This window comes from Lacerta agilis, chromosome 1, assembly GCF_009819535.1.
Source record: "Lacerta agilis isolate rLacAgi1 chromosome 1, rLacAgi1.pri, whole genome shotgun sequence".
NCBI classification, from domain to species: Eukaryota; Metazoa; Chordata; class Lepidosauria; order Squamata; family Lacertidae; genus Lacerta; species Lacerta agilis.
Window position 1 is genome coordinate 11,023,884 of NC_046312.1, and position 144,179 is coordinate 11,168,062.

Genomic DNA, 144,179 nt, shown 5'->3' on the forward strand with positions numbered 1-144,179 from the left:
GTTGTTATCCATTGAAGACAGGGGTTCCATCTGGTCTTTATAATAGTGGACTTGGCCCTCCATGTTGTTTCCTGTGATGTTACTGCAACGATGTCTGACTGAATAAATTCAAACAAATAATTAGTCCAGACCGCTACTTTCCATTTTTCTCTCTCTTTCCAACCTAAAGCTATTGTTGCCTTTCCTGCTAGTATTGTTGCTTTGAAGGTGAGCTGGTCACCTTTCTCTACGGCTGTGTTTCCAAGAATACCCATTGTCATGAGATTAAAGTCTATAGATAACTTGATTTTAAAAACTTCACTAATAACCTTAAGAATTTTATTCCAAAATCCCCTTACCTCTGGGTATTCCCAATACATATGGGAGAACCATCCCTTGGCTTGTTCACAGTGCCAGCAGTTAGGGTTCAATCCTGATATCATATTAGCTACCTGGGCCGGAGTTCTATACCATTTTAGAAAGAATTTTAGTTCCAGCTAGTTGCGACCCTCTAAAGACTGTAATGTGGCCCCTGGGCTTATACGCTTCCCTGGCCCCTGCTCTTCTTCTCTCTCTGGGATCACACCTCTTCTGCCCTGAGAGCCAGCATGGTGTAGTGGTTAAGAGCGGTGGACTCGTAATCTGGTGAACCAGGTTCGATTCCCTGTTCCTCCACATGCAGCTGCTGGGTGACCTTGGGCTAGTCACACTTCTCTGAAGTCTCTCAGCCCCACTCACCTCACAGAGTGTTTGTTGTGAGGGAGGAAGGGAAAGGAGAATGTTAGCCGCTTTGAGACTCCTTCGGATAGTGATAAAGCGGGATATCAAATCCAAACTCTTCTTCTTCTTCTGTGATGTGAGGAGTGCTCAGAGGTGCTCTACTTTTTGCTTTTCCCAAAGAAAACAGCCTGCGAAGACACTCAAGAGCCTTGTTCAACTCTTTAGCAACATCTATGCACAGAGACCCACAGATGCTACCCATTGAGAGCAAAGTACTGCTACATATGGACTGGAAGCTCATATCCAAAGCACAGCTTGCCTTCCTTCAGCAAATGACAGAAATCCTTATGCATTGTGGAAATGAATCTAGTATGAATCACTGAATGGTTCCCTCTGCCGCAAGTTGTTATGTTTTTCATCTTGGGCCTCTGCCAGTGATTTATGAAGCCTTTTTTGTTTTTTTGTATATTTGGTCCTTGGCAGGTGGAGCGATCTGTTTCTTCCTAAGTGACTGCCTGCTTGTTCCATGGCGCTGCCTGAACCATTAATGTTTTCTCTAACCACATGCTGACATTTCCCCAGCAATCTGGCCTTGTGTAAACACCTTCGCGAGACTGTTATCCCTCTTTCGAAGGAGGAATTATTACAATAGATCAGGCGCAGCCCGATCCTAAGTGCATTGCTTCAGATGCCAACTCCACAGAGTTCAGCGGAGGTTAGGGATGAACAGAACTGTTAGATTAATTTTCCAATTTTTCCATCTTAAGTCCGGCTGACATTTCCACAAGAGTTTGTCATTTTTAAGTCATCGCAAAAATCTGCCAGCATTTTAGTGACAATTTCTCCTTGCACATTTTTGCATGCAGTTTCCCCAAAAATGAAGCATAATAATAATAAGAATAATTTATTTATTTATACCCCACCCATCTGGCTGGGTTTCCCCAGTCACTCTGGGCAGCTCCCAACAGAATATTAAAAACACAGTAAAACATCAAAATTAAAAACTTCCCTAAACAGGGCTGCTTTCAGATGTCTGCTAAAAGTCATAGTTGTTTATTTCCTTGACATCTGATGGGAGGGCATTCCACAGGGTGGGTGCCACTACCGAGAAGGCCCTCTGCCTGGTTCCCTGTAACCTCACTTCTCACAGTGAGGGAACCGCCAGAAGGCCCTTGGAGCTGGACCTCAGTGTCCGGGCAGAACGATGGAGACGCTCCTTCAGGTATACTGGGCTGAGTCCATTTAGGGCTTTAAAGGTCAGCGCCAACACTTTGAGTTGTGCTAGGAAACGTACTGGGAGCCAATGTAGGTCTTTCTGGACCGGTGTTACATTGTCTTGGTGGCCACTCTGTCACCAGTTTAGCTGCCACATTCTGCATTAGTTGTAGTTTCCAGGACACCTTCAAAGGTAGCCCCAGGTAGAGCGCATTACAGTAGTCCAAGCGGGAGATAACTAGAGCATGCACCACTCTGGTGAGACAGTCTGTGGGCAGGTAAGGTCTCAGCCTGCGCACCAGATGGAGCTGGTAAACAGCTGCCCTGGACACAGAATTGACCTGTGCCTCCATGGCACTGAATCCAAAATGACTCCCAGGCTGCTCATCTGGTCCTTCAGGGGCAGTTACCCCATTCAGGACCAGGGGGTCCTCCACACCCACCCGCCCCATCCCCCCAAAACAGTACAGTGGTACCTCAAGTTACAAATGCCTCAGGTTACAAATGCTTCAGGTTACAAGCTCCGCTAACCTGGAAGTTACCGTGAGTTGAGAACTTTGCCCCAAAATGAGAATGGAAATTGTGCGCTGGCAGCACAGCAAGCCCCATTAGCTAAAGTGGTACCTCAGGTTAACAGTTTCAGGTTAAGAATGGGCCTCTGGAACGAATTAAGTTCGTAACTAGAGGTACCACTGTACTTCTGTCTTGTCAGGATTCAACCTCAATCTGTTTTGGTATACATGTGTCTGTTTTTATTCACTTCCCTGCCCCTAATCTGTGCCCTGTTGTACACATCCATATTTTAGCCGGAAGACCGCATTGCAAAATTTGTAGGGGTGTGTTTCGGTTCAGAAATTGCTTCAGGAACTCTGAATTAGATAGGCCTGTGTTAAAAGTGTCAACTGATTCGAACTTTGCCTTCATCCCTATGTCAGACAACTGATCAGGTATTTTTTTTAATCTTCTTCCACATAAAGAACTCATTGCAACCAGAACAGCAGGGAAAAGGCTGGCCTTGAATTATGATATGCTTTTTATTTATAATTACAAGGCGTTTGTTACGTGGTGGAGAATTCAAAAACAATATCCCCAACTGTAGTCTGAAATGATGCCCTCTACAAATTCCATTGCCTCAGTCTACCACCTCATCCCACCTGCATGTTATAGATTAGGTCTGAGAATTTAGATGACAAGCAAAGCTTCTTCAGGTTGGAAAGCATTCCAATTTATTACCATCCTGCACACCTAATTGTTTTCAGTTTGCCTTGCTTTGGTTTTACTATGTCAACTTTTTTTTTTTTTATAAAATGCTTTAATGCAAGTTGCCTTGAGGAAATGCTCTCTGGAAAGGCTGCTAATACATTCTAAAATCAATAAATAATATTGCGGGAAACCACAAACTTAACTTAGAAATCAGATTCCATAGTTGCTGCAGGATGCCTGCAGGAAGCAATGAACCAGTGGAGGCCCAGCAAATTGAAAATCAGCCCCGACAAGATGGTGGTTTAGGGTGGCCCCCTCACGCATCGCCAAAAAAGGGAGAAATTACCACCCACCAAAAAAGGAGAAATTACCTCCCACCAAAAGGAGCACAGATTTGCCTATTTTATACTACGGACTCATGTTGCTAATTTATACTACAGGCTTACATTTAGAAAGGTTTATCGTAGGAATCAAAAAATTGCAAAATATATATATATATATAAAATCAGTGAAAATTGCAGTATGAAAATAAACTATGGCTAAATCAACCTGGCTTTGTCTGTGACTGAGATGCTATGCTTCTGTTTGAAAAAGGTATCCATAGTGGCTGTCAACACGAGAGAAAAATACATCCCAAGTTTCTGTTTCTTAAACAAACAAACAAACAAACAAACTTTGGATACGCTTAGTGCTTATCACACTGCAAATGCAAAACATTTCGAAAATAACTGGGTCTTTCTTTTTTAAACATAGTGCATGCCGCTTTGTGGAGGATTTCTTCAAAAAGTGAGCTAAAAATTGTGGGATAATGATTAAGTCTTTCATAATCCTCCCCCCTTTTTTAAAATATGGGAAGGTATGTCCCCCCCCCCCCCGCACAACACTCTTCCTTTCGCTCCAGGATGGGGAAAGGGGAAATGTCACTCACAGGGATGAGACGGAAATTTGTTTGTGTCCGCCATGTCTATGAGAAAGTAACTTACTTGCACTTCTTGAATCAATACGCCAAGACAATCATACAAGACAATCATTTATTCAAAAATGAGATATGTCTAAGAGTTACTTGCAGAAATATAATAGTGGTATAATATCTATGGCAGCGTTTGAATGACCCTTGTTTAAAGTAATTGTTAAGAAATAAGGTAATGAATACAAACTGTTGTAAGAAGGTATTAGAAAATACAGAAAGGTGATAACGTTAAGTATATTCAACACTAGAAAGAAAGTTTACACCAGGAAATGATAGGAAGTCTATTTTATGTTAGTAAAACATAGGAAAAAAGAGATTGTATAAATTTAAACTAAGTTTAACTTTTGTGGATCCAAAGAAGAGTATTAGTACATGGTTGTTTTCATTTTTGTCGAATTAAGAGTGTGTATATTATGCGCTGTGGTCTAAACCACAGAGCCTAGGAAGAAGAAGAAGAGTTTGGATTTGATATCCCGCTTTTTACTACCCGTAGGAGTCTCAAAGCGGCTAACATTCTCCTTTCCCTTCCTCCCCCACAACAAACACTCTGTGAGGTGAGTGGGGCTGAGAGACTTCAGAGAAGTGTGACTAGCCCAAGGTCACCCAGCAGCTGCATGTGGAGGAGTGGAGACACGAACCCAGTTCCCCAGATTACGAGTCTAGCACTCGTCACCACTACACCACACTGGCTGATCTAGACTAAGACTAACTCCTAACTCCACCCACCCAGAACACACATTGCAATATTCCCACTCTCTCTTCCCCACCCAAATACACTTGCTAAGTGACTGCCTGCTTGTTCCATGGCGCTGCCTGAACCATTAATGTTTTCTCTAACCACATGCTGACATTTCCCCAGCAATCTGGCCTTGTGTAAACACCTTCGCGAGACTGTTATCCCTCTTTCGAAGGAGGAATTATTACAATAGATCAGGCGCAGGTCTCAGCAGCCCTGCTGAGATGTGCGGCCCAATCCTAAGCGCACTGCTTGCCGTTCAGAAAAATCGGCGGTTTGAATCCCCACAACGGGGTGAGCTCCCGTTGCTCGGTCCCAGCTCCTGCCCACCTAGCAGTTCGAAAGCACGTCAAAGTGCAAGTAGATAAATAGGTACCGCACCAGCGGGAAGGTAAACGGTGTTTCCGTGCGCTGCTCTGGTTCACCAGAAGCGGCTTAGTCATGCTGGCCACATGACCCGGAAGCTGTATGCCGGCTCCCTCGGCCAGTAACGCAAGATGAGTGCCACAACCCCAGAGTCGGCCGCGACTGGACCTAATGGTCAGGGGTCCCTTTACCTTTATATTATGTGTGCTGTTTATGAATTTCAATAAAGTTATGTTTTTAAAAAAAACTAATATGCCGTTCACGCTTCTCTGAATTCCTCGACAGGCTTCTCCAACCATTCACAGATTAGGGAAGAGCATGTATGTAAACACCAATGTTTGTGAACATAACAGAATGCATTGCAATACACAAAAAAGTGAACATTGTTCAAGCTGCATACCAGGAAAAGAAGTGTTGGGAGAAAGATGTACTGAAACATGAGGAATCTCCCATAGGATTTAATTTTTAAAAAAATCACAAACTGCTGTGGAAATGAAATGAAGATTTGTGGGGGTTTTTTTGGGGGGGGGGCAGGATGAGAAACAACCGGAATTGACAGATCCCAACCCCTCTGAGCCCTAATCGCTAGGTATGGAAGACCAGAAAAGCATGAAGGTACGGACGGTGGGAAAAGCAGGTCTATAGAAGTATTAAAAACTACACAGAACGAAAGCACAGATATGGTTAAGGTGCTGAGGAAGAGCTGCCATCGCTGTAGCGGAGGCCTGGGTGAGCAGCTGGGCAGCTGGCTTCCATTTAGCAGCTGCCGTGGTCTCAGCTGAGGGAGGGGGCTGCAGCTGTGTGCTGCCCATGAATAGCCAGAGTGGTGTGCCGGCTGGCGAGGCTGGGGTGTCAGGCTGGGCTTCTGAAAAGGAGTGGGGAGGTGGGGCGGTGGTGGTGGGGTGGCTGGCTTTGTGAAAGGTTTCCTAGCTCAGCAGGGAGGCTGCAGTCCTTTGACTTCTGGGTTATTTGTTCCCAATGAGGCTTTTCAGTGGGGCATGGGGGCGGAAGGGTTAATGGCAAAGGGGAACGTGGGGGGGGGGTGTCCCCCCATGGCCTAAAAGGTGAGAGCTGAGTTGTAACACACACACACACACACACACACACACACACACACACACACACACCTGTCTGTGTAGATGGCATGGATCAAAGTCTCTGTTTTCTACTGCTCTGGAGGGGGAAAAACCCACCTCCAAACAGCTGGAGCCAAAGGATTTTGCTACAGGTGCCTGGAGCAGAAGCTTTTGAAGAGGATGCAGATGTTGCTGCCCAACTGATGATTAGGATGGCCAGGTGGAGGAGGAGGAGGAGAAGAAGGGGGCTCCTGCACCTTTTAATAGCAGCGCAGAAGAGGGAATTTCAGCAGGTGTAACTGTTTGAATTCCCTCTTCTGCACAGCTTTTAACCATTCCTCTATCACAGCTGCCACCCTCCTCCTTTTGATGATCTCAACAATCACTCCTAACAGCAGAGTACCAAAAAAAAGAGGGGTGGGGGAGACTGAAGCGGAACCACCAACAAAATATTAAACAATTCAGAGGGAACACTGAATGTGCATGTGTGGATGACTGCCTCCCCCTCCAACCCAGAAAAAGACCTTGCTCGCCGAGAACTAAACATGCTCAGTGGATGCCGTGGAAAGCTGAGCATCAGTTGGGGCCATCTCTCTGAAGTCCAGTATCTGATGAGAGTTGCGATTCAGCCACAACCGGGAGATGTTCTTGTGATGACAAAGGCGTAAGAGGACAGGGCTCCTGCACTTTGCCATGCAAGGGACACCTGATGAAATTCCTTCTTGGACACAATTATTAAAGCTGGCAGCAGCCTTGCCTTCATTAGGCCTCTGGACCTCAGCTTCCCATCACTGGCACAGTAATGAGCATAAGACCAGGAAAAGCTATGTTCAGATACCCAGTCAAGTCATTAAGCCAATCCCGGTCTTTCAGTCAGGGCTGTGCATCCTTGAATGAAGGAATAAAATATATACATTGATGCACGTGGGTGATAGGTGATAAACACAAACTGAACCCAGACGAGATGGAGGTGCTCCGGGTTAGGAGAGTGATGGACTCTAGAATAGGGATTTGGCTTGTTTTGAACAGGATACTGACATGTCCTTTTTAAAAATCAGGTGTGTTGTTTTGGAGTACTCCGATCTAGAAGCCAAGACCGTCACTGTGGCCAGCTGGAGTTTTTGCTCGCACCCTGAGACATGTCTTGGTTGTGTTGAGATCGGATTATGCGTTCCTACCTTCTGAAGGGTTTTCCCAGTAGTAATGTATGGAAGTGAGAGCTGGACCATAAAGAAGGCTGATCGCCGAAGGATTGATGCTTTTGAATTATGGTGCTGGAGGAGACTCTTGAGAGTCCCATGGACTGCAAGAAGATCAAACCTATCCATTCTCAAGGAAATCGGCCCTGAGTGCTCACTAGAAGGTCAGATCCTGAAGTTGAGGCTCCAGTACTTTGGCCACCTCATGAGAAGAGAAGACTCCCTGGAAAAGACCCTGATGTTGGGAAAGATGGAGGGCACAAGGAGAAGGGGACGACAGAGGACGAGATGGTTGGACAGTGTTCTTGAAGTGACTAGCATGAGTTTGGCCAAACTGCGGGAGGCAGTGAAAGATAGGCGTGCCTGGCGTGCTCTGGTCCATGGGGTCACGAAGAGTCGGACACGACTGAACGACTGAACAACACCTTCTGAAGCAGGCATAGGCAAACTCGGCCCTCCAAATGTTTTAGGACTACAACTCCCATGATCCCTAGCTAGCAGGACCAGTGGTCAGGGATGATGGAAACTGTAGTCCCAAAACATCTGGAGGGCCAAGTTTGCCTACTATGCCTGTTCTGAAGAGTCTTTGGAAAGGCAAGGATGATAATGGGCACTCACCCAGGAGATACTGTATGTTTATTTCTATTATACAGCAGCTCCACTGGGTGCCAAATTGTTTCTGGGTATGGTCCAAAGATTTGACTGGATTAAATATTTGTATGCCACTTTCCCAACGACACAGTTGACCTCAAAACAGCTTGTGACAAAAGCATAGCATTAGAAAGATACATTTCCATCAATATAATATCACAGCTCCATTACCGGAGAAGCGAAAACAGTTTTAATGCCGTTCAACAGAACCACATAACTCAAAATAGTTTTATCAGAAAATGGTGCTGAGCACCAGCTGAATTAGGTTACCTTTGAATCTCTGAATCAGGGAAGGGCAGAATCAAAAAACTGAGTTCCTCTGAACATGTTCTGAGTCTAGGAATTGATTTTCAGTACCAGAACTGGGAGCAAGCCTTATTATTGCACCAAAGGCCTTTCTTCCGATTCCTGCTTTTTCTGTGGTGAGGGTTTCGCTGCTCAAATACTCTGAAGGCTCGACTCTTAAAAAATTCAGAGTAACAACAGTGAAACGAGACGTTGGTCGCTGGAGACTCAAGGGCAGATGTTTTGGACTACCCATCAGCCTTGGAGAGAGGCTTAAAAGGTCTTAAGGTGCATGGGGTATACAGACCAGTGTGTCAGTGCCTGTAGAAACTAGCCTACTGTACAAAGGTACTTCTATCATTGCTTTCTCAATCTGGCCTCTGGCCCCTAGGCAACTCTAGCATGTGGCCCCCAGGAGCCTGCTTAGAAAAGAATGCGGCCCTTCAGCTGTACAAGATACTCCCCCAAAACAGCATTGATTTGTATGGCTCTTTTGGACTTTTGTGGTCCACCACAGAAGGTGCAGGGTAGGGTCAAATCCTGCTGGATCTGTGTGCCAAATAGTCAAGGGGAACAATGCAGTATAATGTGCTGAAGACTCCCAGCGGCTGATCACACAGCCTACCTCCTCAAACACAATCCAGACTTTTACTCTGGTTTAGACTATTCCACCTCTGCACTTTTTCGAAAGGACCAGGCCGCAAACCTGCGTTGACTTACTTGGGAAATGGACCGACGGAACTCTGTGGATGTTTCTCCAGGGTTGGCATCGAGGGTTCGGCTGCAGGGGTCAGCAAACTTTTTCAGCAGGGGGCCGGTCCACTGTCCCTCAGACCTTGTGGGGGGGCCGGACTATATTTTTTTGGGAGGAAATGAACGAATTCCTATGCCCCACAAATAACCCAGAGGTGCATTTTAAATAAAATCACACATTCTACTCATGTAAAAACACGCCAATTCCCAGACCATCCGCGGGTCAAATTTAGAAGGCGATTGGGCCTTAGTTTGCCTACCCATGGTTTGGCACAAGGGAACACCCATATCCCCAGCCCACCCACCCGCTCCTCCTCTTTGCCATTGCATTACAACCTGCCAGTTCCATCTTTCTCCTGCCCCAGCCAAAGATGAGCAAGGTGAGAAGGGTTGCTTCCACCAGCAAATTGCTCATTGGCTCCATCTGGCAAGCAGGCAGATGGAAGCAACAATGCAGTAGAACAGCCAGAACACTGGGGGGGGGGGGCTCACTGAGCAAGGAGGGGGCCATTGAGGGTGCCTTGCTCAAGCCCCCTCCCCCCAAACTAGGACTGGGTTATTCCTCACTGCAAATCAGTTACCTCAGGCAATGCACTTAACGTTGCTACACTTTGGTAAGGGGCGGGGGGGGGGAGGGAGAACATTCCTGTCTCATTAGGATCGTTTTCTAATTTATTAGGCCAAGGCCCTCTTTGGAATGACTGTGTACTTTTGCCAAAATGATACACTTTGCAGTTTGTTGGGGCTCTAAAATACTTTGTGGGCTTCCTCCGCTGACCTTATTTCACATAGTATGCTATTCCCAATTCCCCCTAAAAAGGCCATACTCCGATGCATGCTTACTTGGGAGTAAGCCTTATTATTGCACCAAAAGGCCTTTCTTCCGATTCCTACTTTTCCTGCGGTGAGAGTTCCGCTGCTCAAATACTCTGAGGGCTCTTAAAAAAAATTCAGAGTAACAACAGTGAAACGAGACATTGGTCGCTGGAGTTTAGAGGGGATCCCGGATCCAAAAATGGATGACCACCGCCTGTTTCGGGAGCCGATCCTAGGGCCCCTTGCGAGAGAAGTTCTCGAGCAGGGGTGCCAACTTGAATAAAATATTGGGTTGGGCGCATGATTGATCACAAGACATGCAATTTGAATGGCAATGTCCATCAACTTTAGGGGGGGACGGCCCGGCCCGCTCAAATACTAGAGTGAACGAAGGGACCACGGCACCTTGTTGGGTATTAAAGAAGCTTAGGATCGCGTTGCGCGCGCCACGCAACCATCAGCGCGAAAGGCTCTACCTGCACGCGCGGGAAATAAGAAAAAAAGAGAGAGCAGCCACTTTCCCTTCTTGCTCCCTCGTTCGCGGGCGGCGGCGCGAGCCGACGTGCCGGGCGCAAGAAGGCACACGCCCGATCCGCACTCCCGTGCAGCCGCGCACGTGCTGGGTCGGGCCCGGCCCACGCGCAACAAGTGGCTTGCGCAACAGCCCGCCGCGGGGCGGACGGCGAGCGGCAAGTCGGCGGCTGCGGCGCCTCCGACGGCTCGCTGGGAACCGCGCACGCTCCGGCGTCCTCGCCTTGGCCCGGCCTTGCCGCTCGCTCGCTCCCTCGCTCGCCCAGCCCTTTCGGGAGCCGCGTGGCCACACCCGCCCGCCGCCTCCTCCTCCTCCTCCCCGGGCCCTTCCCCCTCATGAATATGAAGACAGTGGCGCCGCCGTCTAATGGGCAATGAAGCTGTCACTCCGGCACCTACTTGTTGGCTGTTCGCGCAGCAGAAGCGCACAGAGGAGCGAGCGCAGTGGCGAGGCTGAGCTGCCGGCGGACCCGCGCTTCCCTCTGGCTGCCGCTGCGGCTGCAGGAGCGCGCCAGGCGCCTGCCACGATCTGCCCTGCCTTGTCCGTCAGCCCGGGGCTTTGGGGATAAGGGGCGGCGGCGGCGATCTGCAGGCTCCGGCCGGAGCTCTCCACCTTGCGCGCGGCGCCCGCCCTGCTGCCCTTCCCGCCGCCGATGCTCCGAGCCGCGGCCGGTCGATGGATTGTCTTCCCTGATCGACGGCGTTCAGCTCGGGGTAGCAGGCATGCTGGATTCTGGCAGGCGGCACTGGGTTCTCCTCGCGGCGGCGCTTAGGCTGTGGCTGCTCCTAACTTTATGGGTGCAGGTAAAACAACGCGGTCTCTATTATTTTTGGAGGGTGGGGTTGCTGTCTTGCAAATAAAAAGGAACAACGGGAAAAAGGATAGGGGAGCGGAGAGGACCTTTATCGCAGCACCCGCCTTTACCTTCTTCAGCCGCCTGTGTTGCAGCGGGGATTGCCTTTTGGATAATATTTTCCCCCTAAGAAAGTGGCAATCTGGAGCGCACCCTTTTTTGAAACTTAAGCCCGATTTCGCTTAAGGGGAAGAGAGGAGAGCGTGGCTTCTGCTGCAGATCTCAGCCAGCCTCCCTTTCCAAACGCGTCGCTTCCAAGCCGGCGTGTTTGCTTTGGAAGAGCGCAGGCAAAGTTGCCGTGTGCAATGTTTGCATGGAGAATTTCGCTCCTCTTCTCTCTCCTCCAATTATGATTTATAATCCCATTTTATCTGCCCACCCGCGGAACGCTTTCTTTCTTTTTAACAGAAAACAAAACCGGTTTGCATAGCTCGGCTGGTCGCCCTTAAGACTTTGCGGTATGAATCGCAAAAAAAAATTATTTGGGAATTGGTTATTTCACTTGCAAATGGGAACATTCTGCAGTTCCCTTGCACGGCTTGTGAATGTTTCCCCTCTCTCTATTGCCACAGCTAGCCGGAATTGCGGCACCGTGTCTCCGTCCCCCATAGCGCTCGAGCTCATCTTTTAATAGCACCGTCTAGTTGTAATAGTTTTTCGGGAAGGCTTGCTTTGCCGTAGGAAACTCCAGAGTGACTGTTGGTTTGTAAATCTCCGCGCACTTTTTCTTCCCAAGACACTGTAGTAATGAGGTTGTATGTGTCTGTCACACCCCCCCCTTCCTTCCATCTCCCTTATTTTTAGGTGTCCCAGTCCACGGGCTATTTCGAGCTGCAGATTAACTCGGTGAAGAATGTAAACGGAGAATTGTTGAATGGGGAGTGTTGTGATGGCATGAAAAAGCCCCAGAACCTGGACTGCGCGCGGGACGAGTGCGACACTTACGTGAAAGTCTGCTTAAAGGAGTATCAAGCCAAAATCACGACCACTGGAGCATGCAGCTACGGCTCCGGATCTACTCCTGTTCTCGGTGGAAATACTTTTTATCTCAACAACCGCAATTTTCATCAGGGGAAAAGTCACGACATGGGCAGGATTGCTATCCCTTTTCAGTTTGCGTGGCCGGTAGGTCAACTTTCCTTTTTAAAAAAAAATATATATAAATATATTTTATATAATATATATAAAAATGTGTGCGCGTGTGGGGAGATATGCCTATTGCTTAATGATGAGCAAAAAGTGGTTTTGTGCACGGTATATAGGCTATGCGCTGAATGGTGTTTGGTGGGGGGGGGGAAATTGGTTGGATGACCTTCCCTTTGTGGCTAGCTGCAGTTCTGTAACTTGAGGTGGTTTTCCTTCCGCCCTCTGTGGTTTTGTGCGAAGTGCAGGCAGGGACTGGCTCAACTTGAATCGCGGTTCATTGCTTGGAAAATGCGAGGCGTTTTATTATAACTGACAGACGAGAGGCGCGCACTGATCGTTTTTCTCTCCGCTGCTGCTGCTCCTCGCCCCGGAAAGGAGAAAGAGGAGCGGTTGTTTGTTTCCTGGGGGTGGGAGAGAGAGCAACCTCGATGCCACTAGGCTTACATTATGGATTTGCAGACAGTAGCAGACAAGTGACTTGCACAGCGCGGATCTGCAAGGATGTGGCAGTTGGTGGTGCAAATGGCTGGTTATTTACTGGGAGCCGGGGAATCGGGCAGTGGAGATTTTTTCAGGGAGCCCCAGGTGTTGGGGATAATGAACTCCTAGCAGCGTGTTGCATGGAAAGTGTGTGTGTGGGGGGGCGATTCTGCCTAATAAAAAAAAACCTGGGAAAGGGCACACCCAGAGGCATCTCCTCATAGGGGCGTGCCTGCTCCTCATAGGAGCAACTGCGAGCGGCGGGGAGGAGGAAGTGCGTTGCGTGACAGCCTCCTCCCGGCGCTTTGCAAGATCCAGGTGTGAGCGGCCGAGGCTGTGCAGAGAGAGGGTGGGGTACTGTAGATGCGAAGGTGCTGCTGGCTTTGCACCGTTCTTTGATCCACACCCTTGGGTGTTCGGGGCACAAGGCGCTGCTGCTGCTGCGAACTCGTTGATTATTTTTGTTACCTTAAAAAAGAAAAAAAAGGAGGGGGGGGAATGCTGTAAGCAATTCCCGCCCGCTGCCCCCCCTCCAAAAATGGGGCGTGTATTTGCAAAATAAAAATAAAATAAAATGGTACCTTCTCCAGCAGGGGGCGCGTGCGGCTAGCCTTGCGCTCGTGCCGTTTAATTACATAGAATACATGCATATATATAAAATGCACAACATCCCGCTGTCAATGCAATGCCTAGAGAACATAGGGTGTGTGTGTGTGTGTGTGTGTGTGTGTGTGTGTGGAGAAGAGTGCCGGCAGGGCGTGGAAAGAGGCGGCGGTGGTTTCGCAGTGCAAAGCAGCTGCGCTTTAGCCCCGGGCTACAAGGGAAGCGCGGGGCGCGCGTGCTGCTGCTCGCTTAGGGCGCGAGCGGCTTGGCTCCTGGGACCAGACCTGGCGGGGAGGGCGGGGGCGTGGCGGGAATGGCTCGCCCGCCTGGCGCGCGCCTCGGCAGCGACCGTTGGAGCGGGGAGGGCGCGAGAGGGAGCTTCCAGCCTCTCCCTCCCTCCCCCCCTCCCTTCCTCTCCTCCTCCCCCCTCCCAGGCTCTGGGTTCAAGTAGTGCGCGTCGCAGTGGGGCAGCACTTCTCTGAGGGAGGAATTCGGTGGAGAGAGCAAGGCATCTCTTCTCAACTTGGAGTCTTTCCAAAATGCATCCCTCCATGCCCAAAGTTTAAACTTTTGCCCACGAACACCACATGCAACTGCCCCTGCCTTCTGAATTTTTTTTTTATAGGAGCAACTAGAGAGGCTCGAGTGAGGTCATGGCGCGTTGTGGTGCATAGCTGTCAACTTTTCCCTTTTCTTGCGAGGAATCCTATTCGGAATAAGAGAATTTCCCTTTAAAAAAGGGAAAAGTTGACAGCTATGTTGTGGTGGCCTACAAATGTAAACTTGGGGTGGATCTGTTGACATTGACAGGCTGCTGACCGAGTTAGGGATGTTGATCTCTATGGGTTAGTCGCACGCAGGCCAAGTGTCTCTGAGCAAGTGCAGAGTGACTTGTGTCCAATACGAAATGACGGCGAGAAGCTCGCTTTCCTCAGACGTTGGGTGGCAGGTGGAGGACGCGACCTGAGAATTTGTCTGAGGCCACAGGTCTTTTTATGAATCTTAAGCTGGGATTGAATCTGCTTCTAAGTTTATGCACACAGCCATGCTGGGGGGGGGTGGGAGAGGGGAAAAAAACCCAATTTCTTCCTGTCAGAGGCCTGTGGCTGACAGAAAACATCCTCAAGTCCAACAACTGCAATTATTGCCATGACGTGTGAACTTTGGAGTTTTGGCCATTAAATTACCAGAGTTTTGGAGGTACAAGTTTGGCATACTTTATTTTGTGTTTATCAAATTGTGTCCCCTTTTTAATCTTGACCTCGTCTAAATGGGCAGACTATGTGAAAGCTCATGAGGCCACCAACTTGCTGAGGCAGGTTTGGGTCTGGTCAATACCACATGTACACAACCTTGGGTTCCACAGTTGAAGGAAAGTGGGGCTAAAATATAAGTAAAGGTTGTTCATGTGCGACTAGGAGTTTTACTGTGTCTTCCCAAAAAAGTGCGCATATCAGGTACACAGCAACTGTATGGGTTTTTTTTAATCGACATTTTCAGCCTCTCAACAGCTGTGTGATATGGTAGTTCATTTCTCATCAGCTGGTGTGCACATGTGTCAGTCAAATAGACCTATGGAAGTACTGGTAGCCATGTAGTTTGGTCTTCTCTTGCTGTGTCCACAGGATGACATCGCAACTCCACAATAGCAGGTAATAGAACAAGGTGTGTCCTGTGTCGTCTAAAACATGTTGGTTGATCTTTAGAAGAGCTCTGGAATGGATTCTTCTGGACTCTTATAGTAGGCCTACATAACTCTTAGCAGTAAGCTCAGCTGCCAAAGACAGACCGGTGGATGGTTTTGTATATATTGGAACACATCTTTTTCATGCTTCTAGATAGAAGTTCTGTTTCTGAGAATTTGCTTTGCGGACTCTGGGGTGGGAGTTAGGCAACTAAGTGTTGTGGAAGAAACTTGATGGCAAGCTGTGTTTGTTATAATACCGGTAGTTATAATTTCTGTTTTAATTGTTTAAACTGTTTTAATGGACATATACATTTTAATGATGGATGTTTTAAAGTTTTGATGAAGTTGTTTTACTGTGTATCTTGTACATGCTCATTATCATGCATCTTAATTATGGGAGGCTGTGTTTTTGTAAGTGGTTTTATAGTTTACTTTGCTGTTGGCTTTTACATGTTTGCGAACCATCTCTGTATTTCTTCTTGAAAAGAAAGATGGTATATAAATTCCAATAGTAGTGCTGTTTGTTAGGGGCCAGGCTCTGAGCTTAGAAATCTGAAGAAAGGATTGTGTATTGATTCGTTTCAATGCTAACAAGTACAGACCATGCCACCTTCTGTATTCAGCAGAGTGTATGTTGTAACTTGCTCGGTCTTGTGGCAATCCTCTGGACAAACATGCAGTGGAGTTGATTGAGAGCAGCGCATCCAATATCCAATATCTTCTACCCAAACAATTGTTGCTGGTATTCATTTTATGGATTGTTAGTCTGATTGCCATAGTCATTCTCTTTAAAGGTAAAGGGACCCCTGACCATTAGGTCCAGTCGTGTCCAACTCTGGGGTTGCAGCGCCCATCCTGCTTTACTGGCCAAGGGAGCTGGCGTACAGCTTCTGGGTCATGTGGCCAGTGTGACTAAGCCGCTTCTGTCAAACCAGAGCAGCGCACGGAAACACCATTTACCTTCCCGCCAGAGCGGTACCTATTTATCTACTTGCACTTCGTGCTTTCGAACTGCTAGGTTGGCAGGAGCAGGGACCAAGCAACAGGAGCTCACCCCGTTGCGGGGATTCGAACCGCTGACCTTCTGATCGGCAAGCCCTAGGCTCTGTGGTTTAACCCACAGCGCCACCCGCTGTGGCACTTTAAAGGTACTTTAAAGGGTACCTGGTTGAATAAGACTTGTGGCTAGCCTTTATATTCTCAGCAGGGGATATTTAATGGTACCGGAAAGCGATTCAGAATCTTCACAATTATTGCTAAAAACAAAGAGTAAAGTTTTCAAATTAGTAGGAAATCCAGGTCTTTATGTGGGATAGCGCTTCCATTGCCAGGAGTATTGCAGTTTCTAATAAACCAAAATAGATGGCATTCATCATAGCAGTTCTATTATGTCGAATACAGTTGTGTGAATGTGATGAAATTAAACCTGTAAGGTTGCCTGCTACATTAGTAGAATTGCCAAATGCACTGTATGTCATACATGCCCTTATGAATTTTAAGCAGCTGTAGTTCGGTTCTGGAGACTGAACGTGTAGCCCTCATGCCTCTCATGGGGGAGTTCATGTAGCCAGGGGTGGGGAAAGCAAATATTTCCACTGAGAAAGCTCCTTATTCCCCACTCGGCAAAGTCCCATCATGTTGTAAGACAGGCATAGGTTAAGAATTTCTGAGATCATCTTCCTTAGTCTTAGCTCCACCTATCCACACTGTTTATAAGCAGTAAACAGGAAGATAGCTATACCTCTACAGCTCAGCTATGGAATACCTTTGCACTGCAGTTAGTTTCTGCACATTCTCAAGAAATATCCCAGAACCTTAAGCATACTTGTTGTCTTGCTGATATCCTGTACGTATTAACTGTGTTTGTGCCTTAGAATGCACCATTACTTTCCTGTAATAGCCCATTGAAGATTAAGCTCGGTAGTGGGCAACAACTGATTCAAGTCAGAAATCCCTGAATGGCCTCTGTGGACGCCTAAGGCACCCTGGGAAATAAGACAGAATAGCCTTTTTGTAGAGCAAGTGATTTGCATTCTCTTGCACCTGCACACTTTGATTATGTAGGTGCCACAGGATGTCATGCTCATCGGGGCTAGGGTGAATTTAGCATTGAAAGAGAAGTGTGTTGTTTAGAAGTGTTGTGTCTTTGTAGATATATGTACCTGAATATTTCAAAGTGGTGAAAATAAGTCTTGTTTGTCCAATCTAACTTGGCTCCTCCTCTGGATTTTTTGAGGACTTGAACAGAACTACAACTTTTCCTGAGCCCTCCGGGTATGGGGTGGTATATACCATATTTTCTGGCGTATAAGACGACCCCCAAATTTTCCAGTTAAAATATAGAGTTTGAGATATACTCGACCGCAAATTCTCCACCCGGCGTATAAGACGACCCCCGACTTTTGAGAAGATTTTCCTGGATTAAAAAGTAGTCTTACACACCAGAATATACAGTAAATTCAATAAATAAGTGTGCCCTGATTTCATGATATCCAACAGCCCCCACCCTGAGTCCTCTTTTGCAAGGTGATTCAGGTGAGGAGAGGTGGTGGCTCATGTTGCTTCTGTTTCAGCCCCGCTGAAATGGAAACAAGCCCAGTTGCTCCTCTTCCTGAATTTTCTGATCTGCACAGAGGGCATGGGGTGTGCTTTCACCTCTTGCAGTGCTAGACATTAAGTGGCATGGATTTCTTTTCCGTCAAGGCTTGGACTGCACCACAAGCCTCCTCATCTTCTGCAATGCTGGTATGAAGAGGAAATACCTTTCCCTAGTGCTGTTGAATTCCTGGAGAACTTGCAGGAGGGGATCGCCACTGTTAAGCAGTTGAGGGGTTCCTTAAAGCACTAAACGCAACTGGTTATTGTATTTCCATATTTGTGTCTTACGTTTGTTTATATTAACATTTAGCCATTAAGGTTACGTTTGTCCCTTGGTCTGTGTTGACTATGACTACAGCTATTGCAGGTAAATGAGTACAGAACAGGCAGCCTCTCAGATAGCAGAGTCCCAATCTCTTTGGACTAGTCTGGAAAAAACGGTGTATTATTATTGCAGCTACTGCACTTGTATGATTTCTGAGTTTTGTTCCCTTTCTTCTATGTAATTCAATAAGAAATATTGAAACTGCCTTTGGGTCTTCTGTTTCCTTGTGCATAATGTTGCAGAAACACTTATTCCTAAACATTTGATGTATACCTTCTACCCATTCATCTTAACCCTATTTGATTTCAAAGAGACTAGTGCTACATTTATGGTTGTGGGTCTAGTCAGCAGAGTGGTACAGAACAGCATCTAATTCTTTCATGGTGCAGCCAGCTACAGAAAACTCCCCTTCTTCAGCTTGGATAGAGCCTACCCTCTGCTCTGATGCTAAAACTATCACAGTTAATCTAAAGCACTGACTTGTAAATCACCACTTGCCTGGTCACCTGTGGAAAGTGTAAGGCATTCAACCAGGCATATCGCTTGCCCGTTCTTTCCTTCTCCTGTCCTCCAGGCTGTTGGTATGCTACAAAATAGTTTGCATGGGTATAAGTTGGCAAGACGCCATTATATTTGTAGGTGAGCAACTCAGTAGACTTACTAAAAGGCTTTTATTATGTCTGAAAGGTGTTTGCAATGTTTGGGGCTGTCATTCCATGCAGATTTACTTAAGGATAAGTTCCCAAGTGACACTTCCTTCAGAGATAATACATCAGGGTCATGCCTCCCAAGTTACGCATCTAGAACAGGTAGCTCTGCAGATAGTGTTGTACTTAGAACTTCTACCAGCCCTAGTGAGTAGGGCCAGTAGTCACAGATGATGGCAGATGTAGTCCTGGCTCCTTGCAATTCATTTCTGTTTTACAGCCCTGAGCAATCTGGTGCTGTTGGCACCTTGGCTGCCTTGCTGTACAGCTTTAACTTTAGATAATTTATGAGCAAGTTTAAAAGCACATGTCCCAATACTGATCCTTGGGGGACCTGACTTCTTACTTCACTTAAATTGCAATCCTAAAAATCCCATGGATTCAGCGGAACTTATACTGTAACTTATACATTCTTCATGTTGCACTGCTGGTGGTGGTTTGCTCTTTTTCTGTTGTCATAAATCCAAAGCCTTTAGCTGTTGAAACATCTCAATCTCTTTAGAAGTTCTTAGACTGCTACCTTGGGGAACATTTTGTAGAAATCTGGCAGAGTGAGTCAGGTGTGGTTTGTGTATGCAGCTGTCCTTTCTTTACTGCTCTTCCATGCTCCTTGCCCTAAACTTCATTTAAAGTTTTCTTGCTTGAAAAGCTTTAGCTTTAATTGACACTTTATTAGCTGCTATTCAAACACTGTGGACAAACTGTTAGATAAGCAAATGACTAAAATGGGCTCTTAGAACACCACACTGTTGGTTTACTACGGTTTAAATGTAGTTTAAATGTGACTTGATCTAAAATCAAAGCTTTAGTTGCTTTTTTAGTTTCTTGGTTTTCATAAACTTTTCAAGTGAAGTTAATGGTCCTGCTTGGCAGGGGGTTGGACTGGATGGCCCTGGTGGTCTCTTCCAACTCTATGATTCTATGATTCTAAATGGCTTATAGTTTGAAAGTCATCTACATGGCTTCTGGTTTCATAGTTGGCACAGAACTTTACTGAATTGCTACGATGCAGTCTCCTTTTATGTTAGTTCCATACTCGGCAGGCAGTTTTCTGGGAATTTCTGGACCTCAATTGCTAGGGAATGCATATATATATATATATATATATATATATATATATATATATATGCTGTCCAGATCTTCACAAATTATAGTAGAATAAAAGTTGCTATAGCAACCAGTAAATGACATGGTGCCTGATATCAGCACTTAATCACAGAGCCTAGGGCTTGCTGATCAGAAGGTCGGCGGTTCAAATCCCCGCAACAGGGTGAGCTCCTGTTGCTCAGTCCCAGCTCCTGCCAACCTCGCAGTTCAAAAGCACGTCAAAGTGCAAGTAGATAAATAGGTAACGCTCCGGCGGGAAGGTAAACGGTGTTTCCGTGCGCTGCTCTGGTTCGCCAGAAGCAGCTTAGTCATGCTGGCCACATGAACTGGAAGCTGTACGCCGGCTCCCTCGGCCAGTAACGCGAGATGAGCGCCGCAACCCCAGAGTCGGATATGACTGGACCTAATGGTCAGGGGTCTCTTTACCTTTTTATCCTTTACTTTGTGTAATTTGGCTTTTAACATCCTTTCTTCCCTATTGAGAGGAACCTCTTAATCTTAAGTGCATGTTCTACCGGTATTTGGTATTACCTGTATTTGAGTTGGTGTTCATAATTCAGGGGGTCTGATACATCACTAACAATTTGAATTACCCTTATCGTTAGATACCCTTTTTGCAAGGGATACATCCAGCATTTGTATTGTTTCCAAGGACAAGTAAAGGGTTGCTCAAGAGAACCCTTGGAGCACTTGGCTTTTACTACTGTAAAATTCCAAGGCTTACTCTTGTAAAGGTCAGAAACGATCTTGTTGTCTTGTTCCATTTAACAGGTTCCTTCAAGCCTGCACATTCCTCTTAGATCATCCATACAATAGAACACATCCTCTGACTCAGGTTAACGTGATGCTAACAGACTGCAGGAAAGATGAAGGGGCACAAAGCCAGAGGTGCCTAGGGGGCAAGGGATAAGTTTTAACAAAGCCACATGACTCAAGCCAGCAGCATGATGGGATGCAGAGAGAGGTGGAGGTAGCGTTTTACAAGTTGTCGGGCAATTTGACGTGAGAGAGGATGGTGGGGTGAAAAGGGGAACCTTCTCCAGTGTGCAAAATAAAGCAGACCAATATTCTGTGTACTACTATAAACAAAGCTTCACTGGTATTGTGTACAGCAATATTAATTATCACTATCTTTCCTGATAAAATCTTAAGATTGGATTTACTGTCTTTTATGGCTTTTACTTAACCTCTGATTGGCCTTCCATTCATGATTGCCTTGTACATTCATTCTGACTCTTTTGTCAAGTCTTTCTAGATGCATTGCATTACAGTTAGTAGAAATGGGCGATAGAATAGTTTGGGTCAGCACGGCCAAGCCCTAGGTTCCTTCACCTCTCTTGGGTCATTTGGACAAGTGGGCACCTGTCAATCACATGACACCACAATGACGACAGGTCACCCAAATTAACATTTTCCCTTAGTGGGTATGATAGAGCCATGCCTGCAAAGGAAGATCCTTAGCATTGCCAGCTTCGGTTCAACATCAAGTGTGGGCAGGTGGACATGGTTTTGGGGGAAAGTTTATTATGGGCCAGATTGGGACCTGTCCTAGGTCTAATTTGGCTCACATGCACTGCTATATAGTATTTTCATTCTCCCTTTTTCTTCCCTTTTTTTATTCCTAAAATATTTTTCTCCTGGCTGTTATTACCAGTCGGTGGATATCTGAGCTGTGAACCCCTTTTTCTATTATCCGATGACAAAATCTTCTGATTGCCTACTGACTACTTTTTCAAATCTTCTAAGCCATTGCCCTCTTTTTCTAGCAGCTACAATCTCTCTCCCCCCCCTTGTAAATTCAAATAGGTGGTGGGGCAGCAGTATTCCCTCCCCAAATACCCTGTCCCGGATGTGCTTTGGCTGGGTTTCTACTAGTCTTTGTGAGAAACTTCATGTTCCAAGTCCTTTGATTGCTAGATTTCTCAGTCTTCAAGCTTGTCTAATGTGTCTCAACTACATGGGAACCAAATGTCAAGTTTCTATGCACTTTAGCAGTTCTCTTAAATGAAAGTTGACTGTTGCTTTTCAACTTCAGCACTACTAAATATTCCATTTGAAATCAAGTGGGAAACAGATAATAGAGCTGTTTAGCCCCCAATTTTAAACTGCTTTTAATGCAGCTCTTTGAAAAGACCTTAAATTAAGAAGATAAACATTTGTATTCTGTGCATCACAAAGAGTAGGTTTCACCAGCAAAACTGAGTCCTTTTTAAGACTATAATTTCACATTTGTGGATTCTTAGCAGCTTATAGATTCCTAAAAAGTGCATAGAAATTGAAAATATCTGGAGGCTTTAACTTACCTTGTGTGATCCCATATTCATTATCATTCATGTTTAGAACCATCAGAATGGTGATAATGAATTTCAGTGAAGGGAAAGAGCATGAATGCTCCATGTTGCTAACTCTTCCATTACTCATCTCCAAAGATCACTTAATAAGAGATAACTTTTGCTCATGGATAGGGCTTGGTATGAGAGAACCACAGGTCTATTGAGAATATGATACACATGGTCTATAAATACGACTTTTGCAAGTCATATCCATGTAGTAAAATTCTTGTTGCAGCTTGGGGTAATTGAGCATCTGCAGGAGTTGTGTGAATATGAACACAGCCCTTTCAGTAGGAGCTCATGCTTAAGTAACAGATTTGCTTGTTTTCCCTGGATGGATGTGGTGGTGGTGGTTGTTTATGTAAGCATCTAAATTTATTTATCTGCCTGGTGGCTTATTTCCAAAATAGGAACACGTTCTCTCCTTCCAGTAATAAGTAGGGATAATTGAGCTTTTCCTAAGTTTTCGTGGCAGCAGTCAACTCCTCATTGTAACATGGCAATTGGATATTCTATTGTAGTTAAAGGTGTTCTAGAAATTAGAAAATTGACTCTTCTACATAGGAATGAAAGATGGGGGTACAAAGGAAGGGATTAAATAAATTGCCACTCTCAACATGGGCACTAGTGACATCCTTTTAAGTGGGAACAGTTTGGTGCTTATGCTTGCGTCCTCTTGCTGAACTTAGATAGTGGCTTCCAGTACCACAGAAGTTACTTCATTTCCCCCCTGAAGTTTCCCATTTGTTTCTAGATTTCAAGTAGGAGTCTTCTGATGCGTCTTCATTGAAGGGCACGTGTAGGGGAGATTTAACCCTCATCCTTGTACTGCTCTCAGGTTTTTGAAAAATGTTGTAACTTTTAAAAGCATACACCAATAAGCTGAATTATGTCAAAAGTGTATGAAGACATTTGCAACACCTTACTAAGATACTTCATGGGATCCAGGTAGGGTTGTGTACACGCAGAAAATCGGCACATTAAAATAAAGAGGTACTGGTAATGATGAAAGAAGGGGCAAGGGCCGGTGGTCACGAGGATGAGCATCTGAGACATGAGTACACAAGCAAGGTGAAGTGTGGAAAGGTACATTAAGATACTAAATTGTAATGAAAAGCATCTGAGTAAATCAGCATCAGTTGTATAAAGAGCCGGCTGCTAAAGTCACTTAATGTTATTCAGTATCAATATACAAAAACTGGCTGCTCTAGACAAGTCAAAGGCAATTCAGAAATCCTGGAACTTGTTCAAGCATGTGTAGAGTATATTTGCCAGATAGAGAAACAACAGCTGGTCCTGCACATCTGCAGTTTCAGAAGACAAAGCTTCTAGTTTGTGGTTGAGATTTGTGGCCGCTTACTGGGCCATTACTGCATTACGTCTAGATTCACTGAAGCTCCTTCTCTTGCATGGAATAGACGTTTCTTTTCCACATATACACCTAGTGGTATTTACATATGGAAGGGGAAAGTATGGCTGCTTTGTTGAAAGATACTTATTGGGGGTCTGATGGAGCCCTCAAGGACCCTAGAAGCTCAGGATAATTGTGGAGGAGGAGACAGAATAATAGAACTGTAGAGTTAGAAGGGTCATCTAGTCCAGTCCCCTGCAATGTAAGAATCTCAATCATCCAACCTCTACTTAAAGACCTCCAATGAAGGGGAGTCCACTGCCTCTATTGGGAAACCTGTTCCATTGTCAAACAGCTCTTACCATTGGAAAGTTCTTCCTGATGTTTAGTTGGAATATCCTTTCTTGTAAATTGAATCCATTAGTTTGGGTCCTTTCCTCCAGAACAAGAGAAAACAAGCTTGTTTCATCATCCATGTGACAGCCCTTTAGATATTTGAAGATGGCTATCATATCAGTCTCCTCTTCTCCAGATTCCCTCAACTGTTGCTTGGTTTCCAGACCCTTGACAATTTTGGTTGCCCTCCTCTGCACATGTTTCAGTTTGTCAATATCCTCCTTAAATTGTGGCGCCCAGAACTGGACACAGTATTCCAGGTCTGTCCAAGGCAGAATAGAGCAGTACTATGCCTTCCCTTGATCGTAACACTAGACTTCTGTTAATGCAGCCTAGAACAGCATCAGGTCTTTTTGCTGCTGCAATCACACTGTTAACTCATGTTCAACTTCTGGTTTACTCAGACTGCTAGGTACTTTTCACATGCACTACAGGCAAGCAAGGTGTCCCCCATCTTACATCTGTGTAGCTAGTTCTTCCCACCAGACTTTGCCTAATCTATCACCCAGCATCTCATTACAAGCTTTCACTTAGGAAATTTATATTATTAGCCATGCACCTTAATAGGCTATATACTATGTACAAGCACAGTTTGATCATTTCTCTCTTCACAAAAGTACCCTAAGACTGTACCCTAAACAGCCTCGGGACAGTATACCTGAAGGAGCATCTCCACCCCCATCGTTCTGCCCTGACACTGAGGTCCAGCGTCGAGGGCCTTCTGGCGGTTCCCTCACTGCGAGAAATGAGGTTGCAGGAACCAGGCAGAGGGCCTTCTCGGTAGTGGTGCCCACCCTGTGGAACGCCCTCCCATCAGATGTCAAGGAAGTAAGTAAGTAAGTAAAATTTATTACGGCCATTGGCCCATATCAAGAACAAATCAGACAAGCGAACAAAACATAGAATTTAAAACAACTTGACGTAAGACAATTAAAAAAAGCACGAGGCAGCAAGACTGCAATTTAAACAATATCAAATCTAGCAACCCATCAAGAACAACATTTTACCTCAATTTAGTTAATACATATACAGCATAGGGATTCAGCTAAAACTTAATTTAAGAGTTGATTAATAACTTAATTTCTTCTTAATGATACTTAGTGTTAGTTAAGGTATCGAAACTATGCAGTGACCCATTTCTCTTTTTCTGGGATAGAACATTTATCAAAAATCTAGCGACTGTAAGAGATCTACTCGGTTCCTCATCATTCAATAAATGAATTAATTTAGCCTCCTGGGTTCTATCAGCCTGTCCTATCAGAAGTGGGGACAGAAATCTAGACCGGGCTGCCGAATAAGCTGGGCAGGAAAAAAGTATATGCTGTAATGTTTCTACGGAACCACTATTACAGTTGCATAGCAATGAGATCTGGCCATTTGAGAGTCTGTTAGATGTCAAGGAAATAAACAACTACCTGACTTTTAGAAGACGTCTGAAGGCAGCCCTGTTTAGGGAAGCTTTTAATATTTGATGAATTATTGTATTTTAATATTTTGTTGGGAGCCACCCAGAGTGCCTGGGGAAACCCAGCCAGATGGGCAGGGTATAAATTATTATTATTATTATTATTATTATTATTATTATTATTAGTTGGTGGATGGCTTCACTTTAAGAAACCAGATTTGTAACAGAACTTAGCAATCCTGTCATGTTTGTGAAGAAGCAAGCCACACTCCTGGATTTATTCATAACATGAAGCTGTTGCCTTCCTTGTTTCTTTGCCTGATTGTGTGAAAGGAGGAACAAAACAGGAGGAGCAGTCAGGCTGTGTGTGCAGCGCTATTCATCCCAAAGTTCTTCACTTGTCATTTTATGCAAATGTGGCCATTTCCTGTAAATGGAGATCTGCTAGGAAGTCAGTGCCCCCTTTCATGCATAAACTCAGGAACATAATAACATGGGAATGTGTGGCATTACATTTGTACGCTGAATTGATGATGGAAGCTTCCTGTTGAGTTCGGGTGGCAAAAAAAAGAGCACCAGTGTGCTTTCATCTTTATAAGTTACTGTTTGCCATCAGTTTTGTTCTTGAAGAATCTAGACTCTGGTGGGTGAACATACTTGCATTTTTAGATCTCCTTTGCTGTACTGTTTATACACTGGGTTTCTGATGTGTGCCACCCCATCTGTGTTTTTACTGACCATACCCTATTTGGATATTTCTGCCTTCTTTACTTGCCTTGGCATGATATGGTTAGATTTTCCTATAATACATCTTTTTAAAAAAGTTGTCTGATATCCACACTCCTGTAAGATCAATGGTGTGCTTTATGGCCAGTGTTTGGATTTCTAACTGCTTTTCTTTGTAAAGTTTAGTGAATATAGAAGCACACTATCTACATGTGAATACAAAACAGGTTCAGTTGGACTTTCTGACTTCTACTTTGTGCTGCTGTAAATTAAGTAGATTAAACTGCACCATATAAATATGTGTTAAATCCATGCAACTGTTCGAGGAGTTCTGCATTATATAATGTTTATGTAGTGCCACTTTAGGGCATTATACTACCCCGGGGGGTTACAGTCTAAAAATAGATGCAACAGAGAAACAGAGGCAGGGGTAAACAGTAGAGAGAACTAATAGTGTGAATATATTTGTAGGGTAGGCCATTATTAATCCCAATAAGACGTGTGTTCATACACTAGCAGAGCATTGGTGACTTGCCAAAGGCTACCTGTTGAGTTGATGGCAAAGACAAGGTGTGGTATTTAACAAATGTTTTACTGTTGAAATTAAAGGACCTCACTTAATCATGTTCATTAATTTCAATGGGTCTTTTCTGAGCAACACTTGAGCAGTATTCAATTAAAATTTTGACTTCGGATTGCCAATGCACCAATATTGCAATGTCATTATACAAATTTATGGTGTGTGACTCTATTTGGAGTACTGTATGCAGTTCTGGTCGTCTCACCTCGAAAAAGGATATTGTAGAGTTGGGAAAGGTTCAGAAATATGAAAGGGCAACTAAAGTGATCAAGGGAATGGAGCAACTCCATTATGAAGGAAGGAAGGCTGCAGTGGTTGGGACTTTTTAATTTAGAGAAAAAGCGAGTAAGAGGCAACATGATAGAAGTTTATAAAATTATGCCTTACATGGAGAAAGTGAAGAGAGAGAGAAAATTCTCCCTTTCCCACAACACTAAAATTCACGGATATCCAGTGAAGCTCAATGTTAGAAGATACGAGATATGTAAAAGAAAGTGCTTCATGCAGCATTTAGTCAAACTATGGAACTCACTCCCCCAGGAAGCAGTGATGATTTAAAATCGGTTGGGAATTTAAGGTGGCTTAAATGGATGAAAAGAACACACTCTTTCACATTCTAGATTTTGGAAATGCAGCTGGAGAAACTTCCTGAGACCTGAGTTGCTATCAGAGTAGATAGTACTGAGTAAGATGGTCCAAAGGTGTGCTACAGTACAAGACAGCATCATGTAGGTGGATGAAATTGAAGGACTAGGGTCAGATTATGCAAAATGATCTGAAGATGTATGACGAGTGATACGCAATAGACCTACAACTTGTGTGCATTTAACTTGCACAATTGCGACTTTATGCACTTGGTGGCTGGCCAGTTGACATCTCAAAATTTAAACACATGCAGGGCAGAGAGCTTAAAAGCTCTTTCCATCATGGGTTTTCCCACCTGGCTACAGAAAGATAGGGATGGTCACGTGAGGGCGGTTCCAGGGTTGTTCTGAGTAGACATGGTTTGGGGTTTATGCTCGGTGCCTCAGATCGTAATGCCTGCACAAGTTGTGAGTCGACTGTACTCAAGTTTGGAAGATGACTCTAGTATTTAGAATAGCAGAACACAAAACAAGACAGAATCCAATTAGAATGGGCACCAAAATAGCGGATGAAGTTAAAATTGAAGTTCTAAGCAGCACATGTTATGGCAAGTAATCCTGGACTCATAATTTGTTTGCAAATTACCGAGTTACTAGAGACACTTTTCTAGTAGAAAGCTCATTGAGCACTTTGTCTTTGCATTGCGCATTACAGTAACAGACGCTTCGGGTAGAAAAATCGGTAGTTAATTGGAATACTATTACGTGAATCTAACGGCCACTCATATTTAGAATGTTGTTTGCTTTCTTCTCAACGATTAGAACTGTTGCTAATATACTCTCTTCATTAGGTGTATGGTGGCTAATTAAGTATCCAAGTATCTGTGTATGAGTAGGATTATAAACTTCACTGGCAAATGAAAGAGGGTTTTTGTCAGAGTTTTTAATGTACATTGTGCAATAAAACTCGCCTTCCACACTTTTATTTATTCTCTCAACTTGCTTACTATATAGACCATGGAGAAAACATTACCAGCAGGCCCCCTGAATTACAGTGTCTTGTTTTAGTAAACATCTGCCTTAAATATTCATAATCTCAGCTATGAAACTTTCAACCTGTAGCCTTGTTTTGGTTGCTAACTTGGAACTTCAATTGTTTTAAAGATGTTCACCCTGTTTTCTGCTGTTGGTTGTATTTTGTTCTGAAGTATAATTGAGGCTCTGACTAATTCTTAGCTAGCTGAAATCTATAGAGGTCCACAAATATGACTTACCATCCCCCCTCCCCATAGTCTTGCATTGCCCTGGAATTTGGCAGGTAGTAGTTCTGGTTGCAGGTATTGCTCTGACTGCATGTGTGACATATTTTACTACTGTATCTGATTTGAATGTTTGCCATCAATATCCAAGTTGGGAATCTACTGTGTCTAACTAAATAGCTCTTGTTGAGTCATGGATCATGTGAATGTGGCTGGATTCTGGTCAGCTGCTTACAGTTAACCCCATAAACCACAGTATATGTGGATAGTACACTTGTACATGAAGAGATATCACTCACTCAATGAGCTGCTGTGGCGAAGAGGTTGCTGCACTGTCACTTCATTAACATTTAGTCATATTTCCATGAAATATTCACTGCATTGTTGCTACTACCCATGCCTAAAACTTATCCTGGAGTTTGTGTATGCACAGTGTACATCATGCAATGAACTCGTCTAAAGGAATGTACTTTGAAGCTTTGAAGGGTTTGTTGGTGCCTGTTAGTGTGCTTCATCATTAAAATTCTGTATCCTTTTTACTGACCTACTAGCTGCTAGGTATAGCTGCTGGCAATAACCTGACCTCATTCAGACATCACTTGGAACACCATAGTTAACTATGTTTTAAATGTGAATGTACAATGTGTTCATGCACACTACTGAAATTATGGAAGCTTCTCTCAACTGCTACTGGGAAACAAGCTATAATCCAGTTTAGCATTTTGCCTGAATCTCCAGGCTCATAGTTTCTCTCCAAACAAAACCATCATTGGCTAAAGTCTCATATTGGCTTTCCATGAAATAAATCACAAGCCTGGGTTTGGACATAACGCTAAACCAAACCAGGGCTTGTTTCCCAGCAGGGGTAGGGAATGAGTGAAGCACTGGCAATTTCGTACTTCCTGCATGGATGCTGCATGTTCATACTTAAATGACAGTTTAATTGTAACCCTGGTTTAAGGTGATGTGTGACCAGTGTTTTTCAACCTTTTTTGGGCAAAGGCACACTTGTTTCATGAAAAAAATCACGAGGCACACCACCATTAGAAAATGTTAAAAAAATTAACTCTGTGCCTATATTTACTATATATAAAGTAATTTCCCACGGCACACCAGGCAACATCTCGCGGCACACTAGTGTGCCGCGGAACAGTGGTTGAAAAACACTGAACTAGACCTGTGTTTTTGAGCCTTTGGCTCAATGAATAAAACTGTTAATACTAAATCATCTTTTAACTGGAAAGATCATGTTGGAGGACTGATAACTAAATTATGAACTTAGGCTTGCTTCAAGGGGAGGTTGCTAAGAAACTGATGAATAGTCTCTAGAGTAACCAGTTATGTGTTGTCTGGCCAGAGGCATGAGCTTGCTCTCTGAAGACTTTAGCTCTCTTGCTGGCTCGTAGCTTGTTTCATATCTAAGCACGCACCTAGCTTTGCATGTTTTATGTAGCTTTACATTTCTTTCTGAAATACGAACCTCTGTTCCTTAATACTGATTCTGGAGCCTTAGTATTTAATGTTCAGCGCTGTTTTTTTCCGTAACATAACTTGCAGAATCTAAGAAAAGATCTTGAGTTAAGAGCTAGAAATTGAAATGCTAAATTTAAAAATTTTAAATTTCTGCCGATGCAGAAACTACAGAACTGGAATAGTGCCTTCTTTTCCCCAATAATGCTCAATGCTCAATCCTGCGCATGCCACTTTCCTGCTGGAAATGATCTGATAGTTTTGGAAAAAGAGAGGCTTTCAGCTGGAAAATGGGATGGAGAACAGTCAAACTTCTTTCCTCCCTCCTTTTGCACCATAGTCTTGATCTGTGAGTGGGGGCTGCTCCGATCCATCACCGGGAGGCCCTATAGAGGAAAATAAACGGGGAATCAAAAGTATGTTCAGGCATGCTATTAAAATGATACTTGGTGGCTCTGTGCATATTGTAGAATCCCACTGATTTCAGTGGAGCTTATCAAAGTGAGCTTTTTGTGTCTGTCCAACTGAACCATGACTTCAGCAGACCAGTTAGGTAGATTATATGGTTAAAAGGGAGCCAAGGCTTTGCCCTGCAGATTGATAACACTCTTGCCCATCTGAGCCCAGCCTAGAAATACCTGTGAAAAGCAGTTACAGGTAGGTAGCCGTGTTGGTCTGCCGTAGTCAAAACAAAATAAAAAAATTCTTCCAGTAGCACCTTAGAGACCAATGAGCTTTCGTGTGCATGCACACTTCTTCAGATACACTGAAACAGAAGCACCAGACCCTTATATATAGTGAGAGGGTGGAGAGGGGTATGATTCAGAAGGGTGGTGGGAATGGGTGATAGGCTGATAGCTGTGGTAAACCTGTTGACGACTGTTAACGACTGCAATTGGTCTTACAGGAAAAAGCAAGGGGTGAGAAGGTTAAAAATAGCTTTGTCATGTATTGTATAATGAGATAAGAATCCAATGTCTCTATTCAGACCAGGTCTCTCCATGGTGGAAAGTTTGGTAGTGAGTTGCAATTCAGCAACTTCTCTTTCCAGTCTATTTCTGAAATTCCTTTTTAATAAGACAGCTACTTCGAGATCTTTATAGAATGTCCTGGGAGATTGAGGTGTTCTCCTACTGGTTTCTCTGCCTTGTGATTCCTGATGTCAGATGTATGTCCATTTATCCTTTGGCGTACTGTCTTAAATTGTCCCATCTGCTTGCTTATCCATTGTGTCCCATCCCCTCAGTTAACGTCATCTTTTGTCCTTTCTGTTTAGAGCAGGCTTCCTCAACCTCAGCCCTCCAGATGTTTTGAGACTAACCATTATCCCTGAGCACTGGCCCTGCTAGCTAGGGATCATGGGAGTTGTAGGCAAAAAACACCTGGTGGGCCGAGGTTGAGGAAGCCTGGTTTGGAGTACCTTATTGGCCCGAATATAAGCCACACCTTTAAAATGGGGGGGGGGAGAGAAATACCCAAATATAAGCCATTCCCTTCCTCGCTGCTCCTGGCTACATACTGGGAGTGGGGGGGGGGGAGCCACACAGTGGTTCCAACGGCCTTTCCCCTTCCTCGCTCTCTCTCTTCCCAGCCTTGGGGGAGAGGATGGGACACTGTATGGGGCAGGCACTGCTTCGCCACGCTCCTGGCGCTGTTTGCCCCGCGCTCCTGGCTGTATACCGTAAGGTCGCAAATATAAGCTGCAGTTTAACTTTTCATGGTCAGAATTTGGGGGGGAAAGTGTGGCTTATATTCAGGCCAATACGGTATATGGAGCCATGCAAGGCACACTGGTCCATCATACAGGGCCAACCCAAGTTAACTTAATCACTGTAAATTTGGTGTTTTAACACTTCCATATGCACACCCACTATATAGCAGTAATACCAATTGTTGTTGTTTAGTCATTTAGTCATGTCCGACTCTTCGTGACTGCATGGACCAGAGCTCGCCAGGCACTCCTGTCTTCCACTGCCTCCTGCAGTTTGGTCAAACTCATGTTGGTAGCTTCGAGAACACTGCCCAACCATCTCGTCCTCTGTCGTCCCCTTCCCCTTCTCTGTCGTTCCCTTCTCCATCTTTCAATATCAATTGTAGTTACCCCATTAGAATTGTTCTGAGTTTTCCATAGTTCACTTGGCACTTTCTGCAGTGGAGTGGGAATGGAAGGAACTGAGAAACAAAAATCATATATGACATAAAAAATGTGTGTGGGGGGGAATGTGAATTGAACATTTGTAGAAGTGAGACAAGAATAGCAGGCATTGGTAGACTAGACTGGAATCCAACCTGCTTTCCAGTTCTTTACACTAAGTGAATCCTGATTGAAATGAACTCTACTGAAATAAGGTAAGTGTGCTTAGGAGTCCACCTTAAATGTGAATTACCAGGAAAGGAACATTTTCCAATTCCTACGAGCCTTCAACAAATTTAGGGACTATTGAGGCAAGTTTTAGAACCTAAATTTATTTATTTATTTGTTCTAGGAGTAAAATGTTGACACTTGCAGTTTGCCAGTATTTTAATTCTTTTGTACATGCTTGCATGTGGTATTTCAGTTCTGTGTTCTGAATGAAGATGTAACTAAGTTAGAACAGCTTATGGTAACAGTAAATGGCATGCGTGTAACTCAATATTCTGGATAGTTCTGCAACTTACATTGGCAGTAACAGATGGCTTCCTTTTTTAAGGTGCCCTAGTTGGAGGCATTAGATTGAAATGATCGTACAGAATTGTAGAACAAGATTTGTTAGATACAGAAACAGTAGATCTCTATTGTTTCATCCCCTGTCCTGCTTTGCCGCTACTGAAGAAGTATCAAATGTTAAGTGATTCTGAATATATTACTGTTTGAATGACATGTATTATTTCAGTCTGCAAAGCATTACAGTATATTAAAACTGGAGTGAATGAAGCCTGGCACTGAACTTTTGTCCATAGTAAAGTAGCTAGGAATGGGGGAGAAATTTGATTCAGTTCACACATCCACCCTTCAAAATTCACATCTCTGAATTTTACAATATGATTACCCAGCCAACTAATTGTGTACAAAAATGTATGTACTATGGTGCAGTGTAGATAAAACAATATACAGTAAAAAAATAATATACAGAAATGTAATGTATTAGGAAAAATGAATACAAGTGTGTAGATTAGGAGAAATTAGCACTAAAATGCTGTTTAATTTTCACGATGAACACATTTAAAATTCCTTCCAATAGCACCTTAGAGACCAACTAAGTTTGTTCTTGGTATGAGCTTTTGTGTGCATGCAACTTATGTGAAAATGAGCTGAATTTAAGATTGGAAAAATGAAAAACAAATCAACAGTCCCTAAATGTAATGAGTAACTTAAATATAGTTCTAGACCTCACATACCAAGTCCTTTAAAAAAAAATTCATTCGTCTCCAGGCATGATGATACTTTGCTGTCTTAGAGATAACCCATCTCAAGGCTGGAATGAACATTTGCTTTGGGAGACACACTGTGTGTATATGAATGCCCTGTCCCAGCTGCACACAAGGCCTTCTGGGCATATCTAGTCTTGGTGATAATGCCTTTAGTGAGGAACCAACTATTCCCATAACACATTCTGGATATGGTCTTAGTCAGACTTGGCACTTGAGACTATAACTCGGCTTATTCGCTGTATATATTGATAAACTGATAGTACCTTTTGATCTCCAGAAATCTCTGGAGGGAAGCATGGAACTGTATATTGGAATATGTGTTTTCTTCTCCATTCTCTCCTTTCCCCAATAACTCTGTAGTCAAGGGAACCCTGGGTTTTGTCAGTATAAATTGCTTTCACATTGTGTAATTGCAGTCAGTATAATAGCACTGCCTGCTACTGCACAGCTCGCCAACACACACACACACCAGTGAATGTGAGGAAAAGAGAAGTGGTAGGTGTCAGCAGTGGTAAAAGAGAACTGGGGCATAACTACTGGAAAGTTGGCAGGGAGATCAGTGGGCTGTTATCACACTGTAGTTTGCAGTGCCACCTGTCAGCAGACATGTGAACTACATGGTGACGACACCCTTAACAATTTTATTATATGTAGTAGGGGACCCTTCCCCCCAGACAAGACACTGCTTGCTGAATTGACCGCCCAATCAAGAAATCTCCCCAGCTTCTCCCTTCTATGCTGTAGACCCATTTTCATCTTCATTCCCATATCCATGCCGCATTCTCCCCCACCTCCTTTTTTGAAACCCCTCTTACATGTAGACCAGAATTGTGGTTCCAGAATTGGCCTCCACAGTCACTTACAGACTCATTGTTAAAACCGTGTTTATGGAAGACAATCTTACTTGGCTACAAGTGATTGCCAAAGAAGAAGACACGTAGACCATCAGCATTCTGCATGTTCTTCCTCTCACACATTGTAACTCCTCACCACCCTTTTACCTTTTGCTGAATTGTGAAGCCGGTATCCTCTCCTACTCCACAGCCCTCCTGCTTAAGCAGTTAATAGTCAGAGCAACCCTGGAACTGACCATTTGAGCTCTCCACCTTGCTTACCAGGGTCTGGGAAGCATGGGCTCTGGGAGGCTCCATCAGGAGACCATCCCAGAGCCTGATAAGCAAGTCTGAGAGCTTAAAAGCTCTTTCTGTGGGGGGGAAACTTGGTGGAAACAGAGCTTTAAGCTCTCTGCCTTGCACACATTTAATCTGTGCGATGTCAGCTGGCCAGCCACCAAGAGTGTGTAAAGCTGTGATCACACAAGTTAAATGTGCACATGCTGCAAGTCTACTGCATGTGTGTGCTAGCTTGTTAATAATAACACGTGTTTTAAATGACTAAATTGAATCTGGAGCTTCATATTGAAGACAATACATGGTAACAGAAGTAAAATAATATTTGGGGGAACTGAGAGGGAAAGGGGGTGGCAGCTGTAAAGGTTTGAGTAGAGCAAGCAGAGGGGAACATTGAGAGAAAAATGTGGTTTAAAACATGGTTTGATTACAGCAAGAAGGGGGTTTAGAGTTTGTTGTGCTAGCTTTTTGGAGTTGGCTTCTGTATTGTACCTACCTCTGCTATTTCTCCTTGCAATTTTCTTTTAAAGCACCCCTCAGTGTTCCTCGCTTTCCAGTCTATTCAAACCCTTCTTGTTGTTTTAAACCACCATTTCCCCCCTCTCTGTGTTCATCCCTTCTTGCTCCCATGTCACATGCACTACTACTGTGCAACCTTCCTTCTCTTTTGCTCCCCTTCCCCGCCCTGACTTCATGCAAATTCAGGCTTGTGATGTGGCACTACAAAGATTCCAGTGAGGGCTGTGCGGTGATGGACTGCTCCAGTATAGTATACAGAGATAGACAAGCCAGAATGGAAATCATTCAAGGGAGAGGGGAGGCCAATTCAAGTCCTCTGTCAGCAGAGTTGATTAAGTGGACATCCTTTGCATCAGTGTCTATGTCTTCCTTCCTGTAGCCTGATGGAATACTGTAGTTTGTTTTTAAATTGCCTTACTCACCAGAATATCTGATTACTTGTATTGAGGTTCTGATGACAATATGTAAACTTAAAGGCTTTTGTTTAATTGGTTTTGTTTACTGTAAACACATTGTAAAAATTGTCAGTGCTATATAAGTCATTTCAGGCTAAATGAATGACCACTGGTTCTATATCATCTGAGTAGTTGACCCACTGTTTTTTGTCATGATTCTTTGCAAAGATAGGAGTGCATGGGATACAAGCATGCATTGTGATTGGCTTTGTGATTCTGTTTGGAAACATTGTGAAGAAGATTGTGTGTGGGCTTGTGTGTGCACGCACACAAACAGTTCATTTGATTAACTAATGGTTTTGTTATTTAAGGCATTGGCATTTCTAAGTGGTGTGCATAAAATACAGGGGGTAAAAGCAAAAAAATCATCTAAAAAACAGACATCACCTTAAAATGCTTCCTGGAAAGGAAAGTATTTGTCAAGTGCCTGAAGTTAAAGGAAGAAGGGTACCCATCTAATCTCAGTTGGGAGAGCTTTCCCTGAACTTGGGCCCCACAACACTAAATGTATTGCTTCTGGCAATTAGGAATCATGCACCAACAGAGACTTCCACTAAGATCTCAGTGATCAGGCAAGAGTATAAGGGAACATGTGGTCTTCATGATATCCTGGACCCAAGTTGTTTAGGGCCTAGTAACATATGGGCAGCTAGTGCAAGCATTTATTCACCACAGTTATGTGCTGGCAGTAATCTATCCCCATCAACTGTCTTGTACCAGCTGCAACAACTGAACCAGGTGCAAGGATCCAGGTGCAAGGGTAGCCAGACATAGAACACATTGTAATAATTCAGTCTTGAGATTACTAGTGTGTGAATCATCACGGCCAGCCCAGGCTATCCCTGACCAAGAATAGACATAGCTTGTAAAAGGTGCTGCTAGCCCTGGAGCATGGTTCCAGGAGCACTCCCAAAGTATGAAACTGTTACTTCAGAGGGTTATTAAACCCTATCAAGGATGAGCAAAATTCCTGGACATGGGACACACACATCCCAGGGCCTCCACCTTCTCATGCTTCAAACTCAGTTTATTAGTCCTCCTGCATTCCACAACTGCACCCAGACAACATTCTATCTAGAAGACCATGCTCAGTCTAGATATAGGTACAATTCTTCTTTTCTTGATGGACACAGCAAGGTAACCTGAACTGAACTTGATTCTTTATTTGAGGCGCCTGAGAGTTCTTCTGTCCATACACAGAGTACTAATGGTGCCATGTGACCACCCTGAAGGTTTTGAGGATGCAAATTACCTTGAATGCAGGAGTGCATATGACACCCCTTTAGTATCAAGAGCACAAATAATCCAAAATGAATATTAAAAGACCCATATCACTGTCTAATTCTGAAGACTGTTGTGTGTAAAATACTCATAATGCACATGTTGGATGAGTAAAACCTTGTTTTAAAAGTGTTTAATTCCAAAGGAGAAAAGACTTTATATGGGGTCCCCCCCCAGTGTTTCCCAATTTTTCCAGATTTTCTAATGGGGTGGAAATGAATTTTTCCAATCCTTCACATTTCTTGTGAAGAGCTGAAAACTTTTGTGTTGCACTTCCTTCTTCAAAAGTGGATCTACTTTATTGACGGGAAAAGAGTTGGTCGTCCGTCCGTCCTTCGTCCGTCCCCCCGTCCCCCGGTTTTTACTACACAGGAATTGGTTTGTCAAACTGGTTTCCTGTTGTGGGTCTGGGAGGTGAGAGTGATGATAGTGATAATCTCAGGCCAAGATTTAATAAAGTCTGAAATGGGGGGGGGGGAGCCCCACTTCTGAAACCTTGATATAAATTGCTTTCTTTTCCTGGCCAGTACAGAATTTATGGTGGTTCAGTTTGTTTCTAAGGTTCTCTACACACTTCAGAGTGCAAAATCTGTACATTCAGGACAATTTCTCCGTTCTTCAATTTACATGTGTGTACTGTACATAAGCAAGGCTTCCTCGGCAGCACTGGGGAGCCTCTGCATTGGTTTACTGGGGAGAGGCTTCAGATGTCACCCACCCTAAACTGTGTTTCCTCCCTTCTCTGATAACTGAGAGACTCACTGCTTGTATGCAAACATGAATTAAATCAGCAGTATCAATTAATCACTCTTCCATCACCAGTATCTTGCTCAGTTGAACAGAGTTGATTCATTCCCAAAAACACAATGTTAATCTTGACGATGAATTTATCCATTTATCATAGGAGTATCTTTCAAAATATGTTCATTGTAGTTTCTGACTCAGGACATACTAACCTACGCAAACTTTAAAATCATGAATACTAATAACTGGTAGTCTATTTTGTGATGTTACCTCTTAGCAAAGAGAAATGGCTTTGCTGTGGACACACATGTGTTTCAGGCCAGAGGTTAAGTTTCTAGCTCAATGTCTCTAGAATATTTGTGGGGAGCCATTCAGATGGACCTCATGGCCTTGCGCAGCTAGGCATCTTGACACACGCACCATCGTAACACACAAGGCATTATTAAACCTGGGCAGTTTTGTGTTCTATTAACTGGAACACGTGGGAGAAGAAAAAGTTTTGCAATCAGAGCCGTAGCTAGGTGATGTTGTGCCCCTGGCAGAACCGTCCAGATTGCGCCCCCCCCCCAGCCATGGACAAATCAGCTCTTCTTTCTGCCTCTCCTCCAACCCCCACCCATTCAATTCACCCTCTATTTAAAACCATTTCTTCAGGGCGCCCCTTGCACTCTTCTCTCCGGCGCCCCTTGCACTCCACCAGGCAGGGCCAGGCGCGGCGGACAGCCGGAGGGTGCGGAGGGGTGGGTGGGGACGCTGCCAGCTGTGCTCTGCCTCCGCCTGCTTGGCTGAAGTGGCGGTGCGGCGCTGCCGTCCAGGGAGCCTGGCTGCAGTGCCGACGGGAGGCTTGCCGACAGCCTCCCCGCGTCCTCAGCCCGAGAAGAGGTGGAGAAGTGCTCCGGCGGCCAATTGCAGCGCCGAGAGGAGGGGTGGCCACTGGGGATCGCGCCCGCCTCCCGGGCGAGGTACACCAGCCAGGGAGGGAAGGAGGGAGGCAGGGCTGATTGCTGCGTGCCCAGCTCGCCCCCGCCGATCGCCTCCTCCTGACTTTCCCCTGGCGGGGGGCAGGATGCCACCCCTACTGAGCCGCCGACGTGGCCCCGGACCTCTTCCCTGGCGCCCTCCAGAACGTGGCGCCCTGGTGCACCGCGCCACTAGCCTTTATGGCTAAGACGGCTCTGCATTTCTTATGAGGCAATAATGGATGTTTTAATTGACATATTTTAGCCGATTTTGCGCCCCCTCGCCAGCGCCCCTGGTGGTGGCCCGCATCGCCACCCCCTAGCTATGGCCCTGTTTGCGATAGACAATACAAAGCTTGTGTATTCAGGTTGGTAGCTGGAAGCATGTAGAATAAGCTGCAAGTCAATAAATTTCTGGCATAACATGGTGCTATATATGTCAACTACATATTTATTTACACCGTTCGTGGCATGCCATCCTATCCATTTAAGACACTCATTGTGGCTTGCAATCCTAATTATAAAACATTATTTGCATTAAGGTGACTGCTTCAGGCTCAGGTTAATGGGGCCGCATCCTGTGGGTCCAGACGTTGGTGCAATCAGTTTTTCCTGTGTAGGTGTTTGTGGACAAGACCTGAGGAAGTAGTCCGCCCTGGTCAGATATGTCGGCATGCTGTGATGCCAGTGTTGCTTACCTGGAAGATATGAACAGCATTCACATATAAAACAGCTCTAATGACAAGTTAATAAGGTTGAGCAACTAGATGTGCCATTGTTACTTTTCTGGTAGCGTATAGTCCTTGTACTCCTTCATGTTGCTAGCAGTTACCTAACAAAACAAGTATAAAAACGGCAGTTCTAATAGATACACAAACCCCTCGCCTTGGTTTAATGGTCAATATTGTGTGTTGTAAATATTTTTGTGAGTTTCTTGCAGGATGGTGAGCTGATACAGATCTATGCCTGGTGTGACTTTTGGGGGGATTGGTCTTATGAGTGCTCTATGGTTCCCCTTCTGTGAAACTAGAAACCACAACCAGCAATTCCGCATTTTGTAATACGCTTACAAAATGAGGTACGAGAAGCATTTTTTAAAAAAGAAATTTAAAGCTCTTCTATCTCTGCTCATCACACACATACACACACCAATTCCAGAGTGGATGACAACTAAAAAATTTATATACTGTATGTACTGCAGAAAATTGCACAACAATTAAATCTGACATTAAACTTCAGCCCAATGCCTGTGTAAATAGGCAGGTCTTTTAACAGATGCCAAAAGCTGCCATTAGTTCTAATTGTACCTCAGGCGTTTTAAAGTTCTAGTGCTTTGTAGTTTTTTTAAAGAGGCTCTTATCCTACTGGCTTAGGCCATCTGAATTGTATATGTTTCAGTAAATGTGGGCTGAGTATATTAGTACATAAGCGTGTACAAAGAGTGGGGAAATACATAATGAAAATTTGGACTTTGTTGGATGCTACCCAGTGTAAGCATCAGAAGAAAAAAAAAATCTGTATTTGGCCAGGGCTGTGTGAAAGATGTATGTTCACTTGGCGAGACCGATTTCTGCGTTGCACGATAATATTCTAAAATGTGGTTTGAGGTATGCTTCAATCTTGTGTGGATATTTCATGTCATTATTTGTGATCACTGCTAAAGCTGGCAGATGCAAGAGTCATGGAAAGTCAACTGTCGAGAAATTTTGGAGTAGGGGCAGCCTCCAATCTGTGCAGTTTTAGGAGAATTCATGAGAGGGGAAGGGGATTTGTTTGCTGCTGTGTGTTCTATCCAGGACTGGGGCTTCTGTCAGTGGGCCCTGGAGGCTTAGTCTCATCTGAACTCTGCATTTGTAGAGCCCTTGATCAAAGGAAGTATTTTTGCAGGGACCACTCCAGTCAGGACTGGTAAAATTCCCTGGGTACCAGAATCAAAGTTCCTAGCCAGCACTGGTTGTGTACATTCATTAGTGCTGGTCTTATGACTCAAACTAGTGCTGCAAGAGCCGCTACACTTTTGGAATTTGTACTTGATCCGGGATGGCTTAGTGCCAATTCAGATGTATGCACTGCTGCGGGAAGCCATTATTCCAAGCATCCAATGAGAAGGGCCAGCATTAGGGGTACTGTAAACATATTTAGAATTCAAAGGAATTGCTGCCAACAGTGGAATACTGTGCATAACCAAATGTTACAACTCCATATTCCTTTGCAAAGTTGTCCATTATTGTCCCAAATTGTTCTTAGAGTGGAGAATAGGGAATGGAATGGGAGAGTAAAAGCAGGTCGTTTCTGTAGCTGACGTGCCACAGCAAGGATTGCCCACTATTCTGAGGTGTCAGACCAGTGCTTGGAGGCATTGATAGGCTGGATGTGGGCCAATACATTGAGGTTATATCTAGTATAGCCAAGTATGTCTTGAAGTTGCATGTCTGGGAGGTGGGGAGATTGCCCATCCTGGACAGGGTTACACTTTCCTGGAAGGAACAGGTCTGCAGCAGGGGAGTGCTCCTGGGTTTAGCTGGAGACTCAGGTGTCCTTCGTATTGAGATGGTGGATTTAGGTTGCTTTGATCAGAACCACTTTAGCTACTATGCAATTCCTGAACATTTTAAATCTGTTGGCTATAACAGGTTGTGCAGGCAGAAGACTTGATGTCATTTTCACTGATATTAACTCTCCAAGTGTACTTTGCCATGTTTGACATCATAAAGAGCTTTGGGTGGCAGCTTGAACAGTACTTTAAATGTAATATTTGTATACTATGCAGAGTTTGAATCGCGTAGATTGGTAAAGGGTGTGTAGAGGAGTTTTCCTTGGTGGCCATTCTGGAAGCTAACTTAAAATTTACATCTTCATTGTTTTGAGTAGCTTGAAGCTGAATTGCTATTGTGTTATTGTGGTATCTGAAGAAGTGTGCATGCACACGAAAGCTCATACCAGCAACAAACTCAGTTGGTCTCTAAGGTGCTACTAGAAAGAATTTTCGATTTTGTTTTGACTATGGCAGACCAACACGGCTACCCACCTGTAACTGCTATTGTGTTGTAAAGTTGGGTATTACAGAGATTATGTTTTAACTGTGAAAGTTAAGAATTGTGTTGCTTACTCCTTTTAGATCTTGACTCTTTTATCTGAAAGAAGACTTTCCTCCCATTCATCACCATAGCATTTTGTTTTCTAACATACACAGCCTTAACTTTTTAAGGTCTTCCTTTTTAAAAAAGGACAAGAGGAATATTCTTGAAGCTTAGTTTGCAATGTATTTCAGAGAAGGCTGAAAAGATAAGTAGAATTTGGAGGTGAGAACAGTGATTATTTCAATAAGTAGTAGGAACTACAAAGAGGAGCCATATATTGTACCCTGTCACTTCTGTGGAAGGAGGGGAAAGTTTATAATTGGAAATTGGCTGTGTTAAATCTCTAGTAGCAAGTTCTGTAAACTAACGAGTCTTAACATCTGTAGAACCCCTATTGCTGAGTCAGCTTTGCCATATTTTCCATATGTCTGACAAGGTATAGGTAGAATCTGCAAGACTTTAGTCAGTGAATTCCATACATTCTTCAGGCAATAGTCATCTCCCACTGTTGTTTCCCAGCAATTCAAAGACATTCTTTATCTGAACCTGGTAGCCATCATGATGTGTAGCCATTTATACATGAGATTGAGGCCCACCTCCATGCAAGTATATGGAGGGTATCCTTTTTCTGGAAGCTATCATGAAAAAAGACTGCAGGGAGGATTCTGTTAATGCTTAGTTGGTGGCTTGGTATAAAGAGTCATCGGTTTTAACAGGAGTAGCCAACATATAGTCCCATGGCATTGTAGTCTGTAAAATCTGGAGGGCACCGAGTTTGTGGCCACTGCTCTGGACTGCATTGCTTGATACGAGGAGCACAATCAGTTCTAGAGGTCTCTTGGATTCTGTATAGGTCCTGTTCAAAATAGGCCTCCAAGTAAGATTTAATAGGAAGGAATCCAATATGGGATGGTCTGCTCACTGGTGCTTTCTACTGCCACATGGCAATGTGACTACAGCTGTGTTATACACACACACACATATAAAAACCCTTTATTTTGTGACTTACAGGAATGGGAAGGAAAGTCAACATCATTTGTGTTTAAAACAATAAGCTAGCTGAAACAGCCATTCACCAAAATAGTTCTCCATTCACCAAAATTATTTGTAGTGCAGTTCTCCAGCCAAGTAATATATACAAAGATGCATATTTTAGGGAACATACAAAAAGGTGTTACAATTTGGGGTGGGTGGGTGTGTAAAGCGAAACTAGGCTTTATTTCACCCACATCAAAGACCCAGTTGTCACCCCCCCCCCCAGAGTGCATTTGCATATATACACACACACACACACCCCTCGGGTTGCGCTAACTGCAGGTTGCGCGTTTTCAGGATACGAATGCGCTGAGCCCGGAAGTACCGGAACGGGTTACTTCTGGGTTTCAGCGCATGCGCAGAAATGCTAAATCGTGCTTTGCGAATGCACAGAAGCGCCGAATTGCGTCACACACGTGCGCAGATGCAGTGGCGTGGGTTGCGACCGCTGCGGGTTGCAAATGCACCTCCCGCACGGATCGCGTTCCCAACACAAGCGTCCACTGTATATACACACACAGGCTGAAAGCATCAATGGCACCCCTCTGGAGGCTTCACCTGGGGCAAAAAACGGCCAGCTCCCCCCTGCCCCCCGTAGCTACAGCTTAGGGAAGGGTAGCTTTGCAAAAAAATGTGTGTTAGAAATTCGCACTAAAATGCTGGTGGAAAAAAATAATAAACTGATGTGGAAAACTGAATTTAAGATTGAAATAAGGAGAAGCAAAAACGAACAGATGTGTCCATCCCTTAGTGACTTACCTCGCCTACTTGAGTTGTCTGCTTCAGATTATTTGTACTTGTGACACAGCTTTCTCTGATTGTGTTGGGTCTGTAGATTTGTGGATGGCATTGCTTGGCAGCAGGAGCTTATGGGCACACGTAGTGACTTCTCTGGGGGTTTTCCCTGGCGGCCCCCCCCCACTACTTTTTTAAAAAGACAAGCATACGCAAAGCTATGAAGTCCACCCACTTTGGATGCTGCCCTGACTTCATATTCACCGCTTTTGTACAGGGCTAGGGATGTGTGCGTGCAAATTCAGTATTGATAGTGCTCAGCACCATGTACACAAACAGATTTGCGAAGTGCATGCTTTGGTGAGCTCTGGTAATGCAGTAAAAGAAGAATCTTAATGTTAGTTTAAAAAAAAAAACTACTTGCCATTTATTCTTGGTAATATTCATCTGCTGTGGCATTTGCCTCTGGCCACCAGTAGGATTGCCTTGTGCATATTGTCACTGCTGTCATGCTTGGTAGAATTGAAAATGGGTAGATTTCCCTTTTCCAGGCAGCAACACCCCTTTCCAGTGCAGGGAAGCATGAGGTGACCCAAGCTTTTTCCTTCTTTGCATGGAAGCAAAAATACAACTCGGAGCAATAGTTTAACTCCACCTCTGTATCAGCTGCAAAAATAATAACAGTTGTGAATTAAATTTACTTTTCACATCTTCATAAATACTGGTGGGAGGATAAATGTGAATGCATCTGTCTCCTCGGTAACTTTGTAATAAGCCTTGGGAGGCAACAACAGTGGGTTGAAGCTGTACATTTGTATAGATCTTAATGCTGTTTCAAACGAAAAAGCAGTCTTAATGCCTCACCATGACCTTGTCAGTCAGAACCACTTAAAAACTTGATGTTTCTGTCTGTTCAGACTTCAGTATCACGCTTTAATTTAAAGTTCTATGATTGAGGAACCTTTCCTGGACTTGGAAAACAACTTGTCCATGGCACACTGAACTGTTACCTCTGTGAAGCGAGTTTCCTCATTAAAAAAATACCAGATATTTATAGTGAAACCTGAGAAGGCTGGTTGTTAGTGTGTGAGGCAGGGAGGATTTAGTAACCAGTACAATCTGTGGCATCTTAAATTAGCTCAGCCAACTACTCCGGACGGCCGCCAGTTGCCTGCACCCGTGCCATTCTTCCTCCCCACCCCCATGCTACTATAACAGTTATGCCAATCTCCACAGCAGGAGAGGGAAGGGACAAATAAAACTGCATGTACTGCCCTCATAGCGTTGCTTTGTTTATAACTCTTCGCCCTCCTTTAGGGTTGTTGGCTCTGAAGCGAGAAAGGCCAAGGAGAACCGTGTGTGTACTTTCATAGAGCTGCCCTGATTGAGATGAAGCAATGTAGTGATCTAACTTGGTGAGGTAGCCTGCTGTACTCGACATGCCTGTCACAAATAAGTATGTAGTGTGCTGCTAAAGGACATACGCACCTCCCCCCCACCCCGTTCCTTGTTGCGGGGTTTTGTTTGTTATATTTATACCCCACCTCCTCCAAGGAGTTCAATATGGCATACACTGTTCTCCCTCTCTTCGTTTAATCCCAACAACAACCAGCAGCGTCGCAAGGGGGCGGTGGGGGCGGGCCGCCCTGGGTTCCAGGGGAGGGGGGTGACACTTGGGCCCGCCCCGCCCCGCAGCCTGCGAGCAGGCGGTGGAGTGAGGCTGCTCCGCCCTGGAGCCTATGCGGGGCCTGCCCGCCGGCGCTGCTATGGGGCTGCCCCGCCCCTGCTGCTCCAGCCGCCGCAGAAGCAGCAGCGCTGTCCCAGATGGAGTGCGCACATGTGAAATGTTGCACGTGCGCACTCTGTGCGGCGACGTTGCGAGCCCGCTGAGTAAAAAGGCGGCTTCTGGGGCTGCCGCGTGTGATCAGCAGCTCCCCACAAGCCGCCTTTTCACCTGGCGGGCTCGCAATGTCGCCGCGGAAGCCGCACAGCAATGGAGTGTGCACGTGCGACATTTTGTTCATGCGCACTCCGTCTTGACGTTGCATCGTGATGTCACGATGCAACGTCACGACGCCCCGGCCCCCAGGGGGGTGCCTCCATTCGCCGTCCTGGGTGGCGAGGAGGCTTCCTCCACGTCTGACGACAACAACAACCACCTCTTGAGGCAGGTTAGGTTGGGAGCCTCAGTGACTGGCTCAGTGTCGCCCAGTGAGTTTCATGGCTGAGTTTGCGGTGGGGGGATTTGAACTCTGGTCTTCCAAGTCCTAGTCAGACACTCTCACTTAGGGTGGTCCAACTTTTCATACCAAGTGGGCCACAGTAGACACGGAACCTGTAGGCCACAAAATGCTTTGTCATCCAGTGGGGAGGGGGGGAGCGAGGGCTAAAATTGATGCCCTACCTAGCCCTTGCACTGCCTTTCCAGAGGTGTGAGGCTATGGCAGGGTCCTAGAGCCCTCCCATCTCTTTCCCAAAGCTGGGAAAGTGCTAACTAGGCTTTTGGAAGGACTCTTGTCAGAGCCCTCATATCTCCTTCCCAAAGCCCAGCACCTCGCTTACCCAGGTTTGGCAAGGCTGTGGTGGGGTGTGCGTGTCAGATGTTGTAGAGTAGGCATGTCCAACAGGTAGATCGTGATCTACCGGTAGATCACTGGACGTCTGTGGTAGATCACCAGTATATCACTGCCCCCCAAAAGAAGCTCATCAACTTTTGCACCCCTAAAAAAAGCTCAAAAACTTTGACATGAACACCTAAAAACAGGGCTTTCCATGCTAAAAAAAAGCTCAAAAACTTTGACCTGAACCCCCCAAAAGGGGGTCGATCACTGCCAGTTTTTAACTTGGGGGAATAGATCGCGGTCTCTTGGGAGTTGGCCACCCCTGAGGGACTCCAAAAAGGCAATGAGGGCCACATGCTGGACACCCTGCTCTAACCACTATACTGCATTGGTTCTAGTCTGTTGGAACTATTGAGCAAGCAGCATTACAGTGCACCATAAGAGAGGCAGATGGGAGCGTAGGGCTGGCTATTGTCTGGCAAGCCCAGGATCTTCCTCATCTGCCCAGGCAAGACAGGTAGATAGGTAGCCGATCTATACCAACAAATTATTTTCAGCTTGCAATATGTGGGAGGAACTACTGAAAGACCAGTACCCATGAGAGGTTGGCACTTCAGTTAGTTAAAAAAAAGGGTATTGTTCCTCCATTACCATCACCTTGCCTGAATGCCATTCCCATTGCGTGGCAGGTACTCCTGTGTGTTAGCAACAGTGGGCAAGCCATAACGAGAAGGTAGCTCCTCCTTGCATCTAGGGACCTAAGCTGGCTTTCCCATTTTCCTACACTTTCCAGATGACCAAAAGTGCAGGGCCTACCTCTCTATCACTGTGGAATCTCCCCAGCCACTAAACTTGCCTGCCTGATTCTTATTAAAAAACAAAGCAAAACAACTGAGAGCAGTACTGAAGGGCAGAACAAAGCTGCAGTAGCAGTGCGTACCATTGCATCTTGCTTGCCTGTCAAACCTTGTCGGGCAGCTCCTGGGACAGGCTGCTACTACCTGTTGAGAGAGGAGCAAGCCATGGAGACCGTCTGCCCCAGTAGCAGCCAGACCTTGTGCACGATGTACCGCACCCCACCCTGCCACTAATACAAGCGCTCCTGCAGCAGCCACAGTTGCAGCTTGTTGTCACCCGCTTCCGAGGAGAAGAAACAAATAATTAGCCTTGCAAATAGGCTTTTCGGAGTGGCTGCATGCAATCCTGCTTTGCTTGCCTAGATATTTCATTCCCTGTTTCTGTAACATAGCTGGAGTCACAATATTGGAAGTATTGCCATGGCACAGCTTCTCTCGTTTGATGCCGTACTTCTGAATGTTCAACATGCTTCACATATCTTGATTGTTATGGTCACCCTGCAAAGTAGATCAGTAGATTGAATATAGGTGTACGAGGTTGGGAGTGGCTGGCCTTGGAAAGCAGAGGGAAGAATGGGGGACGTGCCAGCAATTGGGCGCCAATTTTAATAAATCTGGGCTGGGCAAACAGTATTGCTCCTTGTTCGTTTCCTGCCTGCTAGTCCTTAATTAGGCACCCCTGAACTCGGCCCTCCAGATGTTTTGGGACTACAACTCCCATCATCCGTAGTGAATAGGACCAGTGGTCATGGACGATGGGAATTGTAGTCCCAAAACACCTGGAGGGGCGAGTTTGGGGGTGCCTGTCCTTAAAAGTCACTAGCTAGTTATTCACCTCTGGAGCCATCGGCGATGTCTTCCCGGAGCAGCAGCCTTCACCCAAGCTTCTTTACACCAATGCTGTAAACGGAGTCAGCCTGATAGTGCATATACCTGCCAACAGGATCAGCACAGGTGACTATTGAAGCAGATGTGCACTCAGGAGGGCCATCACTCAGTGCCAGAGCATCTGTTTTCATGCAGAAGATTCCAGGTTCAGTCTCCAGCACCTCCTGTCTGAAACTCTGGAGATCTGCTGCCAGGCAAATGCAGGTGATACTGAGCTCTAGTTAGTCTGATGTTGGTGCAAGGCAATTCCTGGAAGTCTCAATGGCCATGTTTCAGCAGATCCACTGGTGTATTTAGCTTGAAGCTTTGATATGATTCTGGGCCACACTTTCAAATTCTGTGTTCAAAGTGGGTATCCTTGATGGAGTAACCTCAAAGACAGAAAGTTACTAGGAAGCGGTATGTGACACTCTCAAGCTCATCCTCTAAATGACATCTCAGGGCAGGGATTAGTGATTACCTGGAAAAATATAGCAAATTTTGCTGCTTCCCGGGCGATGCCGATATTGCTTTGGCGTTACTAATAGAGACGTATTTATGCAGACACTACTGTTTTCCCTGACACTATGGTGTGGTGATCAAGGTTGGATGCTAGTCATTAATGGGTGGAATCAGGGATGTGGGAATGGAAAAAAATCAAATTATATTTTGGGGGGGGGGATTTATAAAAATGCCTCTTCCTAAACAAATGGCTGGTTGCAATACCAGTCAAATTGTGCAGTTTTCACACAGACATGCAGATTATCCCTGTGAAGCACACAGTTGATTTTTTTTAGTTGTGCTTAAATGTATACTAACACACCCCAAAAGTTAAGCATGATGTATCTACGTTTTCTATGCATTCGTTTTGCTTAAATTTTAAGCAGTTCAGGGAAGTGTATACCGTACGTTGCTGTTGCTCCTGCTGCTGCAGCATTTATCTTCTTGTGTCTTTACAAAGATACATATTCCAATAAAAGCTTTTAGTTTGTTTGAATATAGCATTTAAACCGCTGTAAGTGCACTTAATTGATTTTTTTATCACATACTTTAGTTCAGCTGCTCTCAGCATTTTGAACATCTTTATGGATTTATACAGTGCATAAAAGGAACATGGTGTACTTTAAACAAAACAAAATCGAAAATTCTTTCTAGTAGCACCTTAGAGACCAACTGAGTTTGTTCCTGGTATGAGCTTTCGTGTGCATGCACACTTCTTCAGATACCTGAAGAAGTGTGGTATCTGAAGAAGTGTGCATGCACACGAAAGCTCATACCAGGAACAAACTCAGTTGGTCTCTAAGGTGCTACTAGAAAGAATTTTCGATTTTGTTTTGACTATGGCAGACCAACACGGCTACCCACCTGTAACTACTTTAAACAAAATTAGTTTTGGGGGTTTGGAAAACTTAAGGGTTCAGTTTTTTAAAGAGAGGGGGGAAAAATCACTGGTGAAATCAATCCAAAATGGCGTAGCATTCCAACCTTTTTGTTAATAGGTACCATAAAACTTTTAGACACTATGATTGATTCTGATACCCCGGGATCTGATCAGAAAGGACTTGAGGGCTGCAGTGTGCAGTTTCTTGCCTTTGTAAACTAAAAGCCAGTGTTTCTGTAGGGTCAGCTTGCAACTGTAATTGTCTTTTAATGCCTATGCTGGCTGAAAACTTCTGTTTTTAACTTTTTTTCTGTTTTTACTGTATGGTTTTATGCATTTTGTTATAAACCGCTCTGATACTTTTCATGAAAAAGTGGTCTATAATTTTAAAATAAAATAAATGAATGAATAATGCAGTGTTTCATTTCTGGAAAGCCTATCTGCTTTACTGAATTCATCCTGATCTACTTGTTCCTAGTGAACTTTCGGTTAATGATCTTTCAGAAGAATACCTGGGCCTCGTGCCCTTTTATGCATACCATGTGTGTATAAGGAGATTGCTCTTGAAGTCTGAACCCTGATGAAAACTATCTAAAATTGCTTGACAGCCAAGAATGCCTTTATTTGTTCTGGAGTTGTCCTCCAGGTAACAGCTTAACATATTTGTATATACAAAGAGCAAATATTAAAATACTTAACAGGCACTGTAAAGTGAAATGAAGTGCTGGCTCCTTTGAAATCCAATAAACTCACAATAGCCAAATCTCTGCATTAAGGTAGCTGGAGCATAAAAAGAAGTTATGATATGATTTGGGGGAAACTTCAAGACTGAACAAGACACCATAGTTTACTTAAGCAGAACAGTCCTCAGTGGATAAACCAGGCTTTGGGTCATATGTCTTCATTTTATAAGCATTTGTTTTGTTTTGTTTTGTGTTTTGCTTACATGCTCTGGGAATCGTTTTATATATTCCCAGTTCGTGAAATATGTAACTTAGCTGTGTGCTTTTGTAGTGTAGCACAAGATTGTTAATGTCAATCTTGCTGGAAAATGCCCCTAAAATTGATCAGGTGTTGTAAACTGTTTTTCTGCTTTAACAGCTGACAGTGCATATATATGCTTTTGGGGGGGGGGAGAGGGAGGCATTGTTTACTATGCGCAGAACATTTTTCAGTGAGTTATGCATGTGCTGTTGCAATGCACGTTATGTTGTATGAGCACCACGTTTTGAAGCAAAAACTCTTTTGCCCCACAGAAGCAGTGGTTGCTAGAACTAAAAATAATATATTTTTAGTTTTGCAAATGGAATTTTCTAGTCTTTTGAATAAACTCTTACACAGTATTCAGCTACACTTGCCAACAAAAAATTAATCTAAATATTGGCCTCTTAAATGTTCAGTCTTAAATTAAACGTGCTTAAATAGTTTTCCTAAATCATTCTTCCTCCCCTGCACCCCAGAAATAAAATCCATTCTTTTATTTCTCTGGAAACTATTATATTGTTGTTTAGATGACACAGAGTCAAAGCATGAAAAATTAGGGCTCATGTCTATCCACACTGTCTCCCAGTTTGATTTTGGCTTGGACGCTAACTCTTAAACTGGTTTATCCCCTCTGGGAACTGATTCATAACATTGCATCATTAAAAAATTTATTGCACCAACTAAGACAATCGTGAATATGTAACTCATATATTACACATGTTACATCCTCATATCCGGTCATATTTGACTACTGAGGACGCAGAATATGAGTGGCTTCAGACGTTGAACAATTGAGGGAAACGGAAAGTGCAAATGAACTTGTGCTTCCTGTTTTTATGCTTCTGTTTTAACACGTAAAGCAGGGGGTTCATTCATATCTTCCTCATGATAGTGCATGTTCCCTCTGCATTTGGAGCTCTCGCTTAATCCCATAGGGGAAGGGGTGCTAATTCCACTTCAGAAGTTGCACAGAATTATGAAAAACAGAAAGCAATGCTGAACTCCAGATATTCCAAAGGAATGAAGAAAGGACCAGTTACAAGTATACTCTGAGAAGTAGTGCAAGGTTGTTACCCAATCCACCCAGACGTTTCTGACCCAAACCCCGGTCACTCAATTTATTTGAAACAAAACTTTAGCCCAAAATATGTACAGTCATACCTCGGGTTACGGCCACTTCAGGTTGCGCATCACGCCGAACCTGGAAGTACCGGAACGGGTTACTTCTGGGTTTCGGCGCATGCGCAGAAGTGCCGAATCGTGCCCCGCGCATGTGCAGATGCGGCGCTGCGGGTTACGAATGCTGCGGGTTGCAAAGGTGCCTCCCGCACGGATCACGTTCGCAACCCGAGCGTCCACTGTACTAAATTCTACATTTCCCTCCTTCTGTCCTGTGAGAAAAAAAAGCCTGTACCTAGGATTAGTGCTTTTTTCTTTCTTTCTGGGAAAGATAGGTGCTGGTACTCACCATGAAGTTGTTACAGTAAGTGCCACACTTTTTAATGACCAAAAGTGGTGCCAGTGCTGCATACCCTTGAGTAACCCCTTAAAAAATAAAAGCAAAGCCTAGGATCAAGATAAATGTAGGAGAACGGTCAGTTTCAAACGGGTCCCTTGCACTCCCCCTGCCACCCCAGAAATCTGATAGAGCAGGTCTCCATTTCTATACGCTTGTCGCCAAACAAATCTTCTGCTCACTTGTTGCATAATGCTTTACTTTGCATGGTTGCCAGCTTTGGTGTGGGGATAGGGTTCAGTTCGGGTTCAAGGGGAGCAGGTTTAAAGTTAGACTGAGTTCTGGTTTACTGTATCTCTGACCTAGCTTTTGAGTTCAACTTTATAATTACAAGAAGGAACCCAATTCCATGTAATTCGGTCCTCTCTCTCTCTCTCTCTCTCTCTGGGTTTTCTCTCTTTGCACCAGCTGGGAGGGATTGCTGCTCGCAGGATCTGTCCAAGTAGCACAGCAACCCAGGTGCTAAACCAGCTATGTCAACGTCAGCCATGATATTAATACCCCATTCCGGGAAAGAGGCTACACAGAAGCAATTAGGAGTTGTGGCATTTATTTATTTATATTGCCTTTAAGCAATATATAATAATATCATGCTTGGTAGTGTCTTAGTTCCTCCTCAGAAACACCTTTCAGGTGAATACCAGTGGCACCATCGAGATAAATACCGGTAGCTTGCTTGAGGCTGCTGTCACTCAAGGAAACTGTTACGCTAAAACTCCTAGGTCCCAATATGTACAAAGCCTTTCTCACGAGCAACTTTGAAATGACTTCACGTGGATAATTCATGCCATGAATGAATAGTTTGTGTACATTAATTTTTGGCAAAACCGAATATTTGCATTATTTGTGTTTTATCTAGCGCACAAAATTTTAAAAGATTTTTCTTCTCTCCTTGTGTGAAAAGGAGAGCCACGTTGTTAGACATTCTCCACTATTCTTTATGGAACCTGCCACTTGTGGCCCCAAGGTGATACTTCGCAGTGATAATCCAAGGTGATAATCCACAGTGGCCCCAAGGTGATACTTCGCCTGGGACATTATGAAGGTCCTGCAGTGGCAGCAAAAAGTAAAACATTGAGAAGGAAGTGAAGGTTGTGCTGATACCACAACTAATGATGAACCTCACCCCCAAGAAATTCTACCCGGATAATATTTGGCAAAATGATCCCCCACAAATTGGGTGAAGATTTTGGGAGGTCGTATTTGCTCAGCTTCCCTCCCACTTTTAATTGAGAGGAGCTTGATTAACAACGTGCATGGGCTTCCCATGTAGCATATCCCTGCTATGACCAGCCCACCTAGACATGATAAAGGCAAAGGACCCCTGGATGGTTAAGTCCAGTCAAACTTGACTATGGGGTGTGGCTTCAGGCCACAGGGAGCCAGCATTTGTCATGTGGCCAGCATGACTAAGCTGCTTCTGGCACAACGGGACACCGTGATGAGTGCCAGAGCACACGGAAACACCGTTTACCTTTCCACCGCAGCGGTACCTATTTATCTACTTGCACTGGTGTGCTTTCGAACTGCTAGGTTGGCAGGAGCTGAGTGGGACAGAGGAACTCGAACTGCCGACCTTACGGTCTGCAAGCCCAACAGGCTCAGTGGTTTAGACCGCGGCGCTAACCGCATCTTGGCCCCCAACATACTTAGCTCCATCAAGGTTGAAACAAGTAGTATGGGCAATTTTGAATTGGGAAATTTTCCATTTCAAGTTAGAAAGTGGCAGACCTGTGGCTCTCCAGATATTGGTGGACAACTCCCATAATCTGTGACCAACAACATCTGGATGGTTGCAGGTTAGCCACTGTCCTCAAATAAATAAATAAATAAATAATAAAATAAAATAAAATAAAAATGTTATTTGTACCCCCACCCATCAAGGTATTATCTCCTAGATCAGGCACCCCCAAACTCGGCCCTCCAGATGTTTTGGGACTACAATTCCCATCATCCCTGTCCACTGGTCCTGTTAGCTAGGGATGATGGGAGTTGTAGTCCCAAAACATCTGGAGGGCCGAGTTTGGGGGTTCCTGTCCTAGATGGTTGCAGTGTTAAATAGCTTTCCTTTAATAGTCTTTTTGACCATTAGTGACTTGGGTTTCTAAAGTACAATAAATTTGAATAGTTACTACACATATCAACACTTAAGTGTTACTGTAAAACTTGCTTTACAGTATGTGAGGTTCTTGATTGCCTTTTGAAGCTTTCCTTGCACAAATGACTTGTATGTTGTTGGAAGAAGTGAAATAACATTTGTGAAAACAATAGATGCTTTGGCCAAATCAGATTCCTGCCACTTTCAGAATTACAATTTATTTTGTTCCTCTCCAGTAATTAATTTGTGTTTTTGTTTCAGAGATCGTTCACGTTAATAATAGAAGCCTGGGATTGGGATAATGAGACAAAAGCTGGTGAGTATATCGTTAAAACTTTAACATTATGAAACGGAAAAATGTAGAAAAACTGCTACACGCCATTTTAAAAAAGCTTGGGGTGGCCAGTTAGATAGCATTTGAAATGAGAGAGTCATTACAGATTAAGCTGCAGCGCTTATGAATGCATTGATATACTTCCACTATAACTGGAAATGTGTTCTTTAGCAGATTTGCAGGGGGTTGGACTAGATGATCCTTGGGGTCCCTTCCAACTCTACGATTCTATGACTCTTCGATTCTAAGAGCCAGTGTTCGAAACTTCTATTGTTCTGGCGCATTTTCATTAGCGTGAGCAGCTTCTGAGCTCTGGGCGCAGCACAGCGCCTAAGTTTTCAGATTAAAACTGCAGAGTGGAAGGAAAGGAGGACCTTTTTCTGCCTCCCCACTTCCAGCAACTCTCTGAAGACTGGAGAAGAGACCCTCTTAAGAATATTAGGGGGTTGGGCAGGGGAAGGACTAGACCATATGAAAAATGAACATAACATTTTAGCTGCAGTTCATTCTATTTTCAGCTTTGTATTCTTGTTATTAAAGAAGTGCGCCTAGACATTCCATTGTTGCGCCCATAAATGGGTTTAAGGTGCCATTTAGCTCCTAGTTTTTCATATCTCAGTTTCTAACACTGCTAAGAGCAGCTGTTGCTCTCAAGCTTGCAGCTTGGTGGATAATGAGAATGACATTTTGTGTGGGGCTGATTATTTGCCTAATTTTTGTAATTGAAAGTTATGCTGGGAATGTTGGTGGGGCTGAAGACAAGTTGTCGGTTAACGCATGCTGTGTTGCCTTTAGATTTATTCAGTCTGCCTGTATTGTATAATGTATGGTCCCATAAATGTATGGAGAAACAAAAGTAGAAACATCCTTTAGGCACTGACAGCAGTTTCCCCTGGTTCTTTGGTTATGGGCCTCGCTGCATTCATTTTCTGAAGAAGTGTGCATGCACACGAAAGCTCATACCAAGAACAAACTTAGTTGGTCTCTAAGGTGCTACTGGAAAGATTCATTAACTGTTGGACTTGTACCTAGAGACATTTTGGACCCATAACATCTTCTGTGAATCAACGCCTTCAAATCTCTGAAAATTAGGAAATTTGCCAAGAGGTGTTTTTCCTTAAATTCTTCTTCACCTGCTAAAAATTATGGCTCGGGACAAGGAAAATCTGGTTGATGCATATATTTATCTAAATGTTAAGCAGCAAAAAAATAGCTGTTCCGGTTTGGAAACTGCTAATCTATCGTTCACTTTACTTCGTTAGCATTAAATTGAAACCCCTGCCGCTCCTCGGATATTTCTGTGCTGTTTGTCGTTGACTTCTTGTACCTTGGTAAGGATCAAAATAGGAGAATGCATCTGTAAAAAAAAGGTGTGTCTTTCTTAGGAGTCCTGGTTTTATACATTAAGAACCATGATTATAGCGTGCCTGCTGGTAAAGCCCGGCAAATTTCCAAAATTGTGTGGTAATTCTTCTTTACCAGCTTTTCCTTAATTGCATGCCAGCTCACAAGGTGTATATCTTGGTCAATGTACAATGTAAACTGGATTTCACTTAACAAACCCCACCATTATAAACCCTGCACAAGGGCTTCCACTTACACAATGAGGCTACCCCGAATGCCCTTCCTTCCAAATTGGCTCGGGGGGGGGGGGGCATCAGGAGAACACCCAGAACAGCAGGCGGGGGTGGGGGGGTTATAATCAAGCTTCAAGCATGTGCAAACAGAATCTTTTCAATAGCACAACATTGAATTCCACTCAATACATTTTTGTTAAGGCTGGCTCAGTAGTTTCTGAAAAGTAGTATTCAGAGAAATGGCTTGCTAAAGACAACTTGTTGCCTCCAGTCTCTTTCAGAATTTTGGCTTATACTACTTAAACAGCATAGGGACGTGGGTGGCACTGTGGGTTAAAACACAGAGCCTAGGGCTTGCTGATCAGAAGGTTGGTGGTTTGAATCCCCGCGATGGGGTGAGCTCCCGTTGCTCGGTCCCAGCTCCTGCCCACCTAGCAGTTCGAAAGTGCAAGTAGATAAATAGGTACCACTCCGGCGGGATGGTAAACGGCGTTTCCGTGCGCTGCTCTGGTTCGCCAGAAGCGGCTTTGTCATGCTGGCCACATGACCCGGAAGCTGTACGCCGGCTCCCTCGGCCAGTAATGCGAGATGAGCACCGCAACCCCAGAGTTGTCCGCGACTGGACCTAATGGTCAGGGGTCCCTTTACCTTTACTTAAACAGCATACAGCTTTCCACGTAAAACAATTCTGGTTAATAAATTGTTTTTAGTGAGGGCATTTATGTAGCAATAGGAAACCTGGGGTTTTTAATACAGAGATGGACATCCCATTGAAGACAAAGCAGTGCATCTTTAGTTGGCTGTGCACCTGATTTATGACCACAGTTCTTTATTGGGCAAGTTATCATATTTGTGTGCTTGGGGTGTGAAAGAGTAACAATCGCCTGCTTAATATCAAGAACCAACGTTAGCAAAACATGTCAAATGTTAGCTTGTTGTCTGTGAACAAACCCTGTGGCTTAATAGTCGATGGAGACTTGTGGGCTTAAAACACCCCAAAAGGTGTAAGGGGGGAGCAATTATATAATGCCAGTTGTTCCTCACCCGCAAAGGCACGCTCCTCCATTGTCTCCCGAGACAGACGGATATCAGTGAATGTTCCTAGCCAGAGCAAATAAGCGCTTCCTTTGTTTTCTACCACATTGGCACATGTGGTTTCTGAATCCGAGCTCTTGAAGCAAAGCTTCAGCCGTCCAAGGTGTGGGAGGCATAGGACGCCGACAGTTGTGACGGGGGGCGAGGGAGGGGTAAGGCACGGGCACCTGCGCCCTAGCCACGATTCATTAGCAGAATCCTGGTGGATACCTCGTATGTGGGGAGAAGTTAATTACCAGTGCCTAGTCATGTATCATTAGAGCCAGAAGCAGGGTGATGGGCAGGATGTAAGCAAAAACTAAGTGTAGAAGCAGCGTATGCCAGGCTGTGTGTTGTGTGTGTGTGTGTGTGTGTGAGAGAGAGAGAGAGAGAGAGAGAGAGAGCACACCTCCCAGTCACCCCCGTGCAATTTAGCACCTTTTGATTCTTCCCCCCAAGGCTCCTTCCTTCTTTCATGCCCATTCAAGCTGCACAGGTTTCCAGTTTCAGAGCTATGAAATTATTTGCAATAAGAAATCACCAGGCAGGAGAAAGGGTAAGGATTCTCCCTTAAAACGACCATTTACCCCTACATTTCCTTTGAAAACCCAGTGTTTGCTCTTAACGGCTAGTTTCCCCAGTAACGTCTAGGCTGCTGCCTACATTTCTGTGCTTACCTTCACAAACTCATAGACATCCTCCCTCCAGCAAAGCGCTTGTAACAAATGAGGTTTTGGCAAACAGGATGCTGAGTAACATACCTAATAAATATTAAATGAATGGGACCATAATGCATATCAAAGTGCTGCACTTAAAAGCTTGAACTATACCTGGAGTCAATCTGGTTTCAACTTCAGGCAAGGCCGTTTCCACACAGGCTCTTGCGCCCATCCCTTTATTAGTGATGCATCTGGCTGCAGATGTGATTGGAAGTTGTTTTGAACTGTTTTTAATACTGTGCTTTGATGATGGTGACGCACCCTGGGAAGTTAGGGTGAAGGATGGGTTATTAATAATAAAGGTATGAGCTGGGATTTTGATGATAGACTTAACGTGAACCCTGCAAAAAACAACAACAACATGCATGCATGATAATTGCCAGCTCTACAACAAAGCCCATCTGGAAGCACCCTTGCTGAAGGGAGCAGTACCCTAATATGTATTCAGGAGGTATATGCAGAAGGCCTGGTGAGAAGAGCCCTGCTAAACTGTACTGTACTGAGTAGCAACGATGCTGCCTTTTGCCTTGCATACAAAGGGCTAATTCTAGCTTCCCTTCTCTGCTTGCACAGGTGCTGGGTGGGTTGAAGGGCAAAATGGCAATGCAACAAGAGAAGGTCAAACTGGAATTAACCCTCCTATACTGGAACATGCAGGAATCCTGCAGTTTGGAGTTGCAAGAGCATGTCTTAGTCCGGTGGATATTTTACAGGGTTTTATTTAAAAAAGGGGGGGGGGCTCGCTCGCTGTAAGCCCTTCTTCTTCTTCTTCTTCTTCTTCTTCTTCTTCTTCTTCTTCTTCTTCTGTCATTCAGTCGTGTCCGATTCGTGACCCCATGGATCAGAGCACGCCAGGCACCCCTATCCTCCACTGCCTCCCGCAGTTTGGCCAAACTCATGCTAGTCGCTTCGAGAGCACTGTGTCCAACCATCTCGTCCTCTGTCGCCCCCTTCTCCTTGTGCCCTCCATCTTTCCCAACATCAGGGTCTTTTCCAGGGAGTCTTCTCTTCTCTCATGAGGTGGCCAAAGTACTGGAGCCTCAACTTCAGGATCTGTCCTTCTAGTGAGCACTCAGGGCTGATTTCTTTAAGAATGGATAGGTTTGATGTTCTTGCAGTCCATGGGACTCTCAAGAGTCTCCTCCAGCACCATAATTCAAAAGCATCAATTCTTCGGCAATCAGCCTTCTTTAGGGTCCAGCTCTCACTTCCATACATCACTACTGGGAAAACCATAGTTTTAACTATACGGACCTTTGTCGGCAAGGTGATGTCTCTGCTTTTTAAGATGCTGTCTAGGTTTGTCATTGCTTTTCTCACAAGAAGCAGGCATCTTTTAATTTCGTGACTGCTGTCACCATCTGCAGTGATCATGGAACCCAAGAAAGTGAAATCTCTCACTGCCTCCATTTCTTCCCCTTCTATTTGCCAGGAGGTGATGGGACCAGTGGCCGTGATCTTAGTTTTTTTGATGTTGAGCTTCAGACCATATTTTGCGCTTTCCTCTTTCACCCTCATTAAAAGGTTCTTTAATTCCTGCTCACTTTCTGCCATCAAGGTTGTATCATCAGCATATCTGAGGTTGTTGATATTTCTTCCGGCAATCTTAATTCCATTCTTAGATTAGCCATTGTTCTTAGATTTTGTGTTTACTGCGTATCTCGGAGAGCAACACAGACTTCCTCACTGCTGCCCTTCTGCATTTTTGATTTCAGGATTCCCTTCTCTCTGACACTGTCCAAACTAGCTGCAGCTTCCTGGTTCACGGTACATTTTTAAGCTGGCCCTTTGTAGTGAACAACATGCCTCTTCTTGCATAAGGGAGAGAATTTCCTCTCCTCCCTTCCCCCAAACAATCTAAAATAGTTTGCGATGAAATTTGAGTTCAACTCTAGCGGAGCCTAGCTGTGTATTCTCAAGTGGGTGTACTTCTGAGAAACTGGCTACAGGAATGTACCTACTTATTCATGCCTCTGGTATTTTTCCTTTAATGTAAGTAAACCCTGGAGGACTGCAAATGTAAAGGCTAAACTATAGCTGTGACATTGTTAAATGCATTTAGCCCTTGCGTGCATGCATTTAGTTTTGTTAGAAAAAAGTTGGTATGGAGGGCAGAAGGTGAACTGGATAGAGACTGTGCTGTGTGTGTTTGTGTGTATAGAGGGGTTAAAAATCAAACCATCGTAGTTGGAAGCAACTGGGAGGGTCATCTAGTCGAACCCCCTGCAATGCAGGAATATTTTGCCCAATACAGGACTTGAACCCATGACCCTGAAAATAAGAGTCTCATGCTCTACCAACTGAACTATCCCAGCATGTCTCATCTGTCCTGGAGCCCTGTGCTTTGAATTCTCACTGGTGCGGGGGGATCACACAATGGTGTCGTATTTAGTTCAGTTTAGCAGCAGCAACATAGCAGGATCGGGATTGTTGATTTGTTAATGTTGTTGATGATTGTGCAAATCACCATTCAGAGTCAACACTTCCTAGTGCAGAGTCCTGCGAACAAGCCACAAGTTGACTTACGCTGACCATTTCGTCCCTATGATACAAGCTACTCTATGTCAGAATGGATATGCACACTTTGAATATTGAGCTCTCTCTTTGTTTTTTTAGATGAAGAACTGTTAATTGACAGAGTGCCATTTGCTGGTATGATCAACCCGGAAGATCGTTGGAAAGCGCTGCAGTTGAATGGCCATGTTGTTCACTTTGAAGCACAAATACGAGTTAAATGTGATGAAAACTACTATGGCCCCCAGTGCAATAAATTTTGTGGCCCTCGTGATGACTTTGTGGGCCACTACACCTGTGACCAAAATGGAAATAAAGCTTGTATGGAAGGCTGGATGGGTGACGAATGCAAACAAGGTACCACACTAATCATTCTTAAAACTGAATATTATGCTTGTATCTTAAAGTTCTTGATTCTTTGTTCATGATCTGATCATGCCACAGAACATTGTATAATAATGTTAAAAAGGCCCAAGTTTGCTGCATACAGAGTCAGACCACGGATTTCTCTAGACCAGCCTGGCGCCTTCCAGATGTTTTGGTCTGCATCTCCCATCAGTAGTGCCGGCTATGCTGACAGAAGTTGTAGTCCAAAACATCTGGAGGGTGCCTGGTTGGCAAAGTCTGAACTAGTTTACAATTGTCTTTCCCGATAATGACAGTCTTACATCGTTTTAAACTGGAAATGCCTGGAATGGATCCTGGGAAGGTCAGCATGCCCGCCATGTGCTCTTACACTGAACTACAAAGCAGAGATTAACTTCCATGTTCATTCAGTGTTCTCCACCAAATCTGCAACTCCTAGATAGGCATATAATCTCTGAGTTTTAGCTGCACACAGTCTTTCTCTTGAGTTCTTCGCATGCCTACCATCTGCCTTCATTAAGCCATTTATTAAATACAGTGGTACCTTGGTACTGGAACGGCTTGGCTCCCAAATGCCTCAAACCCGGAAGTGAGTGTTCCGGTTTGCGAACATTTTTCGGAAGCCGAACATCTGGTGCAGCTTCCGCTTGAGTGCAGGAAGCTCCTGCAGCCAATCGGAAGGCACGCTTTGGTTTCCGAACGTTTTGGAAGTCAAACAGGATTCCGGGACGGATTCTGTTTGACTTCCGAGGTACCACTGTATTTTTAATCTCGCCTTTCAATTTAAAAAATGCTCAAGGCAGCTTGCAAGGTAACTTCACTCGTCTTGGTGTACCAGCGATAATCACTTTTTATTTTTCACATACCCTGGTTGTAGCTGGGAGTTGTTGTTTTTATCCAAGGACATTCTCCTTTCAACATATTTCAGCCTCGGCTTTAACAACTTGAACATGTAAACTGATGATGATAATAATAATAATAATAATAATAATAATAATAATAATTTATTTATACCCCGCCACTCTGATGATGATCAAATGAGAGGCTGGACTGCTCTACAAGCTTAATCTGAGGAGCTTGTTCTAGTGCACAGGGGGCAACCTGAAGTCTCACTGTGGTACAGCAACTTAAGATGCTTATAGAATGGATTTTTGTGTAGACAGTTCGGGTTGATTTTTTTTTTTTAAGAGCTATGCATAATTTTAAAAGCTGCAGAGCTTCAATCTATGATAGTTCGTAGGAGTTCTTACATCATTGAATATGTATCTTTCCAGAATTAGAAAGTGTTCTTGGCTGTATAAGAACAGAGATAAATGCCACTTTAGACATGAAACTCCTGTAGAGGAACAGGAAGCACAAGTGTGTTGTGCTTCCTTTCCTTCTGCACTTCTTGTCGTGTCTGAAATAGAACTTCTGCATCTCTCCTGCCTGGAGAAAACAGCTTTCATATTCAGGAGATACTGAGAAGTAGTTAAAATGCTTGATAGTTGTGTTATTGAGGTTTGTTTCATGAAGAAAATGCAATGTTCAAAATGAATCCATTTAACTAAACTTTCTAAAGTGTTGGCTTTCACTGATGTTTAACCCTCTTTCTGTTGATAGCGGTATGCAAACAAGGATGTAATTTAGTCCATGGGGGCTGCACTGTACCTGGGGAATGCAAGTAAGTATATATGCAGATTTTGGTTTTTTTTTGGGGGGGGGTATTTTTTTAAATCTTACGCTCTTGTGAGAAAGATGCAGTGGTAAGCAAACCTTCTAGATTTGATACATGGGTCTGGTTCACACACAACTCCAAGCCATGGATTGTTAAAACAGCCATAAGATGTTCAGCCCATGGCTTGTTTCATGAATGCTTGGTTTGTTTTCCAGATATTCTAGCCTTGTCCCATTGTAGCTTAATGGATTTCTGGCATATAATGTCAGGCTAATTCAAGCTTCAAAAACAGACAGACTATGGCCTCAGGTTATGGTTTGTTAGTAGTACACAGGCCATATTTAAGTTGCTGATAAAACTTAAAAATTTGGATGATAAAACAAGCCATAGTGTAATAAACAATGGTTGGCCTTAACATGCAAACCAGGCTTGCATGTTAAGGTTGATCTTTTTATTTCAGATATGTTACATCCTGCTTTTTAATTTGACCCTAGATTTCCAAAACTGGTGCTTTAAAAAAAAATGCATATAGCAGCAAGCCAAAAGACTGTTTTTATTTTATAGTTGAAATAATCTGAGAGGTGTGATAATTATTTTGGTCTCCTTTTTTCATTTTTCATTTTCCTTGTTCTGGAAAGTACGGGAGCCTGTCTCCAAGAACAGGCAACTCTGAACCCTAGTGCTCACATTTCTAGCAAGCAAAGTGACTGTCTCCATGATCAGCTGAATGTGTGTGGCAGGAGAGCCTGTGTATTACAGTAACATACTGAATTACATTTGTTTGCTTAAATGTGTTCAGTTACATGGAGTTCTTATTACTGACTGTTGGCAGCTGAAAACGGGCTAGTGCCATTACACTAACTGTTTAGTGTAATGACACTAGCCTGCTTTGAGCTTCCAGCACAAAACTACATACCTCCTTAGGGTAGTTAGTCTGAGTTGACTAATGGCGATTAGGATTTTGTGACCCGACCAGAAGATGCCAAGGATAGAACATGGACTTTCTGTACACAGTAGGTGCTCAACTACTGAATTACAGCCTTGTACCAGCATCGTATATAGTCTTGCATGTCATTAAAGGTTTGTCCACACTTCCACTTGTTCCGTGCTTTGTAGGCACAAGCCCAGGCGGTTTCCCCCTTGCAGGGAAAACCTGCTCTTTAGTGCTAAATCAGAGCAAACGTCAATCCGTAGGAAACAGGAATTGCCATGGCAAGAGGAAATGTGGATAAGCCCTAACTCGATAGCGGTGGCGGTGGTATGTTTTGAACTGGGTGTGTGTTTACTCCTTCCTATGATGCAGTTGGCTTCTGAAATTAAGATAGGCACACACATCTCCACTAGTCCTTTCCTGTCTTAAATGTTTTGCCTAAATTTTCCAGTGCAAGCATATGTGCAGGAGTTTGCTTTCATTAGGCTGATGGCTGTGGTAGTTCTTTAAAAAATATATAATATGCATCGGATGCAGTTGTGTACTTTGCAGGTCCACCAGCGGTGTGGACTATTTCTTAGTTTTTTCTCGTTTAGCCTCCCTCCTATTGATTCCATTATGGCTCTTATTTTACGCTAGAGATGGGGACTCTGTGGCCCTCCAGATGATGTTGAACTCCAGCTCCCATTGAGATCCACCATCATGGCCAGTGGTCGGGGAAGATGGGAGTTGTAGTTCAGCCACATCTGGAGAGCTGCAGGGTCCCCCATCCCTGTTTTATGCTGAAGTGCCTCCTCTTCAGAAATCATTGGGTTCATTCTGCTTCTGAAATGTTTTGAATGGAAATGTGGTATATCCGTTCTGATCTTTGAATGGGGATGTTGAAGAATCCTGCTTAGTCAGAGCTCTTAAATGATTCCTAAGGGAACATTATGCCCCCCAAAAATCACCATATTATAAGTTAATTGTATGTTGAAGAAAGCTCTTGAATTCATAAATAGGTGGCTACGTCACACACATATATGCACCAAAGTTCAATTGTCTTTTACGACCACTGGCAAAATAGTTTGGGGCTTTTCAGAGGCAGAGGGAAGAACTGTTCTGTTCAGACATCCTTTTAATTTTCCCTGTGAACATTTTAATTTTTCAGCAGGTTCTGGGGATGTGTAGTAATTCCTGAACAATTTCACATACTGTACAGAAATGAAATTAAGCTGTTCTAGCTTCTGTTCATGCTGAATATGACCAGACTTCCTGTTAGGCAGGAAACCTTCAATTTATCCTTCTTTTATAGATGTGACAACTAATCAGTTTGCTGTACATAACCTTTTGACTTGTAAACACTGTGTTCCTTTGGTTAGGCAATCATTTTTACTGGTACAACATTGTAATATGAAGCTAAGCCTTTTCTTGCAATAGGATCGTGTGCAGTAGCAAAATTTGGTAGCTGCCAAGGGCCCATTGGTGCTGATGCCTTCTCTGGATTGGACCTTCCACCCCCACATCCAAGTTTGGTTTGTGAGTTGCCTGTGATTTTAAATTTCCCACAATGCCCACAAGCTGTGCTACGTTGGGGAACTGTGAGAAATTTAAAATTGCAAGTGGCTCATGGCCTTCTGATTTTAGGAAGACAAAGCATCAGCCCCCTCAAAACCTGGAACCCCCATCCCAGAATGTACTGTAGGATGCCAGCTCTGTAGATGTTAATATTCAAAACTAGCTGCTTCTTAAAAGTTGTGATATATGTGCTTACTGCTTTCTTGAATAGCGTATAAGCCACGGGCAGCAATATGTGTTTTTACTTCCTTTTGATAATAGAACTAGGTTGAAAATATATAGTTACAAAGGCACTTGAGTTCTAGAAAGGTTCTGCATAGCTTGAAGTTTGCAACACACACACACACACATTGTACATGAAGTGTGCTTTTAGAACCGTGACATAATTCATGACATTGGCTCTGTTCAACCTTTGAAATTTGGGTAATTCATTTTTATCCTGCCTTGTGGCCATAAACACACATAGCTAAAAATCTGTAACAACAACAACATTCAGCTTAAAAATAAGCAGAGAATGCAATAATTGGATGAGAAATTGTATGATATTGAACCATATAGTCTATTCTCCATATTGTAAAAATGAGTTCCTGGTATGATTTTTGTCTCCTGTTCCCTGAAAGCTGTTGTTGTTTTGTTTTGTTTTGTTTTGCTTAAATGCATTTTTGTAAAGCAGCAGCATGTTTGGATAACAAGAACCCTTATTTAGCCAAATGCTTTCTAAATTAAAGTAATGTCATTAAACTGAACCAGTTCTGATGTTATGAAGCTAAAAAACCAGGGAGATAGTTGTTTCCACATCCCCCTCCTAATATATAAATTAGCATAGAAGTGGCCTGTTGTGGAACATTGTAGGATGTGTGACAGTATACCGAATCTGCTGTAGTGGTGTAGTAAACTGAAATATTCCACTTTAATTATATCCTGTCTCTTAATTTTCAGCTGTATTAATGTGTATCTTTATCCGCATTTCAGTTACATATTTCTGTGCCTAGCTTTCCATTATTTGAGTATGCAAATAATAATAGAAACGGTGGGCTGAGGCAGAGACAATAGCTTGGTCCAAATTACTTAACTGAGTTTATGGCTGACGTGAAATTTGAATCGAGGACTCTCTGCCCTATGGGAATATTTGCATAGTGGCTATTACTTGTTTTTGTTCTGGAACATCATTGTGAGAAGTATCCTTGAAGGCATTGAGGAGAGTGGGTGGATGGGGAGATAAACACAAATTCCCATTGCCCCTAACATCCTCTTGCATTATTTACAGATGTTTCCTTTCTGATGTGTGGGCAGAAAAAGGGTAGCAGGTGTGTGGGGGGGGGGGTCCTCCTGAGCAGTTTTGAAATTCTCTGCACGTTGGCGCCAGACCAGCAGTGCAAACTTCCAACCCTTTCCCCATTTAACTTTATACCTTAAAGATGTGTCTCAAATCTGCAAGGTTAATAGATTAAAAAAAGTGTGAAGGGTTTCTGGCATTTGCTTTGATAGCAAATTTAGATACTGACATGCACGCTGACAAAAGGGTTGTATAAAGGGATAGGAGGGGCAGCTCAAGCTTGTGTACGTTACTCCCCCTCCTTTTTTTATCTTCACAACAGCCCTGTGAGGTAGGCCGAGCTGGCAGTTTCTAGTTCAGACACCAAAATGGTGGAATTGCACTTACTTAGATTATTTTTGGCTTGTTATTTATCAGGGTTGGCAAACATTTTTTGGAAGGGGGTGTTTTGTGGTAAATATCAGGACTATGAAATCTTACAGTTAAAGCTAGAGGGGTTGGTTTTCTAGCTTTGTGCTTGTTTGTTTTCCTTTATATTAATGGCATCATATATCTGTGTTTCGTTTTTCCTCCTAGTAGCTCAGGGTCTCGTACATTGCCATATTCTCCCCCATTTTATCTTTGTAACTGTCCTGCGAGATAGGCTAGGCGAAGTTAATACATGTACGTCAGCATGTATTGCCAGGGTGGGGATTGTGGAGGTCCCGATCCGCACACAGCCTAACGGGCCTAGGAAATCCTGTTGGCATCCCTGAAACCAGTTCCCATAACTCATCTCCTGGTGTTGCAGCGGGCAACAGTTGGTTTCTTTCGAATTCTGGTGTTCCTGACACTACCGCTCTTGCAAGGCCTGTAGCAAGTTCAGGAAAATGGCTCCACATGCGCAATCAAACTGTCACAAGGGGCCGGGGATTGTCTCACAGGCCAGGTGGAATGGGGTTCCTGGCTTATCTTGGTGGTTTGAACCAAGAAGGTTAGGGACACTGGGAGAATATGGTGTTAAAAGAGCCTCTGCCTTACGCTTTGTTCGGAAGGGCAGAAACGGCAAGAACAAATTAATAGTGAGGGAGAGGCTGTTTTAGCACCCCATTCCCTCTGATCAATTGCCAAGGTTGCAGGTTTAGGTCCCCGTATGGGACAGCTGCATATTCCCACATTGCAGGGGTTTGAACTTGATGGCCCTCAGGGTCCTTTCCAACTCTATAATTCTATGATCTAGGGAGGGAAGTTGAGAGGGGAAGAGATATTCCATCTAGGGCTAAAAGGTAAAGGACCCCTGACAGTTAAGTCCAGTTGCGGACGACTCTGGGGTTGCGGCACTCATTTCGCTTTACTGGCCGAGAGAGCCGGCATTCGTCCGCAGACAGTTTTTCCGGGTCTAAGCGGACTAAGTGACTAAGCCGCTTCTGGCAAAACCAGAGCAGCGCACGTAAACGCCGTTTACCTTCCCACTGGAGCGGTACCTATTTATCTACTTGCACTTTGACGTGCTTTCGAACTGCTAGGTTGGCAGGAGCTGGGACAGAGCAAGGAGAGCTCACCCTGTCGCGGGGATTCGAACTGCCAACCTTCTCATCAGCAAACCCTAGGCTCAGTGGTGTAAATTCCTGAAATGAGGCCCTAGGTCTTCAGTTCCTGGGCGTAGAAACCTCACTAGGCATATTTGCCTGGCTTCCCTCCCTCCATTCACTTGCGCCAGTTCATCTTGCAGCTGAAGCCTTCAGCCTCAGCAGTCAAGAACATGCAGCTTCACTCTCCCCTTTCAGCAGTCTCTGTGGGAGGTTGCACTTTGGGAAAACCCGTGCTTTGTTGTTTAGGTTTATGAGGCACCCAATTATATGCCTGCCTGCCTCCCCCACCCACCCACATTTGAGGGAAACCTGCGCAAGGATCCCTTGCTGTTCTAGATTGTAGTCGCAAGGACGCATGCCGCACTAATACAGCAGGAGCTTTTGTCGTTTAAGCACCTAGCAACCCCTGTTTACCAAAACTCTTAATTATCCAAATGAACTCGCTGTCCCTTGAAACATGTTGATAGTGCAGCACAAAACCAACTAGATCTTTACAACTTGCATGGTAAGGGAGCATGGAAAATGTGAATACTGCAAGATAGCCACAGGCTTATTTATTTGGTTCCTGCAGAAATTCGGCAGTTAAACCATAAGCCTTTTCCATGTGCAGGTAGCTGGTTTGCATACAGGTAAACAAAATGAATGTAAATGAACCTCTCTCTGGTTTGCTTTGTTCTGATGAGTCTTTAGCTTTATACTGCCACCGGGTACGTTCCTGGTAACAATACTTGTTTCTTAAATGGAAAGACTGTTCCCCAAAGAAATGAGATTCCTCCACGACTCCTCCCATGTGGCTTCATAATGTTCCATTTGCCTTCCACATTTCAAAGCCAACTGTGCTTTGTGGGATAGACCCATGCAGTATTTTCTCATTCCATTCATGCAATCATTTCCAGTTTGCGGGGGGGGGGGAGGAGTGCTGTTGTTTACATACAGCCAACGCAGCGCTACCCCTGCACAAGAGGGGTGGCATTGGCAGACTTGCAGGAGGAGGAGTGTTTGGAAATCCCAGGAGAGGCACAGAAAAAACTTCAGGGTGAAAAGAGGGTTAAAAAAAAAACCAGGAAGAAAAACTTGAAGATACTTGTTTTGGGGTGTGTCAGGGAAAGAGGGACTACTCGGGAGGAGCAGGGAGAGAGAGAGGAGCAAGCTAGAGCTGGGAGGGAAGATAGCGATTCCTCCAGTGAAGGGGGGGTCACTGGGCTATAGAGAACAGCCACCCATAATCTCCACAGATTCATCTTCCTCCTCCAGCCCCTATCAGGAAATGTCTCCGGAAGAGAGAGATGCCAGGCCTGGGGATGACAGAGCAGAGACCCAGCACCGTCAGGCACAGACAGGAAGATGAGCCGAGGGGGGGTAGGAGGAGACGCAGACGTCATTTTAGGGTGCCGAGCCGTTGGTTGTGTTGGCGGGCGAGAGGAAGCCCGCCACTCCGAGAAACTGAAACTGACTGAGCAGTCATGGCTGCAGAGACTCTGTAATTCCATTATGGACAACAAATAGTTTTAGCTTACCTAAAGGCTTGCCGTTACTCATGAGCAACATCCAAGGGAAGGAGTAAATCCCTGACAGGGTGGTAGGAGGAAAAGAGAGAAAATGAGCTCCTGCTCATAGTCGCATGTTATCCAAGAGGCAGTGTGTTCATTGGGTCTTTTGTGGGGAGGGAGGCTGAAGCAGAAAGGGCAGTACAAGATGTGGTAGGGAGAGGCAAGCAAAGAAAGGAAAAACCCTGTAAGATAAAGGAAGGAGGAAGGGAAGAACATGGCACCATCCCTGACCACTGGTCCTGCTAGCTACGGATCATGGGAGTTGTAGGCCAAAAACATCTGGGGGGCCGAGGTTGAGGAAGGCTGCCCTATGGCAACCTCCCAAACTTGCGGTTTTAGTGCAAAAGGAGAAGGTGAGAAGAAATGAGAGGAGATGGGTAAAAATGCTTTGAGGAGCATGTGAGGAGGAAGAAAAACATGAAGCAGAAAGCCTTCTCTACTCAGATCCGTAAGATCGATACCTCCAGAACCAATAACTGTACTGTATATAGCTTGAGGAAAGCTGAACTACTTGCTACAAGACTGCTTCCATCTGCCTCCATTTTTTTTTTTTTTACTGCTCTGCCCTTGTACTCCTGTTTTGTGACTGGTTGGCCTAAGCCATTTTTAGGCCTCTCAAATGAGCCCTGGGGTTTGACTGTCTTGTAACTTATTGTAAGTAAGCAGGGACACTGCTGTAAGCTTAAAGAGCATTGTGAAGACAGATTAACTTTACAGTCATTGAAACTGATGGAATGTATTAAGCAATAAGTATGCTTGGGATTACAGAAAACCTGACACAGTCTGTTGAAATGCCATTGGAAGTAAATGGGGTTTGGGCATCATAATGGCAACTTGGGAGAGCTTTTCATTTTGTGCTATTTCTGGGCCTAAAAAAGGAATCACACATCTTGGTGCAAATAAGCTGCTCTTGGTTACGCCTAAAACAAATCCGCTTTGTCAGTTGTTTCTGCTGCAGTGGAGTTATATTTCTCTTATATATGGAAGTTCTTCTGGGCAGAAGTCCTTTATTCACCTGGGAACAGCCAGGTTGTTGTTTTTTAATCCTTGTAGAGTATGGCTAGCACATCACGAGATGCGCATTCTGACAGAGGGGAACACAATAATACTCCAGTATTCTGTTACATGTGGAACAATTAGCCTGCTTTAAATAATAAATGCAGTGCTCTGAATATGTGTATTATAGATAATTAAGCATCATGTTGCTAACATTTAACATGCACTTATGTCTAGGTGTAATTATGGTTGGCAAGGGCAGTTCTGCGATGAGTGTGTCCCCTACCCAGGCTGTGCTCATGGGAGTTGCAACGTTCCCTGGGAATGCAAATGTGAAACCAACTGGGGTGGTCTGCTCTGCAACAAAGGTACTGAACTTCCATTCATAGTAAAAAATTAAATCTCATTACTAACTAAGTAACCTGATATCGCATGTGCTCACTACAGAGAGCATCTGTCTTCTAACTCTCTGGCGGCACTTGCCTATTGCATTTAAGCAAGCAGGCAGGTTTTGCCATTTGCAAGCTTGCCCTTGCATGGTTTGCATGTCACGCTGTCCCTAACCATGGCTTAATATGAGCACGTGGGCTCCCAGAGAAGAGATGCATCCACTTCGCTCCTCCCCAGTTGTTTTGCTGCCACACCCAGCAGTGAACTAACCCATGATATGGCTTACTGTGTCATCCAGGCCCAGCTATGCGGTTTAGCTTTCTCCAGACAAGCCACAAGCTCCAACCAAGGTTGTCCCTATGGTTTACGTCTTGTGGATTGTCCAGAAAGCTAAACCACAAGCCTGAGTCAGGACATACTAAGCCCAAACCATGGCTTAGTTCTGTGTAGCACAGCACCAAAACAGCCAGGAAGGAGCAAAGCAGCTGTGATGTCCTCTCCTGGAACCTGCAAGCTCACCCTAAGCCATGGTTTGATTTAGTGCAATGTGCAAACCAGGCCAGTGTGAGTGTAATGCATTCATTCCTAAGAGATTTGCTTTATCTTGTCTTTACATCACAGATGTTGGTTGAGATGGCAATATACCCACTGACTGATACGAAGCCAAAATTAATTAAAGGGGGAAAGTGGGCACAGGTGTATGGGTGTTAAAGATACTCTGCCTGCCTCTACCCTTCTCTTGAAAGATCTCCACGTAGTAGTTCTGCATCTTCTTGTGTCAAATAACCCGACTCCACCTTCTCCCTCTGTCTAGATTTAAACTACTGCGGAAATCATCACCCATGTGTGAACGGTGGAACCTGCATGAATACGGAACCAGACGAATACAGCTGTGCTTGCCAAGATGGTTACTCTGGAAAGAACTGTGAAATTGGTACTGACAAAAACAATTGCATGTCTTTTTGTTGTTTGTTGTTCAACTTTCTAGGATGACAGGAATGTTCCAACATAAACCTTTCATGATTAAATGAAACATAGCTATTGGTGATTTTGTCATTATTTGTCACCCTTGAAGACTAATCTAAAATCAGTTTTCTTCAGATGGCTAAATACCAAACCTGTGTGCAGATTGATAAGACTTTGGGCCCCTTTAGATAGGAAGAAGCCTTGAAGAGCTTTGTTCCCTCCTGTTGTTCCTCGCCCCATCCCCAGTGCTTGTTTGAAGCAAACCACAGTTTGTTGTTTCATATGGATAGGCAAAGTAGGGTCAGAAGTAGGGAATCGCTACCCATGAGTCAGGAGAGCCTAGGAGTGCATGCACCAAAAGCTTCTGCTTATGCCAAACCAGGATTAGGAATCTGAGTAAGCCCTTTGTGTTGCGTAAGGAAGTTACAGTTCACGTACAGATAGCTTACAGAAGCAGACAAATTTCGGAGTCTAAAAGTATTCCAGAGAGAGCTTCCAGTAAACTTGGGAAGAGGGCAAAAGGCTCTTGTAAAGGAAGGACAATGCCTTCATTACATACTCGGAAATAAAAGTGTTTAAACATAGATTTGGGTACTGAGGTTAATTTTCTTTTCTTATTAGCTGAGCATGCTTGTGTATCGAATCCCTGTGCTAATGGTGGAGTTTGCCACGAAATTTCATCAGGCTTCAAGTGCCAGTGCCCAGCAGGATGGAGTGGACCAACGTGTGCTATTGGTAGGTAAAGCTTGGTTTCAGATGTATTTATGACATGTATGCACACATGAAACAAACTGATTATGCAAACGCCCCTCTTAGGTGCTTGTAACTATAGCAAATGAATGTTCAGTAAGTGAATTGAAATCGCACTTCCACTATGATACAATAACAGGTTTGTCACTTAATTAATAAAATCTTAGTTGTATGAGTTTGTCAGTCGATTGATTGAATCTGCATCTTTAGTCACAGCTTCTGCATCTTTAGTCATGCGTGCATGTATGTATAACAGGTGGCGCCATCTTAGAAATAGCATTTCTTTCATATTTGAGAAGGGCAGAGGCTACTTAAGATGTCAGCTGCCATTGTAGTTTTTAGATTTATTTATTTATTTGTAGTTGTCCAATTATTAGTGTCTTTCTTGGTCAGTCAGAAGCTTAATTGGTTGATGTAGCAGATTAATAGTTAATCGAGCATTGCACAGCACCTAATGAGTGTAAGTGCTTAGGAGCCTTGCTAACATGCTTATAATCAAAAATTTCCTGGCAAAGTAACTTTCACTTCTAGGAGCCTTTTATTCTTTTCCTTGTGGCCTCTGCAGATCATAACAACAGAACTCTCTTGAAAGTTGAGGCAAAAAGCAAACTCTTCGATTTCTTCATGCAGCAGCACATTTGCTAGGAGGTGGGGGAGGAGAGTGGTATATTTTTGGAGGTGGTGGGTAGCAAAATAATCAGCAGTGGCGAGTTGTGTTTTTCTGTTTCTGCTGAGAGCTTGCATCACTATTCCGTGACATAATACTTTGCTCTCAAAGGCATGTGGTGAGGAATTACTGATGAGAAGGATCAAACCCTCTTCTTTCAGCAAGGGTTCTGTAATAAATTTTTTGCTGCCCTGAGCATGGTTGTTATCCCAAATGTGACTCCTGGAAGCATAAGATGTGACAGGTATGCAGTTACGCTCTTAGCTTTATCACAGATCAGGGAACACCCTGTTCCTAAACCAGGCAAGAACTGCATCGCTTCCGTGTTTAACCACTACACAAACAAGGTGCTATAACCGGGTTAGCAGCTCCATTTGTTCAATTCCAATGGAAGCATCCAGAATCATTAACTAAACGGCAAGAGTGCCAAGCATCTTGTGTTGTGCTGCTTTGTACTCTCAGGCTTCTTCATCTTGCAGTTTTCTAAAAAACGTTTTTCTCATTTATAGCCAGCGTGGCAATTGATGTTGAATTAAATAGTGAACAAAAATAGGGACAAACGGAGGGTGTATTACAGGAGTTGTTCACCTTTTTTAGGATTGAAGTTGCTGAGCTTTTTAAAGGATTTTAATTTTACCCCAGGAAATAAACTGCCACCAGGGGCCGGATTAAGCCCCCAAACGGACTTTGGACATGATTAATACCACAAATTGTAAAGATATATTTACACTTAAGCAAATGGTTAGTGAATGAGAGCTGGTTGCCTTTCTTTTATAAAAAGAACCAGGGTTGTTCTTGCAATTCTCACGCTTAATATCGCGGAAGGAAGGTTTAAAACGTGTCTGCTTATGTGTTGCACCGCAGAGGAACTGCTTTAGGATCTTAAGAAGGGATGATCACTTGAGCACTTGAGCATAAACACATCAGAGCTTGAGTTGGTGATTTCCAAACAGTCCATGAGATTTGATAGCCTTTTCCTAAAGAGTTATGGTTATGCCCACATCGAAAACAACATGTATGGTTGTCTCAGACCATTCTTTTCCTCCCCAGATATTGATGAGTGTGCCTCTAACCCATGTGCTAGTGGTGGAACTTGTGTTGATCGCATTAATGGCTTTGAATGCATATGTCCACAGCAGTGGATTGGGGCAACCTGCCAGCTTGGTAAGTCAAGACCGTAAACTACTTTTGAAATTAGTCACGTTCATTATTGTAAGTACTGTATATTGTTGTCACTTTGTGCAAATGATTCCTTTGATGTTTTAGCTGCTTCTGAGTCGTTTTGTATAAATGCTTCCTTTGATTGTTTTAGCTACTTCTGAGTTAATCTTGTGAGAATCGGAGTGTGTGATGCTTTTAATGCCTCTGAGTGCAGGAACAGGCAATGTTGCATTCTGAAAAGCATCCTTCCCTCACTTGCTGCAAACTTGAGCAATGTATGAAATTGTCTTCAGCATGATAATAGTGGTGGACTTAACTCCTAGGGTGGCTAAAATTAGGGCATGCTTGCACTGTTCAGCTACTACACTTGGCTCCTGTTGCCTCGGGGCGTGTGCGCTTATCAACTGTTCCCTTATTCCTGCACGTTGCTTGACCCAAAATATTTTTTTCACTGTACTACATGCATGCCTCAGGGCTATGCAGAAGCATCTAAGCAGTCTCTGAAGATGAGTGGGCAGGCTAGACCTGTCTGTCACTCCTTGAGCGCAATCCACCGTTAAGCACTCGCCCAACCTGGGTTGTATTGTGCCAAAGGTCCATCAAACCACAAGGGAAATCACAGGAAATGGGCAAGGACAGCAGGGGACAAGTCAATGAATGCACAAGCAGAGGCCGCTGGACCCACACGTGGTAACCAACATGGCAGATTTCCAGAACGCGTGAACGATTTCAGTTTCATTCTTCCAATCTGCTGCATTTCCTACCACTTCTATACAAATTCCTAGGCATTGCCGATGCTGGTTATCATTTACATATTCTCCACACCTGGAAAAAAACCCTACGGTAGCCGTCATTTCTCACAGTTCCCCAAGCTAGTATTTATTATACTTTTGCTCAAAGACTTGGGGAGCTGGCCTGTTCAGATAACCTCTCTTAGCTGCAGAACTGGAGTTTAATAGAACCACAAAGTCTGAAGCTTATAATCGTTGGTGCTTGCCTTACAGGGAAAATTATGCAGCATGCATGTTGAAAATATCAGCAAACGTGTTTCACCGTGACATGTAGCTGATATTTTGGAGGCTCTGCTTTGGTGCAAGGGCAGTCTATTTCTGGGTTTGTTCTTCACTCCCTGCTTTTCTTTCTCTTCTTTCACAGATGCTAATGAGTGTGAAGGGAAACCCTGTCTTAATGCTCATTCTTGCAAAAATCTTATTGGTGGATATTACTGTGACTGCATTCCAGGATGGAAAGGAGTAAATTGTCACATCAGTCAGTATTTAATCTTGCGTATATATATATATAAATATATATCTGACCCTAAAAGAGCTTTTATTCATAGAATATATCAAAACATTCCTAATTTAAGACATCTTTAGAAATGATAAAGATATCTTTAAAGCCTTTCAAAGAACCATGTATGGTGACTCCCTTAGCAGATGTTTCCTTGCATCTAAAGCCTTAACGTTTGAGTTGTGGAATGAACTAACTTGGGGAGTAGCTTCAGTATTCTGGTCTTGGGAAGACTAACGTGACGTTTTTGCTTGAATATTGCCTGGTATTCAAACCTTCATCACCCATACCGCTTGTATTTCTTTGCCTCTGGAAGACTTCAGATTGCTTATTAAGAATGAACAGACGTTGCTAACTCATCTTCAGTCTATTCGTTGCAATTGAGTTCCAGTCTTCTTTTAATTTTTAATGCCATTCATATTTTATCCCTAGATATTAATGATTGTCATGGGCAGTGTCAAAATGGAGGAACTTGTAAGGTAAGATTAAATGCATTTGTTTTGTTTTGTTGTTTTGAGATGCTCTGGAGCTGCTGCTGCTACTTAAAATTCAACCTATGGCCCAGTTCACATGTTAACGTTAATCCAAGCTTCCCCAACCTCGGCCCTCCAGATGTTTTTGGCCTACAACTCCCATGATCCCTAGCTAGCAGGACCAGTGGTCAGGGATGATGGGAATTGCAGTCTCAAAATATCTGGAGGGCCCAAGGTTATTATTATTATTACTACTGTGAATGAGCAGGTATACGGGCTCCTGGAAAGAAAATTGCAGCTGCTTTGCTCCTCCAGTTCTGCTGCTGTGCTGAGTGAAGCCATGGTTTGGTTTGAAGTGTTGCCTTAACCCAGATTCATGGTTTCACTCTCCCAGACAAACCACAAAGCTATAACCAAGTTTTATATTATGTGCTTACAGTTCATGGTTTGCCTGGGAGATTTAAACCATGAGCCTGGGTTCACAGGACACACTAAGACAGGCACGGCCAAACTTGGCCCAACAGCTGTTTTGGGACTACAACTCCGACCATCCCTAGCTAACAGGTCCAGTGGCCAGGGATGATGGGAACTGTAGTCACAAAACAACTGGAGGGCCAAATTTGGCCATGCCTGCACTAAGACAACCCATAGTTTCACTCAGTGCAGCAGCAGGACAACTGGAGGAGGAGCTAAATGACCATGATCTCCCCTCTGGAAGCCCACACATTGGCTCATCTTTGCCAAGCCATGGTTTAGCTTAGCTCCACATCTGAATGAGGACACGGCTGAGCAGGTAACACTGGTTGTCAGACTTGGAACTGCTCCTCACCCTCCAGGTGTTGTTTCCTTGTAATTCCCCACTCTCCTCTTCTCCCCACCCTAACAGCTCCTCAGGAACAATTTGAGTGTTTGGGAGGTCTGTAATATATTTGAGCTGTTTTTCTCCTGGCAGCATTTAGCCTTGCATTGATTTATCACGTTAAATGTGACAATATATTTTTCCTTGTGCATTGCTAATTTAAAGAGTAAATCAAGTCAGCCTACACAAAACCATATTTGAGGGCAGTGATGTGTTTTTTGTTTTTTTTGGAAAATTCAGATAATTTGCATGATAATTTTTCCAGATGCCAAGCTTATTTTATATCATAATTTGCAGTTAGCATCCATTCGTTGTTGCTAAAGAAACTTGCAAAACGGGGGGAAATTCCATCCTGCGTCATGGAGGACCTCCTTGTATCATAAACGCATCTTTCTTTTTTGATGAAGGGCTAAAAGCCACAAAAAATCTAAATAAATGGGATACGATTTAGCCAACCTGAGTGCTTTTGAAGAACACTTGATTTCAGCGGCAGCAATTCACACCCCTTCCATCGAAATCAAAGGGACAAATCTCTAAATTTGGTGGATCATACCTGAGTAGTCGCTGAACCGTATGTGCCTACTGTTTAGGTGCAGGCTTGTTTCTTTGGGTAGAACTCTGTCCACACTCACAGCTTCCCTTTCTGTTTAAAAAAAAAAGGCTGTTGACTTTATGGTACTATGATTAGGTAGGAATGCTGCTGTTAAATGATTCTTGGAATAATCAAGAAGATTTGAAGTACCGTCCACATGTTAGCATTTTGAATGGCAAACGGGAAGAACTGTTCCTCTGAAACTTTCATAGGATTGCTTTGGAGCCAACTGATTAAGTTAGTAGTACTAGGTGGCATTTGTCCAAGAATTCTAAAAATTCAAACATGAAACTGCTGAGCTACTTACTCTGGTATGTTTCTCTGTGTCATCAGTCTCTGTACTACAGGGTTGGAAAGCAACTTTTTTTCTTTCTTCCTTTTTTTCTTTCTTTCTTTATTTAAAAAAAAGGTTCTAGGAATTTATCCTGGAATAATAAACATGATTTTAAAACTTAGCTTTTTCACTTTTAAACAGAATAGCTACGCTAGAGGGTTTAAAAGTGAGCATAGGTTTGGTAAAAGAAAACACCTGATGCGATTTAAATGGATAACCAATTTGGATATGTAATGAATTTAACCTTAAAATGCAGCCATTTCATAGGTGCAGTTTTTCGGATGTACTGCAAGCTGCCTTCTCCTGAGAACATAGTTATAAGAAACGAAATCTAGCAGCGGCTCATCAGTTTGTTAAAAGGCAAGGGGTAGAATATAGGCCTGTAAACAGTCACTCTTCACAATGTGGAGAAGTGAACATCCAGCAGTCTCAAAGAAAGCAGGTAGTCCTCATGGGTCCAGATTAAATCTCTATTGGAGAATAGCCTCTACCAAAGGCGTCATGGACTTTGACGAAGCACAAACTCAGGACAAAAGGGAGAAACGTGCTAAGAGGGAGGCATATTTGGCACACCCTCACCTTTGATCAACTCCGTCCCGGAAACCTATGTCCCTACTGTGGAAGGATGTGTGGGTCCAAAACTGGCCTCCACAGTCACTTACAGACTCACTGTTAGCACCATATTCATGGAAGGCAATTTTACTCGGCTACGAGTGATCGCCAAAGAGAAAGAACGGGATTAAAAGCTATAGGAGAATGGTGTTAGGGGCCACATGTTCTCTACTGAAGCATAACTTTGTTGTTAATCCAGATGAATCTTGCCTCTCTCTGAGATTCTAGTTTGATTTTATTTGAAGATGATATGAAAGTCTGTTCCCAGTACCTTCTGACATAAGCACTCTCCTTTCAATCTTTCGTTTCCCGCAGGATGTCGTGAATGGTTACCACTGCGTGTGCCCTCCTGGTTTCATAGGAAAGAACTGCGAAACAGAAGTTGATGAATGCATGAGCAACCCATGTCAAAATGCAGGGCGTTGTGAGAACCTGGCCAATGGATTCCGCTGTCTCTGTCCTCAAGGCTTCTCAGGAGAACTCTGTGAGGTGAAAGATCCCCTGGCTGCCTTAATAGCATTGATGGATTGAATACTGGAAAGAGTCCTGTTACAATTTTAGCCTGAGCGACCCATGGCTGTATTATTAGATAATTGCCACTCAGCTGTTCACTTTACTGTCCCATGTAAACAGACAAACTTCCACAGTAAGATCCCAGTAGCTATAGTATTTAAGGTCATAATGTATTTGGAATAAGCACCTATTAGTTACTGAAAATATCAGTGTGATCCTTTTTTATACGGGGTCTGATTTTTACACTATGTGCATGCCGCACTCATAAATGCTAAACTTTCATACGGGCTAGAAATCGGATTCCAAATTTAACATGGCCAGCTTATGTGCATTTGTACTGCTGTGTGAATTTTCTAATGTGTTTGGACAAGTATATTCTATTGTGATACGTTCCAGAGATAAATAGTGTAGCTCATCATATCCTAAGGGAATAACTAACTGCTCTGTGTCTGGGTTTCTCTGCAGGAAAATTAATTTTTTTCATTAAAAGGATACAAATGCCCTTGCAATATTCCACACTAGGGAGTGTTGAATTTCCCCTCTTTCGTATTCCGAAAATGATATGCGATAGCTCTGAGAAAGATAGTTCTGAATCAAGAGTAGGTCAGGGCCAACTTCCTCTGTCTGCAAAAGGACTTTTCAGGTTGGACATAGAATAACAGAATTGTATATTTCATTGAAAGTTTTCCTCCAAATTTCAAATCTAGGAACTTTATCAGATAGGTGCCATGCTTTTTCTATGTCTGCCTTGCTGACAGGTAGATGGTGCTTAAAGTAAATGCAGTTGGCACAAGAATACTGTATTAAGATTAATAATTTCCTTAAAAGGATTTGTCTTTGTAAATGCTTACATGGTACAAGGCTTGTTTAAGTTTGTCCCTTTTCATCGCCATAATAGTAACAAATCAGCTTTAAACCACCTTGCTTAAATGTACACACAGAATTAGAAGAGCGGGCCTTTCTCTCTCTCCCTACGTACAATCTGAATCCCCTGCTAAATTCTCCAACGGCTTTGTCAGCACATGCTTTTCAAACATTTTCCCATCTTGCAGAGAAGATACCAGCCCAGAAAACAAATTTATTGGGAGATTCTCTGGAAATGATACATGTAATCCATGTTCAAATATATAAAAGGATGTCATATAGAGGAGGGAGAAAGGTTGTTTTCTGCTGCTCCAGAGAAGCGGACACGGGGCAATGGATTCAAACTACAAGAAAGAAGATTCCACCTAAACATTAGAAAGAACTTCCTGACAGTGAGAGCTCTTTGACAGTGGAATTTGCTGCCAAGGAGTGTGGTGGAGTCTCCTTCTTTGGAAGTCTTTAAGCGGAGGCTTGACATCCATCTGTCAGGAATGCTTTGATGGTGTTTCCTGCTTGGCAGGGGGTTGGACTGGATGGCCCTTGTGGTCTCTTCCAACTCTATGATTCTATGATTCTATAATCCCTACCTGTATATTGCATTTTGCATAATACAAGGGGGAGAACCATAGACACTGCTTTCAGCTCATTTGATAGATAAATGCTGTAAGGTTCAAAGTGGGAAGTACATGAAATACAGGGTCACCTTTCATGCGTCTTCTTTTTTTAAACATGTGGAGATGGGGGTAGATAGATATTCGGGGGATGCAGCCATAGCACTCTCTGCAGCACCATTCTGGTCTTTTTGGAAAATGCCGTAGTTTGCAGCTCTTCCCCAGCTCTTCGTGGGAATATATGACGGCTGCCAAAGCCCATCAAAAGTGAGGACAGAGAAACAAAAAAGTTTGTGCTCCACCTTTCCTAGCCTACTAGATCCAACCAGTATCCCAACTAATATCCAGGCATGCTAAGCAGTCCAACTGCATCCAAGACACCTTCAGTGTATGAATTTCTCAAGAGAGAGAAGCTTGTGTGCTGCTGCTGCTGCTGGGAGAAGGAGCAGAAAGAGGAAAAAATAAGCAGAGAATTGGGGGGGGGGTCAGAATATATACCTGCATGGTTGGGAAAAGGACAGGGAACTGAAAACAGCAGTGCAGAGAGCTGTGGTTGAACAGCATATGTGTGTTTGGGCAAGGTGCAGTGCCAGATATACGTATAAGCTAAACAAGCTATAGCTTAGGGCCCCACACTCTTTGGGGCCCCTAAAAAATGTAAATTGGAAAAAACTGGATGTACATTTCCAAAATATAAGATAAAAAACAAATAAAATAAAACCTATATACAGCAACAGTTTCATAGGTTCCTATGATGTAAATAATGGGCCCCGCCTGCTAGCTTGTTCCCTATATACTTCTTAATTGTATTTCAGTTCAACAATTACTTTGATTAAATACATACTTTGTTATGTGCAAATGGCTTTAGATACCTATTAGGCCCATAAATTACCATATAGCATATATTCAACACAAAAAACGGCGACCATTTGTTGTTGACAAAGGACAGCTGGACATATTAAAGGGCCCCATTAACTTCAGTAGCTTAGGGCCTCATCAAACCTAAATCTGGCCCTGGCAGGGTGACATATACTATAGCTCTTTAATGGTGCAGATCCTATGTTTTCAAGTGCGCAGAGTGGGGAGAGATGCAGAATGATGAGAGAAAGGGAAGAATATCTACTTTCACAATACATCTTTTCTCAGTTATTGGCTCTGTTCACTCACTTAGTTAATGAGACTCAAGGTCACTTCCCTCAAGTTTGTCATCCTGTTGAGAGGGGTTAAATGTGGTGTCTTTAGTTTGCACTGTAGTGATTGCCTTTGAGTGGAAACAGATTGCCTTGCCTGGTGTAGTGAGTCTTAGGCATTCTCACCTTCCTTCATTGCTACTCCACCTGCCCATGACCTTTGCTACCCGTTTTGCTAGAGGGGACCAAATGAATGGGAAACCTTTGTAAGTTTCACACATGGCTTGAAAAATGAACCACTTATGTACACAAACCAGGAAGCCCATAAAAGCACTTGTGTGGAGAGAAAGCCCCCTTATTTGTTGGAAACTTCCAGAAAGACCTGGCCTGAAGCAGAAAAGAATATATTGAGGGTTTCAAAGTAGGCAAGTGGATTAATAGAATGGGCTAAACGCATACTGAGTAGGATAAAATAAACTGAATTGAAAAAGTCATTCTTAACGTAGCAACACACCCTCTTGTCTTAGCAAAAGTGACACTCAGTAATTTATGCTTCTGCTGTAAACAAAAACTTGATTTGGACTGGAAAATGCTTTTGTTACTGGAAAGCTACATCCTTTATAAGTGAATGTAAAGACTGAAGTAACTGCAACAATTTCAACATGCAACGTTATGCGTTGGCATACTTTAGGAATGTTAACCCGTGTTGTCTTAAACCTTTTGCAGCTTGATATTGATCTCTGCAAGCCTAGCCCTTGCCAGAATGGAGCTAAATGTTATGATCTGAGAGAAGACTATTATTGTGCTTGCTCCGATGACTATGATGGAAAGAACTGCTCTCACCTTAAGGATCACTGCAAAAATAATTCATGTAAAGGTATATTTGTCCTGTAAACCTGTTTACTTGGTAGTAGCTAAGTACCTACTGTAGAAGCCATATGAAAATGGACATCTTGCAGGAAAGGTGGCCGTTGGTTAATTTGCTTTTTTCTTAATTAGTGTGACAAGTCTTGGAAGCTTAAAAATGTAAAAGCAAGCAATACAGTTTGATTTTAGCAGTAAAACCAAAACACTCTAGGAAGGAAAATAGAACAAGGTTCAAAAACTAGAATGCGCCATCCTTCCTATGGAAAATTAAATGAAAGGGGGGGAAACATTGCCTTCTTTTAATGTACCCTTTTAGGCCCAGCTCTCAAATCTGCTTGTGAATGAAGTTGCTTACGGAGCATTCTAAATATGCCTACTAAATATTAGGAAGACTTAATTTAATGAAATGCTGTGCGCTGCAGATGAAAAAGCTGCATTGGAAGGTGGACTGTTTGCAAGATTTGTTTTGTTTTACTTAAAAGCCATATGTCTTATTCTTAGTAATAGACAGCTGTACAATAGAGGTCTTCACAAATGCTACCCGGAAAGGCGTCCGATTAATTTCCTCCAATGTATGTGGACCCCATGGACAATGTGTCAGTCAACCAGGAGGCAATTTTACTTGTGCCTGCGAGAAGGGCTTTACTGGAACATACTGTCATGAAAGTAAGTGATGGGGGGGAATATTTTGTTAAAAACTAAGCTGGTATGTATGTTGCTGCTGCTGTTATTTCAATTTATATGCCACCCTTTATCAAAAGATCTCAGGGCAGTGTACAGCATTAGAAACACATTTGTTTTGAAGCCATTTAGAGTGAGAGCTTAGGCTCCTAATGGGATTAAAAGCATTTCATTCCTAGGTCATTGGTTCAAGATTCAAAGCTTGATCATGGCAGACCATTTCTATGAACAGGAAAAAAGGCAGGTGTCATACCACAGACAAACATCACTGTAGTGAAAATATTAAATGGCAGCTCCTTCCTGAATTCTTGAAGACTGATTGGATAATTAGTCAAACGCCATGGTTCGCTGGGTGGATGTTTCTATTTCTTTAAAACATGCCTGGGTACCATTTCAACAGTTCACAGCAAAACAGTTGCCTGTTACATGCACACAGAAGGCATTTGTAGTCAAACATTGGTTCTTTTTGGCCACCGCCCTCAAAAAGTATATTAGGCAGAAGGCAGATCACAATCTACATGTAAGGTCCTCTGTTAGTTGTTCATGAGTAACCAGGCAAAACTCCGACCTTTCCTTTAGTAGTTTTATTGTGCATACTATGTACACTGCAGAGCTAAAAAGTTCATGTCTGTATCAAATGTCGGCAGAATCTGGGAATGGCCTCTTCCGGTTCTGACCCCAACAAAAGAGTTTCGGTATACAAAAACCCCGCCTTCCATCCTTTCGTTTCACTCCTCGGCGCCTTTGGGGCGATGGAAATTGTGTGCCTCCTTCGTCGCCCCTTGGGCTAGGGGAGTGTAGGGTCTCTCCAGCATCCTCAGAGCCTTGACCCTCCATCCCCTGAGTCCCATGCCTCTCCCCACTGGAAGCCTTGCTGCTTCCTCCGCTGGTAGAGGAGGTGCTGCTGGTCAGGTGGGGCCGGGGCTCTCTGTAGCATCCCGAGAGCCCTTCCACCACCTTGTGCTGCGCCTGGGACAGTTCCCTGACACTACAGGAAGATCTTGGGGAGATTTGTAGTAGACTAGCAAGGGTTTCCAGCTTTCAAATGTTTAAAAATAGCAACTCCCCCAAAACCAGCTGAAACAGAAAGTTTGGAGAGGGGATAACCAAGGACTGGAGTTTTGTGTGACAGAACTTGGAGGTTAGTTCTGGCATTGAAAAATTTCTGGACTGAGCGTGGGTGCAGAAGCACCCTTTTCCTTTAATTCTGTGCTTTGCTCCCTGATCCACCACTTCACACCTTTCTTCCAGTTTTGCTCCTGGTGCTTAAAAAGGATTCCCATCTCTGTTCTGCAAACTGAAACACCTTTTTCCAGCTGGAGCAATCATGACTTTCCTCAATAGATGAACACACTTGTGGTGGCTTGTCGCACCAAATAAAATGGTTCCAGTGGTGATTGTGCATTGTCTTCCTTAGATATCAATGACTGCCTTGGAAATCCATGCAAAAATGGTGGGACCTGCATAGATGAAGTTAACGATTTCAGGTGCTTCTGCCAGACAGGCTGGGAAGGAAAGCTCTGTGATATAAGTGAGTACAACTAAATGCTTAGATAGCAGAAGTAGTCATGAGTAGGGATGAGGGAGAATTTTGTTTTGGTTCACATTTTAATGCAAATCTACTTAATTCACATGTCCTAAAAATGCAAGCTGAAGTACAGCTCTCCTTCAGAATTCACACTTCTCCACATTTTACACACTGCAGTTCTGCAATCAGATAATCTGCAAAAATTCATAGTTTAGGGTAGGTGCATAAAATGTGTATGTTTTACTACAAACAAGTGTGTAAATTTTGTTAATTGTAAAAATAAATTTAAAAAGTAAAAATAAATATGCGGGTGAAAATAACAAAAGTGCATTAGGATAAATTGCTTGCAAAATGTGTGTATTAGAGAAAAATGAATATAAAAATGTATACAGTAGGCAAAAGGCACACTAAAACGCTGATGAATGTTGACTGGAGAACTGAATTTAAGATTGGAAAAGTGAGAAACCTTGAGAAGCCAAAACTGACAACCTTGTCCATGCCTAGCCAGGAGACTGACCCTCACTTGCAGCCCAACTTTTACTCAGAAGTTTACTGGAGCTTATTTCAGGAAAATAAATTTAAGATTATAGCCTTAAACTCACGTAAACTTGTTTTTCATCTGCCCAACAGTTCCAGAGTGCATGCCTAATTTAACCCCCCCCCCCCAAAGAAAGAGGAGAATGGTTCTACTTATCCGGACTATAATTTCTTAAGAAAAGTTTGTCTCTGTAACCTTGTTCGATAGCTCTCAAAATAAAAAAAGGTTAATTCAGAGAAAACATCTCATAAGTGCTAACAGTACCATTTGTATCTTTCTAAATCTGTACTGTCCTTTACATCAGAATGATGTGACTTCTGTTAATTAAACAATATATTATGGCACCATAAACAATTCATTCTGGAGTACCGGTATATAAAATAATCACCATTTGAGCAGAAGAATCCTAGAACCTCATTTTTACTCTTCCACTTTAAATGCTATAGAGTGTCGTGTCTAGACCAAACTGATCAGATCCTTTATGGATGTGAGTACAGGAAGAAGCTGCCTTTATACCGAGTCAGAATACTAATCCGTGTTGCCTGCTGACTGGAATTGTCTGTCTACCATGTTGGGCAGAGTTTCCTTTTCCAGCTGTACAGCATGAGATGCTTTAACTGGAAAGGGCGGGGGGGGGGGAGTTGGATGTGAGAAAGTGGGGTGATATAAGGTGCTGCGATTTCAAATGGTGGTTTGATTCAAAAGACTTTCTGGTTTGGTGCCCAGGAGTCAAAAGAGCATAAACTATGGTTTAAAGTAGGATTTGCCTTCTGATTAAAATATAGTACTATATAAATACAGAGAGTCTTAATCTCAGGGTTGTGGGTTCGAGCGCCACATTGGGCAAATGGTTCCTGCATTGCAGGGGTTTGGGCTAGATGACCCTCGTGGTCCCTTCCAACTCTGCAGTTCCATGATTCTGTTATCTCGTCTTGGCTTGTTAGGTCGTTTAATGCTGAAAACAGTTTCTAATTGCTCCTGCACAAGCCAGGTTACTGAGATAGTCATCTCTCTTTTGGTATTCTTTTTCAAAAATTTATTTTTGCCTCTTTTGCTGAAGTATTTCTTACCTTGGAATTTTTTAGATTTCAATGACTGCTTGCCAAATCCATGTCACAATGGAGGCCGATGCATTGATTTAGAGAATGACTTCTATTGTGAATGTACAAGTGGCTGGAAAGGCAAAACATGCCATTCAAGTAAGTGTGTTTTAGACGGTATTGTTCAGCTCAAACCCAGAAGTTAAAAGAGGAAAGAATTGTAAAGTAACTGAAGTAGCTTTGAATATAAAGAACTGCAGAAAGGGATTTGATGAAGAGAGTCATGTACAAACAAGTCCAATCACTGTCTGCTTTTCCCCAAATGAAACCACTAAGTTTTTTTTAAAAAATGGCACACAATATTGAAGCTGGAGAAAGAAAGTTTGGAATCCTGTCATATCAAAACGAAAACTGCAGCTCTGCCCAATGTTTATGGCATAATTTTATGAAATTAAAACTAGTTTCAAACTGTCTTTTGGAGCAATTACTTCCACGGATCAATGAATCATTTATATATATATATATCTACTCGTTTACGTTTTTTAGCTCCATGCTATCCTGAAACCCCCTGAGTTGTTCCAGTGCATAAAACAAACACCCCAAAGAATAAACTCTAAACATTTTGGCTTTTATGATTCCATAGTAGTGTATCTGGCTCTAACAAAACATTCATCTCTGGTTCCTAAAGCAAAAAACAAAACAAAAAACTTAGTCATGCAATCAGCAGCTTAAATTTGTTTTCATGGCTTTTTAGGTGAGTACCAGTGTGACGCGAATACTTGCACAAATGGAGGAACGTGTTACGACGACGGGGATACCTTTCGGTGCTCTTGTCCTCCGGAATGGAAAGGAAGCACTTGCAACATTGGTAAATTCTTAATCTGCTCAGTAATATATTCAGATTGGATGTACGTCTGCTTTGCTCAGGAAGCTAACTATAAACAGCCTGTGCTCCCCCCCCTTTCCCCAATCTCATTAGTGACCAGGGGAAAACATGGTTAGCGCATAATAGTAAACGGGGAACCTTTACTAGTCTTGCTTTTGCTTAGCGAGCTCTCTTCCGTCGCAAAAATCACAGGCGGTTTTGACTATAACTGCACAGGAGAAGTAGAAATGGTTTTCTTCAAGTTGGCTACTCTAGAACCTGTGGGAGGAACCTTCATTTCTCTGAACAGATATGGGTAAAAATATATTTTGGCAACATCAAGCTATCTTTGACACATTTAGAATACAGTGGAACCTCGGCATGCTTTCACCGTTCAGCTTCCGTTCGTAGACCGAGGTAAAGTTCTCTAACCGGAACACTACTTCCGATTTTGCGGAGTTCGTAAACCGAATAGTTCATAAACAGGGCTGTTCGTAAACCGAGGTGCCACTGTATATAAGGTTGCAGATTCAATTCCCATAAGGAATACATATTCTTCCATTGCAGGAGGTTGGACTGAAACGTAGCACACACATGCTTGCATTCAGAAGTGTGGTTTTCTGGTGCCGAGGAGGGCAGTGCCCAGACTACAGAATTCTCCCCGAGGGAGGCTCGCCTGCCTTTTTTTGATACTTGCTTTTAAATAACCTACAAAAGCTCATTTCATTTTGGCAGGCTTTTGCTGACAATTGTAGTGTTAGGTTATTGACTATTGTATTGATTACTGTTGTAACCAGCATTGGGGTCTAAAAACTAAAAGGTGGGATTAAAATACGTTTCATAAGATTGTTGCCGTACTAGGACTTTTGTCTGAACGCTTTCATATTTTTAATTTCCTATCTTTTTTTTTAACATTAAAGCTAAGAACAGCAGCTGCCTTCCTAACCCTTGTTTAAATGGTGGAACCTGTGTTGGCAGTGGAGATTCCTTTTCTTGCATTTGCAAAGAAGGTTGGGAAGGGCGTACGTGCACACAGAGTAAGTGTTTTCCTCTTTTCTGTCAAGACTGACACTTCTGATGGCTGTAGATTATTCCGATTTCGGCCCAATTCCCCACAGCTTCACTCGCAAGGATCACAGGAACATGTAAGCCCACTCACCACAAGGTGACGATCCAGCGAGTGAGTGGCTTTTACATATAAAGCCCTAAGTGGACTGCGGTATCTCAGGGACCTCCTCCCCCCTTATGACCAACCTAGACCCTGCAATAATCATCTGAGGCCCTTCTTTGTATACTTCCTCTATGAGAGGTCCGGAGGATGACAACACGAGAACCGGCCTTTTCTGTGGTGGCTCCATGTTTGTGGAACGCTCTCCCCAAGGAGGCTCGCCTGGTAGCTTTGGTACATATTTTTAGGCACCAAGTGAAAGCATTTCTCTATAAACAGGCCTTGGGCTGATGCTCTGACCTTTTAAATGTGGGGTTTTGGGGAGGAGGGGGCTATTTGGTTTGTTTGTGTTTTTGTTTTGTTATGTATTTTGTGTTCTCACTTTGTATTTTTATGTTGTGAACTGCCCTATGATCTTTGAATGAAGGGCAGTATACTACTACTACTACTACTACTACTACTAATAATAATAATAATAATAATAATAGCTCTTGTTCAAAATATCCAGAAAGCTCATTATTGCTTACGATTGGGAGTCCTGCATATCACCAGCTTTTGAGACTGAACTATATAAATCATGTCAGAATATTTTCCTTAGTACTACCTTGGGAGATTTTAACTAGCATGCCAATATGCTGATTTGCTTAGGTGTGGCACAGTTTGAGTTTGTGGCTCAAGTCGGAACATGCACAAAATGTTATACCTAGTCAAAAAAATTCAACCCTGCATTGAAATTACATTTAATTGCCTCTGTCTTGGTTAAGTTGTTAGCCCTCACCACTGTTTATAGTGCATGGAGCTACCATTTATTTATACCTAAAACAGCTGGCTAGGAGAGGGAGGGAGGCTGTTCTGGTACTGGCTCCATGTGAGTACCTGGAAATGACTTCTTGCTGTTCCTCATTCAGCTATTCTAGAGCCATTTAAACTGTTTCCTTTACACACTTTGCAAGTTGATTAGATAGGAGAGGAAGTTTCCTCAACACACTTCAATCTGGAATTTAGCTGCGCAGTCGAAAGGTCAGTGGGAGGTGGAATCTAGTTGAAAGCAAGGAAAGGAATCCTTAATTCAAATATTGTCTTGTGTTAAGTGGTCATTACACAAATTACAAGCCCAAAGTTCTAAATGTGGGATCCAGCCCAGATTACTTCTGTAAGGTGTGGTTTACGCACATGGCCTTATATAGTGGGAAATGACATAAAAGCTGGTACTTGATCAGCATATCTTGAGAAATGAATTCAGAGGTCCCATGCCTCCTCTTAAAAGTACATTTCCCCCCCTCATTATATTTTGATGGGCCTTACAATACAGTTCTCCTGTAATGCTGATAGCAACATTTAAGAGCTGAAGTGGTGCCTTTACTGTCTAAAATGTGTCATTTTTGAGGTTGGTAAGTGATGTTTGTGTGCCACCTATACCTGCAACAGTCATGTGACATTTCCATAGTGCTGCCATGTCATGAGAGCACATGTAATGACATTGGTCACACACAACAGAAAACCATGGTTTAGTGGTACCCAGCCAGCTTCTAGGAGGAGCCCAGGCAAAACCTTGGAGCTGCATGCTCTCCCGTTTTCCTCCTGTACAGTCCAGCTTCTCCTTCTACATATGAGAGGAAGACTTCTGAGTTTCATTTTACTTTTAACCAATCACTGTTTAACATTTTTAATGTTTGAAGTTTTATTCTGTTTTTAATGTTCTGTTGAAAGCCGCCCAGAGTGGTTGGGGAAACCCAGCCAGATGGGCACGGTAGAAATAATAAATTGTTATTGTTATTGTTATTTATTACAGACCAGGGATTCTGTTTTAAAACTGTATAGTTTCTAAATAAGCCAATAAATTAATATGGGTGGCATGTAAGATCAGGCATTCCCAAACAGCGCCCCTCCAGATGTTTTGGGACTACAACTCCCATGATCCCTAGCTAACAGGACCAGTGGTCAGGGATGATGGGAATTGTAGTCCAAAACATCTGGAGGGCCAAAGTTTGGGGATGCCTGCGCTAGATCAAAGTGCAGTTTTTATACTGTGTAAATAATTCAATGCACTGATTCAGTTTAATTTTCTCCGTTCAGATATTAACGACTGCAATCCACATCCATGGTAAGTACTCGTGATCATTCTTTTTCAAAATGTACTAGTACAATGGCTGAATGTGAACAATCCTGTGAATCAAGGCTACTTAAGCCCTATACTCTAAACTATTGTGCTGGTCTTTCCAATGAACTTCCTGTATTTCTTTGCTAACTGGCAGCTCTGCCAATACGTATGCTCCTATGGAGCCTGGTTTCTGCTCCGTGGTGGTAATAGGAGATTTGTAGTTTGAAGAGTTTTATGAAATTAGCCAAAAATAATAATAATTGAAAAACCCCACTAAAGCTATTAGGCTCAATCAGTTATAGGTATTTGGCATTTGTGTCAAGAGTAGGAGTTTAAAGTGGGAAGACAGTAACAAAGCAGAAAGCGCATAAGTGTTAACCGTAATGAATATTGACATGAAAATAATACCAATGGTTTTATAATTGAGCATTTGAGGACACCGTGTATACGAAAGATTCCAGTGCCCATTTTGACTAAATCCTTGCATCTGAAGGGTTGAAAAGGACCTCTGCCATCTAGTTGAACGTTGTTCTGCCCCACATTTTTAGAAGCCAAGTTGTAAAGGTTTACATACATGCATACCCGTAATTGTCATCAATGAGGCTGAGTGCTACAGATCTTAGACATATCTGGCTTCAAAAAATAGTTCAAATCATTTCAGGTAAGGGTAAAAAGCTGCTTGCTCCCGAGGAAGTCTCAAAGGCTAGCTAGCTCGGTATCCAGCATTACTTCCCAGCAGCATATATGAGTGGCTAGTTAACCCTTAAGTGTGAAGAATCACCTGCCCATCCTCTTAAAAGCTGCCTCGCACATGTTAGGGATCGAGGAGAGAATCCAGAAAGCTGTATCTCCAAAGTGGACACACCCTGCCTGATCTGCCCAGACCAATTAGGGCAGGTGCTTACTCTGAAACCCACACTTGCCAGATTCCTAGCCTCCTGCAGATTTGCACATGAGGTGGTCTGACAGCTGCTTGTCTGTCATCGGCTTTCTCTGTTTTTAAGAAAGGTAATTTCAGCTGCCTAAGGGTAGCTAGCTAGCACACGGGACTCCTCTCGCCTCTCACTTTGAAATCAGTGTAGAAGGCCCACCTGGGAGTAGTTGGTCCTGACGATATGCTTTTGGTCTCAGGTAACTTTATGTTCAATTTCCCCTCAGACTCTCTATAACAGTGTTTTTCAACCACTGTTCCGCGGCACACTAGTGTGCCGTGAGATGTTGTCTGGTGTGCCGTGGGAAAAATTAAAAAATTACTTTATATATAGTCAATATAGGCACAGAGTTAAATTTTTAAACATTTTCTAATGGTGGTGTGCCTCGTGATTATTTTCATGAAACAAGTGTGCCTTTGCCCAAAAAAGGTTGAAAAACACTGCTCTATAAGGGGGAATTGGATGTAAAATGCACATAAAATTTCTCCTGAGAGCCATGGCGCAGGGGGACTTGCTACATTGATTTCAATATGTGAAGCAATAGGAGCCTCACACTGTCACTAGTTTACCTTAGGCTGCCCAAATTATGTTTTTAAACACAACAGAAGATGGGCAGACACCTCGTAATCTTTTTCTTAATTTGTACATTTAAAAAAAATCTATGTGCTGTTTTAAGGATTTATCTGGATTTGTCCTCAAAAGCACACCTGGAAATGAAGACTTTAGTCCCATCCCATTATGAAGCAGATTTTGTCCCTGTGTCCATCCATAGCTAGGGATCCTGTTTCCACAGAGTGTTGTCCTCATATCTCTGTCATGCTTGTCTTGAAGCGAAACAGTACAGACATCTAGGGAATGTTCCTGGGAGTGAGCCGCAACTGGCCAGTGCTCAATTCATATGTGCAGTTTTGGTGTGTTCGTGTCTCCACCCTTTCCAATCAAATATTACCAAAAGGATGCATGTTGAAGATGCAAAGGCGACACATGCTTTCCCCTTGTAACGTGTGAAGCAGCCTTCAATTTATTCAGAGAAATAATTTCTATCCCTTCTTTATAGTCCTTATCCCGTCAGAAAAGCTGATTGCTATCTGCTTATTGAACAGCACAGTTCTCCAGTGCCTCTTTGACTTTCAGTACTCCTGCCCTGTGTATAATAATTCAGACTTTGCTGCACTCTGTCCACATGTTGCAAAGCTTCCCAGTCTTGTTCCCGGCCCACGGTGGTTGTAGAGTTTCTGGAACCTGCTATAACTGCATTCAGAAGCTCTGCAGCCATAAGAACTTGGAACATGACAACCTTTTTTTGATGCAGTAATCTAAATGTGGGACACGGGTGGTGCAGTGGTTTAAACCACTGAGCCTCTTGGACTTGCCGATCAGAAGGTCGGCGGTTCGAGGCCCCGCGACGGGGTGAGCTCCCATTGCTCGGTCCCAGCTCCTGCCAACCTAGAAGTTCAAAAAGCATGCCCGTGCAAGTAGATAAATAGGTACCGCTCTGACGGGAAGGTAAACGGCGTTTCCGTGCGCTGCTCTGGCTTCGCCAGAAGTGTCTTAGTCATCCTGGCCACATGACCCGGAAAAAACTGTCTGCGGACAAACGTCTGCTCCCTCGGCCAGTAAAGCGAGATGAGCGCCACAACCCCAGAGTCGTTCACGACTGGACTTAACTGTCAGGGATCCTTTACGTTTACCTTTAATCTTAACTGTAATGAAAGCAAGTGGATTTTAAATGTCAAGTTACAGGTAGGTAGCCGTGTTGGTCTGCCATAGTCAAAACAAAATAAAAAATAAAAAAAATCCTTCCAGTAGCACCTTAGAGACCAACTAAGAACAAACTTAGTTGGTCTCTAAGGTGCTACTGGAAGGAATTTTTTTATTTAGTTTTAAAATGTCAAGTTAGCTTTGGAATGAGTACACATTTCTAAAGCTGTGTCTTCGCTTAAGAAGCAATTGGTCTAAAATTAATCTATATTGCTCCTTGTATTCTTCTAAAGCATGTCTGTCCCATAGTCTCTTGTCTTTCTCTCCATTTTATTAGAAAATATGGGACTTGAATGAAAACTTACTCAATGCCATCCTTTAATATGCTGCTTCTCTTAATGGGAATAGACCCCCTCCTCTGTGCCACTGATTATTTAATTAACAATGTTTAATTGGAGAAGTTAAGACAATGCAGATGGTTTATTAAATGGGCATACATTATGAATTCACTAAGCATCTTGAATCCTGCATGACTGAATAGTGAGACAATGCCTGTTGATACAGATAAAAGAAATTTGCATTTGAACAGGCTATTATGTGCACGAACCCAAAGGTTTCTTATCTCTCAGCTTGTGAAACTACCCTGACAGCCTTCATTGCAATGATAGGTTTATTTTTATTTTTTCAGTTACAATGGCGGCATCTGTGTTGATGGTGTGAATTGGTTTCGTTGTGAATGTGCACCTGGGTTTGCTGGTCCAGACTGCAGAATTAGTAAGTACCTGTGTAAGGAAAGGACCAAGGAGGTCGTTCCGTTGACCTGAACTCTTTGTTGCATTGTACCCTTTGAGTTTCCATGCATTAAGCTGTCGTCATCTGTATCCCAAATAATGAAGCAGAAGCTCACTGAATTATTCATAGATGCTGATCCTTACCTTGTAAAGAATGGTGGCTGCTTTGTTTTGGGACAAAATTCCTTTCTTGATTTGACAAATGCAACTAACAGTGATTTGGTGTAAATTGTGTTTAAGCTGTACACCCCAGACCTTGAGATATTTAGTGAAACCTTTCCTTAGACAGTATCCATAAACAAAGCATTGGTATTTTTTTTTTCATAGGACTTGCCCCTTGAAGTGTATCTTTACATGCATTTCACATGCTAAATATATGCTGCTTGAAAAAACAGTCATGTTCTGATATCTTCCTCTAGTAAGAATGCATACTAAAAATGTTGTAACCTATCCTGAATCTTTTAGCGACAATACAACTCTCATAGAACATCTTAATTCCTGGAATGCTCAGCAGTGTTGCTAGATCATTGGGACATAAATGTTAGTTAGCATGGGGAAATGTAAACAGAATTATTTGGGGGCATTTTCAGCGTACAGCCACAGGTTACACATGATACTGACTAATGCTTCTATAGATGAATGCTCTTACTTTTTTGCATACTGTAATACTGTATAAAGCATGGGTAGGCAAACTAAGGCCCGGGGGGGCCGGATCTGGCCCAATCACCTTCTAAATCCGGCCCGCGGACGGTCCAGGAATCAGCGTGTTTTTACATGAGTAGAATGTGCGCTTTTGTTTCAAATGCATCTCTGGGTTATTTGTGGGGCATAGGAATTCATTCACCCCCCCCCCAAAAAAATATAGTCCAGCCCCACAAGGTCTGAGGGACAGTGGAGCGCCCCCCCCCTGCCGAAAACGTTTGCTGACCCCCCGGTATAAAGCCTGTTTACAACTTTATACAGATGTCTAGTTGGTCTGAACTGCGCTCCAAAATTGTAAACAGTTTGTACATCGAGCATTGTATTAAAACACTTGTTTTCTTCCCTTTCAGATATTGATGAATGCCAGTCCTCTCCTTGTGCATACGGTTCTACGTGTATTGATGAAATAAATGGCTACAGGTGCATTTGCCCCCCTGGGCGAGCTGGAACTAGATGCCAAGAAGGTAACTTAATGCTTTAAACTGAGAGCAATAAATACCAAGTGCTACTTCGCAGTGTCTTGCAGGTATTCTCTTTTGGCTTGATCCAATACTTAAAATGAAAACCATTCCCTGTTCTTTCTCCCCCCAAGTGATAGGATTTGGAAAGTCTTGCTGGCTTAAAGGAACATCCTTTCCCCATGGCAGCAGATGGGATCAGGAATGCAACAACTGCCACTGTCTGGATGGCCACATTGACTGCACCAAGGTAGTTACATGAAGTTGAATGCTAAATCATTTAAATTCCCCATTCCTTCAAACTTTTCGACCCTCACCACATTCACGTGACAGCATCGTTAATTTATTTCTCTGACGTTTTCAGCATATGGTTGCATTGAGAACTGTTACTCCTCCATCCCTTCGCTCCCTCGCAAGTTTCACCTGATATGCACTTAATGCTTAGAAATATCATAACTGAGGATTGGCATCCGTCTTGCTCGGGAGACAGTGGAATAATCCCTGTAATGATTGTGATAGGATATGCACAATGTAAAGAAATCAGTTTGATTTGAGTGGCATTGCTGAGCCGAGAAGTGCAAGTCTCGGTACTTTGTAATAATCACCTGAGATAGGCGATGAGCATGACAGTCTCCAAAATCTTCTGTGGCTTGGATTGGCTAGAAGAGAAGCCTCCTTGTTTGAACTACAAGCTACTACACCCCTCATTTTCAAGATTGTCCATTGTTACATGCTAAAAAAAAACCTCTGCTACATTCTAGGTGTGGTGTGGGAGAAAATCTTGTTTGTTGAGCAAACATGGGGACCATGCTAGTCACCAATGCTCCAGAGGTCAAGAATGCCAAGAGAAAATGTACACCAAATGTTTCCAACCTCCTTGTGCTGACTGGGGGGAATGCAGTGAATCGGAACCGCTTCCTGTCAACATCAAGTGTCCCCCCAATTCGGGTTACTTGGACAACAGCTGTGCAAGAATCACTCTGATTTTTAACAGAGACAAAGTACCCCAGGTGAGAATTTAAAGTCTTACGAACGTCTTGACAGAGTTTCTAAGCAATGCATGCATGGGCGTACCCGGGGGGGGGCAGCTGCTAGAAATAAAAATCAAGTGGTTATCAGCAGCCTAAAAGGGAAAAAAAAGCTCTCCTCCTGAAAAAAGCTCAATGACTGGTCTTTCTCCCCCTCCCAAAATCTCAATAACAATTGAGCTCTTGCCCTCTTGCCAGGCACAGTTGGCCACTGTGTGTGTGTGTGTGTGTGTGTGTGTGTGTGTGTGTGTTGCGCCAGCTGTTTCCCCCTCCCTCATGCCGACAAAGAGCTGGCATGCCTATCAGAGACCGGATCCTAGCCTGCACCCTGCTTGGTCAAATGGGGATGCAGGCTGAGACTTGGGCAGTGTCAGGGGGCGAATCCGAGGGCTGACCATGGTCTTAGCCTGGGTTCTCGTCTGCCTGCTTTTTGTATCCACGCTACATCGTGCTGGCAAGAGAGGAACAGTTTCTGAATCTGCCAGGATTCATCGTTGCGAGGGAGCTTGGGAAACTGAGTTCCCTTGCATGGTGAGTAATTCCTTTGTGGGGACTGAGGATCCTGGGAAACTGAGTTTTTCAGCCATTTGGGGCTTTCTGTTGGGGGAGTTTTTCTATTTTTTGAAGCTGTTTTTGTTTTTGAACCTGAACGACCATGGCTTGCCCCCCCCCCCACCCCCTAGTTTTGATCCTGGGTACACCCCTGAATGCATGGCGTTGAAACCTACAAATCTTGCTTGAAAATTGTTCTTCTTTATCACTTCCAACTGCCTCGGTTTTTCAGACATCTGCCATGGAGTTCAGCTGAGTGATCCATAAGGAGGTACCTTAGACTGAGTTAGACCCATTGGTCCACCCAGTGGGCTGATAACTGACTGGCCCTGGCTTTCTCTGTTTTCAGATAACAATCTTTCCCAGGGATTGAACCTAAGGACTTCCTGCGTGCAAAGCATTTGCTGTACCCCTGAGCCCTTTTCCCTTTGAGCTCCACTGACCAGAGAAGGGAAAGTGCTGCTTCTAAGCACCAGAAACATTCAGCACTAGTTAGCTCTGAAATAAAGGCTTTGTGTGGGTGCAGATTAGGGTGCAGCTGGTTTCCTCTGAGGAAAATCCATTGAAACCCCTGTGCCTTGGTTTGAGTTAGCTTTGGATTTAAAGAAAGGTGTGAATTGTTTGTTTTAAATGCTCTAATGCATTTCAGTGCACTGCCTCAAAGAACGAACATCAGTGATAGATTGGAGTGTTGAGCTTTCAGAATGGTGCAAGGACGCAAGCCAGTTTTGTGAAGGTTAGGTACAGGTGCTGTGGACCTTGGACTTTTTCCTGTATTTGCTTTTTAAAGTGTCTTTTAAACAAGCCAGTCTTTTCAAAACTTGCCTTGCCTGTTAGGCCCTTATCTGCGCTATGGAGTTTTCTGCAGGATGATGGGAATGTTGGGTGTCCTCTGACGTGCCAGCAGTGGCATCTTCAGTGGGCTACCATTCCTCCTCCTTCTAGTGAAAAGGAAATGCAGAAATCCCAAAGAGCAAGCACAACTTTAGGAAAGCTTTGGATGCTAGTCCATAGAAATTATTTATTACCGTCCTTTATACTTTTCCATCCATCACTGTCTTCAGTCAGTGCAGCAGTTAGGAGTTGAGGTTACTTTATAAGTAACAAAAAAAACCATTTCACATTGGATTTACCTGTAAAGTACCTTTTATACCTATGAAGTCACAAGACAAACACTTTTGTAGTGTCAGATTGTTTCCTCCCAGCCTTGAGAATAAATTATGTGGGGGAGGGAGATCATCCTGGGAGGTGGAAACCCCCCCCCCCCAATTCCTTTTGTTCTGTTCTGCATTAATACCCCCTGTGATTTAAGGCGAACTTCAGTTCCCTTCCTATCTTCCCAGAACGCTCCAAGAGAATACAAAATGGACCGATGAGAATGCTGAACATTGGAGCAGTGCATCTGATGTTTTAAGTCCCCTGTTTGTGTGCCTGTGCATCAAATGACACCGGGAGATTTGGAGCGAGCCTTTTTTTCTGTTTTACTGTTATATCAATTTAGCATTTCTAAATTGTCCTGAAATTAGTGTGTACTTTAATTTTTATACTCCGGTTTTACAGAAGAGTTGGTCTTGTTCTCTTTCTCACAGGGCACTACTGTTGAAAATATTTGCTCAGAGATCAGATATTTACCAGCCACTAGGTCCGTTTCTAGTGAGAGAATGCTACTGGTGTTGTGTGATCTATCGTACTCCATAGAAAACGCCGTGGAAGTTGCTATTGTAAGTATTAAACTTCTTTCTTGGTGGGAAAAATGTGTTGTCTGTAGTAGCCTTGATGAAAGCAGGTGTCAGAAAGACTCAAGGGTACCATTGACCCTGTGCAAGTTACCATGAGCTTCATCAGGAATCCAATTGAAGACCGACTTGACTGACTGACTTATTAAAATATTTCATAGAATCATAGAGTTGGAAGAGACCCCAAGGGCCATCCAGTCCAACCCCCTGCCAAGCAGGAAACACCATCAAAGCATTCCTGACAGATGGCTGTCAAGCCTCCGCTTAAAGACCTCCAAAGGAGACTCCACCATATCATAAAATATATCAAGGCAGTATACACTGAAACAAAACATCATTACAAGGTTTCATTGCTTTAAAAAAAAATACCAATAGTCGATTCAGGTGACAGACTATTCAAAACCTAAACAGATGTTGAGATGCATTGTTGAAATGCGGCCAAATCTATCGAAGAAACTGGCATAATGACAAGAGCAGAAGGGTTGGGTGTGTGAGTGCGTGAGGCAGAGGGAGAATAGGGTTGATGCGTTCCTTGGGTGAGAGAGAGGAGCAGAAGGCCTTCAGTTCACAGTTAATGCAATTATGGAAAAGGGCAATGGATGTCTTGGGTGGGTAGAAGCCATGGAAAGACTGGGTTTAACCTGGTAGCCACTATACAAAAAAATTAAAGCATTCCACTAAGCAATCTTTTGCTGCTACCCTGTGCAGACCCAGCCACAAAGCTCCATTGTAACGTTGCTGGTTACGCTACTCAGACAACTGCTTGAGCAAAACAAAAAAGCATCAGAGAATGAAGAGAAGTACTTGATATTTGTCTTCTGCCCAAGAGCTCATCCATGCTTTTAACTTAACCCATATCTTGATCAGATTGTGTACCAATCAGTTCCCCAGGTACAAGAGCTTTTCTCATCATAGCTGTGCCTTGCAAAAACCCCATCTGACCTGCTGAACTGAAGCTCGGTTAAAGCAAAATCTCTCTTCCAGTTTTACGCACATCTGATACAATCTGATTCAGCAGGTACGATCTGATTTTTGCAAGGCGAAACAAGGAAAGCTCCCAGACCTTGGGGGGTTAATTGGTACACAATATGGGTCAAGCGAAAGTGTGGGTGACTCCTAGCACTCTGGTGCTTTTCTTAACTGCCATCAAATTGTTTCATGAATTGTTTTACTGATTGTAACATTTAAGTTGATATGTATGCCTCTTTTGGTGGTGGAACAATGGGATACGTGTTTTGTGTGTTGGTGGTGGTTATTTGTACCCCGTGCATCTGACTGGGTTGCCTTAGCTACTCTGAGCTGCTTCCAACAAATAGAAAAACATAATGAAATATAAAATATATATAATGCTGGAGTCAAGCGTGAAGTGAGAGGAAGGATGCTGCCTTTTCTTTATTTAGAAGGAAAACATTGTAAGTAATGTAACCCATCCTGGCCCATTGTTTTCCATGTGGCAAAGCAGTTACAATTACAAACACAGCTCTGTATCCTCGCTGTTCCTCTTAAAATGGAAAGTGACTTAGGACCAAAGATTGCTGTTGATGCAGGAGATCCTATTTCATTTGTGTGTGTGTGTGTGTGTGTGTGTGTGTGTGTGTGTGTGTGTGTGCGTGTGTGTGTGCAAGCACACACGCAAGAGAGAAAGACACTTAAAATCAGGTGTGGAAGTCTCCGTTGTTTTTTATTGTGGTAGTGGTGCCAGGGAAGAAGGCATTTAACCCTTCCTGTAAAGAATTAGCCATAGGGTGAGGAAAATGTGTGAGCCTCCATTTCTTCCCCCACCCCCGCTTTTGTGGGGGATTTGCACAAGGGAATATCTTCAATTACTCCCTTCCCCCGGTAAAGCTGCTCTGACACACACATACACCACAGCTGTTTTCAACAAACAAAAACCAGATGGGATAGCCAAGCACGCATCTCTCGTGCCGCATCTGTTTCAGCCCCGAGGATTTGATGAGTAGTTGGTAGGCTCATGGGGAAAGCTACATAGTTGGCCCTCTCAATACATGGAGCTGGTCAGAAAATAACAGATCCTGCTTGTCTCTATCAGCCCTTAGTGCCTTCATAGGTTGGAGAAGGGAAGAGCAACGATTATAGGATATACACGTGAGCAAGCTAGAGGTTGCTCTCCTAAACTTGGGTTTCTTTCTACTTGCAACATGAATTGCCCGGGAAATAAACAGTTTCCTGCAATTGTGCAGTTCCGAGTTTGGTTGTAGACTTCGCCTACTGCACTGCTTCTGTTTAAAAATGGGTTAGCGAAGTCACCATGAAATTGCCTCTGATGCCTCTAGCAGAAAGGTAAGGTGAGTTCAGCTTGGAAGAGAGGAGTGAACTTGGATTCCCTAAGGGCGGAAGGCTGTTAGCTGTCACCTTCCTTGTTATTAGGGCAAGGGAAAGAGGTCCTCGCGCCAGAAGGTGTAGTATGGGCCAGATATTCTTAGCTGCTCTACTTAGACTGCTCTCCTGCATCTGCAACTAAAGAATACTCTGTGCTATGATGCAAACTGGAGAGCGCACAGTTATATATAACAGATCGTATCATTAGTGTAAATGCCTATTTGGGTACCTTAAAAAGCCTCCAAACAATGACTAAGTTTATCTCAGAGGTGTAAGTAACACGGAAGTTTGTCTTGTGTAACTTACCCATACTGCTGTTAATGGGCAGAGTGCACGATGCTAGCATAATATTTCTATACTGACGTCAAACCAGCACTCATCATTTAGCAGCAAACTGGGATTCTCAGGTTCTCAGACTTGTCTGGTCTCCTAAATATAAGGTAACATGGCTGTTTTTAAAAAATACTTCATTGTAAACTTAAGTTTCCTGCCTGTCTTCTCTGTTCCCAGTCTTTCATCTCGCATCAAGAGGAGACTGATAACAGCCTTATTCAGAATGCAGCCAACACTATAGTAAACACCATTACAAAGCGACAAAACAGTACAGTTATGCTGGCAGTAACTGAAGTCAAAATAGAGACCATAGTGGTTGGGAATTCTTCATCAGGTAAGTTGCGTGTGTGTCTTAAGTGCTGGGTTATTTGATGGCATAACTCAAGAGTTAAGCTGTGCATGGCATGCTGTTCCATGAGGCTTTTGTGGGACTATTTCTGTTTCGTTTTTACACAATGCAGCTGCTGAGGTTGCAACTTTGAAATGGAAGGCCGGTGGGGAAGAGCCTCTTGCATGGTTCTCCCCCCCCCCCCCAGCTAAAAATAGTTTCCTGGAGGCTATTTTTACCTCCACTAGGAAAAAGATACCTGTGTCTTTTCTCTATTAGGGGTAAAATTAGCTGAGGGGGGAGAGATTATCAGCAGGAAAATGGTGCAGGGTTTAAGAAGCTCCACTCTCCACCACTCCAGCTGGTTTTCTACCTCAAATTGAGTGGCTGCGTTGTGTAAGGGGTGTAGGCAAGGAACACCAATAAAGAATCATAACGCACAGCATTATGTTTCGCTTTTATTCATGCGGTGAGCAGCATTAGATGCAATTTCAGACCCCTTCCCCCTTTCTGGAACAAGGGTCGTGTGATTCGGAAGAGTGCCTGCATATCACTGCAAGATTATTCTTGCTAGCTGTGCCAAATGTGACTGACTGGTACAGACGTACCTTGGAAGTCGAACGGAGTCCGTTCTGGAAGTCCATTCGATTTTCAAAACATTCGGAAACTAAAGCACGGCTTCTGATTGGCTGCAGGAAGCTCCTACAGCCAGTCAGAAACCCTATCGGATGTTCGGCTTCCAAAAAGAGTTCGCAAACCAGAACAGTCACTTCCGGGTTTGCGGCGTTCGGGAGCCAAAACGTTTGAGAACTAAGCTGTTTGAAAACCAAGGTACGACTATTTGAAATACTAACAAATTTGATACCTACCATATTTGGCCTTTCCTCCCCACCCCCCCTAAAAAAAATAGTGTTGAAGTCTAGGCTGGCTATTGGGTTGTTTTGATGTTGATGTCACTTCTGTTCCCTGCTGGCTAATAGACACCCTTGCTTGGGGCATATTGTGTCCATAAAGGTTAGATTTTGTGTTTTAGTAAACTGAGGCAGGCGTTTTACGTGGAAGCAAGTTCCAAATGGGACCGCTGTAGGGACAAGGGGTTTGCATTGTTGCTTTCTGCTTTCCACACAATGCTCTTGGAGGACCAAAATGGGCAGAACTTAAAAGAAAAAAACCAAAAACCTTGGGGATCGTCCACACTCCTATTTGTCCTGTGACTTGAAAGCATGGGTCCAGATCCAAGCAGTTTCCCCCTTGGCCTGTTACTTTCTCAGGGAAAACCTGCTCTGAATCGGAGCATCCAGAGAAAACCCGAATTGCCATATTTATTTATTTTTTTGCTCCAATTGAGCGCTCAAGAGTGGTTTCCCCCTGGGAAAAAGCAGCAGGACAAGAGGAAGTGTGGAATGAGACCTCAGTTGAACAACAGCTAGATTGTTAATGTCCCCTTGGAGCAGATATTTATCCCGCCTCTTGGAGACTTTATTTGCACATGCCTTCAATTCTGTCTGTCTTGCTTAGTTGCTCACTAAGCTGTGTGTTTGGCTTGTGTTTTCTAGATTACCTGGTTCCAATCCTTTGTGTAGTTTTTAGCATTGTGTGGTTAACCTGTATAATTATCTGTGTGTGGTGGACACGAAAGAGAAGAAAAGAGAGAGAGAGAAATCGCCCATCCATAGAAGAGGCTGCAAATAACCAATGGGCGCCTCTAAATCCCATATGGAATCCTATTGAGAGACCTTGCAACCGCAAAGGCATTCATTATGAACCCAAAAATTTTATAGCTCCTCAAAAAAGAACTTACGATGGAGTAGAGGAGTACACAGAGTATGAGGAGGAGGAGGAGGAAGAAGAGAGAGAGGTCATGGAAATGGACAAATTCCTCTCTCACAAACACTCTAAGCCTTTGTCAGCAAAGGCAATGGACTCCTTAGAGAATAGTCCTATTAAGAAATCTCTTCAGACAACCAAAATGGACAACAGATCTGTAAAAAATGTGAACACAGCAAACCTTGAAGGCGGAAGAGACTAAATCTTTGTTCGGACCATATCCACGCTGTCAACGTTGAACAGAGTTGGAGAAATTGGCGTCTCCGCTTTGCACCAAGGACTTAAATGTCTGGAGTCAAATGTTCATAGTTACTTTATTTTGAATAAAAAAAAGTTAAAATGATAAAAAACTTTATTTTGTTTCTTTTAGCCTTGTATAAATTATTCAATGACTGTCAGATGATAGAGTAATCTTTGATAGTTGCTATTTTTGTAAACTTTACGTGGAGAAGAAACACTTGCTGTGTTGGCAGAGGAGGGAAGTTTGTATTTTCGATTTCATAAAAGTTTATCACCCAAGACTCTACACTGTTTACAGAACGTGTTTCTTTTTACCTGTTGTAACAGTAGCTTAAAAAACCTCCTGGTTGAGGAAGTTACTGGACTTAAGGGGTAAAAAAAACCTCACATGAACTGTTCTTTTGAATCCATACTTAGAAACCACTCCCTGCACTTAAGTTCTGCAAGTTTCCCCAACCCAACCCACCCTCCCAAAAAATGCCTTATTTTTTGGAACAAAAAAAAAATCCTATAGAGATCTTTCAAACTGTGGTTGGAAAAAGTGGCCTTTTTAATTTGACTATGTAAATTTGTTTTAATTACCTTAGGATTGCAGTATTGAAGCACGCGTCAAGTGCCTTGAAATTTCAACTTCCTTTTTCTATAGCAACTGTCAAAGACTGCCACGCCCATCTTAAGTTTACCCCAAGAGGATACCATGTTTGGTATCCTCAAGACTGACAACAAGTTTATTTTCAGATTACGAGAATGTGTTTTTTGTAAATATGTACATATTTAAATGAATCATTTCTGTATATTTGAGTTAATAACTTAAAATATTTTTGGTCTTTTTTTTTAAAACGTCATTCCTTTTTAATTTATGTCACAGAAAGGGAAGTTTTATGGCAGTTTCTAAAAAAAAATGAAAAAAAAGAATACAAATAAAACTTATTTTGGTATTATGTCCATATTAGGAAGTGATGTTAATGCAATCAATGTTGGGAATCTGTTGATCTCTCTCTTTTTTGTACTTTTGCAATGTATCACCATCATTTCACATGTAAATAGATCCAGACTGTTTCCTCCCATCTCAAGAACGCAGAGTAAGTATACTGTACAGTATAAAAACAGGGCAATATTTTTCTTTCGTGAATGTCTTACATGTGGTATTGCTTTTTTGCGTTTTTTTTTTTTAATACAGGCCTAATGAAGGGAACAATATTTTTTTTCTCATTTCTTGTTTCTGTTTTGCTTATTCACCTCTGTGGAACAAGGCTGGCAAACTCAGATTGGAGCCAGGCATTTTGGCAGATCCCACCGCTGCCACCAAAACATCAGTCCTGGCACCTCTTTCGTCTCCCTCTTTCCTTTGACAGCAGCTAGCGATTCGAAGGGTTTGACATGATAATGCCCCCAGCCGCGTTGAGTTTCCCTGCCTCTGCTCCACTTCATTGGCTGCTACTTGTGGGGGTTGGGAAACTTCGCAACACATCATGCCCCACCTTTTGTGTATTAGATGTCTGCAGGACTGCTCTTCTTGACCCCGTGATGCCCAGGCTTCCACTTAGTGGACTCTTGGCATGGTTGTTATTATTAAAGGCTTTGTTTCAGGATTCAGTACAGCGCCCGAACACAGATCAGGTTGCATGATTCAGAGGTCACTGCAGAGCAGGAGTAGAGGAAGGGGGATACGGTAGGTGCGGTCCACCCCGGTTGTCACCACTGAGGTAGGGGGGGGTGACAAAATGCTGGGCGGCACTCGCCACGGGGCCTGCAGTGCACCCGAGCCACGCGTCTCTCTTGGGAAAGACACAGTGGCTTGGGTGCCCGCAGGCTCTGCACTCCCCAAATGGTCCGGCCACTGCCTCCCCCCAGCTGTAGGACAGCTGAGTGGGAGGAGGCAGGTAGACTCCAGAGGCTCCATGATGCGCCCTGCCCCTGTGCACACCGCCCCAGGTGCCTGAGTGGCTTCCTCTGTCGCTGCTGCAGAGCTTTAAGCTGCATGGCTAGGTGTAAGCTAAGAGACCCCGACACTTGAGCCACACCCTGGGCTCCGCTTTTGGAGACTGGGCCAGTCATTCATGCGGTTGTTTTCACGAGCCTTGGGTCTGGGCAAGCAAGTGGGGACTCCCGCAAGTAGGCTGAGTCTGCTGCTGCAGATGTTGCTGTGTCCTCGTTGACACAGCTGGTGTGGCCAGCTCGCTGTCCCTTCTCGTCTCAGGCCTCTCCCTGGAGGCAGGCAGTGCTTCCCTGACAGCTGCGGGAGGCAAGTCAGACTGCTCCCTGTGACAGCCAGGGTCATCTGCTGTCACCAAGGCGAGGCCTCTCCTCTCCTAACCTGCTCTTCCCCATCCCAACTCCTAGACCAGCACCTCCCAGGATGCCGGGCCCCTCCCTGGGACCCCCAGTTCTGCAAACTCATGCCATTCCTCCTCCTCTTCCTGGCCAGTCCTGCCAAGATGTCTCCAACGGGGGTCATGGCACAACATCTGTCAAAATGTCTGGTTCCGTCTCAGAAGGTGGAATGCCTCGCAAGAAATGGTTATTCATAACGGAAGGCTTGTGCATTATTTGTGGGGTGGTTGCTAATGTTTTTTTTAAAAAAGAAAAAAAAGCTTTATTATTAAAGAAATGAGCTATATCTTTATTTTAATTACTGGGAAAACTTAACCCTACGTTACTTAGCTATCCTATCATTGCAAAGAAAATGGATGTTTCTCTCTCAACGTTTTTTGGCCACTCAATGTAACCCTGAATGTTTTTGAATCCACTTTTATTTTATACAGTACATGAATGCGGGAATTTGCAGGAACTTCTGTGCAGTACATTTTGTTTGACATGTTCTTCGATAGCTTTCGGAAGAAAACTATTTATTAAAGCATTTTATAACAAATGTTGCCGGTTGACAACTTTTGTTCCCCCCTTACTTGGTTCTTTAAATGTTCAAAATGGTTTTGGGGACTATCATCCCAATATCTCCCTTCCCATTGGTTATTACTCTACCCCCCCAAAAAAATAATCCAATGCAATTTCGAATGGGAACATTTTTAAAAAAAAAATTAATCATTTGTTGCCCTTGTATAGCAGTGCCACTGCCTTCCGAAACCTAGTAAAATGGTTTCACTGGTGTAACATTTCAAACTGCTTCTCCAATGCTTTCTGCTTTCCTAGTCCCTTGGACCCTGTGATCATTCAGATTTGGAAGGCAAGGTGTTGAGTTCGCCGTGCTAATAGCAACTCAGTTCAAATGCTCAATCCCAAAAAGACTTGAATGTACAGGTGCTTGTAACTGCAAATCACTTGAGGGGGGAAACCGTTTTTTTACTTAATCCACCCAAAGTGTGTCAAAAGTGGATTCTGAAGGGGGAAATTCTGATCTGCACCTCCTAATCTAATCATGCAGAATTTTGGGCTGGCACTGCTATTATTATTATTAATTATTGTTATTGCAACCCCTTTCACTCTCCAAACGCTTCTGATGTTTCAGCACCAATTTATGCAGCCTGTAGTTCTTTTGGCCATTTGCCGTTTTCTGTGTTTGTTTGTGTTCTTTCACCAACCAGGATAATTAACCCTCGGGAGATCAAATAATACTTGAGACTCTTGCTGCAGAATGAATCTGAGGGAGCTGGCCTGCTCTTATAAGAGGATTCTTGGGGTGTTGTGAACCTCTTGGATTTCCATGTCTTCCCCCACCTTCAGTGGGTCTCTAGCTTCTGCGCTGTGGGCCTGGAGATCCGTTTCCTAATAGAGGAATCCTGTGAACACTCTTCCAAAGCCAGCAGGGTCCAACCGTTTGCAGAATCTTTGGACTGGGCTGTTAGGGTTGTATTCTGGATACAAAATGGATTTTTTTTTTCTGTTGCAGCTTGCAACCAGGCACTTCCTTTTCTCTCTCTCTCTTGGCATTTTGCAGGCAAGTCCTGGCAAGATCTGAGTTTAGGGTGGAATCTGGGCCAGGAACGGTAGAGTGCAAAGGCATGCAAGTAGGCCAGAGAGAAGAGAAGCATAGGACGCAGCAGGCAGGCAAGTAATGACAAAGGTCCTATGTAGACATTGTCAGTTAAGCACACACAAAGAGAGGATAATCTCTGACATCTGCCCCTTATGCTGTAGGCTGTAACTTCCCACCACCAGGCCACTGCTGCAGACCGTACATGATTATTTGGACCTGTGTGCTGTATACAAATCCCAAAGGCACTTTTTTTTTTACCTTAAGGGAGGAATGACTTGCATGTTGAAATTAGCAGTTGGTCACCAAACACAGAGACATCTGGTCTTCCAGATGTTGAACTACAGATCACATCATTAATGACTGCTTTCCGTGCTTGCTGAGAGAGGTAAGAGAGACCCCAGACATCTAGAAGACCACAAGTTCCCTACCCCAGGTACAACGACGTGCTCTTCAAATGTGCATCCTCAGCAGTTTACTTGGGATCTGTCAAAAGAGTGGTCTTGCAAAAACCTTGCTGGAAACCCTTTACTTCCTTCTCCATCTAGTATCTTTGCATCTTCGCCTAGATCCACTCCTTCTGGAAGATGGCCTTAATGGAATGCGGGTGACCGTATTAATCCCTAGTGCACCAGGGAGGTTGATGGGGTTGCAGAACCAGGGAGGTTGATGGGGTTGCAGGTCAGTTGGCAAAAATGCCCGTGAGCACATTACTTCAGTGTCACATATAAGAAGGGGGCGCTTCAGATAACTGTGAAGTGCTGCACTAGAGCAGTGCTATGGTGTAAATCACAGTCTCCAGCTGTTTTTGGACTACAACTCCCATCATCCCTAGCTAGCAGGCCCGGTGGTCAGGGATGATGGGAATTGTAGTCTGAAAATAGCTGGGGAGCCAAGTTTAGGAAGATAGCCATACCACCTTAAGTGCATCTGATTCAGTCCCCTTGGCCTGTTTGGGGATCTGGCAAAAGTTGGAGAAGGTTTGGAAAAGGGCAAACAAAATGATCAAGAGGATGGAGAGAGACTCCCCTATGAAGGAAGGCTGCAGTTTATAGAAAATGTGAGTAAAAGGTGACATGATAGAAGTTCCTAAAATGATATGTGGCATGGAGAAAGTGAATAGACAATGGTTTTTCTCCCTCAAACACCAGAACGGGGGACATCCTGTGAAGCTGAATGTTGGAAGATTCGGGGCAGATAGAAACTCCTTCATGCAGCGCACATTTAAAGCCATGAAACTCGCTACCAAAGGAGACAATCATGGCCACCAACCTAGATGCCTTTAAAAGAGGATTGGATGACTTCATGCAGGAGGAGGCTATGTTTTCTTTAAAAGGAATTCTAAAAAAAAAAAAAACCCAGCATTTTCATGAGAATTTCTATTAATAAGCAAAATTGCATGTATATAACCAACACATTTTTGCAATGCAATTTCCCCTAACATAATGCATTTGTTACATTATTTTCACTAATATATGCATTTTATAGAAACTTCTGCAGTGTGTGTGTGTGTGTCTTTGTACACATTACTTGGCTGGAGAACTGCATTGCAAAATTGGAGAAGTGTGATCTTATTTTTTGAAGGTGTAAACTGTAATCTTGCTCTGTAAAGTAAGGATTAGGTAACTTCCCTTTAAATGCAAAATGGGTGGAATCCACCCCCACCCCCCGTCCCCATTCTGGGATTGCCAGGGCAATGCAGAGTGGTTGAAACTTACTCAAGTAGCAAAATATCTTGACCTGGGCACAGCACAATTAGGTGTATCTTTTATGGAGAGCAATCTCTTCTAGCTCCTGTTGGTGATTCTGCCTTCAGTTACAGACTTCTAGCTGGGGGCAGGATAAAGGAGCTGCAGGTGGACCTCAGGGTAGGCTCCTGAGGATGTCAATCTACAGAAGCAACCTTTCCATTGGTATGTTGCAGGGGCAGCCAATGAGGTGCTCTCCAGATGTTGCTGAAATACAACTCCCATCATCGCCACCCATTGGCCATGGGGACGATGGGTTTGGAATCCATTGACATCTGGAGATCATAGCACTCACTGCTCTTGATAATTTGCAAACATACCCGCTCAGTATGTTTTGAGGAACTGACTAAGCAGTTAGGATGGGATTAGGTGTTCACCAGCTCAAGTTGTAGATATTGTGTGTGCGCATGCATATGAATACGATAGCATCTGAACGCTCGTTTAACTTGTGCAGTTGAAGTCCAGCCATCTGAAATTGCACCAATCAAAATGCGCACAAGGCAGAGAGCTTAAGAGCTCTTTTTTGCTCTGGGTTTTCCCAGTGTGGGAAGTTTTTAAGCACACTGCCTCGCTTACCTGGCAAGGCCCACTCAGCACACCGGCTCTGGAAGCTTGAGAATGGTCACGCGAGATCTCATGGGAATTTAGAGGGCTCTGTGAAATCTCCGAAGAGCCGCCCAGAGCCCATGCTCTGAGCAGGCCTTGGTTGGACATCAAGGACCACTTTGTGCATCAGCTGCAGAAAGTTAAGGATGCTCATATGTTGGGCGTGGTTCTAGTGTATGCAGTTTTGCATATACATGGAACCCTTGGAACGGAACCCGTGTGTGTGTGTGCGTGTGTGTGTGAAGATTACAAATGACACTCAGTTCCCCACAAAACCACACCCATTAAGCTTTTAGGAGGCTCCACTTCACAACCGATTAAACTGCTCTTCATTTATTATGGATTAGTGCTGATGGAGGAAAATGAGTCCCCGCAGAGCAAGCAGCGGGGATTGAAGTGACACTCTGAAAATGGCAGAGCATTTTTCAGCTGAACAGCAAACCGAATAGGCTACCTTAGCCTTCCAGCGTTGAGTCCACATCCAATTACTATGGTGGGCAGTTCCTTTTTTGAATGGCTGCCCCTGAGGAAATGTTGTTCAAACGCTCAGAAGTGGGATCGCATCCATTGTGATTTGGTGTATTTTGCCAAATTAGTTCAGGGCATCTTCCTTTCCTCCTTTGAGGACTGCATTTAGAATGCTCCACCCACCTGTTGGCCTTCTAGAACTATGCCTGCACAATCTAACATGTCTTCTGGCCTCTAGGAGTGTCAGGGGGGAATAACGCCATACTCCAGGGCCTTAGATACCAATCTGCAAACAATGCAAGAGTCTGGACTTACTTTTCCGGGCATCCAGGAAATTCGGCCGGTCACTCTGAATTATTTCTAAGCGTAAAGACAACAAAACCGAATCCCTTTATCACAATCGACCCTATTAGACATTAAACAGCCTTTTCATTTTCCCTCAGTCCAAAGCTAGGTTGAGAAAGGAAAACCCTTTATTTTGTTTTCGGTGAATATGAAAAAAGAGGGGTGTGGGAAGAATAGCTAAATAAAAATAGCTGACAAGACTTCAGGGGATTCAGCAACAATTCGGCTCAAGGGGCGGGGGGGGGGGATGTTGTTCCAGCCACGAAGAATGTTAGGCCAACTTAACAATGGACACAGTTTACATCGAACTGTATGATCTGCTGCCAAGATCATCCCTTGGAAAGGAACTGGGAAGGCAACTCTGCAGAGTGTGGCGGTGGAGATACCCCACAGCATATCCTGCTCCCTGTCTAAGTCTGCCTTTGGAACGGAGTGTGAAATATTTAGCTTACAATAGCTTTAATATCTAAAAGAAACCTAGAGCAGAGGGAGAGGCCCACCCTTCCAGCAGGTTGCTTAACCCACAAAGAAAGCGGATGGATTTTGTGCTGGGTATACAAGAAAAGGATTCTGCATAACACAAAGCATGCCCCCCTCGCTGGAGTGGGCCTATATAATCGGTATACAGTACTTGTTTTTCTAAAGTGACTTCATTGTGGCGCTTCCATGCCACCAGCGGCGTAGCGTGGTTTGCCGGTGTCCAGGGGAGTGGGGTGTGGAGGGTGAACAGAGCCTGCCGCACGAGCCCTGCCCTTGCTGCCAATGCCCCCAGAGTTGCGCCAGCCCCCAGCTTCTTTGCAAGGCTGGGAATTGGCTCGAGCCTGGCAAGGCAGTGTGAGAAGGACACAACAGACATGCGCCCTTCGATTCCAACCTCGCCAAACAGGGCTGACAGGGCGGCATCAGCAGCGCTCCCCGCCCCGCCCCAAAATGCACCCAAGACCATTGCCCCAGCAGAACGTCCCCCCGAACTCTCTGTTATATCATCACACAAATGCAGTAGAGGGCTTGGGAAGGGAGAGAGGAGGCAGAACGAAAGCCTGCCACTTGGGGCTGAGCAACTGTATGCCCCTGGGGCAAGTCTCGCCCCCTGAAGGATTCCAGCTGGCCCTTCCAGTTGCCCAGCCTAGATGCAGAAGAGGGTTAGGTGATGTGCTGACAGAATGGGAGGGGGGATACTACTTCGTGCAGCATTGTTGAACAGCGGAACTTGCTCCCCCTGGGAGGTAGTGATGGCCCCCAACTTGGATGCCTTTAAAAGAGGATTGGAAGGTTTCATGGAGGTGGAGGGTGGCTATGCTCTGCCTCAGCTGTCAGAGGCCGGCAGTGCTCCTCAATGCCAGGTGCTGAGTGTCACAAGTGGGGAGAGGGCTCTTCTGCTCAGACTCTGCCCGAGCGTATCCCACATGTCTGGTCGGCCACTGTCAGAAGAGGATGAGCCATTGACCTGATCCAGCAGATTCTTATGTTTTCATGTTCTTATGAACTTTCTGGCATGGAGACGCGATGGAGGTGATGGTCCGATACCCATTGCTTGCGTAATTCTCAAAGTGACACCAACCAAGATAACCGGTTGCTTTGTAAGGTTATATAGACCCAGGCAAATTTCATAGAGCTTTGAAAAACTCAAGTTGGTTTGCAACGAAGCTTTGCCCTGTTCAGTTTCACTCCTTAGGGGAGGGAGGGTGCTGAATAATAATATTATTTATATGCCACCCATCTGACCAGATTGCCCCAGCCACTCTGGGCAGCTCCCAACAGAATATTAAAAACAATAAAACATCAAGCATTTAAAAAACCTTCCCTATACAGGGCTTCAGGTGCCTTCTAAGAAGAAGAAGAAGAGTTTGGATTTGATATCCCGCTTTTCACTACCCGAAGGAGTCTCAAAGCGGCTAACATTCTCCTTTCCCTTCCTCCCCCACAACAAACACTCTGTGAGGTGAGTGGGGCTGAGAGACTTCAGAGAAGTATGACTAGCCCAAGGTCACCCAGCAGCTGCATGTGGAGGAGCAGAGACGCGAACCCAGTTCACCAGATAACGAGTCTACCGCTCTTAACCACTATACCACACTGGCTCTTCTAAAAGTCATATACTTGTTTGTTTCCTTGACATCTTGTGGGAGGGTGTTCCACAGGGAGAGTGCCACTTCTTAGAAGGCCCTCTGCCTGGTTCCTGTAGTTTCACGTTTTGCAATGAAGGAACCACCAGAAGACCCTTGGAGGTGGACCTCCGTGTCCAGGCTGAATGATAGGACACTGGTATGGTTGTTTTCTTTAAAAGTCTATATGAGATAAAGGGTGGATAGGAACTGATGGATAAGCACACAATTCTTTCAAATACTTTCTTTAAAAAAATGCATCAGCCATTGGCCCAGTGGGGACATGTTGATCATTGTGGGTAACTGGACCCGGATCTGAAATGACTCTCCCATGGCAAAATGGCAGCCTCTTCCCTTTATCCCATAGGAGGAAAATGCTCCACGCCTGACCCAAGCCTAGTTGTTGCAATGAAAAACAATGCATTTATTTTCTTCCACTCCAGTAACACACCTGGAGCACTTTCAACTCTTTGATGTGTTTGTGTGCTTTTAAGTACTTGAAGGAATATGGGCATCCTCTGTGCCATTGAGAGCCAAGATCAGGGACATACCTTGGAAGGACATGCATTCCTAAAAATAATGGATTTCTTCCAAAGATGCCTAGGATCACAAGAAGCATTGTTTCGATAGTCCTTCAATGTGCCTTTGACAGTTGCCCCCACAAGAAGAGGAAAAGAGGAATGGGTGAAAATTAGGATTCAGTTTGCATTTAAAGGTGAACCAACCTAATTCACTTTCTCTGAAAGCAAATTTCTGAATATTCGCTCTCTGAATGTAATTTCGCTTTCTGAAATTCGGAGAACAGAATTTTAAGATTGGAAATGTCAGAAACAGAGAGAGGCCAAAATTGACAGCTCCCTCCCTCGTTGGTGCAACATGATTTTGTGTGGGTGTTTTGCGGTGAAGGAATATCAACAGGAGGCCTCCTTCGTATATAGAGATCGTCAAAGTGTGTCTTCTGTTGACATGGAATATTTCTGAGCTACTGGGAGAAAGTTTAATTAAAATGAACCAGCCTTTAGCTCTTGAGGCGTTTTTGCTTTTTCTCACCAAACACTGGGAAGCCACCTTTTCAGCCTTTTCTAGCTCCCTCCCAGAACCAAGTGGGAAGGGAAGACGAGAAGAATCTAAGGAGCTGGAACTCCTGCTCCAAGAGTTTTCCTCTTTTTTTGCACAAAATTGGATTGGCAAAAAGAAATACAAGAAAGAATATATAACAGGGCTATTTCCCCACCCCCCCTTTTTTTTTAAAAAAAGAGAAATAACAAGCCCTTTCTCTCTGCTTGAAACCCTGCTGCATACCCAAATTCCACTCGCAAGAGTGATGCTGGCTATAATAAACGAGATAAGATCTCTTCATGGAGGTATGGCAGCAGGTAAGAGCTGAAGGGAATTGTGCACATCTATCAGGCAGACTGGTTAGCATTCCAGAAAAGAACAGCTCTGCCCCTGTGCTTCCTGGGCTAGACCAGACCAGGCACGCTTGCCCAGGGAGGAATGCCGTGCAGTGGCAGCTTGTGTGCTAGAGAAGAATGAAGCTGTGTGAACAGGGAGGATGGTTATCTCATTTCAGCGGGATTACAAGAGGCAGGCTCCCATTAGGCCTCCTTCGTATTTCGGTGTGTGCTCGGTTCGTCCACCATGTGCCAGCGGCTGACTCCTTTAATTTACTTTCTCCTGGTATTTCATAAATTCCCCACAATCACCTGGAGGAAAGGGGGGATGGGGAGGAAACAGTTGCCCAGCTTTGGGAACAGCGAGATGTTCCAGGGAGACAGGGGTGAGGAAGGATTGCCATTTTGGGGGCTTCTATGTTCAGAGGTGGGTAGAAGGAGACATGGGAGGAGTTGAGAGCCAGTGTGGTGTAGTCGTTAAGAGCGGTAGACTCGTAATCTGGGGAACCGGGTTCGCGTCTCCGCTCCTCCACATGCAGCTGCTGGGTGACCTTGGGCCAGTCACACTTCTCTGAAGTCTCTCAGCCCCACTCACCTCACAGAGTGTTTGTTGTGGGGGAGGAAGGGGAAGGAGAATATTAGCTCCTTTGAGACTCCTTCGGGTAGTGAAAAGCGGGATATCAAATCCAAACTCTTCTTTGTAAAATTATTTTTGGTATGGAGAAAGTGGCTAGAGGAAAGGTTTTTCTCCAGCTCTCATAATCTTGTGGACATGCAATGAAGCTGAATGCAGGAGCACTGTGGACAGATAAAAGAGAAAACAAAATCGAAAATTCTTTCTAGTAGCACCTTAGAGACCAACTGAGTTTGTTCCTGGTATGAGCTTTCGTGTGCATGCACACTTCTTCAGATACACTGAAACAGAAGTCACCAGATCCTTAAATATAGTGGGGGAGTGGGGAGAGTCCTTCTTTGTGCTGTGGTCTAAACCACTGAGCCTCTTGGGCTTGCTGATCAGAAGGTTGTTGCAGTGAGCTCCCATTGTTCTGTCCCAGCTCCTACCAACCTCAAAGTTTGAAATCACACCAGTGCAAGTAGATAAATCGGTAGCACTGTGGCAGGAAGGTAAACAGTGTTTCAGCATGCTCTGGTTTCCATCACAGTGTTCTGTTCTGTTCTGTTCTTTTCTTTTCCAGAAGTGGTTTAGTCCTGCTGGCCACAAGACCCAAAAAGCTGTCTGTGGACAAACACCAGCTCCCTCGGCCTGAAAAGCGAGATGAGCGTTGCAACCCCATAGTCTCTTTTGTTTTTTTTTTATAAGATTTTTATTATTTTCCAATAAAACAAGAGAAACACATAGCATAACATAAACACCAACATTAACACAATGAAAAACACATTACATAAATACAATCAACAAAGAAAACAATTAAAACAAAACCAAAACCAATACATACCTAAACTGGAACACCAATCTTTCTCTTACTACTTAACAAAATCTAGTTTCTGATCTTCTAAAGGGACCTCCCCCGCTTTCCCTCCTCTGCCTTCAATACTAATATACTTTGGTAACATCCATTTTTAACATTACAATTCATTATCCAACCTTTTATAATATCATAAAAACTTAACATCTTATAGTATCATGAAATAATTCTTAAATCAATCTTATACTTCTTTTCACTTAAGCTGCTGCTATTAATCAGTTACATATCTCTTCACTAATTCAAAATTCCCAAAATCGTAACATCAAAATCTTAAAACTTAACATCAAAATCCTAAAATCTTAACACACTATCTTCAGGGTACCATAAATCCATCCTAATTCAATTTTTATCATTTTCACCCTATTCCCCTTCTCACCATTTTTCTGCTCTCTCCCATGCCCCCCCACCATTCATCTTTACATTTCCCTCTGTTGTCCTTGTTCAGTATCATCTTAAAATTTATAAATCTCCTCCTTGGGCGCCTCAAGAGGCACCAGCTCTCCTCTCCCAGCAACTCCATTTCGCAATTTTGGTTTCCTTCCACTTGTGTCTTCAAAAATCTTCTCAGCTTCATCTCTGGACTCCCACTCCAGAGACTGAATCTCGTAGCTCCAGTCAAAACATCAGCCCTGTGTTTCTCACTACACCAGGGCCGTCCATTTACCTGGGGTTGCTGAATCAATTCGTCCCATTTCTCCAGCACCTGCCCCAGTTCCCTGAAGAAGTCTACTTCCAAATTATCAAAATTTTCCCAGATCTGGCTGGTCTCTCCTGCTCCACAACAAATTTCTTTGAAATTACGACCTAACCAGTCCATTTTCCGATTCACAAACTCCAATTGCAGAAGGATTGTTCTTTGTTCCTGGGTAATACCCGGGTCTAGAATCAGTTTAAAAGCGAAAGCAAGCATGGTTGGAGAAAACAAAGGGTGTCAAATGTCAGTAATTTTCCATCCTGCGTATTAGTTTTCCAGCGCCATTTTCCCTGAGACAGGGTGCCAAAATTAATTCCAAAAGCCACAGAAGAGATATTTCCAAAATCTTCAATCCCTCAAATTGGGATTTAATCCATCTTCTCTGTCAAAGTGCTTCGTAGCAACATTGTGTCTAGTAATGCAGCTGCAGCCGCTTGAAGCTTAATTACCTCCTCTGCACAACAAAGGAGAGGGACGGGCTTCCTTTTAACATCCCTCCCGGTTGCCAATTATTCAAATGTAAATCCAATTAGTCCCACACTTACAGCAGCCGGGGTTCTTCTTTTTTCTTTGAAGTTAGCAGGAAAAGCTTGGTGCTCAGGTCTGGCAGAATTGCTGCTTTGATCTCCCGGGGGGGTGCATCCGCCTCTCCAGTCCCGTGTCGGTAGCTCCGCTCGCTTGATTTTCCCCCCTTACGAGGGTCAATCAAGAGCAGAGACGGCACGTCTGGGACCCACGAGGCCGCGGTCCACGGGACGCTCTTCCCGTGGCTTTAAGGGGCCCTTGGCGCAGACAAGGAGACCCCTAAAACCCCCCGGGGACTGGAACTGACTCAGCTCCGCTCCGCCATTATCCGGCACCAAACCGGAAGCCCCCATAGTCTCTTTTGACCATCCAGGAGTCCTTTGCCTTTACTTTAGTTTAATGACTGGTGGCAGTGATGGCTACCAACTTGGACATATTTAAAAGAGAATTTGGGGGGGGGCAACATGGAGCAGAAGACTCTGTGACTATTAGCCATGATGGCTATGATCTGCCTCCGCAGTCGAAGGAGTTAATGCTTCTGAATATGAGTTGCTGGAAACCACAGGAGAGGAGAATGCCTTGTGCTCTGGCCCTGCTTGGGAGTTTCTGGTTGGCCACTGTGAGAACAGGATGCTGGACTACATGGGCCATGGGCCTGATCCAGCAGACTCCTCTTACATTCTTGTAAACACTTAGGTCTTTTGGCTTCCTTTAGAGAAGATGGAGCATATCGATATCTATAATATCTGAAAACAGGCAATCGGGAGAAGAGAAGGTTTGCATTGAGCTGAAGGCCGAAGGCACCCAGGAATGATTCTGGAAGTAGAAGAAGGAGAAGAAGAAGAGTTTGGATTTGATATCCCGCTTTATCACTACCCGAAGGAGTCTCAAAGCGGCTAACATTCTCCTTTCCCTTCCTCCCCCACAACAAACACTCTGTGAGGTGAGTGGGGCTGAGAGACTTCAGAGAAGTGTGACTAGCCCAAGGAAACCCAGCAGCTGCATGTGGAGGAGTGGAGACACGAACCCGGTTCCCCAGATTACGAGTCTACCGCTCTTAACCACTACACCACACTGGCTCTCAGTAGCTTGCCAAGTGAGGTGGATTCGCTGTGCCAGCTTCCCAGCAGGTGAGTTGCTGTTTCTTTCCAGGAGGAGGGAGGGGGGATGCACCGGGGGTGTGTGTGTGTAAAGGAACCTGCAGGAGCACCAGTTTGGCTCTACCACTGCATTTGCAGATGCTTTACAGCAGTCCTTTAAAGGGCGATTAGACAAATTCATGGAGAATAAGGCTGTCAACAGCTGCTACTTTATATCCTACTACCTCCATGATCGGACGCAGCCTGTCTCTGAAAACCACTGGCTGGGAAGCGGCAGCAAGAGAGGTCTATTGCACTAACATCTGGCTGCCCAAGGTGTCAGACTTGAAAAGCCATTGGCCTGATCCAACAGGGCTCATGTCCTCCTCTGGCTCAATTCCAGCTTGTGTGCATTTGCCAAGATGCACCCTCTGAAAATACCCCCTCTACTGGGGCTCCCATTTTTGAATACCAGCTTTAGTTCATCGGGAAGGCCAGAGACCCACGGCTCTCATGACAGCCTTTGACTTAGATGGCTGCCGACAGCCTCTCGGCAGGCTGCTGTCATCGCACATTCCATTCCTCTTCCCTCCTTGGATAGACTCTGCAGAAAGCATCCCGTGGGAGGAAGCCTCGGCCTGAAACATACAAGCCCGTTCGTTCCGGACCACTCCCTGGGTGGCTGCATGCTGACTGGCTGCTGCGCTGGCCTTAGAATGGAAGCGTGATGGAGACGGGAAAGGAGTCGTGCAAGGAATAAAACGATGGATGGGTATCTGAAGTATGAATGCTTAATTTTGCAAAATGGCATGCTTGCCTCTGCCGCTCCTCTTAGTCAGAAGGGAAGTCACGTTTCTCCGTTGCAGCAAAAGCCCTGACCTCAGAGCAGAGCTGCCGCTGGCCGTGAGGAGCCAGGCTCCAATGAGGGAGCCCATTGGGGTGGGGTGTGCCTGGTCACGCCCCCCCCTCAAAAATGTGCCCGGGCCGCTGCATGCCTACTGGCACATGCAATAATAATAAATAATAAATTTTTATTTATACCCAGCCCTTCCCGATTTAAAAACCGGGCTCAGGGCGGCTAACAACAGATATAAAACATTGATTAGAAACGACTTAAAGAACAGCCTAAAAACAGCATAAATGTAGCATCGCCAGGGCTAACTGGCCAAGTTAGTCCTGCTAGGGCCAGCAAGGAGACCAGGGAAGAATTTAAATGTGGGGTCCCAGAAGGGTTTCTTCATAGAAAAAGGGAAGGGGAAAAGGAATGGAGGATCAGGATAAATTGAAGGCCAGGCGGAATAGCTCTGTCTTACAGGCCCTGCAGAAGGAGATCAAGTCCTTCAGGGCCCTAGTCTCGTGGGACAGAGCATTCCACCAGGTCAGCGCCATCACTGAAAAGGCCCTGGCCCTGGTGGAGGATAGTCTGGCTTCTTTAGGGCCCGGGACCCTTAAGCTATTATTATTCATGGACCTCTGCAGGACATACCAGTAGATGGTACGTGTGTTGTCATGTGTGTGACATCAGCACGCCACAGGGTGTGCCAACATCAGGTGTACTGATGTCAGACACCCTTGTGCCCATGGCGTGCATGGCTCTGGGCACTCAGGGTCCTAGGGCCAAGCCAGTAGGCCTGGTAACCCAAAATGGATGTAGCACTAAACCAGATCCAGGCAAGGTTTCATTTAAACAGAACATCTTCAGCTGGTGCAAAAAGAAAAGAAAAGACATGAGCGAAGAACACAAGAACATAAGGCAGGGATGGGGAACCTTTGGCCCTCCAGATGTTTCTGTACTACAGCTTCCATCATCCCTGACCGCTGGTAATGTTTGTTGGGGCAGATGGGATTTGTAGTCCAAAACATCCCAAGGGTCCCACATTGGTTCCCTGGCATTAGTGTAAAGGATTTGCTTGGAAGCTCGTGGGAGTGGCAATGCTTTTCAAAACTGGAGTGGCAGGGAGGCACCGCTTTGGGCAGCAAAATATCTTCTGCCAACACCAAACCTTTTGGGATGGAAGAGTCACGTGCAGTAACTCACTTTGCCTGTTGCAATTCAGAAAATAAAATGTGCTTCAAGGAAAACCTCCGTTTCCATTTTCTACTATGGGGAAAGAGTCTCAGGAGGAGAGAGGGAGAGTTGCAGTAGAAAAGCGATGGGAGGGGAACGGGTTAAGCACACTCACCCCTGCTGTTTCTCTGCTGTAAATCCACACACACAAACACACACACCCTGGCTCCTTTTTCTCTTTAAAAAAAAGAGACAGAAAGAAAGAGAGAGCAGCCATCTGGGATTTTAAAATGTTTGTATCTAACATGCCAAGCCTATCAGAGTTTCAGGGGATGCTGAGCTAAGCAGATCAGCCCCTGGCCTTGCAAGAACATCCTGTGCTCCACCTGTCTCCTCTGTTCCAGGGTCACTGAAGTGTTCAGCTCCTCTGTGAAGCCATGCCTGCTCCCTGGCCTCCTGTGTATTAGTGCTGCCATGCCACCAGTCTCCTGCGTTGAGGTGCTGCTATGCTTACTGGTCTCCTGAGGGTTACGGCTTCCCTGCTGGGCGAATGAAGGCTTGTTTTCTTCCCTCTTCTGTAACAGAGTCTACCCTGGATAACTCCTCACGCGCCTAAATAAATGTTATGTACTGAGTTGAATAGGATCCAAAAATGCAGCAGCCTGATTGGTCCTAGAACAATAGGATTGAGATTGCAGCAGTCTGATTGGTCCTAGAACAATAGGACTGAGATTGCAGCAGTCTGATTGGTCCGCAGGAGCCACCCAATCCAGCTCCAGGTGGAACTGAATCCGCAACCCGATTGGCATACAGGAGTATCCCGGAATTAGCCAATCACATGGGGCCCATTGTGTAAATAGTGTATATAAAGCAAACGTTTTGGGGGAACTGCATTCCTCACTACTACTATGAGCTGAATAAAGAGCATGAAATTCACACTTGACTCCGAGTATATTTCAATAAATAAGCAAAGGTGGGGGGGTGCCGGATGCTTGCTTCAGCTCATTGCTGCGATCCAGTGCTCAGAATATGCGGCGCCTTCCTGGATGTGTGTTCGGAACAGAGGGGGCCAAGGAGGCTGGACTTGCGGGTGGGGAATCCAGGTTGAGTTAGCAGAAGGGTGGTCGGAAGCAGGTGCATATTGGGGTGTTTAGGTGCACCGTCAGCCACAGCAACTGTGCTCTCTCAGCACATCTGTATAGCTCCTTATTCCAAGCTTCCCAAATAGGCACCTGGTTGGCCACTGTGAGAACAGGATGCTGGACTGCATGGACCATTGGCCTGACTCTGGAGGCTGATCTTATATTCATATGTTCTTAATCCACTCTGGAAGCCAAGAGGTACAATGGATCGAAATATCACCCAGCGTCATTAGGAAGATAGGGCCCATCTAGCTCAGTATTGTCCACACTGACTGGCAGCAGCTCTCCAGGGGTTCATGCAGGGCTCTCTCCAAGCCCCACCTGGAGATGCCGGGGATTGAACCTGGGACATTCTGCATGAGAGGCAGATGTTCTTCCACTGAGCTACAGCCCTAGATGATTTGGATGCCTGGATGCTTCGATCCCCGGTGCTTGGGCATCAGCCATGCGTGGAGTACCGGTACTTGCAGTAGGGCTCAGTTTAGCCCCTTCCCTTCTTTCCGTGCCTCCAGCATCTTTGCTGCACAAACGGCAAATCAGGGAGGTCAAGGCTGGGGGTCTGTGTGCACGTCCCTCATACCCATCTGGCTTCTCCGCTCTGCATGAGGTAGGTTAACTCAGGCTTGGAGATCGACTCAAGTGTATGCAGGAGAGAGAGAGGGCTGTGCTGAGGATAAGGGAGGCACACAGAGACATCGGACGAGCCACTGTAAGAAAAAGGAGGCCACCAGCTTGATCCAGCAAAGCTCAGCTTATGTTCCTCTGCTCACTAGCATAATTGCACCCACATACCCTCCAATATTTCTCCAGTGAAAATAGGGATGTCTTATTCAATAATAAAAACAAAATAAAAAATAAAAGAAATCCTTCCAGTAGCACCTTAGAGACCAACTAAGTTTGTTCTTGGTATGACTATTCAATAATAGTTGTTGTTTTTGTTGTTTGTTGTTGTACACCAGCCATTGAATGTTACAAAACATCCCTATACAGGGCTTCCTTCAGATGTCTTCTAAAGGTTGTATAGTTACTTATCTCCACGTCTCAGGGGTCAGATGACTCCGTTCCCTCCAACATTTCTCCAGTGAAAATAGGGACGTCCTAAGGAAGAGCAGGACATTCTGGGATCAAATCAGAAACTGGTATGGCTTCTGTAAATCCAAGGACTGTCCCTGGAAAATAGGGACACTTGGAGAGTCTTCCCTCAGTGCCTTACAGTGAGCAATTGTGGGCAACCACACTGCCAGCTGCCCAGGACACATCAGAGCACCAGTAAAGGATGTCCCGGCAGCTGTAGCTTCAGCAGCAGCAGCTGTAGGACCTTGGCAACTGTTTGTGGATGCAGCTTGCTTCCATAGAGAAAGGTCCTAGGCCAACTTTTCGCTTGCTGTGTTGTTGCTTTCAGTTTACAGGGTATTCTGGGCAGGCATTATTATGATTATGATTATGATTATTATTCATTCGAAGAATTTCTGAGGAAATATATTATCTGCAATTAAAATAAAAAATCCCTTCGATCACCCTAACCCCACCCTTCTCAGATTCTGGGCTGTCCCTTGATCAACTTGGTTTCATTTCCGGGGCGGGGAGAACGAGCAGGGCAAAATGGCCGTGTGTTTAACTGAGGTAAAACAGGAGGTTTGAAACTCCCTGCTCCGCCGCGACAGTCCTCATTAATTGCACGATGCAGCTCACTAAACGTGAAGGATGATCCCAAATCACCGCAAATCACTGTGCCTAATAGTAGGACCGGCTCTAGGGATGGCATTGGCCGGATACACAACATTGATCCCCGTGAGCTTTCTGATCCAGTCTATGGACTAACACAATGGACGCTATTCTGATCCAGGTTTTGGTGAGCTGCTTAGCTGGCACTGCTTTGTGTTGCGACTTGTACATAAACACACACACACACACACACACACAGAGAGAGAGAGAGAGAGAGAGAGAGAGAGAGAGAGAGAGAGAGAGAAGCATGTTTTGGGTCCAGTTCTGGGCACCACAGTTCAAGAAGGATACTGACAAGCTGGAACGTGTCCAGAAGAGGGCAACAAAAATGGTCAAAGGCCTGGAAACGATGCCTTATGAGGAACGGCTTAGGGAGCTGGGTATGTTTAGCCTGGAGAAGAGAAGGTTAAGGGGTGATATGATAGCCATGTTCAAATATATAAAAGGATGTCATATAGAGGAAGGTGAAAGGTTGTTTTCTGCTGCTCCAGAGAAGCGGACACGGGGCAATGGATTCAAACTACAAGAAAGAAGATTCCACCTAAACATTAGGAAGAACTTCCTGACAGTGAGAGCTGTTCAGCAGTGGAATTTGCTACCAAGGAGTGGGGTGGAGTCTCCTTCTTTGGAGGTCTTTAAGCGGAGGCTTGACAGCCATCTGTCAGGAATGCTTTGATGGTGTTTCCTGCTTGGCAGGGGGTTGAACTGGATGGCCCTTTTGGTCTCTTCCGACTCTATGATTCTATGATTCTATGAGTAGGCACAGGTTTCCGGAGAGACTATCTTTCTGCTTCCCCTCAAAATGTCACCCTTAAAGCAGGATGTGCCTTGGAATTCCACACACGCGGGTGCTCTTGCGACACCTCTGCCAATCTGCCTGGGCATTTATATAGCGGCTAACCCGATCCCCTTCCCAGAGCACGCTTATAACTGTCCTAGGGGCGGACGAGGCCTTATCTAATAATCCTTGCATTCCCCCCACCATCAATCTAAACTATAAATGGTCAGCAAGGAGTTATTTTAGGGCCAAAAGTTGGGTGGCAGGTTTAAAGGCTTGCCTCCCGGCAGGCTCTTTATCTCCTCCCTTAAGTCCCCTTGTCTCTTTCCTGCACCCAAAGCGACCAGCCGTGACATATTTGGTGTGGCTGCTGTGGCTTCTCCCTTGCGCTCAGCCGCACGGGGAGCCGTCAAGTGTGCGCTGGACACGACAAAGTAGAGACACGAGGGAACAGGTGCCGGCTCCCATCTGCGATGCTCCGGATCCCTGGAGGGTCACAAAAGATGAAGCATGGCCCCAAAGGGATAAAAAGGCTAGGAGGCAGGGGCCTGCCTAAATCCCGGCATCCGGTGTAATTCTACCACCTGACAGAGCAGAAGGGAAGGCTATCTGAAGCTCCTTGGCCACAGCGAAGTCCCGGCAGTGACACCAGATCAGTGCAGGAACTGGGAATGAGAGTCCCTTCCCTTTTTAAAACAAGCAAGCAAACATTTTATTTAGTTAACAAAAATATATGCCGCTTGATTAAATTCAATTCAAACTTTATTTGCGTAGCCGACTGGCCATAGCATCTAAAAGACAAACACCAACAAAAATGCAACAAATATGGTTACCAATAAAACCTTATAACCTATTAAAACTCAAGGTAATAGCTCCTTGGAACTTAGCATAAATAGTAAAATATTAATCATAATAATGATAATAATAAAATCCTATGCTGGGAATCCGGATGACTACACTGTTGCCGTTCAGATAACAGCGCTCAATCTCATTGCTCTCTCGATAAATCTGGCAACCTTCTCTGTTATCGAGCTGTTCTGGTTGGCTAGAAGTGAAAACCACTTGATTGTGAACAGGCCCTGTAAGCAGCTTGCAGAAACAAGACACAAAATTATCAGTGAGAAACAGAGTTAAAAAGAACTCATTGGAAGAAGAAGAAGACGAAGAAGAAGAAGAAGAGTTTGGATTTGATATCCCGCTTTTCACTAAGCTAAAAAAACCCCACAACAGATTACTTTTTTATTTATACTTTTCAAATTTATACATTTCATTAGTTTTACAATCCATGGAAATGGTTTATTGAATATTTACAGATAAGTTGTAAACAGATAAAAACATTAGCAGGATTGTTGTAATAACCCGCAGTTATATAAGAGTATATATTTACAGTAGATAATTAAATGAGCAAGTTAAATGAATTTGGATATGCAGAAGATATTAAAAAATAAATTTAAAGAACCGCAGAAAGAGGGGGAAAGGAAGTCAAATTTTGAAATGTTAAATGGATTGTAAAACACAACAAGAGCTGGACCATAAAGAAGGCTGATCGCCGAAGAATTGATGCTTTTGAATTATGGTGCTGGAGGAGACTCTTGAGAGTCCCATGGACTGCAAGAAGATCAAACCTATCCATTCTCAAAGAAATCAGCCCTGAGTGCTCACTAGAAGGACAGATCCTGAAGTTGAGGCTCCAGTACTTTGGCCACCTCATGAGAAGAGAAGAATCCCTGGAAAAGACCCTGATGTTGGGAAAGATGGAGGGCACAAGGAGAAGGGGACGAAAGAGGCTGAGATGGTTGGACAGTGTTCTCGAAGCGACTAGCATGAGTTTGGCCAAACTGCGAGAGGCAGTGAAGGATAGGCGTGCCTGGCGTGCTCTGGTCCATGGGGTCACGAAGAGTCAGACACGACTGAACGACTGAACAACAACAACAACAACAAAACACAACAACAACAGATTTAGACTTCTGCATTTCTGAATAGGTTTGCCTGATCAAAAATGCTTCTTTGCAGGATTATAGTGAATGCATTTGCCTGCAGGTGTCAATAAGCAGGGAGTTCCGAAGCTTCGATGTTGACATGCTACAAGATCGATTTCTTACAAGTGAGGAACAAATTTAATAACAGTGCTAGTTCTGCAGATTGAAGTTGTCTAGTGAGTAAACATGGAGTGAGGGAGTTTTTCAACTAAATTGGTTGCTAAATCTGTTAATGGTATTAATGGTACCACCACCTAGAACTTGTCCTTGTAACAAATAGACAACCAGTGGATTGCCATCTATTAGCGATATCCTGCACACCAACTCTCCCTATTTATCAAGGAAACTCCCTATTTTGCGGGGGGGGGGGGGATAGTGGCTTCCCTATAGAGCTGCATCTAGCATCTTTGTTCCCTGGGCTTTGGCAATTACCATATTCTGCTTTGTGGAACCCACCACTTTCGCTGAATTTACACTGTTCTATTCTCACCAGAGCTGTTTTATTTGTTTTTTCTATATTTTACTCTTTGATCCCTTTCTGTAATTGTGTTGTAACTGGGGATGGGGGAGAAATCCGATTTTGTTTGCACTGTAATGAGAAACGACCTAATTCACAGTTCTCAAACCCATACGTGAACCGAAACCCAGCAATCCTTTGAAATTCACGCTTATCTGAATTTTGCAGTTCTTCAACAAACCAGTGTGTAGAAAACTTCATATGTTAGGGCAGAGCTTTCCAAACTGTGTGTTACCACATGTGTGTCGGCTGCAGTGTGTAGGTTTGTCACATGAATGCATGTCTAAAAAGTGTGTCACCAACATGGAAAACTTGGAAAGCTCTGTGTTAGGGTGAAATTGTGCATAGAACTCATCTATTCGTGAAAATAACATGCAAAAATACTGGTACATTATCATGAGAAAACTATGTTGTGAATATGTGTATATTGCTCAAAACTTCATCCAAAAATGTGTTTATTGGGAGAAAGCAACATTTAAATGCTCATGAGGATTTTGAGGGTGGAATCCACTGATTGCTGCACAAATGTGCAGAATAGATTCTTAAGATTGGAAAAATGAGAAACACGGAGGAGGACATGGAGAGATCTGTCCGCTCCTAGTTGTGACCTGCCCTGGGACCTTTTGTGAAGGGCAGGTAAGAAATCTTATAAATGAACAAGTAAAATAACAAATCAATCACATGCCCCATTCCCCCCTCCCTCTTTGGAGATTCCTTTTGGTTTAATTGTCACAGCAAAGTAAGAACTTCAATTGAATCTCCCCCATGCCTGATGCTGAAACAAATAAAAAGGTACATTAGATTAGAGATAGATGATAGATAGATAGAGAGCGAGATAGAGATAAAAAACCCAAAATTAGCACGAGGAAAGGGCATTCACTAGTTAGAACTGTAGCATTGGAAGGTACCATGCAGGTCATCTAGACTCCCTGGATGTAGGAATCTCTTCGCTCGACATGGGGCTGAAATCCACAACCTTGAGATCGAGAATCTCATGCTCTACCAGCTGAGCTATTAATTGTGGTGCCACAGCCCAAAATACCCTCTCTCCAGCTGCAAACTGTTTCACCTGCGGATGGTGGGTGCCACATGGACTGTACATCCTTCTGGGCTCCATTTCCAAAGCTCCCGAAAGAAAGAGAAGGGAATTTCAAGAGGAGGGAACACCTGCAACAGGTTGCAACTCAGCCCACGAAGCCAGTTAACTTTCCCTAACATAAGAACTCCAGAGCCTTCTGCATCAGGCCAGCGGTCCACCTTGTCCATTACCCTCTTCTCACAGTGGCCAACCAGATGCTGCCCCCCAAAGCCCAACAGTGACTCACTCGGGGGGCCATGAAAAGCTGACTGTGATTAAAGACAACAAACTGGAAAGCTGGGTGTGATGGGAAATGGAATGTCTTGTCCTGGGGGTGTGCACTGACCTGAAATACCCCATACTGTGCAGGTCTCGCTTATATATTTAACATAGCTCTTCCATGGTGCCCTTAAAGCAGTGGTTCCCAACCTTTTTTTGACCAGGCCCCACCTAAGCATCTCTAAAATCCTGATGCCCCCTGTGACATATGATTCTTATTATTCAAGAAGTGAACTATTCATGTGGAGGATGAATTCACTGTTAATAATTCCAGTTACAGGTGGGTAGCCGTGTTCGTCTGCCATAGTCGAAACAAAATAAAAAATTCTTTCCAGGAGCACCTTAGAGACCAACTGAGTTTGTTCTTGGTATGAGCTTTCGTGTGCATGCACACTTCTTCAGATACACTGAAACAGAAGTCACCAGATCCTTAAATATAGTGAGGGAGTGGGGAGGGGTATTACTCAGAAGGGTGGTTAATAACTCATTCTTGAATTGCCCCCCCTTAAAAATCAAATTGCCCCCCCCTGTGGGGCATGTACCCTACGTTGGGAACCACAGCCTTAAAATCTCCAGGTGGCCTCTTCTTGGGGCACTGACCCCTCTCAGACATGCTTAGCTTCTTCAGTAGGATAGCTCAGTTGGTAAAGCATGGGACTCTTCAATCTCAGGGATGTGGGTTTGAGCCCCGTGTTGGGTGGAAGATTCCCGCATCGGAGGGGGGCTGGACTAGATGGTCCTCGTGGTCCCTTCCAACTCTACAATTCTATTATTCCGCAAGGTTTGCTGCGACGCTTGCCTTCCAACCACACCCTGGCCTCTGGCAAGGCAGCCAGCTATAGCTCATCAAGATGATCTATTCCCTTTGCCCCAGCCCCCTCCCCAGACCTCTTACGCTGGGATTATGACATGCTTGTAATTTACTATAGTGGGAGACCTCCAAAGCGGCAATGACATGGAAAGAATCCCAGAGTTTCCATCTGTTGGATTCCCAAATGACAGTAACCCGACTCCTGATGGCAGGGACGCGGTCTGCGTTATTATTGGGCCAGCGGATTGAGCTTCCTCGGCTCCGGGTTATGCATTATTAAGTGAGCTCACCAGGAGAGGGGAGAGCTGGAAAGCAGAGCCCCTCGCATGGGGGACAGGGGAGGGGGGGATGTCTGTCACGCTCCTCTTTGTCAGGGCTGCGTTGAGATGGCGAGGCAGCCATTTTGATCATCCTAGCTGAGCCTTCCCCTCCTCCTCCTTCCCGGCTGGAAGTGTTGAATTAAAGACGTTGTTCTGCTCCTGCACACATCACACACACACACACACACACACACACAGAGAGAGAGAGAGAGAGGGCACATTTCAACCATTTCTTCTGCCAGATGACGGGCCCTTGCACACAAGTAAAAGACCTGCTAGTAAAAAGCACCATTTGCTCCCAGCGAATGCTTCTGTCATACCGAGATCAAATATCTGGCACGGGAATGTTCTGCAGCATTGTGCTGGTGCCAGCGAAGGTTGTGTAACCCCATCCTGCAGCAGAAAACCAGCTGCCTGCTGGACCGAGTGATCCCCCCGAGTGGCATTTGCCCAGTGCTGGATGGGGAAGGGAAGGGAAGCAGCGAGGGAAGGTCGGAATCTGGTGTAAATCTATCTTCTGTCCTGAGTTAGCACTGTGGGCAGGAGTGTCTGCCCAGGCAGAGCGAGCCACGCCAAGGGCTCCGTGTAGGTCAGGCGTGGGGAACCGTATCCGGATTCCTAAATCGCCCACCCCAGCCAACTCTGAAAAGCGGGCAGGACCACCCACCTGTCAGTCACCTGGTGTCATCATGGCATCGGGTGATTGGCACCAGCCAAAGGTCAAAGGAGGTCGCTGTCACCATCGGGGAGCTGGTTGTCAGTTGCAGCAACGTAGTTTGCAGACAGGCTTTCAGAATCGAGCAGGTGATTGGCATCGGGAGCTTGCCTTCAAGGCAGATTGATGGGCAGCATTCTGCATCTTGAGCCCATGGGAATGGTGGAATTGTTGGGGCACACGGCCCTTTGCTGTGCTTGGGGAGCGGATAAATGCCAAATGATCTGTGCCTTCTCAGGGTTATTCCAAATCACCTGTTTATTAGCACTCACCCTGGTTTGCTTGCACAAAGTTAATAGTAGTATTAGTAGGATGCTGCCATTCTCCTTTCTTGGGCTCCAGGATCACTGCAGATGGTGACAGCAGTCACGAAATTAAAAGACGCCTGCTTCTTGGGAGAAAAGCAATGACAAACCTAGACAGCATCTTAAAAAGCAAAGACATCACCTTGCCGACAATGGTCCGTATAGTTAAAGCTATGGTTTTCCCAGTAGTAATGTACGGAAGTGAAAGCTGGACCATAAAGAAGGCTGATCGCCACAGAATTGATGCTTTTGAATTCTGGTGCTGGAGGAGACTCTTGAGAGTCCCATGGACTGCAAGAAGATCAAACCTATCCATTCTCAAAGAAATCAGCCCTGAGTGCTCACTAGAAAGACAGATCCTGAAGCTGAGGCTCCAGTACTTTGGCCACCTCATGAGAAGAGAAGACTCCCTGGAAAAGACCCTGATGTTGGGAAAGATGGAGGGCACAAGGAGAAGGGGACGACAGAGGATGAGATGGTTGGACAGTGTTCTCGAAGCTACTAACATGAGTTTGGCCAAACTGCGAGAGGCAGTGAAGGATAGGCGTGCCTGGCGTGCTCTGGTCCATGGGGTTACGAAGAGTCGGACACGACTGAACGACTAAACAACAACAAAAGCCATTCTCCTGTAGATCTCGGGGCAGTTCATAGCATAAAAACACAAAATAAAAACACAAAATGCATAATAAAAACAAGAACAAGAACCAAACAAACCAACAACCCCACTCAAAACCAATAACTCTCCACACCCAAAGCTTTTGTGTGTGGAGGTTAGATTATTTCTGGTCTTTATTGATTATTTGTTTTGATGTATTTACGGGTCAGTTATACAACCATGAGCGTTCACCCTGATCTGCTTGTGGGGTGTTTTCACATCTACATATTCATTCATTCATTCATCACACACTCTTCTTTGCATTTCCCCAGCACCTGGGAGACCAAGGTTCAAATCCCCACTTGGCCACAAAACCTAACCCCAGGCCAATTGCTGCCTCTCAGCCTAACCTCACAGGGTTGCTTTGGGGATTATCAGAGGAAGAAGAGAACCATGTATGCCACCTTGGAGAAACAGTTGAGACATAAATGCAGTAAATAAATAAATAGTCTCCAGTACCAAAGTGAACCCTACAATCTGGAGACAGTCTAGACCAGGCATCCCCAAACTGCGGCCCTCCAGATGTTTTGGCCTACAACTCCCATGATCCCTAGCTAACAGGAACAGTGGTCAGGGATGATGGGAATTGTAGTCCAAAACATCTGGAGGGCCGAAGTTGGGGGATGCCTGGTTTAGACCAGCCTTTCTCAATCTTGGGTCCTCATATGTTGTTGGACTAAAGTTCCCATCATTCCTAGCCAGCATGGTCAGTGATCGGGGGCGATGGGTGTTGTAGCTCCAGAACATCTGGGGATCCGAGGTTGAGAAAGTCTGGCATGGTGGGTTGGTCATTCTGGAGCAAAGGCTGAAAAGTGAGTTGAACCCAGTGAACTGCCCTCCAAGACTTCAGGGTGAAACAATTCTCAGTAGGACTTTATGCCATCCCACTGTGCATTTTCAGCTGACTTCTTATGCTTCTGCTCTGATAGCCCTGCAGACTGCTGCAGGAATTAACAGCGGGCAGATCTAACGCAAGGTCAACTTGGCTTTGATTTTCCTCGGTGTCGTTTTCCTTTGGCTGCCAAGCATCTGTGAAATGCTTGCTCCTGAATTTTACAGCAGCCGCGAGCAAGTGTATTTGGGTGGGGAAGAGAGAGTGGGACTATTGCAATGTGTGTTGCGGGTGGGTGGGTGGAATTAGGAGTTAGTCTTAGTCTAGATCAGCCAGTGTGGTGTAGTGGTTAAGAGTGCTAGACTCGTAATCTGGGGAACCGGGTTCGCGTCTCCGCTCCTCCACATACAGCTGCTGGGTGACCTTGGGCTAGTCACACTTCTTTGAAGTCTCTCAGCCCCACTCACCTCACAGAGTGTTTGTTGTGGGGGAGGAAGGGAAAGGAGAATGTTAGCCGCTTTGAAACTCCTTCAGGTAGTGATAAAGCGGGATATCAAATCCAAACTCCTCCTCCTCCTCCTCCTCCTCCTCCTCCTCCTCTTCTTCTTCTTCTTCTTCTTCTTCTTCTTCTTCTTCTTCTTCTTCTTGATCAGCAATGGCCAATCGGCACTTTCATAGCCCTACCACATTTGAAGTAGATAGCCCTGACTATCTTTCACTTATAAGTCTAGGTAAGTTTTGGTTTACTGAATTTATGTGTCACTGCCCAGAACAAAAGTCCTTGAGTGATTTATAGCAGCAATAAAATGCAACAGTAAAAATACAGAAGCATATGAAAAAAGGTACGAGTAAAAAAAAACAAAAAACCAGTGACTGGTGCTGCCGCAATGTCCAAGGAAACAAAAAGGGTTCCAGAATGATAATAAAGTTGTTGCCAAGCAGGCCTCCTTGAGGAAAGCATTTCATAGACAGGGAGCTACTACAGAAAATGTGTTCAGATTGGTGATTCCCCTCTCCTACCAACGATTGAAGAATGGCAGATGAAAATGATGCACTATATGGAACTTGCTGAGATGACTGGGAAACTCTGCGACCAGAGGGACGACGCAGTGGGAGATGAATGGAAGAAATTTAAAATGTATTTGAAAAAATATAGTAAGATTGAAATTTAGAAGGAACTTGGAAGAAATGTTAGACTGCAGATTTAGAATTATGTTAAGTGTTAATGAAATGTGAAATAATGAATTATGAAAATACTTTAAGAAATGGATAAGTTTTTTTGGAAAATATGGTTGGACAATGTAAAGAGATTACTAAAGACGAAGGACAATGAACACAGGAAGGGCAAACATGAGGAAGTCAAGCAACAATGTTAAGGAAAGAAGCAGTCTTTAACAAATAATTTTTTGTTTTTCATTTTTGTATTTTGTAGTTTGTATGGTTTTTGTATTTGTATTTGTGGTGTGTTTGTAGTTGTTGTATTGGTTTATTTTATGTGTTTTGTTGATGTTTTGAAAAAAGTTAATAAACATATATATATATATATATATATATATATATATATATATATATATATTAAAAAAACAGATTGGTGATTCCCCCAAAAACTTGAAGTCTTTCCGCTAGCAATAATTGGGGCAGAGGTTCCAAATAAGTTGACTAATCTTCTTTTATCTATGCAACAACCTCAGCCAGATCTTATATGTTCAGAAACGGAAAGAGGAAGAGACTTCAAACCAAAGAAAAGAACAGCTTATCAAATTAATGGATTTATATCGAAATGGCAAAACTGACTGTAAAACCAAGAGACTGAAATGATGAACTGTTTATGGAAAACGGGAGAGGCCTTTTGGGGACTATCTGTCAAAATATTTTAGCGACGTGAAATCGCGTGCAGGATTTGAGATATGAGCGGAGGGGAGGGGGACCGTTAAGATGGAATTGGAGGGGGGGTTAGTAACAAGTATAGTGCAGGATTTAAGGATAATAATATAAGCATCGGCGTGGGAGGGGTGGGAAGTCAAAAAGAAAAATATAAGTGAATAATGTATGTGAAGTAAATTTGTTTAATTAAAAAAAACCCTAATAAAATTAATTTTTAAAAGGGAGCTACTACAGAAAAGCTCACATGGTGTGGGCCTGATCCCGTGGGCCACTTCTTATGCTCTAATCCGGGAGCCTCCTGTTCCCACGAAAGCCTCCACCATACCCAATCCCATCATTTTTGAACCCTGAGTTGCAAAATTCCCGCCCTGGGCAATGGGACGTCTGCTGAAAGAGCAACTCCCAGGGTCAGGCTGCACACTTTTCCTTTAGCAAGCATTATGCCACACTGGAAAACAGCCAGAGTAAGTAAGACAGAGGCATTCATAGCTAGAACACGTACACATTTCTATCCCCCCCCCAAAGGGAGGGTGTGTAAAATAGTTGAGCCCTGGAGCCACCGGTATTTTATACCCAAAGACAAGATCATACATATAATGCTTAAGCAGTTATTTGTTTGCATGCTCAGTAACAAAAAAAACACAGTAGTCATGGTAACCGTGACTGGCTGTGCCTGTTCCTTCCTATCATTTCCATTAAAATGCTCAGATTCCTCAAATGTCTCCTATAGTGCTTCCCCCCAACCCCAAAACCCCCCAGAGCACATTTTTCCGGTCTTCCGTTCAGTTCGCCATGTTTCCACATCACTTTGCCATATATATTTTTAAGACCTTGTGAAAATTCATCAGCGTTTCGGCGTGAACTTCTCTGAATTTTTCACAAAGCAATATTTCCTAAAATCATGATTTTGGGGGGGGCATTGCATGGATATAGGCATTTTTATGCATGCTTTACCCTTGTATATGAATTTTTGCACGCATTGTTTTGCTGGAAAACTGGTCATGTGTTTCAGCCACGGGGAATACTGTCACCCTCCCAAAGGCCTCAGCAATCAGGTGGGGATATAAGGAATCAGGTGGTCCTTAAAGTATCCCGGACCCAAGTTAGTAAGGGCCTTAAGTTCAACAGAGTTGTTGCATGAACAGAATGAAGGTTGGGGGATCCCCAAAACAGATTTAAGAGGTGTATGGGGGGGAACTCCAGTTGCCTGAGCAGAACACATGCCCTGCACAGCTCCTCCACTTATAGCTATGTTGAATTTGACCCTTTAGAGATTAATACAAGAACTTTGAACTTACCCTGGTCTCATTTGGGCAGCCTGTGCAAAGTTTTAAGTTCTTGAGATGATTCTTCTTCTTCTTATTATTATTATTATTATTATTAAAATTTGTATGCCACTTTTCATTCAAAGATCTCAGGGTGGTTCACAGAGTTATGAGTAGTTAGTTCTTGACAGTCAAAATCCAATAATCCTTTTTTAGTATTGAACAACTCTTGCTGAAACTCTAACTGATTGAATTTCATATTCAACAACCGATAAACACAACAGTAACAACCGGACACTAAAGGGACTGACAATGAGTGTATAACACGGCATGTTGGGACTTTTGAGGTCGACGTTTCAGAAACCAAACATTACCTCTCTGAATTTCACTTCCAGTTTTGAGATCTTGACGAATTGTGCATGGAATTCTTTCATTTTCTTAAGCAAAACGGCCGTGCTGGGGTCTTCAGAGCATTCTGTTCTCTCCTCTACACAGATGAGAGACTGAAGGCCAGATTTTGAAATTGTACGAAATTCTGTGTCCGCTCCAAGTATCGATTTACTTGGAGACACTTAATGATGGGCCTCGATGCCTCATCATTTATTAAACAACAGACAGAGGATTTTTGCAAACCTTTGCTGCTTTTGCTACCGCAGCCTGGTTCAAATAGGGAAGCTTTTATAGTATCTGAAAATACTTTAATGGATGCATTTTTTTGTGTGCCTGATTATTATTTTCTCTCTAGAGAGAACGCGTGGCTTGTGAGAAAGAGGAAGCATCCACCATGAAACAGGAACGTAAGATACTTATACTGAATCGCACCACTGGCCCATCTAGTTCTGCAGTTTCTGCACTGGCAGCAGCTCACTGGTGGTTGAAGTGGGACTCAAAGGCCATGGGTGTGGAGGGGCCTGCTTCGGACCACACCAGGCAGGTGTAGAGCCCAGGAGACCCAAGAGGGCAGCTCCTGTCATTTCCTCCCTGGTAGGTGAACACCACCAGTGCCTTTTATTTACCGAGAGACCACTCTGGAGGGAACAATGGCAGGCACTGGGCAGTTCCTCGGAGGCCAGATCAGTTGCTCTTGTGGATCCTGCCACATCACCTTGCCTCATGGGTGGGCCAGCCCTGCCGGCCACCCAAGGCCATTCATTTCCCCCAATGTGAATGCATTCTGGTCCAAATCACCCAATTCAAGTCCTCTGAACACAGTTGTTTCAAGCCAGAGCATCATCCCTTACCATTCCTGGCGATGTCATCTGACAGACATGTCCCCAAGCCTCATCAAAGCCTCCTTGGAGATATAATTACTCAGCTGAGCTTATGGCCGGGCAGAATAATCAGCTGCCATCGTCCCTTTCAGCTCCTGCCAGAAGTGCTATGTCAGGGTGGGGAGCAGGGGTGGAGAAAAAATTGAATCTATCAAATCCACACTTTCCGAAACAGGATGACAACCGAACCACAGACATCCTTCGGAATTCGTCCACATCTGAATTTTGTGATGCGGTTCTTCAGCCAACTAATGTTTGCAAATATGCACATATTAGGAGCAAATGAAAATACGTTAAATTAAGGTAACTTGCTTGTTAAAATGTGTGCATTAGTCAGAACCGCGAATAACGAAATTTGCACAAAAATGCTGGTGAATTTTCATGAGGTTTTTTTTTTAATGCAAATTGCTGCAGAAATGTGGAGAACCAAATTTAAGGATCGGAAACCAAGGAACTGAGAAACCCGAAACTGACAGATCTTTCTGTCCCTGGTGGGAAAGTTGGATGACAACATCCTCTGGTCATGGTGGCTGGCTTAATGGCTCTTGAAGTCCAACCACAATCCAGAGGACCATAAGCTGCTCCCCAACCTTGTGCTACACATTCGTTCTCTGGAGACCCTGGCAGCACCTGAGGGCTCTCAACTCAGCTCGAAGGAGACAAGAAACGCCGGTGCTTGCCAGGTATTTCTCGGTGGCACCAGAGTCCAGGAGAAGATGGGGATGTTGAAACTTTGTGCAAGGTTGGGATCTGTGATTTTCTTCTCCGGCATCAGAATAGATATAGAAATGCACACACGTGTGCACATACTCTTTCAAGCTGTGTGTTTGCACACTTAGCCCAAGTGTTTTGCCAAGAAACCTAGAATCTCTGCAGTTCCAGGGCATCGAGTCTTCCATTTGCTTCTTAATTACAGGGTTGAACACGCAATTAAACAGCAGCTAAGCCCCTACATGCATGGAATGTAACACAGCATTACTTTGTTTCACCTGAAAGACAACTTGTAAAAGCCACAAATGAGCAATTAAAAGAAAGAAAAGAACAGAAGAAACAGGCTGGAAGGGAGGTAATAAAAGGAGAAGCGAGATAAATGGTTTTCTCCCTCCTTTGTCCCCCCCCCCCGCTCCCCCCCACCCCCCAAGTCAATAATTAATCTTTTTGCTATTCTGTTAAAAGACAACTATCTCCCCATCAGGAAGTGGTTGTCCCTGAAAACAGCTTCTGAAAAATTCCTAAAATGTGGCTTTTGTGGTCTAAAATGTAATGAATAATTTCCCGTTGGAAGGACTTTTGCTGATGCTCCTGCAGATTCCATGAGAAGGACTTCTGTAATGCATACAGTTATAAATTATTTGCCATGTTCCTACATCAACAAGTTCTTTCAAGGTGAGATCTTTCCCGGTCAGCATCTGTATTAGAATAGTTTTAAAGGTGTTCTTATGATACTTTTATTGTTTTGTAAGATATATTTTTTTGCCACTCTGGGCTCCTTTGGGACGCAGGGAGGGATGTAGAATCACAGAATCATAGAGCGAGAAGGGACTCCAAGGGTCATTGACCTCCCCCCCCCCCCCGCAATGCAGGAATGTCAACTAAAGCATCCATGATGGATGCTTGAATTTAATAAAATAAAATTTCAAACAACTGAAGTTGTTTTCCATCCTGTTTTTTATATTTCTTTCTGAAGTTTGTTTTTTGGTATCTCTTTGAGTTTGTCTTTTTGAAAACGGCAACCAATAATTATATTGCTGGCTGCAATATCAGTCTTTGCTGATTTCTACTGGTTATCGTCCTATTGGAATCGATATTGTGTTATTTTTGTCTTGTGAACTGCCCTGAGATTTACAGATGAAGAGTGGTATACAAATATAATTAATTAATTTAGTAGTAGTAGTAGTACACAAATATAATTAATTAAATTATTATTATTATTATTATTAGTAGAAGTAGTAGTAGTATTGTACACTTATCTAAACTGAAAATGTAATTATTTAAAAAATATTGCTCTTTCCCCGATGTTTTTGTCATAATCTCTGTGGTGGCAGGATCCTTGGGACAATGAACACACTACATGTTTTTAAGGAACTCTGTAAATAAAGAAAATAAGTGAGATATAAAAGTTGACTGAAGACTGATAAAGGAGCAGATTACAGCTGGACGGTCTAACACACGTGTTTGTGTGTGTGAAATCTCAGGGCAATTCACAACATAAAAACACAATATAGTCGCACCTTGGTTCTTCCAAAAATGTTCAAAAACCAAGGCACAGCTTCTGATTGGCTGTAGGAGCTTCCTGCACTCAATTGGAAGCTGTACCAGATGTTCAGCTTCCAAAAATAGTCACTTCTGGGTTTGCGGCATTCAAGAGTCAAAGCGTTCGAGAACTAAGCTGTTTGAAAACCAAGGAGGAAGAAGAAGAAGAAGAAGAAGAAGAAGAAGAAGAAGAAGAAGAAGAAGAAGAAGAACAACAAGAACAAGAACAACAACAACAACAAGAACAACAACAACAACAACAACAACAACTCTGAACACTGACCATAAATTCAGAGCTTTCCTTGGAATGGGCAACTTGGGGTGGCCAATGTATGACCCTCTAGATGTGCTTGTTCTAGAGCTCAGTTCTGACCACTGGCCCTGCTGGTCCTGCTGATGGGAGTTGGGAATCCAACAACGTCTGGATGGCCACATGGTCTGCTTTGGGGTGGCCAGAATGCTTGCAAATCTTTCCTACAAGGGAGAGGGAAATGGCACTTGGATGGAGTAGGGGAGGAAGAGCAAGAAAGGGAGAGGAATATCAGGAAGAGCTAGGAGAGGGGGAACATGAGAGCTGGCTGCTGGGGTAAGACAGAGAACATCAGAGATGTGGGTAACATCTGGCATTAGCCTCTGGTACCCTTGGGCATCTGCTATGGCCTCATCACCTTGGCAGGTGCCCACCACTAGGCACCTTAATAATATATTTTTTTCTGGCCTGACATTCCCAAGTAACACCAGGTAGCTAGGTCTAGCTGCAATTTCCCACAATGCCCAAGTGTGGTTTCCCCGAGGAATTGTGGGGGATTTAAATGGTAGCTAAACCCAGCTCTGACTGGGCTGCTGCCCCCCTTACGTGTCAGTTAAGCCCACCAGGGGTCCCTGCCAGAGAAAGGGCCCCACCATATTCTGCTTTGGCCACAGCCCTGTCAAACTCGGAGCTGGCCTCAATGTTGGGTGTAAAGACAAAGAAGGAGAGCCAGAAGACTTTTGGAGGGGGTAGGAGAGACAGAGTGAGGAGAATAAAAGTTGGAAGGGATGGCACAAGGGGGCCTGCCCTTCTGCCACCTTCCCTTCACACCTCCAAAATTTCAAAGGAAGCTACCTATTGAGAGTGTGAGTCCATCCACTTCAGTATTGGCTACACTGGCTGGCAGCAGCTGTCCAGGATTTCAGGTGGGGTCTCTCTAAGCCCTACCTGGAGGTGCTGAGGATTGAACCTGAGATCTTCTACACGCAAGGCATATGCTCCATCAGTGCCTTCCCGTAAATGGACCCTTTGCTGAGGATAATGTTAAATGAACATATTGGCCTCAAGTGACCCTTCTTCCAAATACTCTGACCTATTTCCTGAATGAAGAAGCCCCCAAGCAGTAAATTAAAATCTACCAGCTTCTCTTTAAGAGTATTTTAATTTTTAAAAAGAGTCTCTCTCTCTCTCTCTCTCTCTCTCTCTCTCTCTCACACACACACACACACACACACACCCGTTTCTAACAAAGGAAGAATTTCCATCAAAGCTTTGAAGGAGCAACTATAAAAACAAGCGTGGTCCCTGTACAGAGCATATAATCTTCACTTTAACCTGTAATTTTTCCCCCTACTGGAAGATCAAATTTAGTTATTTAAGATACAGGCCTAATTAAGTGTTTTTCTTCTGTCTTTCTTCCCTATTCACCCTCTTCCACTCCTCCCTCAAACGGCAAATTCCTGCATAATAAAACAAGTTATATCACCCTGCAGAATTATTATTTTTTTAGTTAGAACATGCCTGTCATTCCAAACAATTTAGATACAAAAGGGTGGGTTTAGGCACATCTCTGAGAAGTAATAAAACAAAGCACTTTGCAGTATTAAGAGGACGAAGATGGTTGTTTTCTCCAACTGCGGACCAAGGTGTTAGTTAGGTCTGGGAATTATAAGGCAACTTGAAGAAAGATGTGCTATTTTAAGAGCTGAGGTGTCCCATTTGACAGCAGTCTTGCCAAATTCAATACAAATATAGCCTTTTCCTGTCCAGGAGAAAGCTCTGGAAAGACAGGATTGCAGGTTCTCAAATCTTGTACCTGGAATAGTTGCCTGTAGGGCTCCTGATTGTTGTTGGACTAAAACTCCTATCATCGCTGGAACATTGGCCATGGGGCTGGGACTGATGTGTGTTGGAGTCAAACAACATCTGGAAGGCGCCTATTGGCTAGTACCTGTGAGACATAGAGCTCATCCACACTTCTGCTTCTATGCCTAGAAAGCATAGGTGTAAGCAGTTTTCCACTTGACCCTTGTTTTTTAGGAATGGATCCAAGTGGTTTTCCCCTTGCCCTGCTCCTTTCCCATAATGGAAAACCCTCTTGTTGGTGCTAAATTGTAACAAACATCAACCCAGAGAAAACCCAAAATGCCATGGATCGTCTTTTAGACCCCTAGGCACTCGAGTCGCCAAAAGAAACTCAAGTGCTGATTTTTAACATTTGTCAGAAAGATTAACAGTACTTTACTTTTGCTGTTGAGGTTTTTGCATGTGTTGTGTGTTTCATTTCTGTTTCTGTCACCACTTGATTCAACTCATCCTAATCCTAGACACACACACACACACACACACACACACACACACATATTTAAAAAGCAAGAAAGCACAGAAGAAGGGGGGGACTTGGAGTGATTCTCTTGGCAATTCTGCATTTGATCTCTTTCCTTTCCTTTCTCTTTTCCACCAATGGGTTTTCCTCAACAGATGCTGCATAATTCTTCTGCAGCAACTGACAGATCACTAATCATCTCTTTTAGGGGAGGGGGGCAGATGTGGAAGATCACACCTTCAAAGGTGTTGATTGAATGACAAGCCAACAAGCAGCCAAAATTTCAGGAGGAAAGGGGGCCGGGGCTCAGCTCCAAAGAGAATCGAAAACAGCTCTGAAAGCCAAAATATCAAGGTGAATGATAGCAGGCAACAGATCCCAGGGAACCTTAGGGCCACTCGGGGGGGGGGGAGAACATATATTCCACAAGGGATGCAAAGTTGCAATACTCAGCTGGGATGCATCTAGCTCATCAGTGCTTCAGGATTTCTATGCCACCACAAACAAACAAATATTTATAAATATTTATATATAAATATTTATAAATATAAATGTTTGTTTGTTTGTTTGTGGTGGTGCAGAAATCCTGAAGCATTGATGAGCTAGATGCATCGGAGCTCAGTTGCTGTGTTTTACAGAGCAGAGGGATTTTGTTTGTTTGTTTGTTTACGTGGCAGAACATTTCTGCTTCCTCCTTCATCAACTGCTCTGCTAAAAGATGAAATGACAGCTGTTTCCAAGGTGGCAGTTGTAGAGAAATTTGAGGGTGGAATGCTCAGAAGGGCTTCATTTTTGCTGAGGCAAAAACAGTGCTGGCTAGCGGTTCTTTTTTTAAAAAAAAAAAAATTCTTTTTATTCATTTTCACACATATACAATATATTTACAATTCATTACATATTGATCATTCGCTATTTTGGCCTTTCTAGGCCTGGACTTCCATCAGTCCTTCCTTTTGGTTTCGTCAATACACTTTCTTTGTTTTTATATTTATTCCATAAATTATTGCTTTACCCTTCATAACTAAAATAATCCATATTTATTTCATCATACAATAATATTTATTTTTTACTACAAAGCTTCCTGCAATCCTACTAACGTATTCAATTGTGTATATTTCTTTAAATGATTTGCAATTTTCCCCCAATCCTCAATAAATTTTTGGTCTCGCTGTTCTCTAACTCTCCCTGTCATTTTATCCAGCTCCGCGTAATTCAACATTTTCAAAATCCATTCCTCTTTTGTCGGCATTATTTCCTGTTTCCAATATTGTGCCATTAGGATTCTGGCTGCTGTCACCATATATTGAAAGAGCTTTATATCCTCCTTTTTAATTCCTAGACCTGTAATGCCTAATAATAAAGACTCTGGTTTTTTGACAAAATTATATCCTAATATCATTTTTATCTTGTTATATATTTCATTCCAATAATTTTTGACTTTTTTGCATTCCTACCACATGTGGTAGAAAGTTCCAACCATTTCTTTACATTTCCAGCATTTGTTATTACCTTTATACATTTTTGCCAATTTTGCTGGCTAGCGGTTCTAATGATCTAAGCACAGAGGGATAACTCCTGGATGCACGAACTGGATACATTATCATCACCTCGTCTCAACCTGGATGATAGGCACCATCAATATTTAGGCATGCTATAGAAAGCCTAAAGGTTTTCGTATCTCAGGTAACAGAAACCAGTAAACACCAGCAAGCTTATCTCCGTCACTGAACAAGGTCTGGGGATCAGCACCTGGCAACCTTGGACAGCTCCCAGTGGCCCAACACCCTTTAGGACACATTGGTGCTACCATTAAAATGGCAGCCTTCAAACCATGCAACCATGTAAGCCAAAAAGGTCCACCAAACAAAGGAAAAGACCCACCAAAGCACCTTTGAGCCAGGGGCCCTTCAAACCTGGAGCTCCCCTGAATGTTCCTCTGCCATTCCCAGCCTACACACACACACACACACACACACACACACACACACCGCACTGACACACACCTCTACTTTAGAAGCAGTGGTGGGAAACCTTTTCCTGACCAAAGGCCACACTTCCTTCTGGGCAGCCTTTCAGAGGCCACATGCCAGAGGCAAAAGCAAAGGGAGCATCAGATGTCAACTTCACAATCTAATTAATAAATAAGATTTCTATACTGCCCTCCATCGAAAGATCTCAGGGCAGTTCACAAGATACAAAATACAAGGGAAGTACAAATAGATACTGCCAGGAGTGAGCCAGCAGCCAATCACACAAAAGCAAGTGGAATTAACTCTTTAGTAGGGAAAACAGGATCTGCACAGGAGTGTCAGGCACAAGGAGAATAGCAACTCTTATTTGGTAGGTCTTGCGCTTATGAAGCAGTTGCCAAGACTGAAGGGCCCCACCTCCCCACAGTTTACTAAGACCTCTCCTCTTTGGGGTTTCCCCCAAGCAATCTGAGACTGTGCCTGCATGCCTGCCTTTGCTCTTCCCACTTCATGCCTCTTCTGGTTCTGGGAGACTAGAGACAGGGGAGCTTATCTAAGCAGGAGGGGGAGACACCCATGACTCTTCCCCGACCTGGATCATCTCTGCCTCTTGGCCTCCCTCTTCCCACTCTCCTGCTTCAGCTTCTGCCTCTGATTCTGGACTTCTTTCTGCCATAGACTGTCCCAGCTCAGTAAGCCTTGTTACCTCTTCAGCTTCCAGCACCTCCTCTTCCCAGTCTTCTCCCTCTGACCACTCATCACCATCCCACTACCAATGGAGCACTTATAAACACCATCTCCAACTCTTCGAAATACTCCATCAATGGTATCTCCGAAAAATTTTACATATCACTTGGGAAGACAGGCGAACTAATGCCAGTGTACTGGAAGAAGCAAAGATCACCAGTGTCGAAGCAATGATTCTTCAACATCAACTTCGTTGGACTGGTCAGGTTGTTCTGATGCCTGATTATAGTTTTCCAAAGCAACTACCCTATTCTGAACTTAAAAATGGAAAGTGTAATGCTGGTGGTAAACAAAAGAGGTTTTTAGAAGACATCTAAAGGCGGGGTTTGTAATGTTTGATTCAATTTTTAATATTCTGTTGGGAGCCACCCAGAGTGGCTGGCGAAACCCAGCCAGATGGGCGGGGTATAAATAAATTGTTGTTGTTGTTGTTGTTGTTGTTGTTGTTGTTGACTCACTCAAGGCAAATCTTAAAAAATGTAGTATAAACACTGACAATTGGGGAGCCTTAGCCTGCGAGAGAGAAACGAGCTAAGAGGAAGGTGCATTTGGCAAACCCTCACCATGATCAACTCCCGCCCGGAAACCTATGTCCCCACTGTAGAAGGACATGTGGGCCAGAACTGGCCTCCACAGTCACCTACAAACTCACTGTTAAAACCGTGTTCATGAAAGACAGTCTTACTCAGTTACAAGTGATCACCAAAGTACAAGAAGAAAGAAGGCCACCATTCCCTAAGCTCTAGGCTTTCTTCCCTTGGGGGTTCCCCAGCTGGTTCCTCCCACCATTTCTCTGCATCCAACCAATGCATGACAGCTACTTTCTACACAAGCTCCCATGCTTGCTGGGACTGATGGGAGTTGTAGTCTGGAAGTTGGCATCAGGTTGGCAAAGACTGTCATGGTGTTTTATTCCCTCTTCCCAGTTAACAAGCATGCCACAGCTGCAGATCCATCCCAGGACCTGATATCATCTTAGCGCAAAATGCTTTGGTGGGAGATCCCAATGCTTGCTACGAGAACATTCTGCCGTGTCAATCACACTCTGTCTCCTCTGTCCCCCGTCCTTTGGGTGCTCTCACCAAACCCAGGAATTTGTCAGTTCCCCTAAGATATGGGGACGTGTCCCACCCACTCTGATAACAGGGTGCACACTCACAGCGACTAAGAATAGCTTGTGCCTTGGTTGTCTCCCTCATACTCAGGAGTGACAAGAGTATCGCCGGAGCAGAGGAACAAAAGAACCACGAGGAACAAAAGAATCATGACAGCTATTAACCACAGCCCCAAGAATATTTCATTTCAAAGAAACTCAGCCCACAACAGCTGGGGGAGCCCAGGCTGCCCTCGCGTCCCAAGATCAGAGCTTGCGGACGACAAGACTATTGACAGCTACCAGCTATGATGGCGTTGTGCTACCTCTCTGAATACTGCTGGCTGGGACTCACAGGTGGGGAGAGGGCTGCTGTGCTCACGTCCTGCTCTCGGACTTCCTAGAGATAGCTAGTTGGCCACTGTGAGAACAGGGTGCTGGATTTAGCTGGGGTAGCTCGGTTGGTAGAGCATGAGACTGTTAATCTCAAGCTTGTGGGTTCAAGCCCCACATTGGGTTGGACTAGGTGACTCTCATGGTAGGATTGCCATGTTTCAAAAAGTGAAACAGAAAAGTTGTTGAAAAGACAGAAAAGTTGTTGAGCTTTTTCTGGAAAAGCTGCTGAGCTTCTTTCTTTCTTTCTTTCTTTCTTTCTTTCTTTCTTTCTTTCTTTCTTCCTTCCTTCCTTCCTTCCTTCCTTCCTTCCTTCCTTCCTTCCTTCCTTTCCAAAGTGGCCAGGGCTAGGGCTAGGGCAAGGCTTAGGGTGAGGGTTAGAGGTAGGGT

The 144,179-nt window shown here is 44.0% G+C and overlaps 1 protein-coding gene across 2 annotated transcripts; it reads left to right on the forward strand.

Moving 5' to 3' along the window:
- The first annotated feature begins 10,891 nt into the window (after positions 1-10,891).
- On the forward strand, positions 10,892-103,275 carry JAG2 (jagged canonical Notch ligand 2). Of its 2 annotated transcripts, XM_033138385.1 has the most exons (26): positions 10,892-11,304; positions 12,159-12,479; positions 53,986-54,040; positions 60,045-60,299; positions 61,911-61,971; positions 70,084-70,214; positions 71,051-71,170; positions 71,824-71,937; positions 73,670-73,783; positions 74,936-75,049; positions 75,503-75,549; positions 78,256-78,429; positions 81,785-81,935; positions 82,427-82,591; positions 84,024-84,137; positions 85,758-85,871; positions 86,467-86,580; positions 87,498-87,614; positions 89,822-89,849; positions 93,168-93,253; positions 94,323-94,436; positions 94,565-94,680; positions 95,192-95,440; positions 97,600-97,731; positions 100,597-100,753; positions 102,304-103,275. In XM_033138385.1, the coding sequence occupies exons 1-26, from the start codon at positions 11,224-11,226 to the stop codon at positions 102,774-102,776; spliced, it is 3,717 nt and encodes a 1,238-aa protein (XP_032994276.1). In that variant the 5' UTR covers positions 10,892-11,223; the 3' UTR covers positions 102,777-103,275. The 2 variants fall into 2 exon arrangements, with proteins under 2 accessions (XP_032994276.1, XP_032994304.1); XM_033138413.1 differs by lacking the exon at positions 74,936-75,049.
- Positions 103,276-144,179: the final 40,904 nt, after the last annotated feature.

What these genes read in the sequence shown, in the direction of transcription:
- JAG2 (XM_033138385.1), top strand. Translation starts at nt 11,224, where the DNA reads ATGCTGGATTCTGGCAGGCGGCACTGGGTTCTCCTCGCGGCGGCGCTT. An exon ending in AGGAGTAAATTGTCACATCA is followed by an intron (nt 75,050 to 75,502) that starts GTCAGTATTTAA and finishes TTTTATCCCTAG; the next exon opens with ATATTAATGATTGTCATGGG. An exon ending in AGGGCGTACGTGCACACAGA is followed by an intron (nt 87,615 to 89,821) that starts GTAAGTGTTTTC and finishes TTCTCCGTTCAG; the next exon opens with ATATTAACGACTGCAATCCA.